The sequence below is a fragment of the Grammomys surdaster genome, unplaced genomic scaffold (assembly GCF_004785775.1).
Source record: "Grammomys surdaster isolate TR1022 unplaced genomic scaffold, NIH_TR_1.0 125780, whole genome shotgun sequence".
NCBI classification, from domain to species: Eukaryota; Metazoa; Chordata; class Mammalia; order Rodentia; family Muridae; genus Grammomys; species Grammomys surdaster.
The window spans coordinates 1,539,841-1,677,842 of record NW_021620611.1 but is presented as its reverse complement, the minus strand read 5'-3'; the positions used below and the strand labels follow the sequence as shown (position 1 = coordinate 1,677,842).

Below are 138,002 nucleotides of genomic sequence, written 5' to 3'. Positions count from 1 at the left end.
ACACACACACACACACACACACACACACACACACACACACACACACAGAGAGAGAGAGAGAGAGAGAGAGAGAGAAATCTCAAAGTGGCAATGAATGATATCTGCCCTGATGTTATAGAAAATACAAAATATATAACATAGTACCATTTTTCAGTTGAAGAAAATTAATCATTCATTTGAGTAATGCTACTGGAGAATTCTGTGCTTGAGACACGAGCCTCTCCTTGTGTTAAGTCTCTTATTGAAAAGAACCTTCATTTACTTGTTTATAATTAGAATCATAAGAAGAAGAATAACTACTTGCAAAGATATGCATAAATCATTCAGATAATTTGTATGTATAGATAATGATGCTTAGAGTTTGCCAGAGTTTGTTTAATCCTTAACAACAAAGAAAATCTTAAAAATATGTTTTTAATCTAAATAAAATCACATAACTTTCCTCATTCCTTTCTTCCCTCTAGCCTCTCCCATTATCTTCCCTCAAACCACTCTCATGAACCCCTGACTCTCAAGCTGTTAGTTTTCTTGACTTTTACTATTACTGTTACATACTTATACATGTGTATACACAACATGCTGAGTGTGATTTTGGTTGATTGTGTATATAGCTTTAAGACTGTCCTCTCTGCCTTAGACAACCAGTAAGGAGGCTCATCTCTGGGAGAAGCCAAATCTCCTTCTCCCAGTAGTCGTTAGATGCCTTTAGTTGCCATTTGTCCCCTTCCACATTAACATGTCCATTTATAATGCTGTTGTTCCTGTCTTCTTTTATCAGCCATTTCCAGAAAGAACTGATGTACAGCAGACTTCCTAGTGTTCTTTCTACCCCCCTCTTCTGTGATGTTCGCTGAGCCATAGAGCCATAATATAAATGTATACACTCAGGCTTGACTCCCACAGTCTGTTATTTCTACACGGAGCTCAGCTGTGGTTTTCTACAATGGGTCACTTGCTGTAGAAAGAGGCTTCTTTGATGAGGAGTGGCAGCTACATTTATCTGTGGGTATAAGGACAAGATTTACAATGAAGTAAGGAATTACTCTGGTTTAGCAACTTGGTGGTTGAAGATTCTTTCCTAAAGTCCATGGCTTCACTAGCTCTTGGACTCAGGCTAAATTTCCAGCACCAGGAGTGATTTCTCTACTGTTGAGTGGGACATAGGCCCAATTACACAGCTGTTGGTTGCCAACAACTGGTGCCATTTCTTGCACCTTTATGAATATCCTGTCATGCTGGAAATTTGTATGGCTCATAGGAGTTGAAGCTGACTATTTAATTGGTTCTCTCTCTGGCAATTTAGGTAGTACTTTCTTTAGTTTGGGGCTCTAGACTACAGGAAAGAGGTTTCCAGGTCAGATGCATCTCCAGTCATCTGTGTTCTGTTTTCTAAGTTTATGGTGTCTTCAGCAAGCAAACTCTACCTCAATCCCTGAGGGCCACACTGATAATCTATATTGCTTGGGGAGTCACTTAGACTACCCTGAGCATGCATTCAAAAGGTCTCTCATGCCTAGCACTGGGTTTTTTTTTTTGTTAGTCTGTTCTTATGAGGAGCAATGTAGTCCCCAAGGCTTAAATTTCATATAATACATAGTATACAATATATAATATATGATAAATATATTATATATGTATAATGAATAAAACATAATATGTATATACATACATGAATGTATATATTTATTATGTATTTGTATATGTATATGTATATATGTATGCATGTACACATATATATTTATAGGAATTGTGTGTAATTGCAGGTAAATAGGAAATAACATGATCCCTTGCAGTTTTATAAAACATCTTTCATGTTATTTGTCCCTAGTCTTGCCTCCTCTTACTGTATGAACCTCTCTCCTAGGAAGAAAAAAATGTATTGTACTGTAATGTATGACAGGAAAAAATTATAAAAACAAATATATTTCTAAAGAGATAATTATTATCAATAAAGTGTCTAGCTGGAACATGTATTTTTAACTAGCATTTACACTATTACATACCAGGACCTAGGCAGTTATAGCCCTACCTTTTCATCTTACAAAGCAAACGCTCATTAAGACACAGATCTGCGTTATAATCACTAGAAAAGACATCGTAATTGAAGACTCAAGTTTCAGTGCTACTGAATCATGCAGGTGAGGCTCCCTAAAGTGTGTGCAACAGCAACAAGACTCGGTATCTAATGAGACAGAATGATGACTATTTAATCAAGTTATTTAGCACACATGTTCATGATAAAGAAGTATATGCCTCCATATGTGTGTGTGTTGTGTGTTGTGTGTATACGTATATGTGTATATATTTACATAGTTTTCATCCAGCAACTGTCTATGTATTCATGTGCAGTGCTTAGACTGCTAAGAGAGTAGCTTTCTTTTAGGTGAGCATTCATGAGCAAACTTTTCTGATCATTTTGAATGCTATATATATCTATAATGTATCATCTATGAGCTCTCCTAAAAATCAAACAAGGACACGAAGCTTCCTAAGCATGAAGTAACTGTAGAAATGTCTTTGGAGTTTGGATTTTTTTCATGACTTTTCTTCCATCATTTTAGAGTTAACACCTACGTATTTCAAAAGCATTGTTTAACAAAACGTTAATTCTAATGTTTACAATCTCTACACATCTTCCTGGTATTTTACCCAACATTTATTTATTTAATATTCTACTCAATATTTATTATCCCAACATTTACTTAATATTTTCTATTATATGCAAGTTTCTGTTGAAATCTTATAATAACAGAACAATTGACCAGCGTAAATGGGTTTAATTGCTGACACAACTGACTATAGATAAGACTTGTAGGACTAGAAGTGTGTTACACACATGTGATCAATCATGTACCAAGCAATCAGTATCATGGGGGTACCAGTCACTATTGTGCCAAGGGGAAAGGAAACATCAATTAATATGACTGAAGGTCTCAATTTGTGTCCAATGAAAGACATCAGAAAGCAATTACTTCACTAAGGAAACTGCTGCCTTCAGTCAAAATTGACCAAGAACTACATCAGCCATCCTGGAATGAATGAGTTATAGTCATAGCTTTAAAAAAAAAGTTGTCATCCCTAAAAGGGAAACAGCTCATTATTTAGGCAGAAACCTTCAGCCTAGAATATCATGTAAGAACTATGATAGCAAAGCTTCTCAGAGTATCTCTTACGTTTACCCTTAAAAAACATTGCTCACTTCATAATTACTGTGTTCCCACCGAATCCATTAGAGATGACGCTATTGTGGCTATATTTAGTGATATATGTAGTGTTTGAGCAGCATCATAGTAAAAATATAAATATGAAATATTTATATTGATATGTTCACACTATCTTTCTGGACTGTAAAAGCCTTTCTTTTATTTTCCAGTTCACTAAATTAAATACCAATAATCTTTTCTGCCTTGCTTTCTGAAAGCTTCTCAACGTGACAAGAATTCTACATTGCAGATGCTTTAAGGTAGCAAATTGTTAAGCAAAATATCTCATCCAGTAAATACTTAAAGAAGTAGTTCATAAAATGTGATAAATCAGTATTTCCTAAAATGCAAAAATCAAGAACAGTGTATACGCAGTATTTCAGATCTCCTTTACGCTCTGGAAGAGCACTTTGTATACTTACTTTAATATCTAGTGAATTAGAAGGGCACATAGATTTAATTCATAATTCTGTCAAACAGATATATTGCCATACTGTTGGTCTTAAAATATTTATTCTAGAGAATCCTCAAAAGAGAAAACTCAAGTGGCTAAGAAGCACTTAAAGAAATGTACAACAGCCTCAGCCATAAGGGAAATGCAAATCAAAACTACTCTGATATTTTGTCTTATACCATCAAACACAAGTCAAGGTTGTCTACTCTCTTGATACCTATTCAATATAATACTTGAAGTCTAGATCAATAAGACAGCTGAAGAGACCAAGGGGATACAAATTGGAAAGAAAGAAGTAAAAGAATCTTCATTTAGAGACGATATTGCCATCCTACCAAATGCAACCTACAGATTCAATGCAATCCCCAATAAAATTCCAAACCATTTATTCACAGATGCTGAAAGGAAAAAAATTCAGTTTTATATGGAGGCACAGACTAAAAAAAAAAAAACCAATTATGAATAATAAAAGAACTACTGGTGGTATCATCATCCCTGAACTTAAATTGTACTACAGCGCTTTTACACACACACACACACACACACACACACACACACAATCTCTCTCTATATATATAGATTGTGTGTGTGTGTGTGTGATATAGATTGTGTGTGTGTGTATGTGTGTATGTGATGGTATTGACACAAAAATAGGCACAATGATTAATGGAGTCAAATTGAAGACTAAGACATAAACTATACAACTATGGACATCTGATTTTGATTTAAAAAAGACAGCATCTTCAAAACTGGTGCTTATCAAACTTTATCAAATACTAATGTAAAACCAGACACACTTCACTTGATAGAAGAGAAAGTGAGGAGTAGCCCTGAACCCATTGGAACAAGAGACTTTCTGAACAGAATACTGTTATCTCAGTCACCAAGATCAACAATTAATAAATCCGACCTCATGAACCTTTAAAGACTCTGCAGAGCAAAGAACACCATCCTTCAGACACAGAAAGCAGCCTACAGAATGGGAAAATATTTTTTGCCAACTACACATTCAATAAAGGACTAATATCTAAAATGTATAATGAACTTTAAAAACCTAGGTATCAAGAAAACAAATAATCCACTTAAAACTTTGAGTACTGATATAAACAAAGAATTTTCAAAAGAGGAAACTCAACTGGCTGAGAAATAGCTAAAGAAATATGTTTAACATTCTGAGTCATCAGAAAAAAAAACAAATAAAACTGTAGAGAGCCGTGGAAAGCAGAGACATCTCTGGCAATCTGATGCTCTCACAAGTTCTGTAATTTACTGTCTTTGTGTAAGGGGAAAGCGCGCGAAGTCACAAGCCCATCCCGGGGCATATAGGATTTTATGGGCATTTGACCAACCGGGTATGTACACATCACTCCAGGGGGTATTTAACCAGGGCCTTCCCGGGGCTCGGGGCCTTTTCCGCCAGCCGGTTCCCACCAGCCGGCTTTTTCCCAGCGGGTCTTTCCTCTATAACATCGTAATAAAGATCTGCTGAAGAACGTTGGTGTCTGTGTTATCTTGTGGGCGAGAACACGTCACCCACATATTGGTGCAGAAATCCCGGGAAGAAATTTGAAGGTACCTTGCGGAGAAGGACCTCCCAGCCGGAGTTAAACTTAAAAGGAATCACTGCAGTGGAAGGCAGAATCAGCGAGGTATGGTTAATCCTGAATCTTTTCATATTTCCCCTAAACCACAAGCAGCAGTGAAAATTTTGTTATCTTAGTGCCAGCTTTCACCCATTTCCTCCTGCTGTTGTATTGCTTTCACCAGTTTGCCTGTTTAAATCTTGCCGCCGCTTGAGCCAGCCCTGCCCCCCCTTCCAGCAGCCGTTCAGGGCTGCCAAGTTTCAGTAGGCAAGTGAAACTTTGGCCCTTTCCCTTCTTCCAGCTCTTTTCTGGGGTTTTTAAAAGGCAAGAAAAAGTTTGGCTTTAGCTGCTTTGATCCAGCAGGTTTTATGAGCAGGCAGAGGCCTAGCATAATTAATTAGCCGGGAGTGAGCCCAGAGCCCTGCTCTCTGAGAGTCAGATTCCCCCGGAGATAAGATAACAAACAGCATGTGGCCTTGCAGTCAATTGTGACGGGCTCTGCAGAAAAAACTTTGTTAGGGAGAGAGATCTGTTTGCCTGCACAGGAACGCTGACACTCGCCTCCTGGGACAGGCTAAAAGGAGATCTGACTAAGGGACAGCAGAATGGAAAGTTGAGGCCAGGCACACACTCATTGTGGAAATTACAGGATCAAAAGTATAGTTCAGCTATTGTGGTGAGTCAGGAGATACTGAAAGAGATTCAGGGTTACCTTCCAGTAACTGATTCTGGGTGGGAGCGCTCACAAGCTCATAGAAGCTTGGATAGACATGTCTACGGATTCCCCAGACGTTAGATCTGCGGGAGGGAATTAGAGACCAAAAAGAGTCTCTGGGAGAGATTTTTACGAAGAAAAAGCCTCTATATCCAGTAGAGGAATTGCAAAATCTGAAATTATATGAATATGAATCGGGGAGGTCTGGTTCCTCCAAGCGGGAACCAGAGAAAGATGGGAAAATAGTCCGTTATGAGGCAGAAGGAGATAAAGAAGTAGTCCTCTTTGAGGCAGAAGGATTCCATTCACGTGGGCGGCTGCAGCCACAGAGTAGAGAACAAAGGGAGGCGGGGATTAAAAAGCGCGCGCTTACAGCTCCCCCGCCCCCCTGGAATTCTCAGGCAGCACTCCCTGCTGCAATTTTGAGCGCACCGCTGCCTTATGCAGACAAGCGCAGTGCAACTACCTTCCTTTCAGAGAAAGATAAAAAGAAAGATGTTTCAAGCCTTTCCAGTGTTTAAAGCTGCGAAAAGAAGTTGTGTTTACACATCGGTAGAATATATTTCTATTAAAGAACTTGCTGAGTTAGTTCAAAAGCATGGGTTTGATGCTAATTTTACAGCCATGAAGTTTGAGAGATTTGCTGCTATGGCAATAGCTCCAAATGTTTGGCAAAATACAATAAAAACTACTCTCCCCAATAAGAATTAATAGATACTGGGACTGATGTAACAATTATTAGAAGACAAGAGTGCCTTTAACTTGGCGTTTATCTGATCCCTCATTCAACTAAAAGGAGTTGCTTATTCAGTTAAACCAAAAACAAAATTCAAATTTAAGATTTATGAAATTAATGAGACATTACAGCCTGTCTTGCCTACGTCAGTTACCATTCTAGTAAATACATAAAATTATTGTAGATTTAAAAGATTGTTTTTATTGTTCCTTTACATCCTGGTAAAGGTGATGAGTTTAAATCCAATGAATTTATTAGTGATTCTTGAGAGCCCATGAAACAATATCTTTAAACAGGTTGCTTCAAAGAATGATTAATAGTCTTATATAAGAATTTGTTATTGCTTTAATACAAAAATTAAACATTTAAATCTCTCAGTGTATTTTATTGATTTTGTTAACTGATATCTCTAAAAAGAGTTTTTTCTGTACGCCCTTGCTCTAATACAATGAGTTTTGAAATTTTGGAGTACTTGTTGCTCCAGAAAAATTCAAAGACAGTATCTTTATAATATTTGAGAATTCAGTTACATCTTAAACAGATTGTGACACAGAAAATTCCAATAAGAATAGATAATGGGGGCTGGAGAGATGACTCAGCCGTTAAAGGCTAGGCTCACAACTACAAATATTTAGAGTTCAATTCCCAGCAACCCATGGTGACTCACAATCATTCGTAGTGAGATTTAGTGCCCTCTTCTGGCTTACAGGCATACATACAAAAATTGGTTTACTTTTAATGATTCTTAAAAATCAAGTTAACAGATATTAATTGGCTAAAACCTCATCTTAAACTTACCATAAGAGGATTTAAACCTCTATTCGATGTTTTTCAAGGGAAATACAAATCCTAATTCCCCTCGACAGTTATCTGATAGAGATAGATAGCTTTATAAAAGTATAGAATAAACTGTTGGTCATTAAAAGATAAATTATCTAGACCATGATACATTGTTGGCTGTTTACATTATTGCTACTCATGTGCTCACAACAGACCTTGGCCAAAGAAACCATTAATGTGGATTCATCTATCTACAAATAAAGTTTGAACATCTTATTTTGAAACTATTACAGTATTAATACAAGATTGTAAGATAGAATCCTAAAAATATTTTAGATGAAATGCTAATTCTTTATTCCAAATAAAATTAAGTTGGTTATTGGAAAATAATGATATTTGACCTATTACTTGGCAAAGTTTTAGGCAAAATTGATAATCATTATCCATAAGACAAGTTGTTAACAGTTGTTCTCTATACATGCTTTTGTTTTCCTATAAATTTACATGCAGCCCATAGGAAAAAAATATATTTACTATATTTACAGATGCCTCATCAATTTATTAGACAGTATATGTAATTATATCACATGTTCATTTTCTTGAATTTTCCCCTGCTTCAACACAAATAATTAAATTATGTGCTGTAGAAACTGTTTGAAATGCTGAAAATTCAAGCTTTCAATTGGTACACTCATAGCCAGTATATGGCTCATGGTTTGTAACTACTTAAAATTGTTGCCCTTTTAGATATTACTAATTCTCAAATTTTACAGTTAATTATAGAAATACAGCTTAATTTAAGAAACATGTACTGTTTCTTTATAAGACATTTAAGGGTTCATTAGATTGCCTGGAGCCCAGGACAATGCCAGAACAGATTTGTATACCAGTCAAATTATAGACCGTATAGAAACAATTGGCCATACAATCTTATTCTTTATATCATCAAAATAATAATAGCTTGAGACTATAATTTAATATTTCTAGAAAGTGTACAAGTAAAATAAAACTTCTTCTCAGTGTCCTCAATTTTCATAATGGTGTTAAGCCTTGAAGACTTACACATGATTAATCATGACAAATGGATGTTACTCATGTCCCATCTTTTGGGAGACTTCAATATTTACATGTTTCCATTGACACCTGTTCTAGAATCATTTTTGCCTCCCCGTTATCGGGAGAAAAGGCAGCACATGTTATCCAGCATTGCCTTGAGGCCTAGAATGCCTGGGGAAAGCCTAAAATTCTCAACTTATACTTCTCAGAAGTTTGGACAATTCTGTTGCCAAATAGAGGTGACTCACCTGACAGGTCTACCATACAATCCTCAAGGACAAGACATTATAGAACGGGATCATCGTACTCTTAAATCTTATTTTTTAAAACAAAAAGGGGGAGTCGAGGAGGCTCTACCCTCAGTGCTACGAGTCACTGTTTCTATAGCACTCTTTGCTTTCAATTTTTTAATTTTGGACAGTCAGGGCCATTCGGCTGCTGACCATCATTGCTTAGAGCCTGATAGGCCAAAGGAGATGGTCAAGTGGAAGGACATCTTGACCAGACAATGAAAGGCCCGGATCCTATTTTAATAGGATCCAGGGGAGCGGTCTGTGTTTTTCCACAGGAAGAAGACAATCCATTCTGGCTACCAGAGCGACTGACGCGAAGGCTCGTGACGACTGAAGATGACACCCCGAAGAATTCATCTACAGATGCTTCCAGTCCTAATCTGGACCCTCCAGAATTGGGTTCCTAGTATATGGGGAGAACAACGATGGGCTATATTATCTGCTTTTCCTAAACCTATACCTGTTAGACATGATGCCATGGTGTTTCCAAGATTTCTTACAACTAATAAAACCATGGGGCTACCTTATCTTCCCTATGATAAAACGCAGGCCCCCCTGGGAGAAAATCGTTCCTTGCCTGAACGGGGTTCTCTCTGTTTTCAGATTACTGAGACAGGAAACTGTATAACTCTCTCGAAGAGAACCTTGGGGTGGTTTTATGAAAAGAGAGACTGGGTTAAACTAACAACAAAAAGGAATGATAATGAAAAGGACAATAGTTATATCAAAGAGTTCTCACAGTCCTTTTTACAACCAGCCATTTGGATAGATGGAACATTTTTATCACCCAAACTTATTGATGGAGAGCGTCCTCGTCAACCTAAGGTCTCTCCTTTTTGTAGTCTAGAAGATGAGGGAGCTGTTCTGCCTTGGTCTGATTGTCAATCCAGAGTAACACGATGGGCAGATACCAATGAAACCTTTTCCTTTTCACCCAATATGTTGGGAGATCCTGGAGCTGGCACAGTAATGAGAAAGGGTCCTTTTCTACAGAGTGTTAGTATGAATCCTTTTCACAAATGGCTACTCTGTGGAGTTAATGGCAGTTGTACCGACCTCAACTTTCTCCAGGGTGGAGCAACAGGAAGAACATCCTTTACAGGAGTTATTAATGGAACTATGGTGAAACAGAGTTCAGATCCGGTCCCTCAGTTGACAAATCCTATTCAGTTAATTACTGGAGTTAACAGGATCATTGTAAATCAAACAGTATTTTCACCTACACCAGTGTGTGTTTTTCCACCTTTCTTGTTTATTCTCTCAAACTCCTCATTTGAAAAATGCACTAATGATTCATGCATGATGTCTCAGTGTTGGGCTGTTGGACAAGCTAAACGTGCCATGGTTGCCAGAGTGCCACGATGGGTTCCTGTTCCTGTTGAAACACCCTCTACTCTATCATTATTCAGACAAAAAAGAGACTTTGGCATAACTGCAGCCATAATAACAGCGATATCAGTCACTGCCATTGCAGCTACAGCTGCTGGGATTGCTATGACAACCAAAGTCCAAACAGCAGCAGCCTTAAATCAGCTGTCCGCTACAGTGACAGAGGCAGCCAACTTCCATACTTCAGCTAATGCTGAATTGAAAGGCGGATTGATGATTGTTAATCAGCACCTAGATTTGGTAGAAGAAAGGATAGATATCCTCTTTCAATTGGCACAATTGGGATGTGAAAGAAGTCTGGGAGCAATCTGTATTACTAGTGTTCAATATGAAAATTTTACTCGAGCAGCTAATTTGTCTAGACAATTGTCTCGTTACCTAGCAGGAGAATGGTCAGAAGGATTTGATGAACTTCTCGAGAAGTTGCGAGCAGCAGTGGCAGCCATCAACTCAACACGTGTGGACGTTTCGCTGACTGAAGGACTCTCCACCTGGATCTCTTCAGCCTTCTCTTTCTTTGAAGAGTGGGTGGGAGTAGGCATGTTTGGTACAACCCTGTGTTGTGGATTAGTGTTCATACTCTGGTTGGTTTGCAAGCTCAGAGCTCAACAGAAACGTGACAAAGTCGTGATTACCCAAGCACTTGCAGCCTTAGAACAAGGTTCATCTCCCGAAATCTGGTTATCTATGCTAAAGAAATAGCCAACAAATAGATCCTCAGCTACTGCACCCCAAGAGTTCAGCCCATTGCATTGGGTCAGCGAGGAGTTTTAGTCTGACTGGTCCTTGTCTGTGTAGCTCTGGTACCTGAATATTGAGGCAAACAGCCCTTGCACCCCTAGGAGGTGACTCCATTGCACAGGGATGGGTGTTTGCATCTCTCTCGGTTTCCCCTAGCCTTTGCACCCAGAGGATTCGTTTCCATTGCACCTGGTAAGGTGGGAGAGACTGTGTCAAACTATTAGTCCTTGATCGCTTATTCCCCCATAATGGAATTTGCTTGATCGGGCTTGAGTTTGAGTTTTGATTGGTACCGTGCCAGACAGACCAAGGACAGCTCTATCTTTTGTCTCCAGGCTAGCTGCCATTGGTCCCAACGACGGGAATAGGTTGATGCCATATGCCAGAGGTACACCATGTGGTGTGAGTTTACCCCATGACGGGCATTACGAGTGGCCACAACCTGGGGCGCACATTCAATGAATGCCAGGTGTGGGTGCAACCCTCGTAGCCTAAGACAGGGAGCTCACCATTCTTTGATGCTGGCTATGAGAGAACATCAACTAGCCTAAGACACGGGAAATGGCCAGTGCCTGTGATTCTCATTTAAAACAAAAAGGGGGAGATGTAGAGAGCCGTGGAAAGCAGAGACATCTCTGGCAATCCGATGCTCTCACAAGTTCTGTAATTTACTGTCTTTGTGTAAGGGGAAAGCGCGCGAAGTCACAAGCCCATCCCGGGGCATATAGGATTTTATGGGCATTTGACCAACCGGGTATGTACACATCACTCCAGGGGGTATTTAACCAGGGCCTTCCCGGGGCTCAGGGCCTTTTCCGCCAGCCGGTTCCCACCAGCCGGCTTTTTCCCAGCGGGTCTTTCCTCTATAACATCGTAATAAAGATCTGCTGAAGAACGTTGGTGTCTCTGTTATCTTGCGGGCGAGAACACGTCACCCACATAAAACTACTTTGAGATTTCATCTTATATGAATCAGAATGTCTAATATCAATAAATCAAATGACAGATCAGGCTGGGAAGAACATGAAGCAAGGGGAACATTCATCCATTGATGGTGGGCGTGGAAACTTGTATAGCCACTATGGAATTTGATGTAACAGTCCCTCAGGAAGATGAGAATCGATATACCTCAAGATCCAGTTATACCACTTTTGGGCATATACCCTATATATGCTTCAACTTACCACAGAGACACTTGTTCAACTATCTTCATTGCTACTCTATTCATAAAAGCCATAAATTGGAAACTACTAGATATTCTTCTACATTAGAATAGATAAAATTAGTGTGGCATATTTACAAAATGGATTATTACCCAGAAAATAAAAAGACAAGAAATCATAAACTTTGCAGATAAATGGATAGAACTAGCAAAAAAAAATCATAGTTACATAGTGGGTTGTCCACCAGAAAATACTATTCAGACATGGGTTTAAGCCACAGACAATCTTTATTCAACAGCCATTGACTATATCTGGTGTTAGGCATCCCAGTGTAGCCCTAAGTCTTTCTCAGGGTGAGCTTTTAAGCACAAAAACAATATCCTGGTTGATACACTTCAATTAACAAGAGCTGTTAGAAGCAGAACTACAGAAGCCAAAAAGCAAAGTTAGTACATTTAGAGACTTTCCCATAACTATGGACATTGATATATTAGGTTATTGTTGCTTTTTTTTGGCAGATGTGTTGAGTTTTATGGTCTGAATGGTATGTCCATCATGGAGTTGTGCTAAGGTCTGGAGGCCTGTTACAAGGTATCTCTGACCCAGAAAGATAAATATGGCATGTATTCACTTATATGTGTGTCTTGGCTGTTAATTCAGTAATAACCAAGCTACAGTGTGTAAAACAACAGAATAGCATATAGAGTAACAGAGTGGGGATGGACAGATAGATTCTTTAGGAAAGAGAAAGAGAGGGAAAGAGTAGATAATTATGGTTGGATGGGTGTGGGGCACTGGAGTGGCAGGATCAAGTCGGCAAAAGGAGGGGAGATGAGGACAAGGGAGGGAATATAAGGAGAGAGAGGTAAAATTATGGGCCATTAGAGGAGTATTGTAAAAATATAAAACAAAAGAAGATTTATTTATACATATGTGTGTATTACATGAATATATATATATATATATATATATATATATATATATATATATATTACATGAAGGCAATCTAAATGAGTTTGCCATATAATGGAGGAGATAGAGTCCTAAGTGGCCATCTCTTATCACTAAATGAAGCTTGAAGTCCCAGATTCAGCTACATCTAATCAAGTTGTTGGACAAACAAATCACATGGGAATTCCCAAACAACCCAAACTGGCATACAACCTTCACCCTGACACATTAGCTAGCATCTTTATTACAGGAGGAAATACTGCCGACTACCAAAGGACAAATGTACTATCCAGCCACAAACCCTCTGATCTCCATTGCCATCCTGCCAGTAAGTTATGCCAATGCAATTGTGGCATAAAGCTAGTGGGAGTAATCAGTCAATCAAATCAATCTACTTGACTGAAGACATACTCCATGAGATGGAACTCATACCTAACATTGCTTGGGTGGCCAATAACTTGGGACTAGATAGCCCAAAGACCTAGAGTAAACCTGAATACTAGTATTCTAAAAAATAATCTAAAAAAGGCATAGCAATAAAATGATTCCTAATGACGTTAGTGTTTTGCTCAACCATCATCAGAGAAGCTTCCTCCTCCACAGATAGGGACAAATAGACTCACAGCCAGACATTATTCAGAGAATGAGAGACCTCGGAATATTCAACCATAAACAGGTTGTTTCCGTCAAATCCTTCCTTTTAGGGCTCGGGGAGCTGCATGGAAGAGGAGGCAGAAAGAATGTAAGAGCCAGAGGGAATGGAGGAAACAAGGAATCAAGGCCTTCTAGACACAACAGGGCCGGCAACCTATTAACTTAGAGACCATGACTGCATCATGCAAAGGGCTTGCATGAGTCTGCCCCAGAGGGATCATAGAGCTGAAAGGAAACTGAATTTGTATCCTAATCTAGAAGCTATCTCCCATTGATAGCTACTTGCAAAATAAAAATTAGCTATCTTCCAAGGAGTCCCACTGGGGAAACAAGCCATTCTTAAGGGAGGCCTGATATCTAGGGATAGATGACCAACACAATACTAACTCAGCAGCAACTTTGGGGGTTCTTTATCTCATAATGTTAAGTCAGCATTACATTTTTTTTTCTTAAACGTCCCTTGGAGATATATTATAGTCTCTTTTTGTTTGGTTGGTTTTTCATGGGATTCCTGTGTGTCTCTACCTCTATATGTGTTTCTTGTGATTTTTTCCTTTGATTCTTTTCTTGTTTCATTGTTTTGTCATATTCTGACTTGTTTGGTTTATTTTATTTTATTATTATTGCTTAAATATCTATTTTTGCCCTACAGAGAGACAGAAAGAGTGTGGATACAGACAGGAGAGGAAGTATCAAGGAACTGGAAGGAGTGGGGAGAGGAAAATGTAATCAAAATATAATATATGAAAAATCAATTTTCAATAAAAATATTTATTCAAGGATCTGTGAAGTGGCTATGCAAACACAAGTACTGGGTTCAGATCCCCAGGTATACATCCCTCCATCCCCAGGTATACGTCCCTGCATCTATGATTCTGTAACCAGAGCACTGAATAGGGGAAGAGCTGGAGCAGATCACGAGGTTTTTCAGGTGGGAAAGTTAATAGAATGAAGAAATTAGAAGACATTGTAATCACATATCAGTGGGCTGAAGGCAATCTGTATCCCCAACTAATGCTTTGTGACGAGCGTCTTGCACCACTGCAATTATATATGCAAAACGCCCAGCCTGACATTTCTTCAATGTTTTCTACAGTTAAAGAAGTGAATTCTGTTTCTCAGTGCTTCCTGGTTTAAGATACGTGCATCATGGAGAGTGAGTTTCCTTAAGGTTTCTGTGTAGGAGTCATATATCAACTCTGCTGTCTTTTCTCTTTTTATTGGTTATTTTATTATTTACATTTCCAATGTTGTCCCCTTCCTGGTTTCCCCTCCACACGCCCCCATCCCATCCTCTCTTCCCCTGCCTCTGTGATGGTATTCCCCCACCCACCCACACACTCCTCCCTAGCATCCTCTTACACTGTGGTATAGAGCCTCCACAGGACCCAGGTCCTCCCTTCCCATTGATGCCAGATGAAGCAATCCTCTGCTACATACGTGGCTGGAACCATGGGTCCTTCCATGTGTACTCTTTGGCTGGTGGCGTAGTTTCTGGGAGTTTTGGGTAATCTGTTTAGTTGATATTGCTGACCTTTCAGTAGCCCAGAAAAATCACATTTCTGGTCAGAAAGTAAATAGAAGTAAGTGCACTTTGATCACATTAAGGCATGTCAAATAGCAAAAAGAACAAAAAAATAAACAAATGTAATAATCTTCCATCTAAAATTTAGGAGGAAAGTACCTTCTAGCTGAACTCTTTGACAGTAGGAATGGCCACTGTGATCAGCACAGGTTTTTGAAAACATAAATTTGATCATGTTATTCTGCTTCAAAACTTCAGGTTCAGTAAACACATTCATGGACACACACTAGTCATCAATATAAGATTGAAAAAAAATAGGAAATCCAAAGAGGGCAGCAAAGAGTAATGAGATTAAAATAGTCATAAGACATTTCCCATCGAACAACACAGTGCCCTGTGACTTTCTGTTGAATTCTATCAAATATTTAATGAAAATATGACACTAATTCTTTCCATAGCTTTTTTTTTTCATTGAGATGATGGAATTTTTCCAAGATCATCCTATAAGAGCAGAATTACTTTAATACCAAAGCCTAGACAAAGATGTAGCCCAAAGAGAAAATGAAATTCTAATATCTTCTATGAATACATATGTAAAACATATTCTGCAAAATACCAAGAAGCTGAATTCAGTAAAAAAAAAAAAAAAATTAAAAGATCAGTCAGCATCATATAAACTTCTCCTCAGATTAAAAAAAAATGGTTCAACATATACAAATCAGCAAATGTGATACACCCCTTTGGCAGAATCAGGAGAAAAATGGCATATGATCATTTCAGCAGGTATAGGGAGTGCAGGCATTTGATAAGATTTGATATCTGTTTGTGAAAAAGAAATAATATGAATAAGCCTTGTGGAAAATGAAGCAGAGAAGGAATGTACCTCAGCATAATAGAGATCACTCTGACAAGCCACAACTAACATCATCATGACTGAGGACGATGGTGTATGACAACCCACTGATAATGCCATACTGACTGGGGAAGCCAAAGCGTTTTCTTTAAACCTCAAGATGAGATGAGGAAAGGTAATACAACATTCATGTATGGCAATAAATTGCAGATACACTAAAAAATAACCAATTGATCCCTAAATCTCAGGGATTGACAGATTGAATTATTTTCCCTCACCAAATGACCAAATAGATATTCTAACTTCATGGGTGGTTCATCTTCAAATACCCATCAACAGACCCAGGCTCTTCTCTAATTCTCTATGTTATTATTCCCCAAGGATGATGAGGAAGCAGGATTTTGACAGTCTTTGTTATGCACTCCTGGAAGCAGCACACAACCGTTGTTCACTTTCCTCCAACTAAAACTCAATCCTATGGCCTTATCCTCCCCTCCCGAGGTGAGGACACCATCTAATGTGTGCTCAAGAGGAAGGGAAAATTGGAATGTAAATCACTAACAGTGTCTGCCTCAACCTTCTTGCTGAACGCTTTGACAGCAGGAATGACCACTGTGATCAGCACAGGTTTTCTAAAGCATAAATTTGATCATGCTATTCTGCTTCAAAACTTCTCATATCTTTACAACAATTGAAAATAGAACCGGTGTTCTCAGCAAGACGGATGGAGCACTTTAAGTGCACAAAACCTCCCCTCGTCACACTGCATTACTCCTGGTTCTGAGAAAAGAACATGCTGAACTCTCTTTGTTGCGTCGGTACCGTACCCAGCCCTCAGTGCTGGCCACTCGTTGAATGGTTAATCATCCTCACAGCTCAGTTCCTCTGCAGCTTCTCTATGAGGCTGTTCATTGCTGTTTCAGTATCATTTAGAAATACCCACTTTTCCTTTTATCCCATTTGTCCTATACACTTTTTGCCATGACAAATACTCAAGCCACTTACTGCTTCTCATTCATTACTATATCCATCTACCTACAAAAAAAAAGATGGGGTACAGACATCCTTCTGCATTAGTACTTGAGATTAGTATTGACCTTCCCCACAGCAATACATATAAGCAGACCAGTTACAATAATAGTTTTTGTAATAAAATTCAGCAAACCTTCTAGATGGAACCAAATTATAGAAACCACCTTAAGACCAGAGGTAATCAATAATTTTACCAGGATCTTCTGAGATGTGCAGGATGTTCAATTCCCTGGATTCCTTTTTATTTTTTTATCATACTTTACTTTATTATAGCATTGGTGAGTGCAAGTGCATGACTGTGTGCATGTGCATGTGTCTATGTGCCCATCGAGGTCAAAGGACCACTTATAAGAGTTGGTTCTCTTCTTCAATCACAAAGGTCCTAGGAATTAAATTCAGGTTGTCAGGCTTAGTGGCAAGTGCCTTAATCCATGGAGCCATCTCAACAGCCCCCAGCTCTCCAGGTTTTCATTTCTGTATGGTAGTGGTAAATAACTTGAGGCATTTCATCGGTGAAAATCATTACTGCACACAAAACTTCCTATGTTGAAACCTAACTCTAGTGTGATGGTATTAAGCAGGAGATTAGGTCCCCTTTGTATGGGGTCTCCCATGCTCAGTCCAATGGTTGGCTGCGAGCATCTTTCTCTGTATTTGTCAGGCTCTGGCAGAGCCTCTCAGGAGACAGCTATATCTGGCTCCTGTCGGCAAACACTTCTTGGCATCTGCATTAGTGTTTGGGTTTGGTGTCTATATATGGGATGGATCCTCAGGTAGGGCAGTCTCTGGATGGCCTTTCCTTCAGTCTCTGTTCCACACTCTGTCCCAATGTTTCCTTTAGACAGGAACAATTCTGGGCTAAAAATTTGGAGATGAGTGGGTGGCCCCAAATGTCAACCGGAGGCCTTGCCTAACCTCTGGATATAGTCTCTACAGGTTCTCCCTCCTCTTTGTTGGGCATTTCAGCCAATCTCTGTGAAAGCTTGATGCCCCAGTGTAGGGGAATGTCAGGGTGGTGAGTTGGGAATGGGTAGGTGGATGGGGGAGCATCCTCATAGAAACAGGGGGAGGGGAGATGGGATAGGGGGTTTCTGGAGGGGGAAACCAGGAAATGAGATAACATTTGAAATGTAAATAAATAAAACATCCAATTAAGAAAAAGAAGTAGATTAGGGTACAATTAATGTTGTATAGTTGCAGTAATGATTAGGTTATGAGAGTGGAGCCTTTGGCAAATAATTGACACCCTCATAAGTTCCTGATAATACCAAAGTTTTTCATTCGTGGCCAATGAATACAAAAGAAAAACAGACTCAGAATTGGCCAGCACTTTGGGCTTAAATTTGCCAGCCTTGGAATCACCAGGGAGGAACATTTCTGTTCTGTATAAATCACCCTATTGTTTTGTTTAAACAACTTAAATGGACTGAGACACCTGACAAAGAACTAGGGTTAATTAAGGCTTAGACTGAAGCCTATAGCCAGAGCATCTATGATGCTACCCACCACATTGTTTCTGATAGGGTTTCTTTTTAGATTGTTGGGATGTTTGCTAGGTTCACTCCTCAGATCAGGGCAGTACACCCAAGAGTTCTCCTCAGAATGTGAGCCAAAAATTTGATTAATTGATTAATGTTTGTATGGCTAAAATAGCCAGGAGACAATAAATGTTCTTGAAGAAAATGTAAAGAAAAAAAAAAAAACCTTAGATTTTACTTAAACCAATCACATCCATGAAACATCTGCATTAAAAACAAAAGAGTTACCGGGGGAGATAGCTAGTGAATAAAGATTTTGGTACTGCAGCAGGAGGACGAGAGTCTGGATCTCTGGAACCCATGTCAATGGAGAGTATGACACCAGCAGTGACTACTGCCCTCATGGGGCAACAGACAAGGGAGGAGGTGTCTGGAGCAAGCTGGTCCCCTGCATTGATGAGCTCTGGGTCCTATTGAAATACTGTGCTTCTTTAATCAATTCTAATTTACTATTTCCTTTCTATCAACAGGAAATAGACTAAAAGTAAACACACAACACTCCTGTTATAAAATTGCTTTTCCACATATGAAAGAAATCCTTCTGCTTCAGTTAGCCTGTAGTAAGACAACAATGAGAGAAATAAGAACAAAATAAAAGACCGCAGTTTTCTGCGAAGCCTCTGTAAAGCAATGGGTACAGAAATCAAAGGATGGAATTCAAAGAAGTGAGCTTTTCAAAGATGCACAGAGCCCTGGCCACTTCCATAAACGCAGCGGCTGCTCCTTTGAGTGCAAACCAAAGGGTGGAAATACTGTGAGTGGAGGCTCTGAAAGAAAAAGGAAGCAATCTTGAATCAGGTGGCTGGAGAAACAACTAAACGTGGAGGACCTTTGGCTGTAGAAACAAACTGCTGTAAATGTCTTAAGTTCTAAACCAAAGCGTCTGTGAATATTGTGTTTTGCTAACAAATTTTATTTTGTAAAATATTTAAATAAATTTTGGTTTGGGTGAGATTGTTCAAATAGAAATTTTGATTTATAAAATAGACAGAAGAGTAAAATTTACTCTCAAAAACCTGCAAAAAATATATGACATTAGACTCCCTGTTTTTACTCATGACAGCTGATTTAAGAGCAGCATTGAACTGCCTCCATGCATGTGCACACACACACACACACACACACACACACACTTTATAATTTTAAAACATGGAGTCTGTAAGAGTACACACACATGCAGAGACCAGTGGAAGATGCCAGGTGTCTTTCTCTATCATCTCCTTCCTCATTACCTTCAGATAGGATCCCTCGATAAATGGGACTTTGCCATTTTGTTGGGTTAGCTGGCCAGTGAGCTCTTGGAATTAGCCTGTCTCTATACCCAGTGCTAGAATTTTGAGCACACATGTCGTAGGAGCATTGAATTTCTTGGGGGCAAGTTCTGTCTTCATCTTTAGAATATCTCCAACCAGCAACCAGCAACTGGAAACCAGCAGTCCAGCAGTCCAGCACTCAATCTAGCAATCTACTAATCCACAATGCAATCTAGCAATAGCAAAAACAACAGGACGATCATCAGCAGCAGGGACCAGCAGTTGTAGGGGCAGCAGCAGGGGGAGCAGCAGCCACCACAAGCCCTCTGAGGCTCTCAACAACTTTATACCCTCTCAACAGTCCCCAGAATTCCCAATATAAATTATCTGCAGCTGACAAAAATCATGCCTCTCCTAGAGCATGAGACAAATCACAGATAGTGGCTGTGGACAATCTGAAGCAGCCCAATATTCCACACCTGGAATAAAAGCAAAAACATACTCATATAACATAACTGGGTTTTAAAAGAAATCAAAATTCTCACCACACACAGCTCCCAGACACTAAAAGCAGCAGTGATGTGTGGCCCGCACCACTCCACCTTGGATCCTTCCTCATGAGAGTTGTGGGTGACATCAAGGAAAATCCTGCGAATGCAAAAGGGGATAAAGGCAAACGAAAGGAGTCATAGGAATCCATAGGGACAGAAAACTAGATCTAGTTTCCAAAACCTTAGTTCCAATACCATCATTTGACATATATGTGTGTGTGTGTGTGTGTGTGTGTGTGTGTATTTAAGGAATCTATAGAATGATTCATCAAGATAGTTTGTATTATTTGTTGAACTAGCTTGTATAGCTGAGTAACTTTTAAAGGCAGACACCAAAAGTTAATAGAAATTCAAACAATTTTTGTCCATTCTCTGTAACACACATGTCCACTGCAGTGTGTTACATCATTTAGATATATCTGTGACTATCTTTCTTGTCATATATAGTCATGATGATTGGTGGCAGCACTGTGTGCCTACACATGCACTAAGCAAGCCTTGGAATGCAGACCTCTGTCATGTGAGAATGCAGTGCTAAGTGACTGAGGACCCAGAAGTGACTGCAGGAACACCTGGCTTTGGAATAACCAAAGAAGCCACAAATCATAGCACAACTGAATGGCCAGGGTTCCTAAGTCAGCCATAAGATTAAAGGGTGACCAGAATCCAAAAGATTTTGCTTATGTGTGTAAAGCTAAGGAAAAAAATACCCTTCCTATTGCTCCTATTTGGCCTTTTCTTATGCTGATAGCTGTAATTTATACTTCCTGACTTAAGTAAAATAATGGCATATAACCATGGCATTTATTTAAAGATGAATGATACTTTATAAGATCCAAATTTGGTGTACAATGTGAGCCTCAGATAAAATGCATAATACAGACATCTTCAACAAAAGGAGTGATTAGTATTAAACAACTTTAATAATTGGCAATAGTTTCATGAATATTCATTCAGTTGTTAGTATGTTTAAGGATAGCACAATTGTTGAATATCTTTCCTTCTTTTCTTACTATTTGTTTGATATGATGAAGTGTAGGGGTTTGAAGCATTTTAAGCTTAGTTTACATACTGATTTGAGTGGCTTTCCTAGCTGAAAATACATCTCAAAAACATTGCTAAATCAAGCTAGAAAGATGTTTCTCTGGCAGTGTTCACATTATAAATGAAAAAAAAAAAGAAGTAGATATTTAAACCCAAAATAAGTTCAAAAAATTAAATTATGTTTTTATTAAAAAGTATTAACAATTTTACTACAAAAGTGTTTTATTTATAAAAACATTTTAAAATGATTTTCTATCAATTCTAATTTAAATTTGGAGGTATTTTTAATGGGGATTTTTCTAAAAAATTCTTTTATTTGATATTTAAGTATATGTATGTGTAACTCATGTATGCAGTACCTAGTGTGATGGTTTCAATAAAAATGGCCTCCACAGGCACATAGGAAGTGGCATATTAGGAGATATGGAGGAACTGTGACTCTGCTCTTGTTGCTGCCTGCAGACCCAGATGTAAAACTCTTGCTATCTCTCCAGCACCATGTTGGCCTGCCTGCTGCCATACTTCTAACCATGACAATGATGGACTAAACCTCTGAAACTGTAAGCCAGTCCCAACTAAATGCTTTCCTTTATAAGAGTTGCTATGGTCATGTTGTCTCTTCACGGCAATAGAAACCCTAACTAAGACAGAAGTTGGTATCGGGGACTGAAATGTTGCTGTAATCGACCTAATCATTTTTTTGTTTGGAGAAATCTGGGCTTTGGGACATTTTAAAAAGCATTTTATTGATTCTTTATCAATTTCACACTATATGCCCCCTTCCCACTCGTCTCTCCACACCCTGCCTCTTTGTACCTTCCCTCTTGGCCTTGCAACCTCCCTCAACCCCACATAAGAACATGAAAAACAAACAAAATTTCAGTGTGTCACAGTGTGTCCCACAGTATACCCTTTTGTTCACATATCGTTACTTGCAAATGTTTGGTACAATGAGTCATTGATCTGGTGTGAGGCCTCTGGCTTCTACTACATTATCAATGCCAGGTCCTCATTGGGACTCCTGTTGCTACCCTGTGTCATAGACATCCTACAGCTTTGGATCTGAAGGACTAGCTCCTTCACGTCCTCCAGCAGTTCACAGATGGGATAGATAGATGTTGAGATGGGCCAACTCAAAGCCCAAGATCTGGGACTGGGTGGTAGCTGGAACTGAGTGGTCAGCTCTCCTGTACCCACATCACCCATAGCCAGGTCTCTAGCACAGCCCCAGATAGCAAACCCAGTGCTGCTGCCAGCAAGGGACAGGTCTAGCTCTCCAGCTCTCTCATTTTCAGCCTGCTCACCCACTCCCCTGCTATAGCTCTACTGTGCTGCCCAGGTAAGGTGTAGGCTCTGCTTCCCTGAATGTCACTGCCAGAGAGAAGCATGGCTGCATCTCAGACCAGGAATGTCTGAGTAGCCTTTGGTGGTAACATAGTTCAGGGATATTGTGACACAGACCCCTGTTGTTACAGGACCACAAACCTAGACATGACCCTCATGAGCAGCATAGGCTGGTCTTCACCATGGCCTTAGGTGGCATCAAAAGCTACTCACATCAAACTCTTCCTTACCACCCTCAAATATTCAGTTCTGCCTTGCTTCATAGTGGTAAAACCATTCTGTTTCTCCTGTCTTTCTATCACATAGATACACATAACAGTGGCAGGCTTTGAGAATTGGATTAGGAAAGCAGCTGAATCTTTTAAGTGAGCCTTAAAGGAAGATACCAACAGGAGCATGGAAGACAGTGGTACTGAGGGTGATTTGAACTGTGGGGTTCTAGCTAAAAGGGTTCAGAGGAGAAGAAGATTAGTGTGTGGCCCAGAGATCAAACTTTTGATATTTTGTAAGGCATGTGTCTGCTTTCTGCCCTTGTCCAAATCTGCCTGGGGCTAAATTGAAGAGTTATAAGTTATATTTTTGGCAGAAGACATTTCCAAGCAACCTAGTGTTGACTGTGTTGTATGGCCATTCTTGGCCACTCTTACGTAGACTTATAATGAAAAAGAACAAGCTGGGCAAAGAAAAATACAAAATGTCAATTTAAGGGAAAAAAGGGGCACCAGGAAGTGAAATGGAGCTAACTCTTGTATTCAAAGAATTAAACAGATTAAAGAAAAGCCTCATGCTAGTAGAATAAATGGAGTGCTGACCTCAGGACCAGATCCTAGCCACCCAAGCTTCCAATCTGTGAAAAAGAATTAAAGAAACATTTAGGTTCAGTGCAATGGAGCACACATTTTATACAAGCACTCCAGAGGTAGAGTCAGGCAGATCTCTGAGTTTATAGCCAACCCGGTCTATAGATCCAGTTTTAGGAGAACCAAGCTTAGGCAGTGAAGGAAAACATTGAAAACAGAAAGCTTATGAAGAATGTAATTGAATGCAGATGAGGAGGTAGGGCATGTTCCAATCTTAGCAAGCAGAACATAGTTTTGACTTTAGAGTCAAGGATAGAAGAAAGGGGTTTTAGAATCTGCCCTGTGACAAAGGAAAGCTGCTGGGGCCAGTCATATGGCTGGGGTGTCCCTGCATGGAGGCCCAGAGAGGCTACTGTGTGAAGCTGTGAAGGAGAAGCTTAGATTGACTTTGAAACCCCAAAATGTTATAGATGCCAGAGCCGTGAGATACCTGCTGAAGAAAACTTCTTACAGGGACTGAAACCAGCCCAAGAGAGAGAAGTGTGTTGCAGTCAACAAAGCTAAAATGAGTCAGAAATCTGAAGGGCACTTTGATACCAGGCATGGAGATGCAAAGTTTAGAATTTGCCCAACAGTTTTGCAGTCTTGCTTTGGTCCAGTGTTTCCTCGCTGTGCTCCCTTTCTACTCTTTTGGAATGCAGTGTACATCCTGTGCCATTGTATATTGGAAGCTTGTGATCTGCCTTTCCCTTTGGTCTTACAGGGCATTACAGTCAAGAGACAGCATGAGTCTCAGAAGAGACTTTAGACTTTTAAACAGGGGCGAGACTGTTATAGACTTTGGGACTTTTGGAGTTGGACTAAATGGATTTCTGCATTATGGTATAGCTATAAGCCTATGGGGCCAGTGAGTGGAGTGTGGTGGTTTGAATAAAAGTAGAAATCCTAACTAAGACACCTAGGTAGGTCAGAAGAGGGAAACAAATCACTTTATTTACAGTTACAGGCTGCTGTGAACTGTCAGATGTGGATACTGGGAACCAAACCTAGGTCCTCCGGTAAGAGATGCAAGTGCTCTTAACTGTTGACCCATCTCTCCAATATAGTGGATAGCGATTAATTAAATGGATATGTAAGAAGTTTATAACTCACAAAAAATAGCTAACGATATCCCAACTCCTCAATAGGATGGCATTAAGATTCAAAAGATGACTATAAGTTATAACAAAAATGTAACTATCTCCCAGTTCCTAGTAGAATTCTATTAGAAGCAGCACTCTCAGGGAAATGATCTAATAAGGTCCCAAGAAGTTGTCTTTTCTGTTACACTAACTATATAAGCATTCAAGAAGCTACTACCTTTGAATAACAGAACCTTTATTGGATACCAAATATATAGGCAGTTTAATCCTAAACTTTCTTGATTCTGATACTATGAGAAACATTTTTGTCTTGTTTGCAAGGTACTTAGATTATGACATTGTTGCTAAGCAACCGAGCCAGACCAAGACAGAGTCTGTGCTGAAAAATCTTAGTATCTGCATGTTTGCCATCTCTAATAACTTCCACAAAACAAGCCCAGTGGCTTAATTCAACACCCACTTACTTTCTCAGATTCTGGGGGTTAGAGATATAGACACAGCCTAGGGTATAAACATTGCCATGAAGCTGCAATTAGGAGTCTCTCTGGCTTGGTTCTCATCAGGAGCTCAACTGTAGACTCTATATAGGTTACTGGCAGGATTTGCTTCTTTCAGGAAAGAAAAAAAAGAACAGAACTAGAAATATAAAAGAGAAAGCGATGGATAAATGAGGTCTGACCTTTGTATCAGGTACTTACTGAGGACTACCAGTCTCTTCCCCACTCTGTCTCTCCCTCCACCTGCCTCTTGCTCGCTCTCTCTCCCTCTTCCTCTTGTAGCTCCAATTCTGCACAATAACAAACCATTTTTGCTATCTTCTTTCAGTTAGAAGTAAGTCGTGAAGGTCCAACCCACACTGAAGGTGAGTAAATTATGGCAGTGTGTGGCTGACCCATTAGGGGATCACCTTGAAGTTTGTTCCTTGTAGTTGGATCCTTTTAATATAATTATTATAATTATATGTATGCATATATTTTACACACACACACATACACACACACACATGACTAAAGAAGTAGCTTAGTGGTAAGAGTTCTTTCTGTGTGAGCATAAAAATCTAAGTCTGGGCCCCAGCACTCACATAAAAAGGCAAGAGCGACTATATGTGTGCCGGTAAAATAAATGCTGTGCAAGCACATACAGAAAGAACATCGGGGCTTTCTGACAACCAGCCCAATTCCACATTGAGTAATAGACCCTATCTCAAAGGAACAGGGCAGAGAGTGATGAGCAGGATGTGCGACATCTTCTGGTTTCTGTATGTGTACTCACATACAAATGTTAACGTGTACTCCACATTGACACACACATACGCTCACAAGAAAAGCATACTTTTAAAATGTCGTAGGATTCATTACTTTAAAACAATGTGACATGAGCTGGAAATGTGTATCAAAAGTGCAATAGAAAACAATAGTGGATTATTTGTTAATCTTCCATACACATATTAAGGTTTTCTGAACTTATTAAACATTCTATTTGGTTTTATCAAGTAGGGTGTTCTGAGGAGCGTACTACTTCCTCCCCGTACATACTCCTGACTTGCAATAGCATTAATTCTACCCAGTTCTTGTAACACTCTAATGCAAATGAACAATTATGAATGATTTAACAAATGTCTACTGTCTCATCATTGTTGCTATATAAGAAGCCACATAAAATGTACTGCTATGAAGTAAGTATTTGTTTTCTCCTCTGTGGGGAGGCCTGAGTCCACTTGAAGGAGTTTTCTGGTACACAATAGAATGTGAAATTTACTGCATGCATTCAGTCTATAAGCTATTCCCAGCTAGACTACTGAAGACTGTTGTTTATACTTTGAATACTTCAATTAAGGATATTACTTAATGTTAGAGTTTCATTTAATTTTTATTTTTTATTTTGCTTATAATTTTCATAAAATGTTGATTTTTGTTTTAGTCTACATGGACTTTATTTTAACACTATCCCATATCAAGAAAGAAAATAAGGTCTTAGTAAATATTAGTATTAAATGATAAAAAATGATATTACAAGATACAGTATGCAGTTTTGGATAAAAAAAATTTCTTTTCTTTTTTGTTAATTGGTTATTTTATTTGTATACATTTCTTTTTTATTATTATTATTTATTGGATATTTTATTTACATTTCAGATGTTATCCCCTTTCCCATTCCCCTCTCACCCTGAAACTCCCTCTCCCATCTCTCCTCCCCATGCTTCCATATGGATGTGCCCCATCCACCTACTCCCACCTCCCTACCCTCGAATTCCCCCACACAGGGGCATCCAGCCTTCACAGGACCACGGACCAACTCTCTCACCCATGCCCGACAAGGCCATCTTCCCCTATATATACAGCTGGAGCCATGGGTCTCTCCCTATGTGCTTCCAGGCTGGTGGTTTAGGCCCTGGGAGCTCTGGTCGGTTGTTGTCCCCCTTCCTGGTTTCTCCTCTGCAACTCCCCTATCTCATCCTCTCTTACCCCTGTCTCCACAAAAGTGCTCCCTCACCTACCTACCCACTCCCACCATACCCACACTGCATTCCTCTATGCTGGGCAGGCATCGAGCCTCCACAGGACCAAGGGCCTCAACCTCCTTCTGATGCCAATTAAGGCAATCCTTTGCTACATCTGTGGCTGGAGCCACAAGGTCCCTCCATGTGTACTGTTTGGTTGGTGGTTTAGTCCCTGGGAGCTCTGGGGGGTCTGGTTGGTTGATATTGTTGTTATCCCTATGAGGTTACAAACCCCTTCAGCTTCTTCAGTTCTTCCCATAACTCCTCCATTGGGGTCCCCATGATCAGTCTGATGGTTGACTGCGTGCATCCACATCTGTTTTGGTCAGGCTCTAGCAGAGCCTCTTAGGGGATAGCTATTTTTGCATCTTTACAAAGACTAGAACTGTTAATACAAAGAGTTTGAACCTGGTCACAGAAGATGATGCATACTTATAACCCCAGTACTGAGGAAGCTGAGACAGAGAATTACAATTGAGGCTAACTGCAGTAGGCTACTAAAGTAAGCTCCTGTCTTGACAAAAACAAACCACACTCAAAAGAATTTAGATATTTTGTTTAACAAGTATTTGGGAAAAATGATAAATCACAGGTGTTCCTGATGTTGAAATTTTTATATAGATATATAATATCTTGATGACTAGACAAAGAAGAAATGATCCAGAGAGAAAGTGCAATGTGAAATGCTAAGAAGGATCCCATGATATATTCTATGGCCTTCCACTCCATTTTGAATTGTCGAATTTCAAAGGAAAACTGGATGCTGCCCTTTGGTTCATGGCTATCCTAAATTGGATGAGATATAACCACTCTTTCATTTGGAATACTAGGAGTGAGAAGCCAGTCCTAGAGGAACATGAATCTTTCTGACTTTTTGAAGAACATCCAGACAGTAAAAACTTAAGTAGAAAGAGGGGCAATACAGTCTCTCGGGAGTATAACAAGGAGCTTCGGCAGTGACAATAGTGTGGTACACACAGCTAATACAGTGGGGGATAAGAGGGTCTTCATAGTTGACAGTGTGGAGTATGGCTCTTCCTGACCATATTGTCTCTCTCAGGAGAATAGACAGTCAATGACAAGGGCCAGTCTGTACCCAAGGCTTAAACCAAGACAACACTTAAGTCCCTTGTTCTCAGACTTCAAAAAGAAGCTTGAGGGACACACTGTGAATTTGACATCTTTAAATCTGAAACAATGCTTTTTCACTGGAAGCCAGCATTGGGTAGAATGGGAACACAAAAGACAAATTCAACCCTGAGACATATAGAACATAGCATTCCTCTTCTGCATCAGTGTTTGCCCTGTGAAGGTCAAACCCACAGATCTGTTTTGTTTTATATGGTAACGACATTCAGGGCTATGGACCTTCTGAGAATGTTTATGCTAATTTGCTCAATAGTAAAGTGTTGATTCCTGTCATGTTTGGCTTTGAAGCAAGAAATCAAAGGAATAGTTCTAGGAGTTCTCTCTCTCTCTCTCTCTCTCTCTCTCTCTCTCTCTCTCTCTCTCTCTCACACACACACACACACACACACACAAGCACACACTAACATTTATACACACAACAGTGGCTATTCCTAGGAGCCTTTGATGTAGCAGTCTGAGATAGAGCTAAGACATCTGCTTCTGACCGCTTTAATTTTTCCAATCTAAATTGATACTAAGACCAGAAGGCCCACACCAATAGCTGGCTTCCCCCAGGAAAAGTCCAGAAGGCAAAGACAGTAGAGAAAGAAGCTTTCCCTCATGAGATCTTTTCTGGGACTGTCCCTACATTTGCTTCTCTTCTCTGACTCTGTAATCATTTTTGTTTTTGATTCCCAAACCCTGAAGCTTATCATATTCTGCTAAAAACAAAACAGAACTCCATGGCCTCATTCAGATTGGGAATGCTTACGGGATGCTAGGCTTGGTTCTAACCTAGCCATCTATAAGATGCTACTTCTAAACTTGCCTTCTAGCATCGCATACTACAAAAGGTTCTGGGATGTTGACTTTCTTTCTTTACTTTTCATTTCAGGGAAGGAGATTAGACAAGACACTCATTCGAAGGCATCTGAAAACAGCATGTCAATACTACAGGGCATTTTATGATCTGTCCTTAGGATGTTTTGACAGAAAGTTACTTAGTGATCAAATGCCCTGAAGGCAGTAACCTAGTTTACCAACACCTATTGCTAAGTAAAACTCTCATAGGGTTTTGCTGGAAACAAGAAAATCATATTTATTTAGAGTTCACTGAAGATTTTAAAAAAAAACTTTTCTATAGTGTAAAATATGTATTTTACTTAATCATTCATTTATTAACTCACTCATTCATTTGCTGCTCACTTAAGCCAAGCATAAGTCATAAAAATGAAACAGAGGGAACAAATCACATAAATTATAACTGAGCAACATACCAGGAAGTGGTGAAGAAAGAGCAAAATTCAACACATGCATTCTTCCTTCACTTGTCTGTGTGTTTCAAGATATCTTTAAGAGAGTTAAAAGAGGACTAAATATGATAGCTCACTCCTTTAATCCCAGCACTTGGGAGATGTCAACAGGCAGCTGTTTATGAGTCCAGGCCAGCCAGGTCTATACTGTGAGACCCTCTCTCAGAGAGGTGAGGGCATCACAAGAGATGGGGATTAGTAGTATTCACCTTTGTGTCTGGAGGATTTCTGCTGTCGTCATCCCATATTCACCAACTCCATTTCTGCTCCATTCCTGTCTTGCAACAGTCAAACACCTAGTAGACCATTACTTCCATTTCTGCCATATCTGATGCAAAGCAGTGTGGGGTGCTTGGGTTCTGCCCTCGGGGCTGTTTTAAAATATTTGCAGTTTCCTAAATAATTCACTACATTATTCTCCATTTGCGCTTTGTTCTTGAAGCTGTTGTACATTGTGCTCTATGTTTCTTTCTTCCTTTTTTTCCTCTGCTTCTACAGCAAGGATTAGTTTGTCTCTAAGAAAGAACAATTTATTTGGAATAAAATCTCACAGACAGTCATTTGGCCATTTTAACCCTGAATAATAGCACACTGAAGACTTTCCACACCTTAGACTAAGCAACGGCATTCTGACTTTTTTCTTCAAATGAAAGCATTGCTCTCTATGCTTGACATCGTGTTTCACGCAAATGGAGCAGAGTCTGCACTGTGTTGCTAAATATGCTTTCAAAGGCCGTTTCAGTTAACTGAGATTATCATGGAAGTGGATTCTACAGAGCTTAAGAACTGACCAGCAGGATTGCTTCCTAAAAGTGTCACTAGAAAATTTTCAAGTGCCAATATCATGTAGTTTAACATGAAAACATGATGCCGTAGAGAATTAAGATTCAGCAGGCACTGTGATTGACAAGCACATTTGTGCTTGATGAATTGTGAGAGAGAGAAGTAGCTTACATAACTTCCTGGAAGTCAATCACTAGATTTCACTGCTCTCTAAAAAGAATGGAACAAACACAATCATCATCACAATTCAGTTTTTAGTGTGAAGACAGTAAGAGAAACAGTTTTGCCTAAATACTGGTAGCAAGCATCTCATCACGGGAAAGGATGGGGTTAATACGGATGCAGAAGATAAGTATGTCACACAGAGCCATGTTGATGCATCCAACTCTCAGTCCGAAAATCACTCCTTTTCTTCATTACTATGTCAATACAGAGAAGAGGAGCTCACTGAAAGAAACCATAAAAGCACAAAATTAAGACATAACTGTAGCGTTACATGCATGGCTCTGTGACTCCACGACTTTGTAGTATCCCACTATGACTGGCTTTTGACATAAGGCATTGCAGAGCATGCAAATTGAGTGCCTCATGTGATAGAGAATGGTACAGAATGCCTTGAATTAAACACTGAAATATAATAAAATGTTGGACCTCCAGTTCCCTGTTCTCCACCTCCAGTGAGTTTTGTTTCATGCACATACTGTTGGCACTGGGACTGCAATTCAGTGTACGAGAATTTAGAGATCTTACTTTGCAATCATCAGCACTGCGATTAAAAACAACTAAAACAGCAAAGCATGCCTCATACTGCAGTAAACTAAATTATTTACACTATATGTAAGATATTTTGTTTAGCTAATTGTGATGCTATAAACAAAAAAATTAGTGATTATTTATTTTAGATTTACATATTTATTAGATATTAAGGACAAAGAAGCATGACAATAATAAGTATTTCTCACCTACTCTGCCAACAATTGGCTAATAACACTGATGGATTATTAATATAAAGCCCTAAGTCATTTTATAAAGCAAATAGTTACATTTTCTTGACTAAGAATATTTTTAAAATATATCATAAGATTTAAGAACATGCTATTTTTATTGTGGTGAGATTTTGGCTGCTATAAAATGGCTCTTTACAAGTGTTGTAAAATATGAAAATTTAGTTCACAGCAAATAACATGGACTCAGGATTACTTAAATGGGAAAAAGGAAGAACCGAAGTTTCAAGAAATGCAGATGGTTATACTTTAGCAAATAATATGCTGCTAAACACAAACAAGGAATTCTAAGAAAATAAAAGTGATTTGTATAAACAAACAAAATTGATAGAGATCAGGTCGGTGAGGCCAAATAGCTGCTGGGAACATGAACAATTGTGTCCTAAAGCTTTAGAATCAATTCCTACCTAGGATCCATTACGTCTCCATCCATGGTCTTCTGATCAGGTTTACAGTATTCTTCCTACGGAATCGTGAACTAGAATGGACTGAAACACAGCCAGAAAGTGCACCTATGGCTGCCACACCTCTCTTGCATCCTTGGGCATGTCTTGCCTGGCTGGCTGGTTTTGTTTAGAGAGACTACTGATAGCTTTCTTCATTGTCTCTCCTGAGTAGCACTTTCAGGGACTATAAAAGCTAACAAGCTGAGAGGAAACTTCAGTTTAGTCCCATCTTGACTTATGTAAGTCCTTCAACCAAAATATGTGATGTCTTTAAGCAAAAGAGTCTGGATTTCTGATGGGAAAGGGACTTGAGTTCTGATGGGAAAGCATGAGAGGTGTCAAAAATCTATATTATTTCTAGAGGGCTCTGGAGCCTCCCTGACCAACTACATAAGAAAGTATAGCACATCAAGCACTGAGATTTCTATTAATAATCGATGATGTTTGTAGAGAGCGTTATCTACCTACTCTGGGTACCTCCCTTCAGACTGTCTTGTATTTCGAAAGACTGTTTCTACTTGTAGGTATGTATGTGCCTGTATCAATGCATGCCGTGTTGAGTGCAATATCCATGGAGAACAGACCAAGGGCATCTGATCTCTGGAGTTGGAATTTATAGACAATTGTGAATGACTCAAGACTGATACAGAGAATTGAACTTGGGTCCTCTGCAAGAGCAGTATGTACTCTTATTTCCAGCCTTCAATCTCTCTCGTTTTTCTTTTTCTTTTTCTTTTTTCTTTTTTTTTTTTTTGCGTTTTTCGAGACAGGGTTTCTCTGTGTAGTTCTGACTGTCCTGGAACTCACTCTGTAGACCAGGCTGGCCTCGAACTCAGAAATCCGCCTGCCTCTGCCTCCCAAGTGCTGGGATTAAAGGCGTGCGCCACCACGGCCCGGCAATGTGTAGCCCAGGCTGACCTCGAACTCGAACTCGTGATCCTCCTGCCTCTGCCTCCTTCAGCAAATCCTACCGGTGTGTGCCACCACTACCGGCCTCTCTCGTTTTTCTAATTATACTTTTTTGGTTTGCTTACAAAATAGTAAGACTCCATATGACTTTTTCATACATCCAGGTTCTGATTAAACTTCCTCTCAACTCCCTCTTCACCCCCGCAAATGTCTAGAGCAAGTATATTGATTTAGCGCCAACATCTCAGAGGAATAAATTAGTCTTTCTGGGTGTGAATTCTACAATTTAAAGGCAGATTTTATTCCTGAGTTGCAAACTCTAAGTCCTCATCTTCCATATGACTATCTTTAATACAAGACAAAATAAACCCTGGAGAATCAGAAAGGTTCTGACATGCACAGAAATTTAACCGGAGTCCAAAAGTGAGATGCTAGGAAGAAAAGTCTCCTGAACCTTAGTTACAGAAATCAATAATGTATAAAACAATAAAAATTGCTACCAACAGAAGAAATGCAAAAACACACAAATATATAAATTATTTATGCTTTTTTCAGAGTTTTAAAATTATTCTTATTATCTATCTATAGATATCAAGCTATTTTTATGAGCATTGAATACATAATATCAAATCAATTGTCTTTTTACATTTGGATTTTTACTTTATATGGTTGCATCTACCTGACTGTATACATGCGCACCACATGTGTACAAGTGCCTATGGAGGCCAAGGAATTGGATTCTCTAGAGCTAGAGTTACAAATAGTATGAGAAACCAAATGTGGGTGCTGCGAACTGAACCTGGGTCCCCTGCCTGAGTAACACGAAGTCTTTTTTTTTTTTTTTTTTTTTTTTTTTTTTTATTGGATGTTTTATTTACATTTCATATGTTGTCCCCTTACCCCATCCCCCACCCACCCAGGAACCCCCAATCCCCTCACACCTCCTCCTTCTTCTTTGTGGATGTAACCTCTATCTACCCCCCCACTCCCACCTCCCCACCCTCAAAACTCCCACCCCCTGGGGCGTCCAGCCTTCATGAGGTCAAGGATCTCATCTTCCACCTGTGCCCAGCAGGGCCCTCCACTCTTATATATTCAGCTAAGGCCCTGGATCCCTCCATAAGTGCTCCCAGGCTGGTGGTTTAGACCCTGGGAGCTGTGGTTGGTTGGTATTGTTGCTCTCCTCATGGGGGCACAAATCCTTTCAGCTCCTTCAGTCTTCACTCTAACTCCTCCATTGAGAACCCCATGATCACTTCAATGGCTAGTTGTGAGCATCTGCCTCTGAATATGTCAGACTCTTGAAGACCTCTGAGGAGACATCCATATCAGGCTCTTATCAGCATGCACTTCCTGACTTCCACATCAGCATCTACCTTTGGTGACTGCACATGGGATGGATACTCAGGTGGAAAGGTCTTCAGACGGCCCCTCCTTCAGTTTTTGTCCCTCGCTTTGTCTCCATATTTGCTCCCTTGAGTATTTTGTTGCTCCTTCTAAGAAGGACCGAATCACCCCCACTTGGTCTTCATTCTTTATGGACTTCATGTGGCCTGTGAGTTGCATCTTGGGCATTTTAAGGTTCTGGGCTAATATCCAATAATCAGTGAGTGAATACCATGTGTGTTCTTTTGTGATTGGCTTACCTCACTCAGTATGATAATTTCTAGTTCCATCCATTTACCTAGGAACCTCTCAAATTCATTGTTTTTAATAGCTGAGTAATACTCCATTGTGTAAATATACCACATTTTTTGAATCCATTCCTCAGTTGAAGGACATCTGGGTTCTTTCCAGCTCCTGGCTATTATAAATAAGGCTGCTATGAACATAGTTGAGCATATGTCCTTATTATATGTTCGAGCACCTTCTGGGTATATGCCTAGGAGTGGTATAGCTGGATCCTCAGGTAATGCTATGTCCAATTTTCTGAGGAACCGCCGAAGTCTTAACTACTGCAGCATCTTGATGGCCCATGAATTCAGTTTTTAAATCACACACACACACACACAAACCGTTTAAAACTCCCAATACCACAAATAGAGAGCCTTCTCTCTATCCCCATTCTGTTCCCCACATACTTTTTCCTATTTGTTTAACTTTTTTAGCAATCATTTCCAATGTTCTGAGCTTCCTCTGTACCTCCATAAATATGCTTATATATTAGCACCTTAATGTGCTAAGTGAGGCTTTCTTTTAACTTAAAACATGGCCCAGCTCCCTTCACCTTATCCCAATATATTAGTACTGAAGTGAAGCTATGAGCATCAGCTTGCTTCAAGGATGCTTAACAGAACATCAGACTGGCCTGTAAGTGATGCCTTCAGACAAGGTTTAAGTAGAGAACAAAGCCATATATATATCACGTGCTTTGAAAATAATAAACCTTTGCTTCTTCTGATCCTGAAACTGGCCTTTAGTCTAAGCTAGTAAAAAAAAAATGTGTTTACTTAGCATTATAATACTATAAAAATATTATTTTCTGATATTATAGTAAAGCAAAAAAGTGATTAAAATGCACTTTTACAGTTTTATGAATTTTTAAGAGAATAATAAGCAATCCTCCTACTTTTCTCTGCCTATGCCACCATTTACCGTGAGTTCACATAATCTGTACTGGATGTAATAGCTTTTTTTTATTATCCTGTGTATTTTTTTCAAATATCTTGAAATTCAAAGAAAAACACATACATAAAATAGAAAGTACACTTACATAAGTCGGGGGACAGGTGTGTGTTGTGGGGTAGGATATGTTGCTGGGTCAGCAACTGGAACAGTTAAAAATAAATAGAACACTTCAAAAATAAATCGAACAAAAAGAGCAAGGGATGGTCAGCATTTCACGAGTCGCTCTGTGATAGGACTTGGCTGAAAAGCTTAACCCAAGCAGTTCCCTAGTTTCTAAAAGGAGAATCCCTATTGTTACATATTTGCTACCTGAGTTTACTGCCCATATGTGAATGTGAGGACCCCAGGCAAGTATCTCTGCTACTGCTGGAAAAAGCAGGTGCTTAGTTACGTATGGGCACAGATGGTCAAGAGTGCAGCCCTGCAGCCTCTGGGGTTCTGGTAATCTGTGTGGTGAGTGATAGCTAACACATGATTGGTCTTGGAGTGACACTTGACATGCCCCACCCTGCTGCCCACTCTACGTTCTGCTTACCTTCAGTTGGAGCCACTAATACATGCAGTGCATTATCTGATGATTTGTGGCCTCCTCTCAGCTTCATGCTGTGAATCTTCTCTCACTTTATAGCTGTCCATTTACCATGAGAATCATCAGGTAAGGGAGTAGAAAGAAGCACTCAGGTGCACATCCAGGTACCAAATAAATGTTTCCTTGTTCCACAGTGTAATGACCCCTAACTCTTTCCTCATAATCTAGGTCAATGATCTTTGCTATGAAGCTGAATATTTCTTATATCTACTGGTGCTTTGGGAAGGAGAGCAACCCGTACCACCCTCCAAATAAAACAAGGTGAAAGGGCAAGATTTTTGTTTAATGGAATCTTTCTTCCTTTGGGTTCCACCCAGCATTTCAGATAGACATTACTGATTTTTTCCCTTTCTGAGAACCAGTATCACTATGTGGGAAGAACAACATTCTAGAGAAAGTACAAATGATGATGGACAGGTCAGTGCTTAATTATATTCCTTAGTTCCCAGACCCAAGTATTTTGAACTACTTAAAATACACCTCTAGATAGGTACCTTTGATTGTCACATATCCTGGATCCTATAGGATAGTACTTTATCCTTTTATTGAGTAATGTTTTGTGAGTTTGTTGTCCATGCCAACACCTGTCAGATCATATAGTATGTATTATCAAAGAAGCATGAAAAACTGGGTTATTGGTCATGGTAACACCAACCTGATGAACAGTCTTTCCTTGTTTTCTGTTCTACTTCTTTGTCTGGCTCTGGGTAATATTGCATGTGGGTATATCCAATCTGTTAGTCCTGTGTTCATGGCTGCTCCTACTTTGTTGTAAAATAAGCTCCTGGAAATACTGTTATATGGAATATCACCACTGGATCAAACTCTTGTAGGTATGACTGTCGCCTTGAGAGTAAGAAAGGCAATCAGCCCAATAGCTGAATACATGACAGATGTCCATCAAAAACAAGTTAGTGCTCACTAAGACAAAATAAGTTCAAAAATGTGGCTTTGGGCTCTTCTGAAAGTCAAGTATTTCAGCATTTGGTTGCCTTTGTAGGTAAGTAGGACTTTTGGCCCTGAGAGTAGGTAGACACATATAACTAGTGACTGCACACATACATCACCTCTTTCCTCCCTCCTTTCCCCTCTTTTTTGTGCCACCATTGGTATTCAGTTCTTGTACTCATTGGCCAGGGCTACTATAGCTAATAACCAATGTCACTGAAATCAAACAGATGAGCTATTCTGTCTACATTGCTCTTAATGTTTCTTCAGTCACAGATACTCTGTAGTCTGATAGGTGTTAGCATACAACCCAAGTATCTTCACCATTGTGCTTACTACCATCAGTCTGCCATATATTCTAGACTCCCAGGCCTCCACCCTTCCCCCTTTGCCATTTGCAGTCTGCTAAACAACTGTTGGGGTGAATGAGATGGGCTGGCCAGTGTGTAAAAGAGCTTGACACCCAACCAAATGGCCTGAGCTTGATCCCAAGGACCTAAATGATGGAAGAGAGCTAACTATGAAAGTTATTCTCTCATCTCCACGTGAGTGCTGTAGAACATGTGCAGTCTTCCCCTTTCCCAACAAAAATTCAACTAAGCAGACAACCATCATTTTTAAGTCATTTATCCAATAAATTCCTATATAATCAGAAGAGCAGTAGTCTCCATTTGCAGGATTTTCCCTCACTGTTGCCCTTCAGAGGTTACTCAAGCATGTCTGAGGTGTAAGTGTCATAATATTTTTAAATTTACACCCATAAAGCAAGCCAACCTAGCTACAGACTATATTTAGGCATTTTTAAAGTCAGTTGTCCATCAGTGAACTTATTCTTCTTCTCTGTAGTTGTACATCTAAACTAGGCTTTAACCCCCCAAAAAGGAAACAGAAAATAACACAAAAACCTTAAGTACATGCTCAGACTTTATGTTCATTTCAACTATGTTTATATTCACTCCCAGATTTAGAACTTCTGTTTTATTTTTGGCTGTTGCTGGATCCATGTGGCCACACACTACCCCCCCAAACAGGAAGTAATTTGGAACCGGTAGGGACTCAGTAACTCCCCTCAAGGCCAGTGGCACATGACCCTTTCTGTCAGTGCCTGCACCTGGAGGAGTCCTAAGGCTTCAGCTCTGAACCCAACCTCAGAAAATCCAGAGGAGGCTGGATCCCCAGGAATTCTAACATGCCCAGGAGTGTAGGTGAGTATGCCACACACACAACCAAATAGGGAGTAATTTGGGGCCCGTGGGGACCCAGAAACTCCCTCAAGGTCAGTGGTGCGGGACCCTTCTGGTCTGTGCCTGCTCATGTAGAAGCCCTAAGGCTTCAGCTCTGCATCCAATCCCCCAAAACCCAGAGGAGGCTGGACTCCCAGGAGCTCTAATACATAGGAACACAGAATAATAGTATCTCAGGATCTCAGGAACTTTTCCACACCAGGATTTCAGGAGCCCAGAAGCAGCCTGACTACCAGGAGCTATCACAACCAGGGTCTCAGGATGAAAGGATCACAGAGACAGCTGGAATCTGAGGAGTTCTGACACAGTCACGATAACATGACAGACAGGCTCCAGTCAGAGACACTGATAGAAGATAGCACTAGAAATAACAAGATGGCCAAAGGCAAGTGCAAGAATATAAGCAACAGAAACCAAGATTACTTGGCATCATCAGAACTTAGTTCTCCCACCATAGCAAGTTCTGAATATCCCATGACAACAGAAAAGCAAGAATCAAATTTAAAATCACTTCTCATGATGATGATAGAAGACTTTAAGAAGGACATAAATAAATATTTGTCCCTCAAAGAAATACAGGAGAACACATGTAAACAGGTAGAAGTCCTTAAAGAGGAAACACAAAAATCCCTTAAGCAATTATAAGAAAACACAACCAAACAGGTGAAGGAATTGAAAAAAACTATTCACGACATAAAAATGGAAGAAGAAACTATAAAGAAATCACAAAGGGAGACTACCCAGGAGATAGAAAATGTAGGAAAGAGATCAGGAGTCATGGATGCAAGCATCACCAACAGAATACAAGAAATAGAAGAGAGAATCTCAGGTGCAGAAAATACCATAGAAAACATTGACAACAACTGTCAAAGAAAATAAAAAATGAAAAAAATTCCTAACCCAAAACATCCAGGAAATCCAGGACACAATGAGAAGACCAAACCTAAGGATAGTAGGTATAGAAGAAAGCAAAGATTCACAACTTAAAAGACCAGTAAATATCTTCAACAAAATTATAGAAGAAATCTTACCTAACCTAAAGAAAGAGATGCCTATGAACATACAATAAGCCTCCAGAACTCCAAACAGACTAGATCAGAAAAGAAATCCCCCCCCATCAAATAATAATCAAAACACCAAATACACAAAACAAAGAAAGAATATCAAAAGCAGTAAGGGAAAAAACGTCAAGTAACTTATAAAGGCAGATCTATCAGGATTACAACAGACTTCTCACCAGAGGCTATAAAATCCAGAAGAACCTGGACAGACTTCATACACAAATGCCAGCCCAGGCTACTATACCCAGAAAAACTCTCAATTACCATAGATGGAGAATCAAGATATTACATGACAAAACCAAATTTACAAAACATCTTTCCACAAATCCAGCCGTACAAAGGATAATAGAGGGAAACCACCAACACAAGGAGGGAAATTATACCCTGGAAAAAGCAAAAAAGTAATCTCCTTCCAACAAACTCAAAAGAAGATAGCCACACAAACATAATTCCACCTATAATAACAAAAATAACAGGAAGCAACAATCACTTCTCCTTAATATCTCTTAATATCAGTGGACTCAATCCCCCAATAAAAAGACATAGACTAACAGACTTCATACATAAACAGGACCCAGTATTTTGCTACATATAAGAAATGCACCTCAGTGACAAAGAGAGACACTACCTCAGAGTAAAAGGCTGGAAAACAATTTTCTAAGCATATGGTCCCAATAAATAAGCTGGAGCAGCCATTCTAATATCGAATAAAATTGACTTTCAACCAGAAGTTATCAAGAAAAATAAGAATGGACACTTCATACTCATCAAACGAAAAATCAACCAAGATGAAATCTCAATTCTGAACATCTATGCACCAAATGCAAGGGTACCCACATTCATAAAAGAAACTTTAGGAAAGCTCAAACCACACACTGCACCTCACACAATAATAGTGGGAGACTTCAACACCCCACTCTCATCAGTGGACAGATCATAGAAACAGAAACTAAACAGAGACACAGTAAAACTAAGAGAAGTTATAAACCAAATGGATTTAGCAGATAGTTTTAGAACATTTCATCCAAAAAGAAAAGAATAAACCTTCTTCTCAGCACCTCATGATACCTTCTCCAAAATTGACCATATAATTGGTCACAAGACAAGCTTCAACAGATACAAGAAAAGTGAAAGGATCCCATGGATTCTATCAGATCACCACAGACTAAGGCTGGTCTTCAATAATGATAAAATGATGGAAAGCCAACATATACGTGGAAACTGAACAATGCTCTACTCAGTGATAACATGGTCAGGAAAGAAATAAAGAAAGAAATTAAAGGCTTTTTAGAATTTAATGAAAATGAGAAAAATCATCAAAAGTTGTGGGACACAATGAAAGCAGTGCTAAGAGGAAAACGCATAGCTCTAAGTGCCTACAAAAAGAACATGGAGAGAGCACTCACAAGCAACTTGACAGCACACCAGAAAGCTCTAGAACAAAAAGAAGCAAAGGCACCCAAGAGGAGTAGACGGGCAGGAAATAATCAAACTCAGGGCTAAAATCAACCAAGTAGAAACAAAAAGAGCTATACAAAAAAATCAACAAAGCCAGGAGCTGGATGGTTGAGAAAATCAACAAGATAGATAAATCCTTAGCCAGACTAACCAGAGGACACAGAGACAGTATCCAAATTAGTAAAATCAGAACTGGGCCAGGCAGTGGGTGGTGGCTCATGCCTTTAATCCCAGCATTTGGGAGGCAGAAGCAGGCGGATTTCTGAGTTTGAGGCCAGCCTGGTCTACAGGGTGAGTTCCAGGACAGCCCTGGCTACACAGAGAAACTCTGTCTCAAAAAAAAAAAAAAAATCAGAACTGAAAAGGGAGACATAACAACAGAAACTGAAGAAATTTTAAAAAATCATCAAATCCTACTACAAAAGCCTAAAATCTGGATGAAATAGACAATTTCCTAGACAGATACCTGGTATCGAAGTTAAATCATGATCAGATAAACCATCTAAATAGTCCTATAACCCCTAAAGAAATAGCAGCAGTCATTAAAAGTCTCCCTACCAAAATAAGCCCAGGACCAGATGGTTTTAGTGTAGAATTCTATCAGACCTTCCAAGAAGACCTAATACCAATTCTTTATAAACTATTCCACAAAATAGAAACAGAAGGAACACTACCCAATTCATTCTATGAAGCCACAATTATGCTCATACCTAAACCACACAAAGACCCAACAATGAAAGAGACCTTCAGACCAATCTCCATTATGAATATTGATGCAAAAATGCCCAATAAAATCCTCACAAGCTGAATCCAAGAACACATCAAAACAATCATAAACCATGATCAAGTAGGCTTTATCCCAGGAATGCAGGGATGGTTCAATATTCAGAAATCTATCAACATAATCCACTATATAAACAAACTCAATGAAGAAAACCACATGATCATCTCACTAGATGCTGAGAAAGCATTTGACAACATTCAACACTCCTTCATGGTAAAAGTCTTGGAAAGATCAGGACTCCAGGGCCCATACCTAAACATAGTAAAAGCAATATACAGCAAACCAGTAGCCAGCATCAAACTAAATGGAGACAAACTTGAAGCAATCCCACTAAAACCAGGGACTAGACAAGGCTGCCCACTTTCTCCCTACCTATTCAATATAGTACTTAAAGTCCTAGCCAGAGCAATTAGAAAGCAAAAGGAGATCAAAGGGATACAAATTGGAAAGGGAGAAGTAAAAATATCACTAATTGCAGATGATATGATAGTATAGTTAAGTGACCCCAAAACTTCCACCAGAGAACTCCTAACCCTGATAGACAACTTCAACAAAGTGGCTGGATATAAAATTAACTCAAACAAATGAGTAGTCTTTGTCTACTTAAAGGATAAGCAGACTGAGAAAGAAATTAGAGAAACAACACCCTCCACAGTAGTCACAAATAATGTAAAATACCTTGGTGTGAATCTAAACAAGCAAGTGACAGATCTGTATGACAAGAACTTCAAGTCCCTGAAGAAATAAATCAAAGATCTCAGAAGATGGAAAGACCTCCCATGATTATGTATTGCCAGGATTAATATAGCAAAAATGGCCATCTTGCCAAGAGCAATGTATAGATTTAATGCAATCCCCATGAAAATTCCAACCCAATTCTTCACAGAGATAGAAAGAGCAATTCTCAATTTCATTTGGAAAAAGAAAAACTCAGGATAGCGAAAACTATTCTCAATAATAAAAGAACATCTAGAAGAATCACCATCCCTGACCTCAAGCTGTACTACAGAGCAGTAGTGATAAAAACTGCATGGTATTAGTACATAGATAGGCAAGAAGATCAATGGTATAAGATTGAAGACCCAGAAATGAACCCACATACCTATAGTCACTTGATCTTTGACCAAGGAGCCAAAACCATTCAGTGGAGAAAAGACAGCATTTTCAACAAATGGTGCTGGTTGAACTAAAGGTCAGCATATAGGAAAAGGCAAATCAATCCATTCTTATCTCCTTGTACAAAATTTAAGTTCAAGTGGATCAAGGACTTCCATATAAAACTGGACACACTGAAACTAACAGAAGAGAAAGTGGAGAAGAGCATCAAACACATGGCACAGGGTGAAAGTTCTTGAACAGGACACCATCGGATTATGCTCTACGATCAAGAATTGACAAATGGAACCTCACAAAATTGCAAAGCTTCTGTAAGGCAAAGGACACCATCAATAGGACAAAATGGCATCCAACAGATTGGGAAAAGATCTTCACCAATTCTACATCTGATAGAGGGCTAATATCCAAAATGTACAAAGAACTCAAGAAATTAGACTCCAGACAATCAAATAACCCAAATTAAAATGGAATACAGAGCTCAACAAAGAATTTTCAATTGAGGAATATCAAATGGCTGAGAAGCACCTAAAGAACAGTTCAACATCTTTAGTCATCAGGGAAATGCAAATCAAAACAACTCTGAGATTCCACCTCACACCAGTCAGAATGGCTAAGATTAAAAACTCAGATGACAGCAGATGCTGGCAAGGATGTAGACAACGTGGAACACTCCTCCATAGTTGCTGGGATTGTAAGTTGGTACAACCACTCTGGAAATCAGTCTAACAGTTTCTCAGAAAATTGGACATAGCATTACCTAAGGATCCAGTGATACCACTCCTGGTCATATACCCAAACGATGCTCCAACATATAACAAGGACACAAGCTACACTATGTTCATAGCAGCCTCATTTAGCCAGAAGCTGGAAAGAAGCCAAATGTCCTTCAACAGAGGAATGGATACAGAAAATATGGTACATTTACACAATGGAGTACTACTTAGCTATTAAAAACAATGAATTCATGAAATTCTTAGAAAAATGGATGGAACTAGAAAATATCATCCTGAGTGAGGTAACCCAATAGCAAAAGAACACACATGGTATGCACTCACAGATAAGTGGAAATTAGCCCAAAAGCTCATAGTACCCAAGACATAGCTCACAGACCACATGAAGCTCAAGAAAAATAAAGACCAAAGTGTGGGTGCTTCAGTCCTTCTTAGAAGGAGTAACAAATACTCACAGGAACAAATATGAGACAATGCTTGGGGCAGAAACTGAATAAGAGACCATCCAGAGACTGCCCCACCTGGAGATCCCTCCCAGATGTAATGACCATATACAAACACTGTTGTGGATATCCAGAAGTTCATGCTGACAAGAGCCTGATATACCTGTCTCCTGAGAGGCACTGCCAGAGCCTGACACATACAGAGATGGATGCTCACAGCTAACCATCACACTGACCACAGGATCCCCAGTAGAGGAGTTAGAGAGAAGACTGTAGGAGTTGAAAGGATTGCGGTCCCATGGGGTGAGCAACAATATCAATCAACCAGAGCTCCCAGGGTCTAAACAGCTAGCATGGGAACACATGTGGAGAGACTCATGCCTCCAGCTGTATATGTAGAGGAGGATGGCCTTGTCAGGCATCAGTGGGAGAGGAGGGCCTTGGTCCCTTGAAGGCTGGATGTCCCAAAGAGGGGGAATTCGAGAGTGGGGAGGTGGGAGTGTGTAGATGGATGAGGGCACACTCTCATAGAAGTAGTAGGAGTGAGGATGGTTTAAGGGTTTTCTGAGGTGGAGGATGGGGAAAGGTGATAACATCTGAAATGTAGGTAAGTAAAGTATTCAATAATAAAACAACAAAAAACAAAAAAGAAAAATAAACAAACAAAAAACAGATAATGGAACTGGCTATCGCAGTCAAATGTTTGAGACATTTTAGCAGCAATTTAACATTACCCATATTATGGGGATTTTTATAATTGTCAAGGACAAGAGACCATGGAACAGGCCCATGGAACTCTAAAACAGTATCTTAATAAAATAAAAAAAGGGGGAGATATACCCCTGTACACCACAAATTTATTTAAATCATATTTTTTATTTTTTATTTTATTTTTTAAATTGGATGCCAAGGAGCTTTCTCCTGAGTGTTTATGGCATTCTACAACTAGGCATACTTATGCATAGGAGAAAAGGAAGGATCCAGTTGCTGACATAAGGCAGGATCCCAAACAGGTATTAAATATGGGGAAGAGGGCATGTTTGTGTGTTTTCTGCAGGATGCTGAAGGAGCATGGTGCTGCCAGAGCTAAGGGTGAGACATGCTGAGGCCAGGACAAAGAATGATGCTGACATGTGGTCTTTCTGAGTAACTGGGAAGCTGTATTGGGCATATGCTCCAGACCTACCACTGTTTTCCTGATGGGACAAGCTGCGTTGCCTCAAGTTTTTAGACCTTGTGGAACAAAGAGTCAAAAAGAGAAGCTATAACGACTCTTTTATTGTTCTTAAGTGTGACCAGTTATTCAGACTCAATAACGGACTGGTCTAGAATCAATCCAATATTGGAAATAACAGTTTTCATTTGGAAGGCTAGTTCTGGACATTTTCAGAGACATATATGGAAATTAGCTGCCATTTTCTATGATGTTATGTTAGCAAGAGATAAAGTTGGGGCAGGATCTGGATTTCAAACAGGTGTTACCACATGTGTTAAGGCTTCTTTAATTGTCAAGTTAAAAATACTTTTGTTTCTTCTACAATATTTAATGTAAGTTGCATTGATTGTACACCTTCTAATTGTGTTTGTGTTTTGAAATCTGGCATATCAGTTATGGAGGTCTATCAGCCAGCTTTTGTTTTACTGCCCTGAGTATCACAGAACCTTGGTCTTCTGAAAAAAGCTTGCAAATACTGGAAGAAGTGAGTCAGGCTTTAAGCAGAAGCAAGAGGGTGGTGGGATTGGTTATTGCTGGTATAACAGCTTTAATTACATTAATTGCTAGAACCACAGCTTCTGCAATTGCTGTGATACAAGATGTTAAGACAGCTACTTTTGTTAGTAAAATATTTACTAAATTTAGAAAAATATGTTACTAATGTGTTGAATATGCAAGAGGATTTAGATAGGCATTTGGAAGAATGGATTGATGTTCTTTATCCTATTCAAATTATTGGAAGGAGGTTCAGCATTTAAGGGTAAGGAGCCATCTCAAGTGTCATGCCAAATACCATTGGATTCATGTTAGTTCTAAAATTTACAGTGGTAGACATTATAATTAGGAAGAAGTTTAAAGACACAGTTTATTTGGCATAATTCTAACACCTCTCTGGATGTTTTAATGTTACATAATGAGCTTATAAATTTCAAAAATGCTGCTCTGCTGAGTGTTGATGCAGCAGATACTGCTGATAAAATTTCCCATAGCCTGAGGTCAGTATTTCTATTTTGATCAAGCTTCAAGAATGGCATATATAGCTTGATCATGCTATCCCTCTTTTGTCCTGGGAATAATTTTCTTCCTGCGCATCACGTTAAAGCTTGTCTTTAACAACAACAACATGTTGGCAGCCAAAGTACATGGCTTGAAACTGAAAATGGATCCCCAGACAAAGTTATTAAATTAACAAGCCAAGGATAGGTAAGATTCTGCACAGAGCCTTACCAATCTAAGACAGAGGTGCCTTGCTTTTGATAATGCATGTTCCATGATGGGTAAGAAAGGCATTCTTGTCAGAATTACCTAACACAGGCTCCGTCTTGTTAATGAAATTAAAAAGGAGGAGAGTCAGCGAGCCTTTGGAGCTGCTTGGCAAGAATCTGACATGGGCCAAGGACAAGGAAATGGACTCCTTGACAAGGATATGACTTTGGCCAAGGACAAGGAAATAGACTTCAGGCAGGAATCTGACATTAGGCTAGAACAAAGAAATAATTTTAGGTAGGAACTAAATCTTAGGCTGGAACAAAGAAGTAATTTCAGGCAGGCATCTAAATATTAGTCTAGAACAAAGAAGTAATTTCAGACAGGAATCTAAATTTTAGGCTAGAACAAGAAAGTAGGCTTAACACATGCAAATGACTTTGGGCTAGGACTGGGAAGTAGGCTCAGATATATTGGTTATCCTGATAAGCCCTTAGAAACAGTCATCATGGGAGTATTCATGTAATTGTGTTTAATACCTTGCTTGTTCTTTGACTATTTGTGTTTATTGTATTCCTTGTTCCTTGACTATTTGCATCTATTGTATTGCTAGACCCTCAACCTAGAAGTGACCTTAGTACATACGTGTAATTAAAATGGTATAAAAGCAAAAAGGAGGAGGGGGAATGGAATATGGGGTTCTAAGAAGGAGAAATGGGGAAAGGAGATGACATCTGAAATGTAAATAAATAAAATATCCAATAAAAAAGAAAGAAATGTATTTCAATATAACATTCCAGTATGTATCTATAAATCCTTGAAAAACTGAAATAAAAAGTAAACAAAACTAAAAAACAAAAACCACAAAAAAGATCACAGTTTCCAATCTATGATTCTGTAGATATAATACCATTACTCCAACTATGTTGAAATCTAAACTTTATGTATGTTTTAGTTAGCATTTATGTTGTTGTGACAAAATACCATGATTAAAATCCAAGTTGGGGAGAAAACAATTTTTTCAGCTTCCACTTCCAGATCATACCCATCACTGGGGGTCAGGACAGGAACTCAAGCAGGGGTGGAATCTGGAGGCAGGAGCTGATGTAGAGACTGTGGAGGGGTGCTGCTTACTAGCCTGGTTCCCATGGTTTGCTCAGCCTCCTTCCTTATAGAACCCAAAATGACTAGCCCAGGGATGGTACCATCTACAATAGGATGGGGCTTCCCCACATTGATCACTAACTGAGAAAACGCCTTACAGCTGGATCTCATGGCGGTATTTCCTCCACAAAAGTTCTGTCCTCTCTGATGACACTAGCTTGTGTCAAGTTGACATGCAAAACCAGCAACTACAGGTTAGTTGTTATTATAACCTCAATTAATACAGAAAAATGTCTTCCTATAGAATTTACTCAAAATTAGCAACCTTCCATGTAACCTTATGTATGACTCAGAGCGAGATTCCCATGTGTGAAGTAGACTACTTTCACAACCCATAGTGCTGCTAAAATATGTACTTCCTTGCGATGGGAAGTACAAAACACAGTGACGTGTTCTCTAGGTTGAAAGATCAATGACAGCTAATCCACTGCATCAGTAGCTACATACAGTGCATATTAAACTGTATTAATATTCCCCAAAATAATTCCCACATTAGATACAGCATCTGAAACTGGTGCTAGCTTTTGTTCCCAATAGTCCAGTGTCATTTTATGGATTTATCTCCTTTCTCTAGAGCTAGAAAGGTGAACTTATTAAATATAACTTGGAAGTGGAATTACTACCCTACATCCCCTTTGTGTTCAAGGCACAAATTTCTAACATTGTCTTCTAAATACGGTGATGTACTTGATGAAGTGAGTTAGTGGTGTATACAATGGAGAGTATAAGTGGTCACTTTAGACTTCAATATAGTATTTTATCACTAAAACTATCATCATTCCAATCACAGAAATAATCAGGACTAAAGACATTCTAATGATTACAAAATGTACTTGTTCTGATCATGTAATTTGAGACTGAATAAATGGACATTGGATGGATACATTCCCCTTGTGACAATGAGTGCACTCTGTTATGCCTGTTTGCAAGCCCAAAAGACCACCAAGGCACAGGCTCTGACCCAATCTCACTAGGATCTTTATTTACAAGCCCAAGCTTGGGCCACATCGTCATCCTGGCACAGTATAATGGGAGGGTACAACTCCAAATCTAATTTTTAGCAGGTATTTATAGAGGCAAGAAGTGGGTAGCCTGACACACATCTGATTGTGTGATTGGGGGGCCATTACACAACTTTATTTGTCCTTTAACATAACAGTAAATGCTCAGTGGTTAAGAACATTTATTCTTCTCCAGAGGAATTGGATTTCTAGCCACCACATGGTGCTCACAAACATCTGTAACCCAATTCCAGGGTATCTCATGTTCTCTTCTGTTCTCTGTGGGCACTATATACACATGTAGTGCACAGATATCCATGTAGGCAAGACGCCCATATACACAAAATGAATTTTTTTTAAAGGTTTCTTTGCAGATAAGTTCTCAACAGTTCCCCTGCCTTTGTTATCCATTGTTCTCTGGCCTCTTGGAAAGTTAACCCTCTCCGTTGTTTGCTAGGATGTAAATAATTTGAAGGCAGGTAGTACGTTGATGCTGACTGCACTACAGAATTTAATATGAATAAATCCTAAATCCATGGGTATAAAAAAAAATATGTGCTTGAGGTACACACCTGTGGCATTTTCTCAAAGGAAGAGAGACCCTCCTTTGTCCTGTCCCAAAAATTGTAGCCCTTGACACAATACCAGGAGATGTCCTATTCAAGCTAAGTATACTTACACCAACAGGTAATACTGGCACATTTACTGCGTGAAAAAGGAACTCCAGTTCTACATCTTGGAATCCATGCTAGTCTTCTTTGTGTAAAAAAGAAACTGAAAAGACGTCCATTATACATTTAATAGCAAGTGAAAGCCTTTTATAATGCATTACCAGTTAGAAGCACCAGGTAAAACACGTCAACTAAGTAATTATCCCATGAATAAAAGATGATGGCCCAGCTTTGAAGGCAGCATGCTAATGGATTTTTAAACCGACTGGTAAAATTGCATATATTTATCATATACAATAGGATGTGTTAAAATATATATACACAGTGTGAATTATAGCTATTATTCTATTGAGTGCCAGATGCCTCTAGTTTAAGTAATTCATACAGAAGCATTTTGTTGCCAATGGAGTTGTGAACTTTAATATTTTTAAAGCTATTGTTTCTCTTTAGATTTCTCAAAAGTGAGAATATTTAATTCAGCAGAAATCTAAATTTCCCTATATAATAGCTTTCATTTAGTGCTATGAATTCTTTTAGGGTTTCATTGTCTTTCCTATAATCTTAACATTAGCCATGGGGCCAGAATCAAGAGCAATGATTCTTAACAGTGAACACTTTTGTCCTCAGGGGCCTTCTGGCAATATCTGTATTTTAGTCACCACACCTGGTAGGAAAGTGCTTTGGCATTCTAAGGGGTAGAGTCTGGAATATTGCTAAATGTCCTAAAGAGCACAGGACAGACCCCACAGCAGAGAATTAACTAATGCAAAGTCTAAGATATAGACGCCCTAATTTAGAACAAAATGTATGGCATGTGAAGGGTGCACCTGTGTGTGCGTATGTATGTATGTATGGGCATCTGTAAATATGCATGTAGAGAGTCCTGAAGTCAACTGGTATCTTCCTCAGTCTCCCTTCACCTTATTTTTGTTTTGAGATTATAATTGTAGAATTTCTCTCTTCTCTTTCTTCCTTACAGAGCCCTCCCATCTATCCCTCCAAACTCCTTCAAATTCATCACCCTTTTTTTCCTCACTAAGACAGGTTCTTTCGCTGAACAAATTCGGCTAGACTGGTTGCCATCAAGCCTCAAGGATCTCTGTTTCTCCAATGCAGGGATTTCAGGCACATCACACACCATGACTGGCTTAGTCTCTAGATGCTAGAGACTGAACTCGGGTCCTAACACTTGTGCTGAAAGGGTTGACTGCCTGAACCTACACGACAGCCCAAGCTTTGTTTATTTTGTGTTTGCTTTTTGATACTTTAGCCTCAGTATTAAAGAAAAAGAAGTGCCTCCTTTGGCTTTGACTAAAAATTATCTTTTCATAAACGAAGGAAAAACTGATTTATGAAGCAGTAGGAGAAAGTGTCACCTGAAATATTTGCAAGAAACACTTTGTTGTGGTCAAGACAAACCATGCCATGAACTAATGTGGAACAGAAGCCACAGTGAAGCTTGCTTTGTTGTTGTTGTTTGTTAGTTTGTTTGTTTTGTTTTTATAAAGTAGTGTTTGTTACCATAGTGGAAAGTACATACCATATTTTGAAGTTTCATATTTTCATGGGGCTGGGTATGTTTTGAACAAACAATGTTTTTGTTCCGACTTGGATCCTTTAAATGTACCCCATCCAAATAGTTTGTACGAGAACCAGCTGCACTGTCATTCTTGCCATGTTTACAGCCTTTTCATCTCTACTTGTACCTTTCATTCAGTGATAAGGGCTCTTAGTGTGACTCTACGCTTTCAGTGTGTTTGAAGTAGACGCATGCAGAAGGAGCACCTGCCTGCATGCTCTCTGATGAAATGACAACTCCCAGAGAACTCGCCATTATTCACCATCCTAACAGTTATTCATGGCAGTTCTCAATAAAAGGAGTTATGTGTTGTTCTCCCAACAGGAAGAGAGATTTCTCCTAAGAGCTCCACAAAAAGGGATAAGTGGAGTCATTTGTTTCCATTATGTGTGTCATTGGCAGTGAATTTCCTCAATGTTTTATCTGTAAGATTCTAAAGAGAGAAAGAAAAAGAGATATAATCAAAAATTCATACTGTGAGACTCAGCATATTGATAATTATAATTAAAGACAGTCTAAGTTAAGAAAACATCTTGTGATGTTGGAAAAACATTGTACTTTGCTTATATATTAGTAATTGTTCAACATAATAAAAAAGTAAATGAGTTCTTGTATTTTTTAATCTAATGAAAATAATAAAGTAAAAAATAAAAATAACAATGGCTGAATAGTAATCAAGCAACAAAATCAGATTCAACATGTTATATGTACTTATGCAAATATGTGAAATAATAATAAAGAAAAAGTGGCCATCGATTTAAGAGGGAGTGGCAGGATGTCAGAATGATTAAAGGGGGGAACTGATGTAATTAAAACAAATGATTACATTTTTAAAAAGTATACAGTTCCCTTATGTTCTGCACATACTCTTTTGTAATCTTTATTTTTATTATTTTTAGTGTGTGTGTATGTGTGTGTGTGTGTGTTTATGCAGGTGCACATATAGGCCAGAAGAGGGTATCAGATTCCTCTGGAGCTGTAGTTTCAGGCAGTGAACCACAGCCCTCTGCAACTGTAGTGCTCAAGTTGGATTGCTGAGCCATCTCACCAGCCTTCCTGTGTGTTCTCTTCTTTCTTGCTGACTGGGTGTGATGGTTTAAGTTTAGTTACTCATAGGGTACTCTGTGGAAGCATGGGATGAAGGTGCTAGAAGTTAGGAAGCAATATATGCAATATAACAAAAGACAAAACAACTAGATAAGGAGGATGAATAGTTAACTGAGCAGGAATTTAAACAATTACTGCTCAGATTGCATAGTTTGATTGATGCCTGCATTTTATTAACAACTTAATGACAAGTGGACTACCTTAGCAGACCAGCACCTGAGCTTGGACACACGCGGTGTTCTCAGCGATGTGTGATACTGTTAGAATGGCTCAAAATACTAAAAGAATATTAAACATCTTGGAATTTCCCATGAATACTTTTCCTGAAGTCCTGTTTTACTGTGGCTTTCAGGTGGTCACACAAACTAGTTTGGAATATTACTTATCCTGAAAATGGACGATTGTTTTTAAGGCAATAGACAAGTTAATCCACTGGATAAATTCCCTTGATGATCTCAAATAATTTTTCATTTCCAATGTATTTTCACATAAAAATTAACATATTTATTAACTCTGCCATAAGTATCAGATATTAAAAGTTATATATATCTATATATATAGATAGATAGATATAGATATAGATATAGATATAGATATAGATATAGATATATAGTTTGTCTTCCTTGCTCTTCTTTTAATGAGAAAATCTGAATATTTTTGAATATTTTAAGGTAAAGTATTTGATTAGAGAATTATAGTAAATGTACCATAAGGAAAACACAATAATTAATGCCAAAGACTGATGGAATCAGTTATCAGTTACATTGCTGTTGTTCTCACCATGAGGCAGATTCTAGGAAACATTAATAATAGTCATTGCTCTCACTTTTAGAGTGAGCCTCAAGTCACATGTTGACCAGAACAACTAGGAAATGAAGGTCCATAACTACAGTCTTATTGCCTGAAACTGGGGACTGATTTTCATGATTAAATGGCTCCAAATAAAAGAATATTTTATAAGGGATGCAGGGAGACAAACAGAAACTGGTTCCCTCACATCTATCTTCTGCTAACTTACTCTTCTTTGATAATTGACTCAGTACAAATTGGCAGCCATCTGACACTTATCCAAGGCTAGGTTCAGACATTTGATAGCTTAAAAAAGTCTGAACAATCTCTCAGATTCCTTATTATACATGTGTGTAGCATCTATTACCTATAATCTTCAATATATAATTATAATGTGTAAGGTTATCTAGCGAAATCACCAGAAAATAAAAAATAGGTGCTTTACTTTTGAAAGCACTCCTCCAGTGAGTTTAAACATCTTTAAATTTTTACACCTAACACATACTTATATAGAAAGGCCATTTGTTATGCAGCTATTTCTTTATAACTTTTACAATTATTCATGAGCTAGTCTTTCTCCTATTAACCTCTAAGCTGTTGATTCTTGCTAGCATTAGATATTTTACTACATGTATCCCAAGATTTGGTGGTAACTAAATCAATGAATGTCTTTCCTTCCCAGGCTAGATTAGAAATAGATACTACATTCTTCACCTTCCCAGGAGTCTGCAGTCTTCTGGTGGCACTGTGAGACAGTTGCTAATCACTCTCCTTCTAAGTCCTAGATGTATGAGAAGGGCATTCCACTATTCGTTTTCCCCTGAAGATTATTTCTCATAGTTTGGACTCATAGATAGAAATTTACATCTATTTCCATAGTGAAAACAATAGCAGCCTCTCTGTTACATGGACACTTCAGTAAAATGGAGAAGCAATAAAGAAGAGTTGGAATAGAAAGGAGCCTGCACCAACAGTACAGTACCATGTAATTACAAATGGCAACACATTTTTATAGTTAGATTAGATGGATAAGCAAAAGGTTGAGAGAGAAATATGCAAGTCTGATTTAATCTGTCTCCTTTGTTGTCATATTGTATCTCAATGGATATTATAATTATAACCCCATGAGGAACATGAGTCAGCCTTCAGACTATACTCAGGCATGTTGGGCGTGACGTTTGCTGCTCTTTCAGACTTGATAGCAAAGAAAAAGGCAGAAAAGGTAGACCTTCTGTGTTCATGACCTGCACCAGAGACTCTTTAATTCTTTCCCTCAACCAAACTATTTATTTCTGCTGTCATTAACCATCATGCTGGGTTTTGAGTCCTGAGAGTGTTCCTTGCTTTTCACAGATTAATAGACACAGTGGAGAAGCTGGGAGCTTGCCAACATCTGTCTTTTTGAGTTTAAGAGCAATAAACTATGGCTGGATTTCTATCTCATTCTTTTTAACTTTAAATTTGATATCATTTTGTATAAGTTGGATAAATGTCATATTTCCATTTTTCTATAATAAATAGAAAGCTGAATAAGTCCTATTCATTATCATAAAATAAGGTTGCCGTTATCCTGGTTCTACTATGTGATTAATCACCACCCTAAGGAACAGCTCAAGATAAATTATTATAAATTTCTACTGTGCCTGGTGATGCATGCCTAGAATTTCTGCACTCAGGAGGTAGAGACAGAAGGATTACTGAAAGTTCAAGGTCAGCTTGCTCTAAGTGAGTTCCAAGTCGGCAAGGGCTGTATAGAAAAATTCTGTATCTAAAAGGATGGTGATGGCTGTAGAGATAATTCAGTGGTTTGGGTGCCCCACAACTGTGAGAAAACAAGAGTTCTGATCTCTAGAACCCACAAAAAAAGATGATTGGGCTAGATGGTTTGTCTGTAGTTCCAGCACTCTGGAAAACAGAGACAGGGTTGGCAAAGTAAGGTGGCCAACCAGAGTGGCTAGATTTATGAGCTCTGGGTTCAATTGAAAGATCCTGCCTCAGTGAGAGAGATGAAAGTCACAGAGGAAGACACTAGATATCAATCTCAGGCTTCCAGATGCATACACATGCACATACACAGTTGTGAATATATACATTCTTATCATGCACACATACACATAGAAATTTTTAAACAGGGAAATAAATAGTTATACAACTCAAGTTGCTACTTTTACTAATAAACCTCTAAAATTTTGCTGTCTTAAACAGTCACATGACAGCATTTTGTTATTTTAGATTTCAGTTCAGTTATTCTAGATTTCATTCTTGATTTTACTAATAGTTTTAATAATAAATAAATAAGTAGATAATAGATGATCCACAGATTGATGAATTATAGATATCTAGATTGATAAATGGTAGTTAGATGGGCAGAGAAATATATGATAAATATATTGATAGATGATCAATAAATAGATAATAGATAGGTGGTAGATAGATAGATATATAGATACATAGAGAATAGAAAATAATAAGATAGGTGATGATATAAATGGTTGAATAATAGAAAATATATAAATAGATTGGTGGATGTGTAAAAAGATAATAGATAATAGATGATATGCAGAAGGATGATTGAAAATAGATGGCACATAATCAATACAATTGATGCTTGAAAGAAGACTATTGGCAGATTGCAATATTGATATGTGTATAATTGATATATAATGATAGGTAGGACATAGACAGATTGATAATAAATGGACAGACAGATAGGAAATGAACCAGGAAATAGAAAATGAGAAAATACAGTTTTCATCATTTGGTAATTTTGTTAATATACACATAAAATTCCAAGACTCTGAGACTACACTATAAAAGTTACTAAAATAACATTTGAAAAGGTAAAAATCTACGTATCAAATCTTCTCTATACAGCCCATGAAAGATTATAACAAATCTTAAAAGGTGAGATCATTTTGAAGAAAATTATATTTTTTGAAGTATTGAGTGACATAAAACCAAATTACAGCTGGAAATTGTATTGGATCCAAAGCTACAAAAGACAGTATCATATTATTTTCTCAGGTTACTAAAGAAAATTGATGTCGCTGTAAAAAAAAAAAAAATGAAACTGATGAACTATCATGAAAGTATGCGTGGCCAGTGTAGCTCTCGAATTCCAGAGAAGTATAAACTTCATAAAAATGAAGAGATCGATTCTCTTCCCCAGCATCAACGTTTCCTCAATGCTAGTAACAGCAGCTCAGAAAAGGTTGCACTTCTGTGGATGCAGATAAGCGTCATGTCCTCCATAGACCCATGCACAAACAGAGAGGAGATGAGGTACATACCAGGGCAGGAGTCCTCCACTGAGGAAAAGAAAGACTGTAAGGTGAAGTTTAAGTCAATGGGTTATCACGTGGAAAGAAGAAAGAATTTGACAACTTACTTATTATTTCTAGAAGCATCTTATCATATCTAGAAGCAGAGAAGACAGACTCATACAGCCTGCTTTAGGATTACTTAGTTCTGAATTTATGACAGGTCAGTATTTTAACTTCATTATAGTGTGACAGCAATGCATGTTCCCTAGAAATCTTTTTTTCCACTTTGAATTTTGACTTTTTTTTCCACATTCGCAAAGCCCTTAGAATTCTACACAACTCTATCAAGACACAGGCCTCTATCTGCCACATGATCACAGGTTTTAGTAGCAATATTCACCATATACAGTTTCTAGGAAATTCAAAACTATTACAAAACTGGCTTTGTGGTGGATGATGCCACCCAAGTGTAAGGAATGTATACATAGTACACTTAATGTAGACAACTCTAGCTATGGTTTTCTTAGTTATGTATATTAGATTCTTTTCTAACTTACACCAGTTTCAATCAATAATAAACTTAATGGGGATGCAACACCCATCCCATCATTGATCAAGAGCCATCTGTATGATCTCTAGTTAGTTATGTCTCTGGATCTACCAGAAACTATCTTTTGGCAGCCAAGTTTCTTCTAAGTCTAAATGTGTTTAACAATGCTGTCAAAGTCTTAAAGGTGAAGCAAGTAGTAATGTGTATGGAGGTATTTTTACTGGACTCCAGGAAACTTATCAGTAAAAAGTTCATGGTAAACATTTAGAAATAGGGTTTAAAGAATTAGGACTTAAAGACTAAGAATTTGGGGAAAATACCAGTAAATAGCAGTGGAATCTGTATCCAATGTTATAGACAAAATTCTAATGTGGTGTAAAATACTGTTCCCTTGCACAATGCCCTTTCTTTTATGTGCACATATGGCTGTAGAGGTGTGCGTGCATGTGCGCGTGCACGTGCACATGCGTGTGTGTGTGTGTATGTGCGTGTGTGTGTTGAAGAATAGTCTCATATACTCAGGCACACAAAAACTCATTGTGTAGTGGAGGATGAGTGGTCCCATGGATATTATGAATCATCTCAGAATGGCTCCTGTTTAAAGGAAATGCAGGTACAAAGAGTGGAGCGGAGACTGAAGGAAAGGTCATCCAGAGCCTTCTTCACCTGGGAATCCATCCCATATGCAGATACCAAACCCAGATACTATTGCTGATGCCAAGAAGTACTTGCTGACAGGAGCACGGTATAGCTATCCCTTGAGATGCTCTGCTAGAGCCTGACCAATACAGATGAGAATGCTTGCAGCCAACTATTGGGCTGAGTACAGGGACCCCAATGGAAGAGTTAGAGGAAGGATTGAAGGAGCTGAAGGGGTTTGGAACCCTATAGGAAAAACGGCAATATCAACCACCCATCCCCTCCCCAGAGCTTCCAGGGACTAAACTACCAACCAAAGAGTACACATGGAGGAACCCATGGCTCCAGCTGCATATGTAGCAGAGGATTGCTTTATCTGGCATCAATGGGAGGGGAGGCCCTTGGTCCTGTGGAGGCTTGATGCCCCAGCATAGGGGAACACTAGGGTGGTGAGGCAGATGTGGGTGAGTTGGTCAGAAAACAGGGGAGACGGGGGATGGAATAGGCAGCTTGCAGAGGGGAAACTGGGAAGGGGGATAACATGTGAAATATAAATAAATAAAATAACCAATAATTGTTTTTTCAAACAATAAAAGGAAAAGAAAAGTGAAAGAGCATTCAGATGACTTTACCTAGTCCAGTGACCTCTAAAATTAGAGTTTTCTAGGTTGTGGTCACAGAAGTTCTAAATGTGAAAAAGACTCATAAGTTGGCTTGTTTGAAGATGGAGCCAAGAATCTAGACACAAGCAGAAAGCTGCTTTTAGGATCTGAGGGTAGTCCTGAGTCTAGAACTGGCAATAGGAACTCAGTCCCTTGTAAACTCTTCAGCAGTGTGCATGAGCTGAACTGAGATTGTTCCTGAGAACACACAGACAAGACTTCTGCTTGATATCAGCTTGGTGAGATGATTTGCCCTGGGGAACTATAAACAAGTGCACTGGGTCTGGTGCTTTCAAGCTGCCAAGTTTATATGTATTTGGTATGCATGGATACAAAATTAATATTAAAAGACACAAAACTATATATTCAAATAATGGCTTTTAAAAGGTAAAGTGTACAACTGTTACCTGTGGTCAGTGTCTGAGTCAGGTGACTTCTGGTTCTAGGCATCTTGTTTGAAGTGTTAATAAAGCACATACAGACTTGCAAAGGTAGCAAGAATACTTGTCCAAAGCAACGTGATAAGACAGGTCAGATGCATGCTCATGATTGACAGCAAGCTACACTAATAGAAGTACTCAAAGGCTACCATTACTGTTAGAAGCTTCTTTTCATGGTGATCAAAAGGAAGAGTTTGGTTGCTAAGAGGTATAGTGTGAATGGTTCTTTATCCTGACTTGTATATTAAATTATTTAGCTAGGTTTTTTTTTTTTTTTACTTCTTATGCCCCTTCCCATACTATATCTGGTTTTAATCATATACATTTCCAATTATGCATAAACATATGCTAATAAATAGAAGATTCTCCCTAAAAATTCACTTTAAGGGCATAGTTTGTCTTATTGAGCATGCACCAAAAGCTAGTTTTGCCTGAGTTAGCCTCCCTACTTTCATATTCAGCATAACTAGGGTTTGACTGGACCCTTTCTCAGTTTGATGGTTGTTTGAATGAGGAGAAACCATTTCCATGTTTAGAGAGGGGTGTGCATGCAGCTCAGTGCAGGTGGTAGTCTTGGGTTGCTGCAATGTTTATCAGAGACATGTTCATAGTGGGGTGTGTGTATATACAGTATATTCAGGTAAATGTCTCCGGCTGCCAATTGCACAGCCCAAACCAAGTGGAGTCCTAAGTCACTGAGTAAGTCCCTATGCTTGCCTGCCTCAAAATGTATAATGTATATCACAGCTCTTGAGGCTGTACTTTCATCTGAAGTCTTTCCATTCCTTTTATTCTTGATAATTTTCATTAATAGTTATGGTAATACAAATGAAGTGATTTTTAAGAAGCTAAAATATTTACAAATGACTAGTTTAAATAACAAAATATGTATGTGACTAATACATTAATTACTAATAATTGTGGTGACTAATAAAAAAACATTCTTTCCTCCATGAAATATAGCAAACTACTTTTTCATATAATTGGATAGAATCATATCACCCTCCAGTGCTCATCTGAAAAGCCCCTCCTGCTCATACAAATCCTTAATAAGTGGGACTCTACTGTCCAATGGAAAGGGCAAGATTGGACCTTTAATGGTGACACAAAGGTAGGTCTATACCCCACCCTGTGATAGGCAGAATTCTCACAAGTGATTGGAGCTGTCTTCTGGTAGAAATATGATCAAACATCATATTGTTTTTTACGATGGAACATTCTAGACACTGGTGGGTTATGCTAGTCTAGTAGTAAGAAAAACCTTAAGGTCTCTAACTCAGTGTTTCACAACCTTCCTAATGTTGCAACCCTTTAATATAATTCCTAAGTTGTAGTGAGCCCCAACCATAAAACAAATAAGCTGCTACTTCACAACTTCAATTTTCCTACAGTTATGAATTGTAATGTAAACATCTGATATTAGAATAGTTGATAGGGAGCCACAGGGGGGCTAGTGACCCACAGGTTGAGATCCACTGCTTTAAAGGAAGTTTAACATGAGAACTGTGGGAGAACTGGAGGAGGGGTCATGCTCCCAAGAGTCTAGTTCCCAGGGAGAGATGGTACTAGCAAAAGTGTTCATGGCCAAATGCACCTCTGGATTCAACTGTGGCCTGAAAACGATCTTCTTTGTCGGGGTATGAACCAAAGGCAGACTAACTAGGAGCTCTCGGCAATGATCGGGGTGAGTAGATTTATGAGAGCAACAACAAAGAAAATTCCATGGAGCCATGTGGTCTCTTTCCTCACACAAGACAGATGGTGCAATGAGAGCAGAAACAAAGATATCCTACAAATACATCCCTAAAACTACACCTTGCACTCACCCATTCAAGACAGCTGGGTGGATTCCCCACACAGACCTGGAGGACACTGCACAATCAGGAAACTGAAGAGAGAAAAAAGTATAAGGTGTCGTGGGTTGGTCTGATGCTGCTTGTATTCTAATGCTAAATACTGGATCTCAACATGTGGATTGCCCCAACCAGCAGATCCTCATGAACATCAAGTGATGGGATGTAAACCTTGCTCCTCAATTTAACTGGTCAATAAAAGGCTAGAGCCTGTGATTGGGCAGTGAAGGGAGAAAGGCAGGGCTTGAGGATCGAGTGAGTAGGTTGCAGGCAAAGGGAGATGAAGAAGAACAGACAGGGAGAGCAGAAGGGGCTGCCATGACAGAAAATGGCCTATGGGAACATGGCCAGGAAAAACAGCAAGTAACAAGGGAATTTATAGCTGGGAAATAAGTTTAGAGCTCTAAGCCTCCCAGCCTAGGCTTAAGGCTTATAAATAAAATACCTGGATCGTGTGTCTTTTATACAGGGTAGCTAGAATTATACGTTCATTTTACAATAAAGGGCCAGACCATTGTACCACTCCCAAATAGTCATTTCTTTTCTACCAGTCACATGGTAAAGTGTTCAGAATTGAAAAACATTCCAGGAAAAGCATTCGGGGAAGATTATCATCGGCTTCTAATAGGAATCCATTCAATTGAGTCTAATCTTTTATATAGATTAGATTAGTGTTGATTAAAGAACTGACAAATTGCAACTCATGATCAAAACCTATGTGTATTGTGTATACGTGTGTGTGTGGGGGGGTCTGTCTGTGTGTGTTTGTGAGTATGTGTGTGTGTACATTTTTTCAGCGCTTCAAAAAAATCTGATATTAAAATCTTCATTTTGCCTTTGTTCATTATTTCTCACAATTGGGGGTTGGAGTGGGATGGTTAGCGCTCATACCTTTTGGCTTCCTGCTGAAGGACTTCTCACAGGCTTTAGTCCTTCTTTCTCATAGAGAAACAATCCCCCAAAAGGAGACATGCTTTGATGTTTGAAAACAAATGACTTCTTACCATGCTCAGTAATACAAAGAAATCTACCGTCTACTTTGTCGACAAACACTGAAGAGCCTCTTCATTTTTAGTAGATATTCCTATGAGCTTTTACTGCTGTGTATTATCTGTAATTGTATGTTAAGAATATCTTTTAAATGCTCCCTCCAAGTCTCAACTATCAAGGCTCTATCAGAAAGAGTGAGTGCTCTAAAACCTGTCCTCCAAACTCACCACAGAATAGCTTGCCGGATAAGTGAGAAAGTGAATGAGCAGATGAATGAATTAACTGACTCCGTAAGGAGAGTCTGCATAATGAGATTTAAATATACATAGATATGTGTATTTATGTATATTTTTATATGTATATACAAGTATACATATAAACAAGAACAAACACAAGAACACATTAGTTTTGTATTATATTCTATGATTAAAAAAAAATCCCACTATCTATGGTGCTGTGTGTACAGACTTAATGTCACAACACTCCAGCTTCACAGATTCTGCCATGACCTCTTTCACACATCACACTGAACCAAAGTTGAAGCTCTGTCCCTCCAGCTTCTATGGTTAAATCATAGCCTTCATCATAAAGCAACTTCCTGACCCAAGGTTACACTGTTTTTTCTCAATCCATGACAGGTAGGTACAGAAGAAGGAATATATAGATCCAACCCACCACCTCAAGGTCTGAATAACTGAAAAGTTATCATAAACCTAGGATCCCTCTACTCACTCCTGATTTTATTAATCTAGATATATTTTGATCCCAGGAAAACTCCCTATAGGCCTCTATATATGTAAATCATTGAGTTAGCACTCTAGTGAACTGGCCTATGGCTAACTATAACAGTTCCAAAACCCAGCCACCTACTTGATCAAGTTTGATGTAGAAAAGAACATAGTGTCTCTCTTAAGGGAGCTCATGAGAGCCATAGGAGAGTTGGAGTCTAGTCTTTTGCGTTTCCATTGATAATTCTACCAATAATGTCAGTTCAAACGTAAGTGCTAAGAAAATTAGCAAGTTCTTTAAGGCAAAATAGCCCAAACATATTATGTAGAAATGCATTTTTGTCATAATAAAAAATTCTGGTCTACGTTTTTTCCTATAAAAGATAAGGTCTGGGTAATTGTTACATTCCATTCCATATAATGCTGGGTGACAAAAGAGAGAAGCTCCATGTAGTTAGCTTCCCAGTAAGGACAACACAACAGAAGTCTCTTAATAGAAATCCTTTCTGAGATCTTTTCTAATGTGCATTGCCTTCTGCAAAAAAAAAAAAAAAAAAAATCCATTTCTATTCTTGTTTTGTAACAACTCTGTATGCACAGCCCATGGAAAAAAGAGATAACAAGCTCCGACTGTAATGCTGCTTTGATATTTCAAGAACAACTCAGGCATACTTGTCTTTAGTGGCTCCTACAAATTAGAAGGCACAAAATAGACTGGTACTTTGAATTCTTTAAAGCAGGGAAGTTACAAAGAGAGCTTTCCTTAACCCTCATCACTGCAAACCCTCAAGGCAATTTTAAGCATTAAGTAAGTACTTAATTATAATGAATAACAAAAGGGCTTGTGTGTGAGTATATTCTCCAAGCTCATAAGACATGACTCTGCCGATCGTCACTTGGAGTGCACCTTCTTTATTCATGACAGAACCTAAACCACTCCCGTCTCTTTTCTGGCTTTCACTTTCTACAGTGATGTAATGTGGCAGCCTGCACTGTTGAGAGGTGTGAGCTCTGCCCTACATGTTAAAAGCAAAAAAAAAAAAAAAAAAAAAAAAGTTAACACAGAAATTAACTTGGAACAAGAAACCATGACTGTTTTTTTTCTTCTGAAAACATATTTAATTATACATACGTTATAATGATATTTTATATATCTCTACTGCTTCACTACAGCATGAGTGGAGTATCAATGCTCCCCTAACTTCTATGTAAGTCTAACTAATCATATCATAAAACTATTTCTAGAAACTCTGGAAGAAAACTCACCTTATAAGTCAAGTCTACAATGACTCTGTCAGTCAGAGTTCTCTTTGGATATGCATTGCTAGAATTAAACGTTTATTTTAAAGAATTAGTTTAAGTGATCGTGGAGGGACACAAGTTTTGAAACTGCAATGTATATTGCTAGAACAGATATCAGGGGAAGATACAGGAAATGACAGAATAAATTCAATGACTCTTTTCCTCCCTTTATTTCTAATGGAGGACTGTGATTTTGATATAGCATGACTGTTATTTTAAAATAAAATTTAACTAGGACTTTGATGTGATTAATGATCTCTGCACTAATTTTTTATCATAATTTATATCCCATCAATCTTTCACTATCAGAAAAGAAATGATGTTGCATATGCAGAAACTGAAGTGATGCTAATTTTATTTTTTCCTACTTAAAAATAAAAGCATTTACTAGACATCTGTGACTGAAGTACAGTGTGAATCCAAAATTCAGTTCACAAAGGAAAAATGTAATCCTCCAGTCTCATCCCCAGTCCTGCAGCAGACTTTCTGCTATGGCCTCTCCTCACTCTCTGGCCTCATTCTCAGGGAAATGAGCAGATAACTGGTGGAAGGCCTTGCTTTCTTCCCTCCTAAATAACCACTCAAATCTCCTTTCCCAGTCATTTCCCATTACCAAGTGTTTCTCTACAACACCTAGAAACACGTTTTACCTGAAATCCACAGTGGTCACACCTATCAGGGTCCCAGAAGAATTTTCTACCAGGGAGCACACAGCCAACACACCTTTCTAAGAACCAGAGATGTACATAAACCAATGAACAAAACAGCACCAAAGACAAAACCAGATATCAGCACCGAAAATTACAATTTTCCTAAGCCCAGATAGATGCCTGTGCCAGCATAAAAAACACAATGGATAACAGTCAGGAAAATATGTCTCCATTAGAGCCTAGTCATCCTACAAAAGCAGGCCCTGAATATCACATCATAGCTGAAGCATACACACAAATAAACACCAGCCAAACAAACATTTAAAAAACCTTAAAATTGTAAAAATATAATAAAGATCCTAAAAGAGGAAATGAAGCCGGGTGGTGGTGGCTCACGCCTTTAATCCCAGCACTTGGGGAGGCAGAGGCAGGCGGATTTCTGAGTTTGAGAGTTCGAGGCTAGCCTAGTCTACAGAGTGAGTTCCAGGACAGCCAGGGCTACACAGAGAAACCCTGCCTCGAAAAACAAAAAAAAAAAGAAAGAAAGAATAATAATAATAATAATAATAATAATAATAATAATAAATAAAGAGTAAATGAATAAATCCCTTAAAGAAATCTCTGAAAACACAGTGAAATGAAATGGATAAAAGAGTTCAAGACCTGAAAGTGGAAACAGAATCAATAACGAAAACCCAAACTGAAGGAGATACAGAAATAAAGATAAATAGAAAATCAAACAGAAATCTTAGATGTACGCCTCACCAACAAAATACAAGAGATAGAAGACAGAACCTGAGTCATTAAAAACACAATAGAAGAAACAAATATGTTGGTCAAAGAAAATGTTAATCTAAAAGAATATTCTGGCCAAAAAGAAATCAAAAAAAATCTGAAATCCTATGAAAAGACCAAAATCTGAGAATAATAGGAATAGAGGAAGGAGAAACCCAGGTAAAAAGTACAGAAAATACTTTCAACAAAATCAGTTTGTAAAAAATGTATTAACCTAAAGAAAGAGTTGCCTATTAAGATACAAGAAACATACAGAACACTAAATAAATTGGACCAGAAAAGAAAATCTCACCATATAATAAAGAAAATACTAAACATACACAACAAAGAGGAACATTTAAAAACTGCAAGGGACCTGCCCCTTAGAGGCATTGCAGGCGTGGCTGCTTTGTCACATGTGTGTCAGTAAGTGGCAGAGAGGAGAGAGCCAGTGTCTAAGCTCAGTGTTCTGACCTGTGAACATCTGAATGGTTAGCACCCTAACATTCTCTGAAAAACATGAGCCTGAGATGATCACCAGTCCGGTGCTGTGCAGACCTGGGGCAGGCACACCTGTCCTAGGTGACCCCTACATGGTGCCATAATTCATGAACAGGGCATAGCACTACTGAGATGACCCCAGACACTTCAGAGACACTGAGTGCCACTAAGAGGAACAAGTAAATGGTGGAGAAATGGGAAAGAACGAGAAACAGAGGGATATGGGAACACTGAGACTCAAGGCCAGTGTAGAGTAACCTGATGACTGTAGCTGGTGATGCCACCTCGGACCACGGTGGGGTGTGGCCTGTGCTGCCACTGGGGGCCCCATCTGGATCCATCGCCCTGAAGCAACAGAGATTTGTTACCACCAAAGGCCAAGCAGATGTCTGTTCCTTGTCTGGGCTGCTGCCTGGGGACGTGTTTAATTTATGTCTGAGGGGTGTGCAGGTCTGGCACCACCCTCACTTGGGCATCATGGGAAATCTGGCCCTGGAAGCATGAGAGCAGCAGAGATGACCCCACCCTAGGCAGCCGCAGCACTCAGGCTACTGGGCCCTGCACCTCACCTAGGCAGTACAGTAGAGCTGTCCCTGGTGGTGGGCACCCAGGAGAGCCAGCCCCAAGGGCGTGAGTGTAGGAGAGATGGCCCTGCCACTTGTCTGCCATGTGTGGTGGCATGGGCAAGGGAGAGATGAGCCCTCCTCACTCCTTGTCCCCTACAGCAGGCAGGAGAGCACTTCACCTGGGCAGCACAGTAGAGCTGGCCCTGGATATGGGGCTTGTGGGTGAGCCAGTACTGAGTGTGAGTGTGGAAAAGCCTGCCCTGCCTCTTCTGTTAGGCGATGGCAGCTGTAAGGGATAGATTCTCTCCCTCTCTTGTGTCCAGGCAAGAGAGCTGGCCCTGGCGTCATGAGAGCAAGAGAACTGACCCTGCTCTTCAACTGCTGTGACGCCCTTCACCTCAGGGTCATGACACAGGGACAAATGGCCTTGTCCCTCACCAGCTGCAGCTCTCAGGAGAGGGAGCCCAGCACCTCGCCTGGGCAGCAGGGTAGAGACTGGCCCTGTTTGTAGGGATGCTGGTAAGCTGGCCCCAAAGGTGTAAGAGAGGGAGAGCTGGCAGGCTGCCCAGCTCAAACACCACCCAGGTCCAGATCCAGGGCTTTGAACTGGCCCACCCCAACATCTACTCCATGAATCAACTGCTGGAGTGCATGAAGAAGCCAGTCCTTCAGATCCAAAATTACAGAATCTCCATGACACAGGGCAATGACAGGATATCCCAGAGGAGTCCTGGTGAGGTTTCAGTATTGACAAAGTAGCAGAAGTTAGAGGCCTCTTACCAGACTGAGTCACTGCAATGAACATTTGCAAGTAAAGAAGTGTGGACCAAAGGGTATAGTGTAGGACACACTGTGACTCAGTACAACTTTCATGAGGAGATTTGTTTCTTCTCTGTTGAGGAGAGAGGTTGCAAGGGTAGAGGTGTGGTATGAGGAGACAGGAAAATGAGTGGGATTGGAGTGCATGATGTGAAATTCCCAAAAATAAATAATAAAAAAATAAAAAATAAAAGTTAAAAAAAAACTGCAATGGAAAAAGACCAAATAACATATAAAGGCAGACCTACTGGAACAATCAATACCTGACTTCTCAAATGGAGACTTTAAAAGCCAGATGGACTGGATAGGTATCCGACAGACTTGCAGAGACCTAGGATGTCAGCCGAGACTACTTTACCAGGCAGAATTTTTTAATCATAATAGATAGAAAAAGTAAGACATTCCATGGTAAACCAAATTGAAGCAATTTCTGTCAACAAATTACAAATTACAGAGACACTAGGAGAAAAACTTCTATCTAAAGAGGTTAACTACATCTAGGAAAAATCCCAGAGCAGCAAATCAAAGGAGAGAAAACACACACAGAAACACACACGTACCACCACCACCACCAACAACAACAACAACAACAACATAACAGGAATCAAAATACGCTGCTAGTTTATATCTCTCAACAACTGTGGTCTCAGTTTCCCAATTTAAAAAACAAAAACAAAAACAAAACAAAACAAAACAAAACAAAAAAACAAAAACAAAAACCAGTCTAACAGAACAAATCCAATGACAGGAACTTTCCTGCTGCATCCAAAAAACACATCTTAACTTCAAAGATAGACCTCAAGATAAAGGGATAGACAAGGATATTTCTAGCAAATGTGAGAATGATCCTCTGAGGGGGAGCGAGGATGACTATAGGAAAGATGGAAAGGAAGACTTGAGAGACAAAGGTTAGAAATCCAGTGAATACTGTGACAGCCTCAAGCTTAACTCTCATGGGCTTTATACACTTTAAGGATTGTGAGAAACAAAGTCACAAGCCAGCAGAGATGATGGCTGATGTACATTGACTATCTGTACCCATCTAGAGGCCTCCTTGTTCCTTCCTCCAAGATTAACAGAATATTCAGCCGCTCACCTTGAGCTTCCAGGGTATCCCCTCTTAGCGTTCCATACGTCAGCCGGCCAGGAAATCTGACTGACTTGTAGACACTGGCCTGACGTGACTCTGCCTGAATGCAGGCTTTCACAGAAGTAGGCAAAATGGCTCCCAAGACAACTGGACCTAAGAAGCAAGCTGGTGCAGCCATTTTAATTTCTGACAAAATAGGCTTCAAAACCAAAACTAATCAGAAGAGGAAGGACACTAGATACTCATCAAATGAGCAATGCACCAAGAAGTAATTGCAACTCTTAACGCCTGTGCACTAAACACATGGGCACCCAAATTCATGAAACAAACATTACTGCAGTTTCAATCACATACTGACCCTCACACTAAGAGTGGGAGACTTCAATTCCCTGCGCTCACCAATCGAAAGGTCATTCATACAAAAGCGAAACAGAAATGCTGGAGCTCACTAATGATACAAGCTAAACGGACCTGACAGATATTTACTGAACATTTCACAAAAATACGGAAGAATATGCTTTCTTCTTGTTGGCATTTAGTCTCAGCCCCCACAGTTACCTGGCAACAGCCAGGTGTGCCTGAGTCACTACAGAAGGGGCTGCTTGTCCCCTCCTCACTCAGTTGCTCTCTTGCTCTTGCTCCTGGCTCCTTATCCTCTTTCTCCATTCCCCTCCCCTTCTTTTGACATGCTCATGGCTGCCTCTAATCCCCCCCTCTTCCTCTGTCTCTGTTACCCCCTCAACTCCCCTCCCCATGTCCTAAATAAACCCTTCCCACACACACACATCATACGGCACCTCCACCAAACATATTCATTCTTCTCTTTATTTTTATAAAACACAACAATTCTCAGCACCTCATGAAACTCTCGCCAAAACTGAACACATACTCGGGTACAAAGCAAGTCTCAACAGACACTAGGAAACTGAAGCAACAGCCTGAATCCTATCTGACCGCTACGAATATTAAAGCTGGATGTCAACCATAGAATCAATAGAAATGTTCCGATCCCAGGACGAAGCAGTTGAGTGACCATATCTTGTCACAAATGGTACCAGATATGGTGACACATGGCTGTAATTTCAACCCTCAGAAGGAAGATGCAGGAAGATTACTGGGACTTCAAGGCTGGCCTGAGTTACACAACAAGACCCTGTGTAGGAAACAAGTGCACCAAATGCATCACTTTGGTGAGAGCAATTTTTGCTGGGAGAGTAGGGACCGCGCACTGGTTTAGCTCCAAAATGTCCCCCAAAAGGCTGTGTGGTAAAGACACGTGAAACTGGAGGTGGCAGAACTCTGGAGGTGGAGCTTACTTGAGGAAGCAATTCCTTGGAAACACCTTTTGGTCCATGACTTGCCCTTTCCACTGTGCCCCCACCCTGTCCCCGCCCAATCCCTTCCTTCCTCTTTCTCCTAGCGTGTGAAACTTTGGTCCAGCATGCCCTCCATGAAGCTGAGTCTCACAATTAGCCTAGAACTTCTCCTACTTGGCCTCTCTTTTGTTGAGAGATACATTCTTTCTACACACAATTTTGTGAGAGTTTCCACTGTGAACAGATGCTGAACTTTGACAAAGGCTTTTCCCCCCTTTTTATGTAATGAAATGATCCTGTGGGTTTCTTGTCTTTTGTTGTATCAAAGGTTAAATCATGTTTATTGATTTGTGTATCTCAGAGATAAATAAACACATGACTGAATTCAACCATTTTAATATTTTTTTTGTTAGGGAACTTTGCATCTATTTTCGTCAAGAACACTGACCTATAATTCTCTTTTCTTGAAAGACTCTGATTTGCTTTGATATCATATTCACACTGGCCTTGAAAAAGAATAGAATTATTTCTTCCTCAATTTTTGGAGTTCTAAAAGTGATTGCTATTCGTTCTAAATGTTTTATAGACTTCAGTGGTAAAGCCAGCAGCCACTTCCGGGCTTTCCTGTAACTGGAGAATATTATACTTAGACTGAAGTCAGACTCACTCAGTAACTCTCGCTGACCTCAAACCCACAAGTTCTGGGATCACAGCGACATGGACCACACGCAGCAAAGTACAGGCCTCAATCTCTGGTTCACACTTCCATTTCAATATTCTATTCCTTCATATGTGTCCAAGAATCAGCCCATTTTTTCCCTAGCTCTAATTTGCTGGTGTGTATTTGCTCAGACTATTATGGTCTTTATTTCCTTGGGAGAAGTCATGCCTCCTCTATGTGTTTAAGTCCACTCTCTCTTTTTTTTATTCAAGTTCAAAGTTTGTTCATTTTTTTCTCAAAAACTCAAGTTTTCACTAGATTGATCTTGTCACATACCTTTTTAGTCTCTAATGTAGAATTACTAATACTTCTTTTCTTCTAACTTCAGGCTGAGTTCCTTTTTTTGTTTCCTTTTTTTGGTTCTTTAATGTGTAATATTAGAATGTTGAACTATAATCTTTTCTCTTTTTGATACAGCTTGTTACTGACATTAGTTTTTCTCTTATCATTGCTTTTGTCAGCTGAGTGTGGGGGTTCATTTCTCTATACCAGCACTCAAGAGGAAGCACATTTCCAGGTTTGAGGAGAGCCTAAGCTACATAGTTCCCTAAAATCCTAGAATAAAATCCTGTCTCACAAAACCAGAGACAGAGACGGAGGAGAGGGGGAATTATGGACAAGGGAGCTTTTTTGTATCTCACAATTTCAGCTGTGTTTCTCTTTTCATTTTTCACATTTTTAAATTTCCTCATTAACGCATTAATACTCTGGGTCCAATGAAATCCTCTTTATCTGAGGTTGTGCCAAACCTGGAGAGGGTGAACAGCCTCATGCCTCTGCTTATCCTTCTAATCCAGATCTCAGTCACTTGGAAGTCTGACATTTTTGCAGAAGCCCCCCGTGTGCAGCTATTGGAGCTGGAGACTTCTTCACTCTTGTCATCATGTTTCTGTTCTCACTTAAGTTTCCAGAAATAAATAAATAAATAAATAAATAAATAAATAAATAAATTAGCCAGCCTTCACTGAACCCAGCCGATTCAAACACACAATACTCAGCTTCCATGGAAAACAAAGAAAGAAACCTCAAAACCCACCTTTACGGGCTACAGAGATGGCTATGAACAAGCACTGCTCCTGCAACGAATCTTAGCTGGATTCCCAGCACCCTTGTCAAATGATGTAACTTTAACTCTAGCACCAAGGGATACAATGCCCACCTCTACCCCTAGATGGCGCTGCACAGTCGCGCATACATACATGATTAAAACAAAAGAAACCCTTAAAATGGAAAACCAGTAGGAAGGCAATCCTGACCTAGCTTTTGTTTGTGTTTCTTGTTGTTTACTTCCTTTCTTTTCAGCTTCTGTGAAACGATTTCCTTCAGATACTTCAGTTCTGACCTGCTTGACATTGCAGGAGCTTCTATGACTGGGCTCTTTCCAGAGTACATGCTTCAGACCTTTATTTCTGCTGCAGGCTGCAACTTGAAACTTGAGTTTCTTTCTCTTTCATCTATAAAAGGAAGAACTCTGTTCTGATTTTTTCCTGTCTCTAAAGTCTTGCTGTCAATGTACGAGGCAAAAAAGAATAAAATGAATGAAAAATAAGTTATGTAATTGAGTCCGTGGGGTGGCTCAGAGGGTAAAAGGCTCTTGCCAAAAAACCTGGAACCTCAGTTCCATTCCCAGAAACTTCTGGAAGGTGAAAAGAGAGCCGTGACTGCCCAAGCCTTGTCCTCTAACCTTCCCATTGCACCACCGGACATATGTCCACAGGCATCATGCACTGTTACATGGTTACTAATGAACAAAGAAAAAGTTTAAATTAAAACCAAAGCTGACTTCTTTTACCCTAAAAGATCCAACCATTGTAAGCTGAACTTACAATAATCTAAATTGTGACGTGACTCAATGATTCACGACTCTGTATTTCTTTTTCACAGAAATTAGTCTTTGTCAAAACTCTAGCTCTCTGAAGTCTGCCAACTATTCTGTCAAAAAAAAAAAAAAACAACAACAGCTGCTCCTCTTTGACTGAACTACAGATGTTGTGACTTTTGTAGCTTTTGTATATTTACTTGGAGTTTTTTCTCTAATCCTTTCTTAGCTATTTGTTTGCAAAGAAATTGTAACTTGATGATCATAAATTTCGTCAAGTGATTTCTTTGGGACAGATAATTTAATAAGCTCCTTTGACAAATAAATAAATAAATATGTGACTTAGATGATAGTTTAATGCTGTCATCCTTGGTATCCTTAGCATTTTGCAAAAGTATATCTTTAACAAAGTTGATATTAATGAAGTGTGTCTTTAGTGAAGTTGGCGGGGCTTGGGAGATAGCTCTTTGGCTGAATGATTGCCATGTAAGTGTGGGTTCAGATACTCAGTCCCCATGTTTAAAAACTAGGTGTGGTGGCACAGACCCGTCAGCCCAGTGCTTGGCAGTTAGATGAAAGAGGCCAGCTAGTCTAGTGAACAAGGTCAGTGAGAGAGACCCTGTGTTTTGTTTATTGTTGTTGTTGTTTGTAAAGTAAGGTGGAGAACTGTCCTGTGGAGGAAACCACCCGCTGTCTACCCCCTTTCTCCACATACATGCTCACACACTTGGAAATGCACACATGACTATGTCCATACACCACAAACATGCACAAAAGAACTGATTATAAAGACATCGGTAATAGCTAATTGTTCCGCATGCTGTTATATTTTATACATGTTATTTCATTTTGTTACTCAAAAAGACACACATAAAACATATTGATATATTTTATTCCTACAGTTATTCTCCTGTATTACACTGGCAAGGATAGACATTTTTATTTAAGAAGACTTATTCACCCTACTTGTCAAGCTTAGTGATTTATAAGCCAGAGTTATAACGAAACACCAAAATGAAACACCACTGAGAAACACCTGAATATAATGGAGACTAACTGTGTCCCTTTGGGGATAATGTCAGAGCAAGGGATCCCACCAGAATGTGGGGACTTGTGAGAATCCTGGTGGTTTAGTATAAATTACCCAGAGAACTATTTGTATATAAAGTAAATCCACTTTAATTGTGTTCCCAGCTCAACAAATTGTTCAGCATTTTTTTCTTGTGTTGGCAAATTCCACGTCTCAGAGAACCACAGAACACAAAAGGCAGCAGCTGGGATTTTCATTACACTAAAGACAAATCTTTCTTTATTCCGATATTATTAAAAGCTGCTTTCATGTACTGCTATAGGGAGATTCCCCAGAGACATTGGGACCCCTCCCTTTTAATCACTGGTCTGCAGAGTCCCTGTGGCTATTCCTGGCATGCCCTGTGACATAATGAGCAGCTCCTGGGGTAGTCGCTCCTGAGGTTGAGATTTGAGCCATGGATCAGTACTGAGATAAAGGCTGATGTGTTCCTCAACTCTGCAATTTGCTGGCAATGTGAGCACTGGAGAATTATTCACTATGAGCTGCAGCTAAGAATAGCGCTCAGATAATAGCATTCTAATAAGTATTGAGAAACTCTCTATTAAATTGCAGTTAGAAGAATACCCAATGTATAGTCTTGAATGCCTACTAAATGTTACCAATAATTAAACTACCAAGTAGAAATTAGAGAAAAACAAGAATACTTACAAAAAAATGAAGTTTATAGGTTTTGAACCTATTCTCTGTTATTCTGAACTGAAATATGTGCTCGATATTTATTATTAAACATATACTGTGAATATTCTCTCTTGTTATAGCTGGACTTTAGAAGACAGACTTTTTTAGTGCTACAAAGTCCTGTCAAAAATAACTATTTTTCTTAGATTTTTTTTTTATTTATAGACAGAATTTAGTAAGATGAAAAATATAATGGCCGGCAAGATTTTTTTTTATTGTAAGCAAAATTTATTTCCCATGAAATGAAATTTATTGAATGCTTCCTAAGAGGAACATAAAATGTTCTCCTTTGTGTAGAGGTAGGCATGGCTGAGCCCCTGAGTGGAACCCTGTGTGTCCACTTGCTATGGTCAGGCTGTGCCCAGAGCTGGCTCTGGCTCATTGAATCTGACCCTTCAGTCCGGGAGTCTAGGTACACTCTGAGACTGCAATCTTCCATCTAGGACATAGCTTCCTTTTTGTCTGCCTGGGGCTCACCTAGTCCTTCAGAAATGAGCAGACTTCAGTTCAAACAAGAGCAACCTTACTTTAGTCTAAGATTCGGCACATGCTGTAAACAGGCTTTTACTGGCCAGCCCTGCATTGGCTCAACCACTTAAAAAAATTGGTCCCCATATAGCTATTAGTTCTCTACAATTTGTTCCATTAGCCAGGGCATGGGAGAATAAAAATCTTTAATAAAAACTAAAAGCACAAAGTGTAATAGAGCTTCTGAGTTCTATCTTCTTCTTCTTCTTCTTCATCATCATCATCACTACTATTGTGCCTCCAAAGAGTCTTTTCAGACATTTTTTTCCTAATCCCTTACCCTAAAAATTATGGGGTGTATATGATCATTATGTGCAGACATATTTTAGACATTAAAGGATAAAAAACATTCACCCTTCTAAGAATCCAGATTTACACCTGTGGGAGCAATACTACCCCCTTTGATAATGTTTGATAGATAGGAATTGAAGCACTAGAGACAGGTAGCACATTCAGGAGCCTTTGCTTGTGTCACACTGCACAATGTGTACACGCATCACAGTACAGCACCACACTTGTTTGAATGAGAAAACCATCAGGAAACTATGTTCTCTGTAGACATCGAAATTCCCATACATTAATACTTCATTTTGGAGACAGGCTATTTGGACGTCATGAGTCATAAAATCTGAAGTCACTTGTCTTGGACCTAGGCTGTCTCGTGTCACTCTGCTGGACAATTTTCATTTGCAGTACGTATAAGCAAGACAGGATCATGGAAGTCATGGGAGGAGAGGGTGATGAAAGGGAGAACAATAGACAGACTACCATACGTGACACAGTCTAGATTTTCCAGGAGCCGTTCTTCTCCAAAGTGTTAGCTGACCACTTACCCATGTTTCTTGAGAAACATCCTACTCCGAAAGCTGACTCTCAATAATTGTCTTTATTTTCCCAGTCTCAATGATTAAAATCTCCCACCAATTCCAAAAAAACAAAGTTCTAGTTAGATGTCCAGTCACTAAATTCAACATGAGAGAATCCTCTGTGCTTTAATACAATAGTTTCTGGGGATAAAAAAAGATGGTTCCAATGTGCAGAACTCTTGTTGCTCTTGCAGAAACCAGAGCTCAGTCTCTAGTCCCCAGTTCCAGGAGAGGCACACTCTTCTGGCCTCTGCAGATGTTCATGCACAGACACACACACACACACACACACACACACACACACACACACAGAGAGAGAGAGAGAGAGAGAGAGAGAGAGAAGCAGAGAGAGAGAGAGACAGAGACATGCATGTGTGTGAACACAAAGATAAATAAAATAAATCTTTAAAAATATTTAGAAGAAAATAATAAAAGCTAAAGATTTATATAAACCTATATTCTTCTATAGACTATATTCTATAGTCTTAAGTTTTTCTCCCTTCTAGTCATTGATCAACCATGAAATCTTTAAAACCAAAGCAACACAGGTGCCTGTTTCATTGATGTTTTGGTTCATTATGCTTCATGTGAGTAAGAAAATTAACTAATAAAAATAACTATGAAGATCATAAAGCACCATGTGAGATAGTTTTATGGTTTATTCAACCAAAGCAACACAGACAACACTATATTGCCTAATTTGTTGATTAGTAATTCTACTATTCATTCATTCAACAGTTGTTCAGTGTAAGCCTTTGGTTCCTTTTCATTCCATTAGCTCATTATCAGAGAAGAGTTAGTGCCCCACCCCCAGCTAGAGCCCCTTAAAGCCATTAGATCCAGGAGAGTTTCCAGTTCTCTTACTTTCTTTCTGCACTACGGATTGACAACAAATTATTTTAAAACTCTCTATTTGTACTTTTTGCATTTGAAAGCATTTCTGTTTTCATTAAACAAAGTCCAGCTCCATAAAGAAATAAAGGTTGGTGTTTTCTTTCCTCCTTTTTATGAATGCAACCTCAGTAAAAAAAACAACCTTGCCAGGCATGAGAGAATACAGCCAGACTAGAGCACATCCACATACAACTCAAGAATAGTTCTCCCCATACCTTTCTACCTTTGCATTATTCATGGTAACATAGACTCCATAAGAAATTCATGCCACAAAGTAACTCAAGATGAACTACTTAACTTCAGGCTTTAAAACACAAATATAATTCAGCTTGACTATACTGAAATGATGACTCACAACTGCTACTATTTGGAGGAGAGAAGAAACAAACCATTTCAATTCATCTAGGAAAAGAAAAGGAACCCGATTGTCGAGGTACTGATTATTTCGGGGTTATTGGATAAAGTAACATACAGAAGACACACAGGTAGTAACAAGAAGAGGTAATTATAGCAGGACTTTCTCAGACCTGCCATCAGTATAGATAATGACATGGAGCCTGCTATATAGTTTAAAGTGTAAGACTTTTGCTAGGATAATCTCCCAGGTAGCTCTTCTAACTTAACCAGACTTATTACCCACCATGTGGCTAGCTCTATACCACTCTACTCTGTGGTGGTCTGTCTGCTCCCCCTGTGTCCACTCCCAAATATCTTGCATCTGCTTTTATTCCCCTGCTTCATCCACTCTGCATGGAAGTTCCCTCTCCTACTTCCTGCTTTGGCTATTGGCCATCAGATCTTTACTATAACCAATCAACAATGAGACAACATCTGTTACAATTCTAGATTGCCTTTAGACAGGTGAGGAAGGACCAATATTTTACAATGTAGAAATGCCCAGTGAGGGGGCATCAGAAATGAGAATAACAAAACCTGTCAGCATTTAGTTCTCTGCCAGTAGAGTTAATGATTGAAAATATAGAGACACACGCTCATACAAAGTTTTAAAAAAAAAAAGTTATCTCAACAGATAATGATGCAGCTGTCTTGCAGAACCTAGAAGGCAATGTGGAACATGTTTCTGTGAACCCTAGGGTGGGAAGGGGATAGTCTTCTATGAGGAGCTACAATCTGCCTTCATTTTAACAGAAAGGTAGTTTTCAGAACTACCACATATGCTACATGTATTTAGATATTATTTTTGTCCTTGACAAGTCTGAGCAGAATCGAAAATAGGCTCAGGACTGAATGGATAGGAACTGGTTTTCTGCTCTCATGTGCAATAAAAATGACTAGACACCACGCCTTTTAAATGCCTGGGTGCAATACCTGCATGAAAATACTAAACACCACGACTTTTAAATGCCTGGGTGCAATACATGCATGAAAATAGTAAACACCATGCCTTTTAAATGCCTGGGTGCAATACTTGCATTACTTTTTCTTTTAGTTACTGCAAATGTAATGTGCATAGCAGCCTACCTGCTTTCTATGTAGACATAATGATTATTTTGGTTTGTAAAAATGCTGCAGTAGACCATCAGGCTTGCCAGCTACTAAATGCAGCATCTTAACTTGAAGAGTTAAGGGTGGGGTCTGTCCTTCTGCTCCTCTGGAATTTGAGATTAAGCCTGGAGTGTTCATGGTTCAGTGTTTCTTCTGGAAGAATGAAAAGATGGATTTGAAGCTCCCTTTCAGTTTTGCTTTGGGACTTTTCTGGTTTTGTTTCCATCAAGTAGATGCTAGTAGAGATTGTTGGAACCTACCATTGATGAGCTCTAACACAGATGTTTACATCTGTAGTCTTAGAAATTAACCATCATGATCTCTGGACCGTCGGCTCAGCAGGTCAGCTCAGAGAGCAGCTGGGGCACAGGCCTGGCAACTTGGCTTCCATCCAAGAGTCCCACTTAAAGGTGGAAGGATACAGCATGCCACGCCCCCATCCTTTGACCTCCATATGTGTAATAATTTTTTCTATAGTACTACAATTTATAGAGATTAAGTCATATTCAGAAAAACAGATTAAAGCCTTACATTAAAAACTCATGGAGCTGTCTGAGCCTGCTTCTCCCTCTACGATAACTAGGATTTGTATTCCTTTTCACAGTAACCCATGGGGGTGGGAGTGGATTAAGGTAAACCCCAGAAATTATTTTCTGAATACTACCCAGGAAACCTCCTTACGCAAATGTATTTGGACAGTCTACACATCACTGACAGCACAGCTGACTGCTGCTAGCTGCTTCTCCAGAGGGAGAAGTGACAAATACTTTCCTCCATACGTTAACACTGATGTAATGATAAACAGAGAGATGAATACTAGTCAAGTGTAAAAGGAGTGGGTATCAAGGGAGAAGAAGATGGCGTTCTGGTTTGATTTTCTGCTGCTGTGATGAGCAACTACAAAGCAACTTGGGGAGGAACGTGTTCATTTCATATTACCGGTTACAATCCATTGAGGGAAGCCAGGGCAAGTGTTCAAGTAGAAACCCGGAGCAGAGACCATTTTGCCTTGTTTTGAATCGGATGCCTGAGGCTGGAGCAACTGAAAAGATGGAGTTACCAACCCTAAGAGCAGAAACTTCTACTAAAGCAAATTTTAAATGGAAGTCTCCGGTTCTATTATGGGGATGGTAAGGTCTCTGTTACAAAGCTAAATAAAAACATCTGGATTTGAGAGATGTATGGAAGAGAGACATGTATACAGAAGACAGAAATGGGGGCTGAGGAGATGCCTTGCTGAGTAAGGCACTCACTGTGCAAGCCTGAGTTTGGGTCCTGTGACTCAGGTAAAAGCCAGCTGGACACAGTTGATTGATACTCTGGAACAGAGTGTAAAACTTTCAGACACTTAAACATGTCATCAGTCCTACAGACTTGCTAAATCAGTTCAGGTCTCCAGACTTTGTAAATGTCATTTGTGGACTTGACAAGGTTGTTTCTCTAGTCAGAGGGAATGAAGGCTAACTGTTGCAACTGCAAACCCCACTTCCTACTGACACACACACCTACTCCCGAAAAGTCTTACCTCCTAATCCTTCCTAAACAGTCTACTAACTTGAGACCAAGGATTCAAACATGTGAGCCCCTTGGGACTATTCTGATCCATACCACCACAGATGGTCTATAAAAAACAAGGCTTCCGAACTTTATTTGAGGAAGATAAAAGTCCAGAAAGTTTTAGTTCACCTCAGTGTTGATATTCCAGTAAGACTACCCAAGCTTCTGTATTTGTAAGGACACCACATCTGGGACAAGTGAACTTTAATGATGCCATCTAGAGAACTGTCCCTTACAGTTGGCAAAGAATTATGGATGCTGTAGGTATACATCAGGTTTCTAGGGGATGTTAAAGGATTAGATGATGCATTCCAAGAGATTTGACCTCCAGGTTTGCGCTACTTTATAATAGCTTCAGGATGAGGAAGACTCTGAAGGCAACGTACTAGACATTTGGGGTTGTATTGAATTAAAAAACTTTTTATACAGCAAAAGTAACAGAGAGGAGAGGCCACCTATTCATCCAGTAGAGCACTAACATGCAGACTCTCTAAAGAGCTCAAGCTGATTGTGTGGCTGAGTGGTCGAGGGTTTCCTTGGGACTCAGAGGGCCTTGAATTAGAATTTGCGATCCTCAGCACACAGATGAGGGACAGAAGGGATGGAGGCACAAAAGGAGGGAATAAAGAAAAACAAAAAGAGAATCTATGAATAGATTCTCAAAAACATTAAAAAAGGGCCAACAAATACATGACATGCTGAACATCTTCAGCTATAAGGGAAAAAAAAATCACAAAATGAAAATGAATCAAAGCTAGCTGAGGTTTCATCTCAGTCCAGTCCAAAAGGCTTCATCAGAAAGCAAAATGATGGACCAAGGAGATGGTCCAATGTGTTGCTTCTAAAACAAGTATAGTTCAGTTTCTGGTACCCACATAAAAGTGGAAGGTCTGACTCGATAATGTTGTCTCTAGTCTCCATATATATATATATATATATATATATATATATGAATAATTTTAAAAAATCAACAGCATACTAAACAATCCCAAAACAAAATAAGTCAAATATGCTAGCAAGGATGTGAACAGGTAAAAGAAACCCTTATGAATTTTTTTTTGGGGGGGTATGGGAGGAGGAGAATGTAGATTAGTATAGCTACTATGGAAAATATAGCTCCCTAATATAATAAGAATAATACAATAAAGTAATACAATAAATAGCACATGATCTAGCAACAGCACTTACAAGAAGCTTCAAAGGGAATAAAGTCAGGGTACTAGGGACATCTGTACACGCAAGCTTACTGAAGCACTGTTCCTAAGCCACACTGTGAAGTCAGCCTATGTGGCTATCAACTGATTAAACATACAGAAAATAATACTGATACATAACAGAGTATTCAACCCCCAACCCCAAATCAGGTCCTTTTCAGGAAAACAGAATGAAGCAGGGGTGACTATGTTTAGTTAAAGTAGCTGACCGCTCACCAATGTGAAGCTAGGGAGCAAAAAAGAAAATAGACCTGACAGTAGATTGGAGAAGTGTAAGAAGACACAAGGAAGGAGGAAAGGTTACAAATACCATTTGTAAATGAAAGTTAATATGTACAGCTGACAAGCACACTTACAATAAAAATTTTTTGAATATTTGAACATTATCAGATTTAGAAACATTTTTGTATGTTGCTTCTGCTCTAAACATCTTGTGGATTGTTTCTTGTCTTCTCTCTCCTGAAAACAAGGTGAGCCACAGACCTTGTCTTCTAGAAAAATGTGTACGACATGGATTTAAGGAGTTTCTGAAAGGTTGGGTAAAAAAAGCCTACAGACACTGGGTGATGGTGACACACGCCTTTAATCCCAGCACTTGGGAGGCAGAGGCAGGCGGATTTCTGAGTTCGAGGCCAGCCTGGTCTACAGAGTGAGTTTCAGTACAGCCAGGGCTATACAGAGAAACCCTGTCTCGAAAAAGAAAAAAGAAAAAAAGAAAGAAGCCTACAGACTACACCAAAGAGCCGTGGTTGCTATTGGTCTAATTATCTTAGCAGGATGAGCCATCTCTGAGACGCACGTCTTAGTTACTGTTCAATTTCTGTGAAAGGGTGCCATGACCAAGGCAACTTCTATAGGGGGTAGCATTTAATCATGAGTTTGCTTATTATCTCTGAAGGGTGAAAGACAGGAGGAGGGAGGGAAAGAGGGAGAAAGAGATCCAACAAGGCTATACCTACTCCAACATGGGAATGTCTCCTAATCCTTCTCAAATACTTCTGCTAACTGGAACCCAAGTCTTCAATTCAAACATGAGCCTATGAGGGTCATTCTCATTCAACCACCACGCCACACTACAAAATTCCACCAACCATCCCTATAGCACTTACAGGCAAAGTTCTATGAAGAAATATATACAGAAAGCAATATGTCCACAACCTATACATCAAATTAAACCATACGCAACTGCCACATTGTAGCCAGTTTTGAATGGGTCAAGAGTATTGGAATACATTTACAAAATTAATGCCTTCAGCTATTTTCTTCTCTTAAAACCATTCCTGCCTATAACTTGTAAACTGAATTCATCTGAACTTGGATTGTTACCAACAAATATACCAATAATTATACAGTCAAGACCCAAAGCATAACTATCTACATTAAATGAATCATACCCAGAAACAGCGTCCATAATTGAGCCTGATGGTGCCAAATCATGTCTGAAACAAAACACTGCATGATACATCATCGGATATTTCAAGAGCTGTTGGAGGGGGAAAAAACAAATGTTCCCCAGCACTCCTGTGTGTCATCAGAGCACACCATAAAAGCTTTAGAGTGGTGTGCTAACAGGTTTTGCCCAATGACTGGCAATTAGTACCGAGAACATTTTAGACCAACTCTACCATCACCACACTGAGACTGCCATCATGTATTTACCACGTTTCAATGGGCAGTACCTGCTAACAGATCTATCCCTTTGTATCTGTGCTAGGTTATCTTTGGGGTCACATCTCTTGTTAGAAAAAGCATTTGGCTCCTCTAGCCTCAATATAAATGAAAAGCTTTTACCACATGAACAAGGTCAATTTGTTCTGTTTGGGGGATAAAGTAATGAAATGAACTATAAGGTACTAGAGTGTAGGATGGATTTGCCTTTCATCAACCTCACAAAAGAGAGGAGGCAATGAACAACTGATATGTCATGGTGAGGTTTTCATACTAGGTTTCAAATAACAAGCATGAATAGCTGCATAGAATATAGAGCACATAATGAAATTTTATTTGTACTAAAGAATGTTATTTTTCATTTTGTGATTTCATTATTTGTTTACCAGTGCACATATTTGTTTCTTTTTCCCAGTACACTAAGTAGTTGTACATATCTAATTCACTACAAGAATTTAGACACACAGGATAGATAAATATGATGTGATATTATTGCTGCTAGAAGCTTAAACAGTATCTGCTAGGAAATATTGAAGAGATAAAAAAAATTATCCAACCTTGGTTTCAACTATAGTATAGTGTGTCCTTAATATCCCAAGACACAACTGTGAAGAATCTCGTCTGTTAACATATTAATTTATATTCACATACATAAGGATGAGCAGTCATAAAAATGAGAAGTGGATTATTCGGCATTACAATGGCTGCAAGAGATACTGATACATTTCCTTTAGAATCCTAACTGGATGAAGTCAGAAATAGCTCAGCTTTAACAATACCTGATGGGTTTTTGTAAATAAGACTTTTGATATTTTACATTTTCAGCCCGAACCGCACTGAAAGTTCTGTGCATGTATGTGCACATGAATGCAGACCTCATAGGTTTTCTTTGATGTCAAGCAAGCAGAGTCAGCACATGTGTTTTAGGAAGGCTCATTGTGTGAACATGAAGACCGATCAATTCTGCAATGTCGAGTTTCTAAGTTTAAGGACTCATATTTAAGAAGCCACTGAGCTAGTGTCCCTAGCACATACATAGTGGTACATGGTGTGACTGTTTTAAAGAAGGTACTTTGAGCATGTAATTATAGCACTCCATGTAGAGAATTTGTTCAAATCTTAGGATATTTAGCTACAGGGAAAGCGAAGAACAAAGGCTGCTTCATCACTGAGTTTGTACTTCCTGTCTTAAGTCATTTGGAGGTAAGGCAGACTAGAGCGTAACAGAAAGGTGTTTAGTAGTAGGGACTCAACAATTGGAATTTTGTGAAAGACCTAACAGAAATATCAAAGTCACTTAAAATATCAAAATACAGAAATCCATATAATCAAACTAAAAAACTCAGCCATTACTGTTGAAAGAAAGCATCAATGATACACTACACTTGAGCTTTGTCTTCTCAAAACAGCAGAGCCTGAGAGTATCACTGTAGATATACATGAAGTCGCCTTTTAAATATTGGGACCTTAAACCCCTCCTTCACATTAGCAGTTAAAATGACAACACTCAGATTCTCATCAAATGATGTTTTATTAGTAAAAACAGTTAACACATAAAGGTAACAGAAAGTGTAGCCAGGCGGTGGTGGCGCACGCCTTTAATCCCAGCACTTGGGAGGCAGAGGCAGGTGGATTTCTGAGTTCGAGGCCAGCCTGGTCTACAGAGTGAGTTCCAGGACAGCCAGGACTACACAGAGAAACCCTGTCTCGAAAAAAACAAAAAACAAAAGGTAACAGAAAGTATATGAAGGAGTGTAGCAGTGCAAAGTGGACAAAAGAAGAGGTGCCTCTACCCATCTCTGTCCCTTCTCTACTTAGGACAATGACTAAGGACTTTTAGTAACCATCTCATTACAGTGGCATGATGTACTTAATTCACCTTTAAAATGTTCTCCTATGGTCTGACTGTCCCCTCCCAAACTTGTTATTGGAAGAGTACAGGCTTAGACAATGGGGTGCCACTTCATAAAGTAGCTATGATAATCAAAATACCCCATTTTTCCCAACCGATTTTACCATGTGATAAAGCAGCAAGTGGGCCCTTACCAGATGTTGGCACTTTGACACTGGGCTTCCAGGACTCCAAAACAGAGGTGGTCATTTTTTTTTAAATAGGAATTACACAGCCTGTGGCACACTGTTACAGAACTGCACTGTCTAATAAGGCATGTCCCTCAGCAAATCCATTTAGCAACTTTTCAGGTTGGAGTTTAGCTGTAGGGCCAGGGTGATTTGAAATGCACTCTTACAAGGGCATCCTCCACTACATATACAGCTGGAGCCATGGGTCCCTCCATGCGACTCTGGGAGCTCTGGTTGACTGGTATTGTTGCTCTTCCCATGGGGCCGCAAGCCCCTTCAGCATCTTCAGTCTGCTAACTCCTCCATTGGGAGCCCTGTGATCTCTGTATATGTCAGATTCTGTATATGTCAGCATGCACTTCCTGGAATCAACAGCAGTGTCTGCATTTGTTGACTGCACATGGGATGGATCCCCAGGTAGGGCAGTCTCCACATGGTCCCTCCTCCAGTCTCTGCTCCACATTTTGTCTCCGTATCCTTATTTGCTTCCATGAGTATTTTGTTACTCCTAAGACAGACCGAAACACCCATACGTTTGTCTTTCTTCTTGAGCTTCACGTGGTCTGTGAGCTCTATCTTGGGTATTCTGAGCTTTTGGGAGAGGACGTCCTTGGTCCCGTGAAGGCTGGATTTTCCAGTGTGGGGGAATTCGAGGGGAGGGAGAGAGGAGTGGGTGGATGGGTGGGGGCACACCTTCATAGAAGCAGCAGGAGGGGAAACAGAATAAAGGATTTCTGGGGGGCAGGGAATGGGGAAAGGAGATAACATATGAAATGTGAATAAATAAAATATCCAAATAAATAAATGAGAGAAAGAAAGAAAGAAAGAAAGAAAGAAAGAAAGAAAGAAAGAAAGAAAGAAAGAAAGGAAATGCACTCTACAATTAAAGCAAGGGTGACAATCTTGCAACATCTGTCTCTCAAAACGTGTTAGTCTATGTAGTGCTCCAAAATCCACACACTGGGTAACTTAAAAACAATACATATTGTTAGTTCTGCAGGCTGGAAAACAGCAGTTTCTTTGGTGTTGGCCCATTTCTGCTCCAAAGTCAGCACCCTGTTCCTAGATCTTCCACAGGAGGGTTAAAAGAGGAAGAGAGCTAAGTTTCCTTCCTCTGCCACAGTACAGGGTATTCAGCCACTGATGGGGAGCTTTTCTCATGAGCAATCCCATCCCAAAGGTCCCACACCTCTTAATACCACAGCAGATTCTAACCACTCAGACTTGATGGAAAACAGTAAAACCATTAGCAATTGGGCTCCAGCCCAAAGATGAAGAGCTGACTACAAGATTCTGAGAAGACAATCCATCCTCAAATGTTGAGGATATAGAACTTATAGCTAGTTTTTCTCACGGGTACAACCAAAGCTACCCAAACGTAGCTCACCTCAAGCTTAAGAGTTGTCAAGAAAGCTGTAATAACGTGTTTGCCCTTAAATATTTGCAGCCTAAGATTAAATTCTAAGCAACAGCAGTGTGCACTCTTAACTGCTGAGCCATCTCTCCATCCCAAATACAACCTTTTTTTAAAAATATTTATTTTTTTCTCAAATCGTAATTCATTCACACAGGGGTTATAAACACAGAAAGGTAGGACATGGGGAAGGGGATGACACTGGAGTGTGGGTGTTCAGGGGGAATACTGATATCTTTCAGTACCGGGTATCGGCTGGGTGAAGGTTCAGGGGACAGGTCACTATGACTCTCCCTATGACTCACTTGTCCTTATCTAAGTTGGTATTGTCTGCTAAGGCTACCTATTTACAAGGTCTATGACTACTCGGGATGCTAAATTTCCACAAAAGCTGCCTGTTTACAATAGCTTATAGCCATCTGTTTCAATGTTTTTCCACAGAGACCCAAGACTTGATGTTAGTATACATATATGTATGACAGGCCTATTGCTGATTTTAGGCCTTCAGTGTGTAATCGGGGCTGCCCCTGACCAAATACAATCTTACTCTTAATTCTATCAACCAAAAGTATTCTACAAGCCAGAAATACATATGGTAAACCACAAAGGGCAATTTTCAGAGGTAATGAAGAATTCCCACCTAATAAAGTTGACACATGTTGCACACAGACTAAGAAAAGCTCTGTGGGCCAAGCCAGAGCTCTGCAGATGTCTATACGCATGCTGTAGCTGCCTTTTCTGTAGGGAGTGAAGCGAGGCCTCGATGCAAACAGAGTCGACGGGCTTGGAATAAGTGTGCCATACAAAGTAGTATAAGAATGAAAGGTTAGAAGCACCAACTGAGAAAGGTGCCAAGAAAGGAGAGAAACCTGGATTCAACTCCTTGCCATTGTAAGAGCGAAGTGGCCTTGGTTAGAGGATAGCCTCTTCTGAGCACTCGGGATCCTCGTCAACAAATGGAGAGTACAAACTACATTGGAGGCCTACTCAAGCTCCAACATTCCTTAATTACTTTTAATGCTGGAAGAAAAACTCATTTAATTAAAAACTCTAAATTCACTCAGTCATTTAATATGCCTTTTATTACACACATCACCCATGTCAGATACTGGAAAGTCTGGGAACAGACACAGAATACGGATATACAGCAACAAACGCCTTAATGTAAGCTTTCTAAATAACGGACAGCTACATAGACAGTGAAGTCTGTCAATACATAGTTAATACTAACCAGCTAGCGAGAGTTTTGGCCAATAGTGTCTTATTCCTCCTTCACACCCCTAACTTGCTTAGGAAAATCAAGTTTAAAGAATTCTTGCACTTATAATCAATTCCAAAAGTGTCAAGTTTAGAAAAACTTTATTTTAAAGACTCTTAGTAGGACTTCAACATAAAAAGAAAATCAGTGTCCAGCGTATTAGAGGCTGTGAAGAAATCTGCTTCATAACCACCACTATGCACGTCATTTACCAGCTGTGGGTAGTAGAGGACATGATGCAACATTTTACTTAATTACATGAACTAGAGTTTATTAAGAATGAGATGAACCGTCCCTATGAATAACATTTCATAAAGGTTACAAATACATATGAACTCACAACTGAGTTATTTAAAATATATATGAACATACAATTGAGTCATTTGATTTAGTATTTTATAATTTTTTTTAAAAAAATCTAGCTCCATAATATATATGTTAAAAAATTTACCATATTTCTCTGAAATACAAGCATACAACTAATAGTAAGGTCCAAAATGAGAAGAATTACTTTCCCCAGGAGAGGGAGGGGGAGGTGGTGGAGGAAGGGGTGGTGGGGGCATGGAGTATGATAAGTTAAGCACAGGATGAGAGGCCATGCTAGGTGCAGCCCACCCCATGCTTACAGTTGGTGGGGGCGGGGGTGGGGGTGGAGGAGGGAGTGGAAAGTTATGCATATCAAACATGGGCGTGGGAAAAGGATAGTGGGGCATGACAGGACTGTCTTGTCTCTGAGGTGGAAATCCCAGACTCTCTTGCGATGCCATATGATCTGAGTTATAGTACTGTTGAGGTGGAGGCCTGGCATGGCTTCCTCGAGAATATCTTCCCCTTGGAAAGCCTCGTGTGAATTCCCTGTTGTGATATCCTTTTGAATGTTCTGAAGAGCTATAAGCATTCCAATTCTGATGCACTTCACCAAAATCTTCACCTTTGATAGCAGAAATAAAGAAAAATTAAAATTTACTCTATTAAGATCATTGTTAAAAAGTGACTTCTATTCCTTAAGTTACTAACATGACAGAAAATACAATTTTAAATGAATTGAAAAGGTACAACTTGCTAGGCGGTGGTGGCGCACGTCTTTAATCCCAGCACTTGGGAGGCAGAGGCAGACGGATTTCTGAGTTCGAAAGTTCGAGGCTAGCCTGGTCTACAGAGTGAGTTCCAGGACAGCCAGGGCTACACAGAGAAACCCTGTCTCAAAAAATCAAAAAAAGAAAAAAAGAAAAAAAAAAACAAGAAAAAAAAAAAAAAAGAAAAGGCACAACTTATGTTTAAAGATTAGGGAAGACCAGCAAAACAGAAGACATTTACTAATAACTGCATTCAAATCCCACAGAAAGCTCACAGCACTATCCCCATCCACACCCAAGGTTGAGCATGAAGGCTACATTCCTGCCTAGTATTTGTGCTACAGAAATGAAAATTTATTTTAAAAGCTTGTGCAATATTAGATTTATTCCTGACACCCCGCCCCCCCCCCCCAAAAAAGCCAGATGTTCCTTAATGGATAGGTAGTTAAACTATGGTACAATTCCCTCCAGGACAGGACTCCAGAAAGAACAATCTACACATCTAGCAACTTGGATGAATTTCCAGCAAAGTATGATCAGCACCAAAAGCAATGTGTGACTTTAACACTGTGTGATCAACTACAGGATTTCACTGACGTTCCTGAAATGACCAGATATTAAAGAAATGTAGAACAGCACAGACAAAGCAACTCCAAGCCCAGCAACTGCACATGCAAGACAGACAGAGGAGGAAGGAACAGAGAAACACAGGCAAATAGACAGACAGCGATGCTTGTCATGAACTAAGGTGAGAAAGACATATGTAGCCACAGCTAGAAAGCAAATAAAGGACTAAAGAGCATTCTGTTCTGCTCTTAAAAATATTGAGCCTTGGAAATAGTAGCTCAATAATAATCCTAGCTGTGGGACAGCAGTTTTATAAGATGTTGCAAGTAAAAGAAATGGGGTGACAGACATATAATAAATCTCTCCTGTTGTTTAATACAACTATGTAAATCTACAATTATCTCAAAAAGCTTAATTTTTTTAGTGAAGATATTATAAAAGAGAATGTCAAAATAAATAGTGGGAATTGGGTATCATACACTGAGGTCTAATCATGGGCACACACAGACTTGTTGAGCAAACTACGCTGGCAGCACAACCTCCTCTAAGACTCAGTTGTCACCCTAGAAGACAACTAGAGATGGATCTCCTTAGAGGGCTCTCAACATAACCCATGCAGTGTAACACCTCCAGGGTGAGAGGCACCAGGAGGTAAACGGTCAATGCTGATGCTGATTTGTACTTACCTATTTGTAGATGAAGGCCAAAAATGACTTTGTAAACAATGTACTCACCTGACTCATTCAATTCAGATTTGAGTTTTTTACGGCCTTGAATCTGTGATTTTTTCCTCTGTTTGGCTTCTTTTTCTTTTTCATCATCACTGAAATCCAAAGCCTTGCAGATAAAAGTAGAGATGCACTTAGCATCGGTTTGCCAATCAGACAGTAGACACTTGCTCAAACCATAGCTTACTCACTGACCAGAGGAGGGGTGCTCACTTCAACTTAATACTACCTATCAATACGTGAGTTAACATCTAAAATAATAAAAAATCTGGTTACTTTGATTTTAAGCCCTAATAAATTTGTTAAGCTGGACACTCTAGTTCTTTGTTTGGTTGTTTGGTTTTGGTCTATTTAATTCCTAGAAATCTTCAGATAGGTAACTTTAAAATGCCAAAATTAGCAAATTCAGATATGGAATATATTCCATTCCCTGGCCAGAAGTCCAACTTCCTGCTTAGATTTAAGATTCATTATCATGCCAGCTGCCAGAGAATGCCACAGAAAATCAAAGAAAGCAGTAATGAAGACTGAGCTACTTTTTTTTAAACACATCATCAGATCCAAAAGAGACATAAAAGACATCATTCTATGACTTGTTCTCTCTAATTCAAACACAAGCTTTGCCCATCGACCTCATGTCAACTTGAATCTCACTCCTATTGCACAGATAAATACAACGATTTATCAATGTATTCGGCAAATGGATGGAACTAGAACATATCATCCTGAGTGAGGTAACCCAGTCACAAAAGAACACACATGGTATGTACTCTCTGGTAAGTAGGTATCAGCCCCAAAGCTAAGAATACCCAAGATAAAATTCACAGACCACATGAAGCTCAAGAAGGAAGACCACAGTATGGATGCCTCAGTCCTTCTTAGAAGGGGGAACAAAATACTCAAGGGAGGAAATAAGGAGACAAAGTGTGGAGCAGAGACTGAATGAAAGACCATCCAGAGACTGCCCCACCTGGGGATCCATCCCATATACAGACACCAAACCCAGACATTATTGTGGATGCCAAGAAATGTTTGCTAACTGGAGCCTGATATAGCTGTCTTTTGAGAGGCTCTGCCAGAGCCTGACAAATACAGAGGCAGATGCTTGCAGCCAACCATTGGACTGAGCACGAGATCCCCAATGGAGGAGCTGAAGAAGGGACTGAAGGAGCTAAAGGGGTTTGTAACCCACAGGAAGAACAACAATGTCAACCAACTAGACTCCCCGCCACAGGGCTCCCAGGGACTAAACCACCAACCAAAGAGTACACATGGAGGGACCCATGTACTCCAGCGGCATATGTAGCAGAGGATGGCCTTGTCAGACATCAATGAGATGAGAGGCCCTTGATCCTGTGAAGGTCCGATGCCCTAGTGTAGGGGAATGCCAGAGTGGGAAGGGGGAAGTGGGTAGGTGGGTGGGGGAGCACCTTCATAGAAACGGAGGGGGGAGGGAAGGAGGATGGGATAGGGGGCTTCCAGAGGGGAAACCAGAAATAACATTTGAAATATAAATAAATAAAATATCAAAAAAAACCACCCCAAAAACACAACACAACAAACAAACTCTGACAGTAGGGGAGTGTCGGGTGGGTAAGGAGAAAGCAGCAAAGACTTACTGAGCACACAGTCAAAAGAATAGAGTACATAAAATAATGGGCTCTGTAAGGCAAACCAAAGCTTTTCTCCAATAGAACGGAATCAGAACACTGTAGGATCAGGTTAACTGTCTTCTCAGGAGTGAGAGGCAGAAAAATTTTTAACTGGGACAAGTTTAAGAGATTGCTTTGAGTAAATTTTGCTTTCATCCCCTAAAATCATCTTTCTTCTACAAATTCAATTTTGCATTCATGGAATATTTAAATCCATTATAAAATTTGTATATGTACATTAGAATTATAAAGATGAATAAGATTTATATCTAAGAAATCTTTGTCTTTTATAAATGTCCAGCATTTTACCATGGTCTAAAATTAGAGAATTCTAATTTTCTAGAATTCTAGAATTCTTCTAGTCTGCAAGATGCCATTAACAACTATATAAAATTAAATCCCAACATCTTCCAAGAGCTAGTCTGTCACCCCCAACCCCCAAAAACTACAATCATACAGCATGTGGGATTTGCTTCTGTAAAAACGTAAATCTAAGCAAACTAATTCCGTAAGAACTTGACATTACCAAAATTACTAACTTTAATCCTGAGACCTAAAAATGGGGATTTAATAGGATCAATTTTAAGGCCGATGTAGATGTCCGAACACTTTAAAACATGCAACTTCATTAAGATGTTGTAAGTATAACAGAGAATGTGAGTGAGTACACATTCTTAACATCACCAAGTAACATTTGGTTAGATACCAAGACAAGCTACTCCCTAAGTGATTCATTCCTGTAAGATCTCCTGAAGGGGCCATAACCTGACTCATACCTCAAAAAGGCTAAACTAACATAGACCCATGATCTTCTGTACTGTTTGAGATATTTGAAGTATTCAGAAATTACATATTCAATTAAACCAAAACCATAAAACAAAATCTTTACAATACCCAATTCTCCATCGCCTGGCGTGGAAGAAAATATGTGATTCTCAAATAAGACCCACAGCTCTAGTAAGATTACATTACTAGCCCACCTTAGGAGATGAAACTAAGGTCCTATGGACATAAACACAAAACATATAATCAAGAGATGAAGTTTTAGAAGAATAACTGTGTTATACAAACATGAGGGACTAGAGTTGGCATATGCTCCTGACACTACCCACACCCCCAATAGGAGGCTTACTTTTGCATCACAGCCAAAGGTTATCAGTTCCCACACTGGCATTCACTAAACTTAAGAGTAAATTTGATTTTTAAGTAGTAACATTTTGTCTATCAACAAAGTTTATATAAATGAGAATTAAACTAAGTAATCTAGAATTAATTAACAATGTATATGATGCCTTATTGAAACATTAAATAAAAACGTTCATACTAACTTCTGGAGGTGGTTCCTGATCATTCTTCCAAGAAGCATCCGATCCTCGGTCCCTGGAAAAGATCATATTCTGTTCAGTGCTTATAGAACCTGACACTATGAGAAATCAGATGGGCCCAGCCTTTACTTTAATATGAAAATATGAAGAAAATGAAACTATTTTTGGCATCCTTTATCAATCTCAAATAACGCAGGCATCCTATAGGAAACATACACACACGCACACCTGGGACATGTGTTGACACTTGGGATCGGAGATGAGTAGAAGGTTATGCTGTTCAGAGCAAGTGGTTCTGCACTTGATTCTCACTTTGAAGATGCCTGACCTTTGTATAGAATTTGGTTCCACAGCCACACATGAGAAGATGCTCCATCTGCTGCAGACATGACAATAACAGAACAATTCCCTTTCTAGAACTCTGCAGGAACAGGCAGAGGCAAAGGTACAAGTTCTTTTTCCTTACCTCACCTAAGAAATATCATCAATTTTATGAGTGATTCTCAAAACAAAAGGGTAAATAAAAAAAAGACTGGGGAGTTTGGGGAGAAGGAACACTGAATATGCTGAAGGACATTGTAGTGTATCAGACACCTATATGAAAGGAGTCATTAGTGACAAAATTAGTAAACATTAAAAAAGGTGTAAGTATCAGAGTATAATTATAGTTTCTAAAACCTCATTTTCAAAATATCTGTTTAATCTTAATTATCTCATGGTTTCAGGCATCTTTCTTAACTATATTAATACAAATTATTGTGACCAGATATCCTGACTACTTTAAATTAGACCTTAAAAATAAATGAGATTCTCCAGAAACAGTACCACTAATTATCAATGTGCCAATGACACTGATGTCACAAAATGAAAACTAAATTGCTAAATTTATAAATTTAAATTTTTCACTGAGATCTTTGACATTGTATGGTGTTATCAATGACTGTTTTTTTAAAGTCAGCTGTCATTAACCTGCTCACCTTACATGAATCCAGTGTTCCTTCTGAATACAATCAGTACTAGAAATGATGTTTAAGATCCTTCTTCTGGCGCTTATAAAGATAATAGTAAAGTTCTTAGCTAGTGTGTCTACCACAAGAAAGTCAAATTCACCAAGGAAAGATCAAGCAGCAAGACAGCGAGTGACAGACAGCAAGCTGATGTAGTCCTGCTAGGTTAGGTTAGAACTGCAAACGGGTGAACCACTTCACTCCAAAAGCCAAGGTTTGCACACAGGTAGGCATAAGGAGACACCAAAATGAATAAATGGGTAGGGTTCTGCAGTACAGCCTCAACGCTCCCTTTTCTGGTTTATTCATATTTCTCAGAATTGAAAATCAACAATGCAGATCTGCTGTTACTTAGCTATATTGTAAGCATTTTCAGAAACTCTTTTTTGGCAACTGTTAAAGGTTACATATGTAACACATACACTGGGTAGCATCTTAATATTCACGGAGGAATGCAATAGCCGCTGCCTTAGCATTATTTAAAATGTAATGACTTCATGTAAAAAAAAAAATTAATCACATACAGCTGGAAAAATAATTGAAGCCAAATGGTTCTCCTTTAGATTCTTATAGATGGCATGTCCATTATGAAGACTAGAATATTCATTTCTGAAATAGTACATGAAATTTAGAAACCTAGTTTAACATAAAAATGTCATAGAGAATTTCTTATGTGGTATCTGAAAATAGCTATCTTTTTATAAGGCTAGGCACTATGGTACAAACTTGAAAACTCAGCACGTGGGAGACAGAGGTAGGAGGATCAGGAATAAGTCCTGCTAGATACATGACACTCTGCCTTAAACAACCAGAAAACAAACAAACAAACAAAACAAAAAAAACACTAAAAATAATTTTTTAAAGTTATAACTTTATTGGAAATAATTTTCCTTATGTAGTAATACTGATATTGAAGTACTCTGTATAACAAAGTATCTAACGGGGAAAAAAAAAAACAATGAATAAGGGTTCTATTTTCTGCAAATGGTGTGATTCTAGTGGCTGATCACAGTATCTGGGAAAAGCATAAAATTACATATTTTCTACCTGTTAATGCTGATGACAAATCATAGCTCTCAAAGATGTTCATAGAAAGAAAAATAACTTCTCTGGAAAACAGCTACCATTTAAGCATAAGAAATAATCATCTAAGAAGAATCACTTCTAAAATACAAATGACTGACACATGAAGACCACACAGCAATGAAGCACTTACTGTTTGAGTTTTTCTGTGAATATATATTGAGTGAAGTCTTTCATGGATGGAGCAAAATACATAGTGTCCTTTATTTTGATACCTTTACTCTCAATGTGATCTGAAGAATTAAATCGTAACACATAAAATGGATGGGCAACAGGTCCAAATATCTCAAATATCTACAAAACAGAAGACATGGAAAATGTATCCTTCAATAGTAATTTAACAAGGTAGCAAGATTTTTAAGAACATTGATAATTGCTAAAACAAGGCAATTTTGTTAGAGTGATAATTTTTTTACACCCGAAGTTTTTTTTTAATTACAAATACAATAGCTTATTATAAATTTCTTTCCTGTAAATAAAGGAATAACAAGTTTGTTTTTTTGAATAATTCTAACCATTTTGGTGGTACATTCTAGATGCAAATAGTAAACTTTACCATCAATGTTCATGAATTATATGCTATACACATCTAAAATTGTCAAATTTAGACAGTCAAAAATTGGAATCTTATGATGGAAAACATAAAAGCAAACTAAAGGGTCAATTACACTGTTGTCATAAAATGCTGGCTTGCATTTTGGAAAGTGAAGCTATCTATCCATGGCTTTTCCAAGATTAGAAAGGAGCAGAGCAGCTGGCACTGCTTAAGACTGCAGTCCCAGCCATGGAGGCAGAAGCTGAAGACCTGGCACAGCCCTGTTCTCCACAGCTACAGTGGGAGGAGCAGAAATCCCTCCTCTGTGATCTAGCACATTCCAATAAATTGTACTGTTTAAGGCACTTGCAAAATTTGCTCAGTATCATATGTGATGATGAAATCCTATGGAATCCTTGATTTGGAAGGGGTGCAGCTGTCAGAGCTGAAAGCATGAGGATTACAGTACTTATTTATTACCAACTTACTAATGGCAATAAATGTGCCTGTTTTACTACCCTCTTGGTACCTAATTTTCTAAGTGTTCTCATTTTGTGATTCAATATTTTATCCATCTTCATTAAAGAACAAAACTGCTGACCTAGCAAGGTAAGAGTGTTCTCAAGTTTAGGAATACTCTAATTAAAATAGTCACAATTAAAATAATAAAATAATAGATGGATGAGGGAGGAGATGGGGAATGGGGAAGGGGGGATGATGGATGGAAACATGGGGAGAGTTGGGGTAAGGTCCCATGGTGGCTATGAGGATGACTCTAGCTGAAACTCCTGGTAGTAGGGAACACAGATCCTGGAATGGCCATTTCCTGTAGCCAGGCAGTGCTCCCAGAGCAACCCACCCACAAAACCTTCAACACAAAATGTTGCCTGCCTATAAGATGTGCAGGGACAAAGATAAAGCAGAGACAGAGGGAATGGCCAACCAATGACTGGCTTAAACTGAGACCCATCCCATAGGCACAAACCAATCCCTGACACTATTAATGATGGTCTGTTATGTCAGCAGACAGGATCCTAGCATAACTGTCCCCTGAGAGGCTTCACCCAACAGCTGACCTAAACAGATACAGAGACCCACAATAGATGGAGCTTGGGAAGTCTTGTGGATGAGTCACGGGAAGAAGTGGGGGACCCTAATGTGGGGCTGTAGGAATCCTGGGGTGTTTGGCCACGCCCCCAGAACCCAGAGACCTAACACGCAGTCTCCATTTCACCCATATAGTGGGTCACGTAAGGCACAGGTAGAGGGCGTGGCTAACAGGTGTCTGCCTCAAGAGTTACATATTAATGAATTACCTAAAGGCTGGGGCATAGATATCTAAATTTTCATCTCCCAAGCCCCTCCTGGCATTTTGTGGGAGAACACGCCATCCAGATACAACTACCATGACAATAAAACTTCCATTATCTTCAATTCCACATGTCTCCTGGAACTCTGGACTCTCTTTGTGTAAGTGGGAAACTCACGAGCCGGGGAAAGCCTCTCTGCCCCTCCCTGCTGGAGCCGTCAGCGTCAGCGGGTCTTTCTCCCCTGCAGCAGCGGTCCCTGCACCTTCTCAGGCTGCCCTGGAGACTCAGCCTTGGCAGCTGGGCCCACTGCGTCCCCGCTCTCCCTGTCCCAGCCGTCCGCGGGGCTCCCTCTCTCCTCTGCAACCACGGTCAGACTATATCGCGCGTGCCGCCCAAGTTTTAAACCACACTCTAACAGGTTAGGGACTCCACAGGAAGACCAACAGAGTCAACTAACCTGGACCCTTGGGGGCTCCCTGAGACTGAACCACCAACCAAATAGCATACACGTTCTGGACCAACAATCCCCCCGACACATATATGTAGCAGATGTGCAGCTTGGTCTTCATGTGGGTCTCCCAACAACTGGAGCTGGGGCTGTCCCTGAATTTACTGCCTGCCATTGGATCCCATTCCACTAACAGTCCTATCTGGCCTCAGTGAGAGAGGATGTGCCTAGCTAGCCCTGTAGTAACTGACGTGTATGTGTTCGGGGGGAGATATTCAGGGAGAGATCTCCCTTCTCAGAGTAGAAGTGGAGGAATGGGGAAATGAAGGAGGAGCTTCGGGGGGGGGGTCAAAGAGAAGAGGGGCGATTTGGGGACATAAAGTGAATAAATAAATTACTTTTAAAAAGTATCACGTAGCAAGTAATGGGAAGATTATTATAGACTTAGCCTGCACCTCATTGTTGTACCTCAGTCACAGGAAAATTTGGTTGATTGAAATATAATTTACTCCATCAAGATTAAAAGGATGTTGTTAACATTATTTTAAAGCAAAACAAAGAATCAATCAAAAAAAACTTTAATGATGCTCAGAATATAGATCTGATGTTGAGCAACATCTGAGGGTGAAACTGCAGAGCAACTTTACAGTTGGGCTCTGGGTAGTATGCCTGCCTTCTCAGAGTTCCCTAGGGGTTCTTTGCACTCCTGCCCTAACATTCTACTCAATACTAGAAAGTTTGTAATTGCACACCACCTAATGTGAAATGAAAACAAAGGGACTTTTACAGTGTGAGAAAAGCATAAATCACAAAGTTTAGAACAATAAGAACATTTACTTTGAGCCACCTACAAACATCTTTATATCTTAAATAAGATACAATTATACAAAGGATTCCTGTCAAAGCAGTTATCACATGCCGCCACCACAACCCAGCACTTACATAACATATGAAGCCGTGAGGAAACAACTAGTAACAGACATGCAGTCCCCCAGAGTCTCGACTCACAGCTGGTCAGTTTATGCGCCTGTGTGTGAGCCCTGGCCTAGCCAGCTGACAGGCTCTCTGGAGGACGAGCTCCATCTCCCTTCTAGTCACTCACCGGGCAGAGCTGGTCCATGAGGAACCAGGTTACTCCTACTTTCGCTAAGCAGCAATCTATCAGGAAACAGACCTAAACAGCTTGTTTTTCTCATTCTGGTCACTGGTTTGTTTCTCAAATATTTTTACCCAACTCTTTTCTAAACCTATTTCAAGGAAAAGGTACTTAGATCTACAATTACATTTTATTTCCTTCTCTGAGGTAGGATCTCTTCAATTCTGCTCAGACCATGGAATGCTGCATTGCCTACCACTTTTCAAATTTACAAGTTCTCTAAGTAAAATTTAAACACAGATGTCATTTACGTCCATGTATGTAAACTTCATCTAATGCATATCAATGTTTACTACCCTGAAAATTCACATATACTTGTGGTATAAAAATGCCATTTTTAAGGCTAAATTACCAAAGCATGTATTCTAAAATTAAAATTGCCCAAGGCAGCTATGATGAGAAAAAAAAAACATAATAAGAATTAGAAAAGCTATCAATTTTACTAAATTTCAGATTAAAAAAAAAATCAAGTAGCAGATTTCCCTTGCTCCTTCATGCTCCTGTCTGTCACCACTTCCTTGAGGACAGCAGTAAGCAGTAAGCACTCCATTTTTGCTGGGGCAAACTTAATTTCCTCTGAACAGGAGCGTGGGCTGTGGCCTCTCACTCTCTTTTTTGTTCCACCTAGGGTGCTTTTCTTCCTCCCTGTATGGAGACACACTCTGGCACCAAAAACACCCAGCCTAAGTTTTCAGAGGAGGAAAAGCACAGCATCATCCTCCCCATACAAATCTTTCCTCTCTTCACAACCTTCCCTCAAATAAAAAGTTCTCAATGCCAATAAATCCTGCCATCAACTGCTTTGCAACTGGCCATGGCATACTAATCTGCCAAATTTAACATATGTAGGTGGTAAAAGGTGACAGAATCTAAGCTGCTTTAAAATTAAAACAGTGAGGAAATCAGAGAACCAAGAAAGGGAGGTAAGTTTGCCTAGGAGAATGTCCTTCTTCCTGACCAATGTAACTTACTTTAATCTCCTGAAACAAAAAAGCTCATCTGGGAAAAACTAAATCCCAACAGCAAGTTACAGAGAGACACAGGTTTCTTACTTAGGATTTCAGGCACATCTACTCAGCACATTTAATTCAGAACTCAACACTTGTTTAGTACTTAAGCTCTTGAATTTAAGAGGTCCAGAATTACCCAACTTATGGGGCCAAGTGTGTGGTTGTCACATTAAGCATGGACAAGCATGGCTACCCACTAAGAGGCTAAAAGGGGTCCCATGGACATGGCTACTATATCCATATTGATAACCCTCTAGCTTGTATGTAGAGCAATATTGGATTTGTTGCTGAAATCTTTTCTCATAAAATAAATAAATAAACTCCCCTCTGTACCTCCATCTGAAGAGTTTCAAAGCCACTAACTTAAAAAAGAAAACCAGTAGCTATTACTACACTGTGGAAATGCTAGTCAGCTCTGAGTACCGGTGGAAAGAGAAGCAATGTCAGTATTTTGAACTTCTCCCTCTGAATATCTGACAAAAGATTTGAAAAAAAAAAAAATGAACATGTGAATCTACTGGTCCATGCAACAAAGAATTTTATGGCATATTAAGCCAATTTATAACACACACGAAGAACTGAGAATGAATTATAACTTGATGACTTGTCTACTTAAAAAGCTCTTAAGACAAGAGAAACTAGAAAACAAAGTAACAAGAATTTGTATGAGTTTTAACAAACCTTTCCTGCTGCTTGTCGATCACTTTTGAAAATGACAGTATCCTCATTAACTGGAGGTATGTTAGTCATAGACTCAATTATTACTGAAAAATACACAAAAAACAGATTATGGTTTAAAAAGAAGATACACTAGAATTTTAAATATAATCTAAGCTTTAAGTGCAATACAACTAAAGATTTAAGGTGGCATAATATACTTCAGTAAGTAGTAAACAAAATCTCAAACAGCCATAGACAAGAAAAAATATTTAACTAAAAACTGAATATTATTCTTCCAAGCTTAATGACTAAGATAAAGTGTACATGTTTCAAAAAAACTTAATACATTAAGTCCTTGACCTTGACATCAAGTGCATGCCTGAACATCAATCTTGTTAATATAAGTTATTTACATACCTAATTGTTCAATAATGCTCGAAACCTTTCCAAGAGGTTTTAGTGCAATGTCTTCAGGCAGAATTACAGTGAGTTCTTCAACAGAAGGTAGTTCCTATAATATAGTGGAAAACATTAATCTCCTTGCAGTTTCAAACACATTTTTTTAAAAAGGGAAAAATATTTTCCATTTAAAGTGGGACGCAGCCTGTTGAAGACCGATAGTAAGGATTAAAGCACTCCCTCAGTGTCTCCTTTGTAGTAAGTACCCAGTTGGACTGCTGAGTGCAACTCTTGACACTTAAGTGGCTCAGTGACTCTGTACATTAGCCAAAGAATATAAACTTAAACACTACCAATCACACTTGCCAAGAGATGACCTCTGTAAAGAAAAGCAGTATTAAGGAATCCAGAGAGAAGACAGGCAGTGGTGGCGCACGCCTTTAATCCCAGTACTTAGGAGGCAGAGACAGGTGGATTTCTGAGTTCGAGGCCAGCCTGGTCTACAGAATGAGTTCCAGGACAGCCAGGGCTATACAGAGAAACCCTGTTTCGAAAAAACCAAAAAGGAATCCAGAGAGCCCATTTGAAGAGTTCTACTTCGGACTACCATTCCCCCATGGCAGGAGCTTCTCTACTTTGAGCTGTTTTGTTAATCTAGCTAATTATTAATGTGACTTTAATTACAGTAGAATAAACAATCAGCAATCTTTCCTGGCATTGTGTAAAGTGTGAAAGTCTGACAGTTGACACCTATCAATCAAATATAGAATTCTTGGAAACAGATATGGCCTGTAAAAGCTGAAAAGATGTTACCTCCTACCTTCTCTTTCCAGGTTAAAAAAATAAGTTTCGTAACACCTACAGATTTCTTTTTTGACCCAACTGTAAACTATACCTCAGTTGCTATAGAAACTAAATACTGAAATAGATGAAGTTAAAGCAAAATCTAAGAATAAAACTGATGTTAGCTTTCATATTAAGTAAACAGAGCTTTCTGCTCTTGATCCTTGACCAAATGGGATCCTTTCTGAAGAAGATCTGGAAGTGCAAAGGCCCTATCGGTGCCCTTAATAGTTATTGGTAGGATAATGTGTGGAAAAATGTCGAGAAAGATGAGAAAAATCTAAATAATACAAAATATAATGCAAATGATCATGGATAGTCATTTTTCCCTGTGGGAACATACATTTTTAAAAGAATCACTTAATCATATGTTTCAAATATATTTCCTTCTGGAATACACTATTGTTTGTTTTAAAATCAAAGATTACTTACGAGGGTTTCAGTGCAGCAATCTGCCTCAGTAGAGTTAAAACATGACTAGTGTTAAAGGAAATACTTTTGTTTCAACTGTCAGATTTCTACTGAGCATCTTCAGGGAGAGAACCACCACCTGCCATTTTTGAAATGTGTTATTTTATATATATGTTTTGTTTAATATATATGTGTATGTTTTTGTTACAAGTATGTGGGTGTACCACATGTATGCTTGGTGCCCAAGAAGCCCAGAAGAGGGCATGGAATTCCTGGAACCTGAGTTACAGGTATGTTGAGTCATCAAGTGCATGATGGGAACTGAATCTCTTAAGGGCTGAGCAACTTGTCCAGCCCCCACTTGCACTTTAACACAATAAAGACAGAAGATCCTCCTGCTTTGATGCGTATCAGATATCAAAAAGACTTTTGAAATAAGTCCTAATTGTAAAATATATATTCATGTAAAAAACAAAAACACCCTCTAGCAGTACAGGATACAAAGTGCAGCCCAAGTCCCTGACCTCATCCTTGCCACACCATAGTCACTGTCACTCGCCTGTGCTCCCTTCAATACACTCACCATGCAGACTCAGGCTTTACCTAGCTTGATACTTTTCACTCTACTGAAGTATCCTTGTTGCACACTACCTGTCTCCTTTACAGCCTGCATTTTATCCTAGACCAAAACATAAATATCTACCCAATTGTACTTTATACCTGATGTCTTCTAGAGGTGTACCATAATCTAACACAGTAATCATGAAATATATTTATCTGCTCTCTAAAAATCTTTGACATATGTTTTTATATGACTTTGTGTGACTCTTATAAGCAGACCTCCTATATTATCCTACACTGTATCAATTCTTATTTCTTACATCATGCCCCTACAGAAATAAACTTAAAATCTCTGCCAGTTCATATAGAATAAGACAGTATCTTGCTTTCAAACATCTTTGCTTTACACTTGACTGATAAGCAAGACTACGTATTTCTTGGTGATATGTATGTGTTCATGAACTGAAAATGTAATTTATGCAGTCTTCTTCTAGAGGATTTATCTTTTACTGACTTTTCTGAGAACTGTGGACTTTTAAGGCTATTTTCCTTGTTTCACATATGCAGCAAATCTGCACCCTTGACCCTTGCCTGGTCGAACATACATCTGACACTACTGAGTTGCTGAAAAACCCACTGCATAGTCGCCACTTCACTAGTTTCAGGAGTCAGTATTGGCTTATTTGGTCCATTCATTATGCTATTCTTGTATAAAAGTAGAGCAGGAACTGGCTTTATCTTTACCTAAAATACTAGCTGGTGATCCTCACAGACTATAATCTTCCAGATGGACATGAACAGCAGACTTTAACATATTAAATATACTTATTCTTGCATGGCTCTACCAAAATCTCAGTTTAGCTCCACTGCCCTGTGATACCATCGGTATATTAACTATGGCTCTCATCTACTCAGGACAAGCTAACTCCCTATCAACTCCATCAATATTTTCCCAATGGCATTTTTTCCTAATTGTTCTTACACGTTTATTTTACTAGGTAAACTTCAGAACTGTCATATTATTATTGTTAGTATTGACTGAGATTACAGTATAGTTTTTATGCCTACATTAGCACTTAGGCTGGTTATAAGCTACTTTACTAATTATTCGCTAACATAAATTCCTAGTATTTAGCCCCCACACCTCTTCCTAACTCCAACTCCATGAGCTCAGTTCTCTCCCCTTCCTCCATGTTCTTTTGAGGCAGGGTCTCACTACATAGCTCTGGTTGTGCAGGAACTCAACACAGACCAGGTTGGCCTTAAACACAGAAATCCACCTACCTCTGCTTCCCAAGTGTGTGTGCATCACTCTGACTAGCTTTGTCTGATTCTTTACAGGAATGTAACTGGCACACTCTTTGCAGTATTAGTGCTTTATGTTTTCAGATTTTTTATTATCAAGTAAGTATAACAGTGGGCATGATAACTAATTCTAACAATGTTGTGTTAATAATTACATACTGATTTGTATTTTATGTTAAAAAATATATAACTACTCCCCTAAGGTAAATCAAAAGAAGCCCAGTGAGTTTTACTGTCTTTTCATCACTTATTAACACAAATTTTTTGTAGGTTCCTCAGTATATATTGTGATGAAGTCTTAATATTCTTCTAAGGAATACTTTCAGGAGAAGAAAATATACAGCATCAGACTGTTTCTAAGGCAAATGCTCAGTGTTGTCATATGGGAGTCTAGTAAGACAATCACTGCCGTATTTCAATCGTTATAACAATGAAAAGTCCCAACTAAAAGTGTGCAGGACATCTGATTTCATGGAGAAATAAACTCAGGGAAAAATTAAAGACTGGGATTCCTGATTGCCACCATAACTTCCAATCTCAGTTAAGTAATCTTGAGGAGCCTGAAATATGAGAATGTATATTTCCTCAGCAGTAAGTTGAAGGGATTAAATTCACCTTTATTCACTCATTAATTTGTGTGTGTGTGTGTGTGTGTGTGTGTGTGTGTGTGTGTGTGTAAGCCAGGAGTTGACATAAGTATCTATCATTCTCACTTTGGTTTTTTGAGACAGGGTATCTTTGCTAAGTCTGAAGCTCACTGACTGCTACCCAGACTGGTGTGTAAGCTTCAGATCTGTAGTCACACCCTCCCTCCCCAGTGATGGAGTGGGAGATACATGCCACAACACTCTTTACAGCAGAGCACCTACCTATAAAGTACCATAAATAAAGTCTCTATTCTAAATATTCTACAGAACACAGAGCATACACAATCAACTAAATACTGTACACAAAAAGTGCAAGGGGTAAGTAATGAAACTAGCATCACACAATTCGAATTTGACCTTATTACAGAGTGTGCCTTGAAAAATCAGCTAAATTAAGCTGTACAACAAAGTTATGTCCAGAATGACAGATGTTTTTCAGACAAAAATCAATAGAAAATAGATGTTTATTTCCTTCAAATAAAGAGGCTAGGAGAGAGAAAAGAGAAAAAAAAAATTTCAAGTTCCATCAGCTAGAATTCATCTAAGTCATATCCTTTCCTTGAAAATTACTGGTAAACCAAGGAAGCAGAACTTTTAAAGGTTCGCAAGGGATAGGTCTCTGGAAAACTTCAAAGTGAAGTTCTCTGGATCACCATGTCCCATAGAGTATTAATACGGCCTGGTCTTGATGTTTGTGTTGCAAGGGTTACCATCTCTTCCTAACCACTAAGTCTAAAGAGCTACAGGACCAAAGCTAGTTATTCTTTACCTGATGATTCTACTCTTTTTTTCTCCTTCAATTCACAATAACATTCTATGCATTTTTTTTTCACATCCCTAATGAGAAAATAAACCCAGTAACTAGGACCTTGTCAGCTTGGCACCCAGCACAATGACTAGAACATTCATTATATATTTATTAAGTAAACTGATCCATGCTACCACTCTAAGCTAATCAAAGATCTCAGAAGTCAATGTTCACTTTAGTCAGAGGGAAAATCAGAAAATGAAAATATAATTTAATATACAACCCTCAAGGAAGGAAAAAACACCTGAACCCAACCATCTCAAAATAAAATAAAGCTTCCTAAGAAAACTTACTGCCAAGAATGATGCATAGACACCTCTAGCTGCAGCTGCAAGCATGGCCACAATTAGGTTAACACTGGCTTCCCTGATAGCACAACAAATGCCCTGGTCAGACAGTATGTAAATCTCCTCAGAGGCATATTACCCACTAGTAAAGGAAACAGAAGTCAATCGCTTTACTTTTTTGTAGGTGGTAAAAGGGTATACATGTGACAAGAAATAAAAATATACAAACAGCAATAATAGGGGAAAAGAGCTGTATTACATACCGACGGGCATTTTGATTCCAATCAGAATTTATAGAATTGGAAGAGGATCTCTAAATTATCTAATGCAGAGCTAATGAGAGAGAAATGGGAAAGACCCTAACCATCAAGCAATGAACAAAACCCAGGATGCTGAGAAAACAAGGTACTTATCTGCAGATTAGAAAATTTACCAGAGCCATTACAAGGTCCCCTTCAATAACTGGAAGTCAGGCCTCTATCCCCGCCTTCGCAAGTTTAGAATTGCCACAGCCCTTCTATACTTAGAGAAGGGAGGAGATGTCAGGGGCAGCCCTGCTTACACACTGAAGGCCTAAAATCAGCCATAGGGCTAAAATCAGCAATAGGCCTGTCATACATGTATGCTAACACCAAGTCTTGGGTCTCTGTGGAAAAACACTGAAACAGATGGCTATAAGCTAATGTAAACAGGCAGCTTTTGTAGAAATTTACAAGCCTGAGTAGTCATAGACCTTGTAAATAGGTAGCTTTGGCAGATAAATACCAACTTAGATAAGGACAAGTGAATCATAGGCAAAGTCATAGTGACCTGTCCCCTGAACCTTCACCCAGCCAATACCCTGTTCTGAAAGATATCCGTATTCCCCCTGAACACCCATGCTCCGGTGTCATCCCCTTCCCCATGTCCTGCCTTTTTGTGTTTATAACCCCTGTGTGAATAAGTAAAAATTATGATTTGATTTTTAAAAATAAAAATAGAAAAATTAACAGTGGAAAAAAAAAGAAAATTTAAATGAGCTGAGATTGCCCTACATCAAACTGTAAACATCTCTTTCATTTTTACATACCCATATAGGGAGAAACTACACTGGTTAAGTTTAAATGTAACTCATTAAATTAAAGAGCCAGTTTCAAGTCAGATCATCCTTAAACATTCTCATCACTGCACATAAACCTCACTGCATAACCTCACTGTACAGTCTCACAAAGAGAGACTACCACAGACACATACACAGGCACTAACACTCATATACTTCCAGTCTGAGACAGAGCTAAAACTGTAAAATTACATAACCATATTACTGAAACACCTTAATGCTAACCTAAATATTCTACTTGGGAAATGAAGATGTGTAACTGATCTATACTTTAGTTCCCAAAATTAAAATGAAATTAAAAATTTGTTTTAAATGTACACTATCTATAACTAAACACAAATACTTATGCTGTCATTTATCTAAAACAAGTATTATAAAATGTCCTCTATCTTAAAATCCAAGAATAAAAACATTTTCTCGACAGTCCTTATTTCTGTATTTGATAATAGAATATATAAGGATTGACATTGTCAGTCCAAAAGACTAGCTGAACATAAAATACACCAGACACTTTTGGTAAAGGAATAACTAAAATTCAATATAGTAAGTAAATTCAAGTCATTTATTTTCTACACACTCCACAGCTAAGTCAAAGGTCTTCCTGAGGCAAAAACATGACAAAAGTACAATTTAAGAAAATGTATATTCTTTTAATCCCAGCACTTGGGAGGCAGAGGCAGGCAGATTTCTGAGTTTGAGGCCAGCCTGGTCTGCAGAGTGAGTTCCAGGACAGCCAGGGCTACACAGAGAAACCCTGTCTCAAAAATGCTCCATCATGACAAAATAATCCACTATTATTCAAAACCTAAATATAAGTAACTTAGCCCAGATTCTAATGTGGCTAGGTGCTCTGCTGTTAATCTTATCAGTTCTAAATCTGTTCCTTTCCACTTCAAGTTCTCAGGAAAGTCTCTTTCTGTTATTAGTTTTATTCCATTAATAATACAGAAAACTGAGCGAAATTTCTTAGTACACATATCTAACAACACGATTTACAACATGCTGAAGAATCATCATCAAAAAGGCAGTGTAATTAATATGGAAACTACATACAGATAAAAACAAAAATACTTATAAGCATGTCATAAAATCACAAGACCTAGGAATGATGTGATGGTGCCTCCCCCTACTACTAGCACTCAGGAGGCAGAGACAAGTGGCTCTCTGATGAGTCCTAACCCAGCATGATCTACAACACTGAGAGCTACAGGCTAGCCACAGCTAAACAGTAAGACTGCCCATAGCAAAGCCAAGCAAACCAACCAAACAAAAAGACCCTAAAGATACTTCTGAAAGTCATGAAACATTTGTTGTAAGAATATTGTATTCTGATTCTGTAAATAACTATGAGGTATACAAGGTTATCTGTTCAACAAAATACTCAAATGAGTAACAATACAACATTCAAAATGAATCCTACTAAAACACAAACCTTCCAGCACAAACATTGAAGGAGCTACTGTGCCACAAGTAGGCCCATTAGGAGATATGTTCATCCACTACAATGGCTTTGACTTCTCTAGCTTGTTTTTGAAAGTTTACTATTGAAAAACAAAAAGGAAAAGAAGGCGATTTGACGATCTAAGGTAAAATTACAGAATCTTACAAGTGTTTTTACTCATGAAAATGGAGTAAGAGTAACAGAGTTCTGGGAAAAAGAAGTAAAACTCCCTTCTGGTACTAGTTTGGGCAAAACTGAGAAAAGTGGGGAAAGTGGAATAAATTATCTGGCCGCTTTTCTCTTATTACCCAAGAAGAATGCATGCCAATTACCTGATGCTATTAGGTGAGCCTTCACTTTTCAGATATGCTTGGAAAGTAGGATCCAATCTCTGGAGTACTGAGAGCCATGACTCAATTTTTATTTTTCCTATTATCTGGTAAAATATATTGAAAAAAAGGAATTGATTAGGTCTGTACAATTTGTGGCATCTGTGACCATATTTAATATTTCATTCATAATTTTTCAACTCCTCTAGGAGAAGCTTCACAGATTTCTGTAGAACTCAGCCATCTGTGTATTGATTGCATCATTAGTGCCCTTATTAATTACTGTTATACGATACCAAATAGTCTCAGGCCAGCCAATAAATACCTAAAAATGTCAATGATTCTTTGAAATGCCTTTTTTTTTTCTTTTCTAATGAGTATGTTTTCATCCTATTTTTCCCTGTCAAACGACTCTCAACAAAATCAGTGTTCAAGAGTGGGCATGGTGGTACACACCTTTAATCTCAGGGAGAAGCAGATCTCTGAGTGTTCAAGGCTAGCCGGTCTATGTAGAGTTTGAGGCCAGTCAGAGCAACACACTGAGGCCCTGTCTCAGAAACAGGCAACAAACAAACAAAACGCAAAAACAAACTCAAAAAACCTCTGCAAAAATGACTCAAAACTCAACTACAAAATTGAATAAAAAATTATACTTCAGTATTAAAAATCTTAAAACAACAAACTCTAAAACTATCTCGTTACCTGAGACTGTACATTTCATTTACGATCTCAGATATAACTAAGAGAAAAGGTACTGTGACTGCCACAGATCACGTATCTAAAATCTTTAAAGGCTTCAAACAGAAGTTCCGTTGAGAACTACTAACATGAGCTGTGTGGATGATTCCCTGAGGTCCTAGTGACTGAGATACAACTGCAATGGGACAGAGTCACCACTGCTGGAGCAAGTTCACATGCTCCTCTCCAAGTCTGCGCAGCGCTGACGCCCCATAGCACTACAAGGAAAGTTGTCTTCTCTTTCTATAGGTCCTACTGCTCACCTCTGAAGTTGTCACTAATTCTGTTACTCATCCAACTTACATGTATCCTCCTCACACTGCAGCTAGACAAACGTACTTATAAAAGTCTGTCAGGGAAAGTAAGAGCATGGAATGATTCTCTGTCATTATAACCGTATGTATGTTAATGGAAATGTAAGGATGCTCTAGTGCATAAAAACCTTCATCTGAAGCTCACAAAACCATTTTACTGCCCCGTATGGTGCTAGAGCCCAGGACTGTATGGCTGTTAGAGCAGGTGCTTTATCCCAGCTACATCTCCAGCATGCTGCGTATGGGCTTATGGAATCACCTGTACAGTCAGAGACAAATCCTTCCTTTAAAAAAAGTTGACTATTGCATAACATCAAATACTAATGAAAAATCATCTTCCTCTGAGTCTATAAAACACTGCAAATATCAGGCATTGTGACAAGTTTCATTAGTATCCAAGTTAGATTGTTGTAAATTCCAAATCTACCCAGTATCATAAAAATTTAAATAAGCTTTTCCCTATATTTAGGGATAAGCCAAATGATAAGTAAGTCAGACCCTGAAAAACACATAGTAATGATTAGTGTAGCGCATAGTGCAATTTCACAGGAATTGAGATATCAGGCAGGTGTGAAATAGTTCAGTACAACTTCTAACCACCTGAAGTGGCCCAGGTATTTCTTTCCTTCATGTGAAGATGTTTTAGACATGCCTGCATGTGTGATTTAGCAAAATTAGATGAATACTTGTCCTCAACCTAAATACAAAGTACATTTCCTAAAAGTAAATTAATAAAGGTAATCTTGATGAGAAAGTTAAATTTCTCATGAACTGCTGATCAGCATTTAACATTTTCTTGGTCATGCTGTACCATATGCATACATACACATGATTATCCCTACTGAATATATTGCCCATAAGCACTGAGTCATAATTTTCAGAGAAGAAAATAGGCAACAATGTATAAAATTTATTTCTAGTTCATAGCTTGAAACATTGCCATCTCTAATGTTTTTAATAAAATTTACATTTTCAATTAATTTGATTTTTTTGAATGAAGAGGTAAGAGCAGAATCTAATTTTCTGTTTCAGTGACATACAATCAACGCTGTGGGGTTTAACCTGACTCCAAGGCTGCAATGCATATGCTGCTTTGCATTTGTGCAGGCTCTACAGCACTCTAAGGTTTACACTGAAGAAACAGTGAGTCAAAGCACACATCAGAGCCTGTAATTGTGACGGCATCAAGAGGGCCAATTGGGATGGACTCTTTTTTCAGTTACTCTATGGTTCACATTAAGGATGCTCAACCTATAGCCAGATCACTGAGTTCTAGTTTTCAAACAATAGGAAAGACTTAAGGAGGAAGAAGCAGCATTCTTTCTTGAAAGCAGACTGAATGGAAGTAAAGAGGATGCTCTGCACAAGTGAAGAGATCATTCCTCAAAGATGAAACACTTTAAAAGCAGATAGGACATAAAATTGCAGTAAACTGGGCATGTCCATGATCCAGACATCCTTAGGACCCGCACAAACTGAAAGCTGCCATTAACAGTTTAAACATTTAGCAAAACAACTCATTTTCTTCCAAATTTTATAAGATATGAAATTAATAGACTGCTTATATCCAGCTGTTCCACACTAAGACATGCTAATACTGCCTAAGAGTTCAAGCAAGGTCTTAACCAAACAGCCTACAGCATATAGTTGTAGCAAAGAGGGAACACTTCCCAGAAGAATGAATTCCTGCTTATTAAACAAACAAAAATTTAATATTTTAACCCAAAATAAAAGAAACTTTAGCCAATTCACAAGAAAATGCCATATTTAGAGCCAGGGATAGACAAGTCCATAAAGCTAGAATGAAAAAGTTCAGTCTAAAGGTGAGCACAGGAAGCCAGTAAGGAAAGACAGAATCAACTGGCTTCCACTGAAGATGGAAGAATATCCATGAGGCACAGACACAATGACCTAACAGCTGCCTTGGTTCCCATGACTTTCCACCCCAAGTTTACAATAAATCTTTCTGTTCTCTTTGGTAAGCCTCACAGCAGTGACTCCAACGTTAGCTTAGCACCACAATCACTCCAAATACTTGCCTCTACCAGTAACACTGATATCAAGGGCTCAGAATCCCTTACTTGTCAGAAAACCATCCCAATAACCCAATACCCACCCTCCTCCAAACACACATTAGCAGCTGCCTTTTGCTACTTTGTGGGTTCTTCTTTCTTCCACCCTTCAAACCTCCTAACACTAGATAAGAGAGGAAAAAAGAGAGGAAAGGTAAAAGATCTCTAAATGAGAGAGCAATGATATATTTAGACTATTTCCTGGTGATTAGGGACCTGAGTTCCTTGGGGCAAGTTTGATCAGGTTATCTGATTTCTTCTTATTTCTTCTTAACACACAACAACGAACAAACCAGTTCACCTCTAGAGGCTCTAGCATTTATATACCCTCTGACAAGTCCCCAGAATTCCAATGTCACACAACTGCAGAAATTATCTGCAGCTGGCAAAATCATGTCCCCCTGCCCCGCCAGAGCATGAGGCAAATCACAGCCAATTGCCATGCAGAATCTGAAGCAGCCCCATAGCCCACACCTGGGATTAAAATGAAAACACATTATTATAACTATTTGTGTTGCTTTTTTAAAGAAACTTCAAAACTGTCACTCCACACACTTACACTCCTCTTCTGCCAAGTGGCTCACAGGTACTCCCACTGTCACAAGGAGCCCACATTCCCTAGCTTACACTTTCTCACAGTCTTACCTCCTACAGACACGCCCACACAAACACAGATGACCACCAGGCTCATGTCCGAGCAAACTCAATTCATTCCAGTAACTCCACTAGTCATTCAAGGCTGTGTAACCCAGTGTATATAGCTGATTAATCCCTCATAGAAATGCTTATTGGTGGACAAACTGCCACCCCTACAGAACAACAGAGGCAGAGCAGGAAAGACACTGCAGTCAGACTACCCTTGGAATTCAGCTACTCTACTTTCTCTAATTTTTTTTAGATTTTTTTGTTTTTCCCAAGATGCTCTCCTATCTTGAACTTGTTGAATCCTTTGAGAGCATCGTTAATAGATTCTTACAGAGTCAGAGATTTAGGACAAACCAGAAAATTATAATGTTTCCACTATCTCTAGCAACAAACTGGTTTTCCTTCCTAATACTATTAATATAAAAATATGTTAATATCCAATCAATAATCCATTCATTTTAAAATTAAAAACTTGCTGGGTATGATTTAAGTGTACCTTTAATCCAAGAACTTGGTAAGCAGAGACAGGCAGATCTCTGAGTTTGAGGCAAGCCTGGTCTACACAATAAATTCCAGGACAGCCAAGGCTATGGAGATAAACCCTGTCTCAAAAACCTAAATAAATAGAGGCAGTAAACAAGGGCTGAAGAGATGGTTAAGAGCACTGGGTGCTCTTCCAGAGGACCTGGATTCAATTCCCAGCACCCACATGGCAGCTCACACCTGTCTGTAACTCAGTTCAAGGGCTTCTGATACCCTCACACAGACACACATGTAGGCAAAACATCAATGAACATAAACCATAAGTAAATTGTATACTAAAAGCATCTAACTAGCTAAAAGCTCTAAGTGCCTGTCTTAGAGTTTCATTGTTGTGACAGGACAACAGAACCAAGATATAACTCATATGAAAGAGAACATTTAGTTTAGGCTGGCTTGCAGAGTACAGATGTTTAGTCGATTATCATCATAGCTCAAAGCATGGCAGTGTGAGCCAAGAATTCTATGTCTTGCTCTAATGGCAGACTGGAGGAAACTGTTTTCTGCACTGGGTGTAGTTTGAGCTTATATATGAGACCTCAAAGCCCACCCACATCCAAAGTGACACACTTCCTCCAACACGGGCCCACCTGCTCCAATACTGTAGTCCATACCCCCTAATAATGCACTCCTATGGACCAAATATTCAAACGCATGAATCTATGGGGACTGTTCCTAATCAAACCACCGCGTGCCTCTTATGTCTTTCCCAGAACCTCTCTTAGAAATGGCAGAAAAAGGAACACACTAGTTTCTGTTCTAAGTTCTAAAAGACAACAATGTACTCCCAAGGAGGGGGAAAATCACTTGTGTCCTAGCAATTGAATTTGTCTCTGCTCTATTTAGTATCTGTCCATTAGATAACAAGTAGAAACATGATTGGTTATTTAAAGTACTTGGCGTACGTTACAGGTATGTTACAATTTTTTAAAAGAACCAATGAACAAAAGACACATTCATCCACATTCATTCATTCACATTCATTCTGTAGTCATTACTACTGTTGACTGTGAACCTACCATCAGGGTCAGCTACTTCAAGGTCCCAGAAAGATACAAAAATCAGTTATGAACTCAGTCCTCAAAGACCAAAGCTTGTGTAGCCAAAGATCCTGTCTGACTTCTCATGAATGTCTTCAGTATTCTATTAAGACACACCCACCACACTCACAATTCAGTAAGATTCTGCCTTAAATTTAAAAAAACTCAATGTTAAAAATTCAGACTCAATAAGGCAAATCAAACCACATAGATAAATCTCCTATTCGTTGGTTTTACAACCTGAGAACTTCTGAAAGGTCATCAGAACACATGTAAAACAGACACCAGGTTTCCTTGTACTTTGAGAAAACTACTTGCTTATGAGCCTTTGTTTGCCAGAATCCATCATGGACTACTAACACATAACACAGGAATCCATAAGCCTACAATGTCTAAGTAAAACAAAAATCTTTTCTATGAGCAATAAGTAATATTGATAGAATCCAGCCAAGAAATATACAGTCTTCAGATTTCATATTAAGCTAGTCACTAATTTAGTCTTTTACACTAACTACAAGTAATGATTACCAACCTTCTAAAAAGCACTGATAATAACTTAAGTACATAGACTAGACCAAATACAAGCAATTTAGCCTGTACTCTTAATTTCTGAGACTATCCTCTGGAACTGTAGATTGTAACCAAATCTGTCATCCTTTTTTGAAGGAAGATTTACACACTGTAAGATAAAATAACCCCAGAGAAAGTTATGCCAACCATCTCAATGAGGTGCTGCTATAACTTGTTTCCTAATTGTGACTTTTTAAAATAATGAATATAAAGCTTCAAGTGACTAGGTATCCTAAAAAGCTTAAAACACATTGAATAAACATAGTGAATTCTGCATTCTAATTCTCCAAATGGAATTAATTTCAAAGGTTTCAATTACTTTGGAAGAAACAAAAAAAAAAGCAAAAACAAAAACAAAAAACAAACAAACAAAAAAAGAAATGCCATGAACTACAAAATCACCATGTCGATCACCATGACAAAGAGCAAGTCAGAGAGAAAGGGCTTACACTTCCATATCACTGTTCATTGTTCATCACTGAAGGAAGTCAGGACAGGAACTCACACAGGGCAGGGACCTGGATGCAAGAGCAGAAGCAGAAGCCATAGAGGGGTGCCGCTTTCTGGCTTGCTTTCCTTGGCTTGCTCTGCTTACTTTCTTATAAAACCCAGAACCACACGACCAAGGATTGCACCACTCACAAAGGACTGGGTCCTCCCCAACTGATCACTAATTGAGAAAATGGCTTATAGTTGGATCTCATGAAGGCGTTTCCTCAACTAAGACTCCTTCCTCTCCTGATGACTCTAGCTTGTGTCAAGTTGACGCAAAACAAGTTGACACAAAAGCCAGTACAGTATTTTCCACACTGTTTTGTTAGTGCTAGAGAATGAACATAGATCCTTGGGTTTTTCATGCATGCTAGTGGTCCAAAACTGACTGTCCTGTGTCCAGTCTCAAAAGTATTCTAAAGATCTGAAAACAAAGTGTTCACCAAAGTCAATGGTATCAACATGACTATCAGTTAAGCATCGAGTGTCAGGGTTAGAAGCAGTCTCTCTATAGACGCTTGTAGAAGACTGTCAAAGCCCAGCAGAGGTAGATCAAAAAGCCAAGAGGAGGAGGCACTAAGTTTATGGAACAATCAATGTAAATACTTACATTAAGAAGCAATTCATCTTTTGTTTTAAGAGGAAAATTCTTACTTTCTTTCTCAACTTGGACATCCTCCTCTCCATCTGACAACACAGGAGGAAGTGATACACAGGAGGAAGATGAAGAAGACGACGAAGAGGAGGAGCTTGAGCTATCTGAATCTGTTTCACTGTAGAGGAAAAGTTGAAAACTTGGTCAAGTACTATCATAATTAAAATAAAATCTTGTTTCAAGTAGGAAACATTTCAAACTGACTTTGTGGGTGGGCTATTAGTTTGTTGTTTGTTTTGGTTTTTCTTTTTTTTTCTTTTTTTGGTTTGGTTTTTCGAGACAGGGTTTCTCCGTGTAGCCCTGGCTGTCCTGGAACTCACTCTGTAGACCAGGCTAGCCTGGAACTCTCGAACTCAGAAATCCGCCTGCCTCTGCTTCCCAAGTGCTGGGATTAAAGGTGTGTGCCACCACCACCCGGCTTGTTTTCGTTTTTCAAGACAAGGTTTCTTGTGTAACCCTGGCTGTCCTGGAACTCCCTTTGCGGATCAGGCTGGCCTAGGCCTCAAGAGAGATCTTCCTGCCTCTGCCTCCCGAGTGCTAGAATTAAAGATGTGCACCACACCACCAGACTTATTTAGTTCATTTTTAAATCCTTGACTTACTGCAAGAACAGAGCTCATTAGGATGGAAGGTCGTGAGAAGGTCAGAGTAACACTGGGATGAAGAATAATTGTGGGGAGAAGCCACAAATGTCATTGGCTATAACTCCTAAAGATGTATAAAACCTGGACCCGCTCTGGGCCAACAGTGCCTTGTTATAAATCTCTACAAATATAATTAAGCCTATGTCAATCAGTGACTAATGATAACTCTAGGCCAAGTACCTGCCTGATTCACCTCTGGATCAAACTACTTAATTCTATAACGAGTTTCTTCTTACCTTGGAATTCTTCAAAGTTGCCATGGTGACCACCTAACTCTGAAAACACTAGGCTTGACACAACCAGGCCCCTAACTTCAGCCCATTTTATGTGCTTTTTTTCTCCACCTAGCTCTTCACACCTTCTCTAATAGAAACCATTCTCCCCGGCCTCTCTTAGTGGTTCCTCCAAGTCTCCTCATCATGATTCTATCTTGTCCACCTGCTCAGAAGAAACCCCGCTCACCTCATGCTTACTCAAACATCTGTAGTTTGATAACCTTCTATATTCTGGGTCTTCTTCCACAAAGAACAATACACAGGAGAAATGTCTGTGTAAAGCACAGAACCCCAAATTACCAAGAAACTGGTTTGCAAATTTCATAGAATCCTGCTCCCCATGAAAATTCTACAGATTAACATTAACTGTGAAGAAGCAACTTTAGGAGAATGGTGGTGGATGGCTGCACCACCCTGCACTTGGAGGGTGGAGACAGGAGGACCAAGAGTTCAATGTCAGCCTCCCAGGCTACAGACCAGCAGTCTGGGCTACACGAGATCCTTGCTGGGAAAGGGGGAAAATGAACTTTGAAACGAAGTCATCCTTTTCCTGACCCTCAACTCCTAAGGTTTGTAAAAAAGCAGACTCGATGAAAAAAGTAGCAATCTGAACTGAAACAAAATCCAGAAGTTCTAACCCTAAAGTTAGAACGTTAATCTGAGTTCCTCTGATAACAGAGGAAAGTAATTTTACAAATAAGTTACAAACGTCGAGGTCTCTACACTGTAAACAGGTTACTACCTTCACTTGTAACTTTGCGGACTATGAAGTTTGGAAAGGGAAGAGGGAACTCCCAGAAGTAAGCTGGGACCGTGGGAAAGCAATGCAGCGAGATCAGGGTACCAGCTAGCTCCCAGCGAGCACGTGCGCACAGAGCATCACCTGCGCCGCCCCGCAGAGCGCGCGCGCGCACCACTACCTAGGCCCCGTGTCGCCCGGCCCGTGTCCCCCGGCTGCCGCATGCACTCGACCTGTCCGAATCCGAGTCGGATGAGTCCGAGGCCTGGAGCACTGTTGGCGGCTCCGCGGCAGCGTCCGGCCCGGTGACGCAGGTCTCGCTGGACGGCGGTGGGTTTCCGCCGGCATCCGAGCTCGGGGCCGGCGGCGGCTGCTCCCCGGCCGGCCGGGCCCGCTCCTCCGGCTCAGCGTCCCGGCGCTCCTCAGGTGGCGGCGACGCTGCAGACTCCAGGCCGGAGCCGCCGAACTTGAGCGTCTGCAGCTGCGCGGCAGCCTCCACCACCTCCATGGCGCCGCACGGGCCCCAGACCAGCTCCGGCTTCTCCTCAGAAGACGCGCTCGCCTCCCGGGCCGCACTAAAACTCGTGCGTCTCTCAGGTAACCGCAGGCGGAGCGACCTGAAAACACGCCCCCAGCGTCTTTCAAGGGACTTCCGGGAGGGCGGGTGACGTCATCGACGAGCCATTGGTTCCCAGGGATAGGAGGATTCGAAGTGCAGAGGCAACCTGACTTCCGCGCGGTCCTAAGTCCGTCGTGTTCAGTTCTTTTAATGAACTGTGTTTCTTACTAAAGCCAGGGCTTCCGGATATGATGGGAATGAAGGGATGATTATAGTACTAGTTTCTGTACATGAGAATCTTGAGTCGGGACGTCTTGAAAAGACACTTTTTAGTAATTTCTCTTGAAAGTTAAATGAAAAGCCGGGCAGTGGTAGCGCACGCCTTTAATCCTAGCACTTGGGAGGCAGAGGCAGGTGGATTTCTGAGTTCGAGGCCAGCATGGTCTACAGAGTGAGTTTCAGGACAGCCAGGGCTACACAGAGAAACCCTGTCTCGAACAAAACCAAAAAAAAAAAAAAGAAAAAGAAAGTTAATGATAAAAATCACATTTTCATTCTCACCGTAAAAGAAAAAAAAAACAAACCTATTCTTTTCCCCAGTATGTTGAAAAGGCAACAGTTGTGAAGGATTTTACTGATGATATGGCAACGCTATATCATAGTGGATGCTGCTTCATAGAAATGGTGGGGTGACTCTAAAATGTAGCACTTTAATCTGGACATCTTTTAGTCAGATTGTAAGGCACTCAAGCACAAAGTTTTTTTTTTTCTTTTTTTTCTTTTTAATTTATTTTATTGGATGTTTTATTTACATTTCATATGTTGTCCCCTTACCCCATCCCCACCCACCCAGGAACCCCCAATCCCATCACCCCTCCTCCTTCTTCTCTGTGGATGTAACCTCTATCTACCCCCCCACTCCCACCTCCCCACCCTCAAAATTCCCACCCCCTGGGGCGTCCAGCCTTCATGAGGTCAAGGTTCTCTTCTTCCACCTATGCCCAGCAGGGCCCTCCACTCTTACATTTTCAACTGAAGCGCTGGATCCCTCCCTAAGTGCTCCCAGGCTGGTGGTTTAGACCCTCGGAGCTGTGGTTGGTTGGTATTGTAAACACAAAGTTCTTAAGACTTGGGGAGAAAAGGCAGGTGTTGATGCACGCCTTTAATCCCAGCACTCAGGAGGCAGAGGTAAGTGGATCTTTGCGATTTTGATGCCAGCCTCGGGTGCTGAGCTAGTTCCAGGATAAGCAAAATTACAAAAAAAAAAAAAAAAAGACATAGGAAAAGATCAGAATTATCTGGTTTTCTGGGTCTTTAATTTGATGCATCAATACCTCACTTAATAATATTGCAACAATTTTGTAGACATACATATTCGTGAAGGACTATGTAAAATTTTACATATTTTTTACTGACAATTTTTTTATAAAAGCTCCATAAAAGACTATTAATTAAAGTAAAGGAAGAGATGGAAGAGATAATCCAGGCATTCCTGCACATTAAAATGTTTACAATCAAGTGTGAGTTTTAAAAGCAAAGGTAAGCTGTACAGTGGTGGCACATACCTTTAATCCCAGCACTTGGGAGGCAGAGGCAGGTGGATTTCTGAGTTTGAGAGTTCAAGGCTAGCCTGGTCTACAGAGTGAGTTCCAAGACAGCCAGGGCTACACAGAGAAACCCTGTCTCGAACCCCCCCCCCCAAAAAAAAAAGATGATAGATACTAATGCAATGAATAGACAGTGTTTCTCAAGTAAATCCACATGTCCTAAAACCCCAATTCTATCATTTTTCTTGAAATATGAAAACCTGGTGTAACTAAATCTTAATTTTCTTATCTGTAAAATACAGAAAAAATATTATTTCATTTAGTTTATAGAACATTATATACGGTTTTATGGAGAAGCAAGACTTGTCCAAAATGCATTCAGTATACAGAAATCCCTGCAAAGTGAACCAAAGCTTGGATTTCTGAATAATATGTATCATTGATAATGACCAATATTGCAGAGATGAGCAGCTGAATTTTAGAAGACATTTTATTCAGAAAAATTCTGTGGGCAGCAAAATGTTGTATTTTTTTTTTAGGAATTTCAGGATGATAGCAGTCTAAACTAGAGGTTAAGTCAATGGCGTAGAATAAATGACAATTCAAAATCTTAAGCCTGAAACAAGGTACTAGAAAATTTGTGACCTAGGAAAGAACAAATATGTTGACCTTGCCTGTAAAACTGGAGAAGCTGGAAAACGCTAATGAGTGTGTAAAATTGACTCTGAGGAGAAAGCATCACAATTCATTGAAAATGCCAAAGGGAATTTAAAATACAATGGCCATTCAATAAAAAGTTATGCCCAGAAGCAGAGTTCAAGGATAATTCCAGAACTCACCTGCTCATTCCCAAGTTGTTTATTTAGCATTGTTTTGAGCTATGCACAGCTGAATACCTTGTTTGTACAAGATTAATGAATCACAATCCTACTCAGAAGGAATTTATAATTCAGTAAAAAGATTAGTTGGAAAAGGAGAAATATTTGTGTGGTAGAGAAAGGAATTTTAGAAGCATAGACTATGGCGTCTGGTTTGGTTTGGTTTGGTTTTTGTTTTTCAAGACAATGTTTCTCTGTATAGCTCTGACTGTCCTGGAACTGTTTGTATATCAGGATGGCCTTGAATTCACAGAAATCCACCTCCCTCTGCCTAGAGATTAAAGGTGTGCCTCACCTGGCATTTCTGTTTGTTTTCATACTGTGCATTTTTATGACAGAAATGCGCAGACGCAGAAAACTGAGAATGGAGAAGACCCTTGGTAAGGTAAGAAACTGAAGTATGCAGTCTGGGAAGTAGCGTAACTATTATATTCACAGTAGCCATAACCCTGGCTCAAGCATATTTCAAGGACCTCCTGCAGATCATTTAGCAGTGTGATGCTGCTGGGCTCAGGGATTTATAGAAAACAAGACTTCTTCACACAGATACAACTTTTTTGGACCTTAAAACAAAGCTGACCCTTCTAAGGATAGCTCAGACTTTTCTCTGTGAAGCCAATAGCTGGCTATAGAGATATAATAATATTTTGTAACTGGCCCACATCAAATACAACAATAAGAGGGGAAAAGATCACAAAGCCCAAGAATGCTTTCCACATAGAGACTCAGCTAGCTGGTAGCTACCGTACCTGACTATATCTGTCCCGTGCGGCTGGGCCACCAATGGCCTACTTTGCAGTATTGGAGAGTGAAGGCAGGACCTCTAATATGTTATTCAAGAACACTTACCACTGAGTCCCACCCCTAGCCTTACACTGTCTGTCTTGTTAGACCAGAAGAAAACTCCTGAGTTCCAGCCAGTGTCTAAGATCATCTTTGACAGAAATGGAAACAAAGTGGAGAATTTGCCCCTAGGATAGATAGGGAGCCCCAGGACCGTGCCCCATACCCACCCAGCACTGTAGCAGGCTTTTACATTAGGGTGAGTGAGCTAGACTTTCAAAGAGATCCATGGATCTGTTAATCTGAGAAAACAGGAAATCTTCACTATGGAAAAAAATTAGACAATTTCCTTCTCCAAACCCCAAATATTTGCACTAACAACAACAACAACAACAACAACAACAAAGCAACCTAATTTCCCAGCTTAGGTTACAAGCTCTACTTGATCTGAATGCCGTTTACTCTCTTATTTTTGTCTTCTGCTCTCTCCTCCTCTCTTGTGCCCCATGGTTTCTGGTTGAGAAGTCCTTCAGTCTACCAGATTTATTCTCCATATATGATCTTTTCCCTTTGCTGGTATTATTTCTTTGCATAAGAACAGAAATTATTTACTCATTTTACCTAGGTACATGTAACACACGAGAAGAGACCCCTCAACCAGTCAACTTTGGTACTCAAGTATTAGTCACTACCTATGTTATTATTGATCAATATTTTCCGTCCAATATCTTCAAGTTATACTTATGAAATCAGGCACTACTTATTATATTTATTATCTCTTATTGTCTCTTTTTCTCCTGAAAAATGAAGTCTCATGAACCTAAGAACTTTGTCTAACTATTACAGCTATTCCTTTCCTATCTAGATGATAACAAATATTATGAAGATTTTTTGAAACATCAATTTTGTGTGTGTCCATGTGTAGGGGCAGGTACATGTGGAGGTCAGGGGAAAACTTAAAAGAGCTGGTTCTCTTCTTCCATCATGTGGGTTCTAGTGAACTCAGCTCCTCAGGCTTGACAGCAAGGGAATTAACCCACTGTGCCATTTACTAGCCCCTAGAAAGATATTTGAGTAGAAGAATGAAAGAAAAATAAAACTATATAAAACTTATATTTTATTTTTATATATATTTTTATATTTGAAATAACACCAAAGGTGACACTGCAGTTGTTCATTCTCTGTATATTGCTTCAGCAATATCTAAGAAAGCCACTGTTGCTAATAAAAATCTCTTGTTTCTGAGATGGGGACAATCTCGGTTTTAGGATAAGAATAGCTGTCCCTGTGCCTGGCTTTGAAATAGGTCACTCTTTCACAATTGATGCTTCTTCTAAGTGCTTGAATGTTTCAGAATGTCCTGAATTTACCTCCAGTACTTCCAGAACCTTCCTGCCTACTGCATTATTTCTAATTGCTGCTAAACTTAGCCTGAAGTGTTTAGCCCAAGGCTAACTCTAACCTTTTGGCATCTGAGTACCTGGCACAATCACCTGTAAAATTTCCAGAGAACTTGCCTCCTGTTGATTTAACTCCAAGTCAAAGGCCAAACCCCACTTCAGAATGACACATTATTTAATATGTGAACATAAAGCTTAAGAAGACAATTTAGCAAATATACAATATTCTGTATACTGTTAAGACTGAAAAATTACATTACAAAGAAAACAAACAAAAATGAATCCTAACTAATTCATAAGGCTGCTGCCCTGTATTGTCTATCTTGCTGTTCAAAATGTAGAAGGAGGTTGACACCTGTCACAGGGCACTGAGTAGAATCTTTGACCTTGCATTACAATTCACAGTTTCATTGAGTGTGGGAGCTCCTGCCTGTAATTCCAGCATTCACTTGGGGGACTGAAGCAGGCGCACCCTAGGGAGTTTAAGGCTATTTAAGGTTTGTAGCCTTAGTAAGACCCTATGTCAAAAACAAAAACCCAGGGCTAGTGAAATAGTTCAGTCACTGATCTGCTTGCTTATCCAAACATGAAGGGCTGAGTGTCATCCCTGGATCCCACTTTAAAACAAAACAAAACAAAATAAAACTATCTGTTAAAGAAACAAAGAAAGGAAGAAGAAAGAAAAGATGAAGGAAGGCAAAAGAGAAAAAGTAAAAGAAAAGAAATATCGGAGCCAGGCGGTGGTGGCGCATGCCTTTAATCCCAGCACTTGGGAGGCAGAGGCTGGCAGATCTCTGAGTTCGAGGCTAGCCTGGTCTACAGAGTGAGTTCCATGACAGCCAGGGCTACACAGAGAAACCCTGTCTCGAAAAAACCAAAAAAACAAAAACAAAAACAAAAAAAGAAAGAAAGAAAGAAAGAAAGAAATATCGGACAAGTGAGCTGGAGAGTTGGCTCAGCAGTTAAGAGCATTGACTGCTCTTCCAGAGGTCCTGAGTTCGATTCTCAGCAACCACATGGTGGCTCACAACCATCTGTAATGGGATCCAATGAGTGGAATCTGGTGTGTCTGAAGACAGCTACAATATGCTCTTATAAAAAAAATAAAATAAATTTAAAAAGAAAATATTAAAAAAAAGGAATGTCAGACAGGTTTGGTGTCTTAATTCTGGTTTTATTGCTGTGAAGAGACACCATGACCGTGTCAACTCTTATAAAGGAGAACTGTAGTGTGACTATTTTAATAAATCCTGGTGCAGGGTTACTACCTACCTACCTCGATGGTTTATGTTCCCAAATGAAAGATATACACATAGTCTTTATATTTTAATATTCCTTAAGCAGCACAATAGCTGGGTGATTGCCTAGCTTTCATGCTGTTAGAATCTACCTCCCACTGATGACTCCAAGTTACTACTTACTAATTTCTATGTTCCATCTTGGCTGCTCTTAACTCCAATTACTTAGCTCTTTGGGCCAGGTTTTCTTGGCCCAGAGCCCAGGGTGCTCTCCTTGCTTCTCAACAATCTCTCTTCTTCACATGCCTAAAGCATGGCATCTCTTTCCCTCCTGCTTCCTCGAGGTCCCAAGCCCAAGAAAAATTAAAATACACCTATGTCTCTCCTCCCCATCTATTGGCTGCAGGAATATTTATTTACCAATCAGAATTAACTAACAGCATGTTCCCAGAAGCTACCTGCAGATGTTCTTCTGCAAACAGTTTTTGGGGACCCAATTAGCATTAGAATACAAGCAGCTACAGAAAACATGTAATTGGAGTTGACTTACAGTCTCATTATCATCATCAGTTCCATTATCATCATGGTGGGAACCATGGCAACGTGCAAGCAGACATGGTGCAGGAGAAGGAGCTCAAAGTTCTACATCATGTGTGGAAGCAGACATGGTGCAGGAGGAGCTGAAAGTTCTACATCATGCATGATCCATAGACAGCAGATGGGGGCTGTCTATCTCACTGAGTGTCCCAGAGAATATAGAACATCAAAGTCCCCTTCAACAGTGTCACAATTCCTCCAACAATGCCACACCTAATCCAATAAGGCCATCCCTCCTAATACTGACATTCCTTCTATCCAAGCATTCAGACACATGAATCTATGAGGGCCATGCCTATTCAAACTGTCACATTTAGTGTCATGTATACCAATGCTTTCTCTGAGGAGGAAAAATAGGATATGGGCAGATCTTGAAGGCTCACTTGCCAGTTAGCCTTGCTCTACACAGTAAGTTCTAGGCTCCTGAAAATCCCTGTCTCAAAAATGATGGTGGGTGTGCAGCCACCATCAAGGGTTAGGGTTAGGGTTAGGGTTAGGGTTAGGGTTAGGGTTAGGGTTAGGGTTAGGGAGTGCAATCCAGGTATTGAATATCTTATTGTCTTAGTCAGGGTTTGTATTCCTGTACAAAACATCATGACCAAGAAACAAGTTATGGAGGAAGGTTTTGTTTATTCAGCATACACTTTGACATTGTTATTCATCACTGAAGGAAGTCAGGACAGCAACTCACACAGGGCAGGAACTTGGAGGCAGGATCTGATACAGATGCCATAGAGGGGTCCTGCTTACTGGATAGCTTCCCCTGGCTTGCTCAACTTGCTTTCTTATAGAACCCAGGAATACCAGTGCAAGGATGGCACCACCCAGAGTGGGCTCTACCCCCCTTGATCGCTAATTGAGAAAATGCCTTACAGCTGGATCTCATGGATGTATTTTCTCAAGAGAGTCTCCTTTCTGTGTGATACCTCCAGCTTAACACACAAAAGTTAACACACGTCAAGTTAACACACAAACCAGTTACAGCCAGTAAATTTATTGTAGACCAACCCATGTACTTAGGTTAGCAACAAGTTCCTCAAGCTCCCAAATGCTCAACATCTCTTCTTCATACTTCTCCTTTGGTCCCCATTCTCGTAACAGTTCCCCTGTCTGCTAGTCACTCACTGTGTACAAAGTCCCAGCCTCACAAATATGCTGAGTGATTTTATGTGAGTCACTTAGTTTTGCTATCTGCTATTTATTCATTCAGTCAGCAAATCAACTAATTCGTGTTAGGTATAATCCTAGCTATCAGGAAGAAAGTGATCAAATAAATTAAAAACCTCATGAGCTCATGGAACTCACAATGTAAATTTTTTGTTTTACATGAGAGATGATGTTAAAGCTCATCCATAGGTACCAGGAAAGGACTAGAGTCATGGGAGACTGGGAGGTTGAAGAAATTGTGACGAACTATGGTAGATTGAATACGCTTACCCCATAGGGAGTAGCACTATTAGGAAGTGTGGTCTTATTGGAGGAGGTGTGGGCTTGTTGGAGGAAGTGTATTGTTATGTAGGTGGGCTTTGAGGCCTTCTATGCTCAGGCTCAGCCCGTGAAAGAGAGCCTCCTGAATGCCTGCAGAAAACTGCCCTGTGGTTCAAGGTGTGGAATTCTCAGCTTTTTTTCCAGCATCATGACTGCCTGTACACTGCCATGTTTCTCACCATGATGATAATGGACTGAACCTCTCAAACGGTAAGCCAGCCCCAACTTGGTCATGGTATCTCTCCACAGCAATAAAACCCGTACTAAGACAGGAGCCTTGGACAAATAAACATTTTATTCACCAACACACTGATCACTAGGCACACAGCCTCCTGAAGGAGCCCAGGCACATGGTAACACACAGGCTTCACTCAGACACTGGCACACAGACTGCAAGGAAGTAGACACCCAGACCTTCAGAAAAGTCCACAGGCAGCCTGGCAGCGGTAAAGGCATCTGACATCAAGATCATTGTCATTTTATTGCTGTAAAGAGACACCATGACAGTTACAACTCTTATAAAGGAAAACATTTAATTGGAGCTGGCTTACAATTCAGAGGTGTAGTCCATTATCATCATGGCAGGAAGCATAGTGATGTTCAGGCAGACGTGGTGCTGGACAAGGAGTTCTACATCTAGTTCAGAAGGCAGCAGGAAGAGAGACTAGAAAAATGGACTTGCTGGAGCATTTTGAGAACCCAAATTCAACATCCCTTGTGACACACCTCCTGCAACAAGGCCACACCTCCCAACAGTGCTAGTCCTTATGAACCTATGGGGCCATTTTCATTCAAACTACCACTGGCAAATTATACAGAATCACACAAAAATGTTACTCTGTACAAAACAGTTCTACAACAGAGTCCATCACTTACTGCCTTTGGGGTCCTTAAACCTCTGGTGTCAGCCATTTTGTGCTGACTCATACTCAATATCCCCTTACAGCCTTGGGCTTTCAACAGATGGCCACAAGGACAAGGGTTAATAAATGTATTGGAACTTTTCAGGCAGCCCTCAAGGAGAAGATCAAAAAAGGGTGAGGCTGGCATCCCAGAGTCCCTGTATATGGTATAAGGGTGGGAAGAATTTAGTTAAACTAAGCATTTAATCACAAAAGTCAAGAGCACTAAAGAGTTGATGTCCGATTGTCTAAAATTTTCCTGTGACCTAGCTTTAATTTCCAAAATTTCTTGAAGTCAGAAACATTTGCCAATGACAATTGCTTCCAGTTCATTTCAGTGTATACAAGAGTAGACGTGTACAGCTCAGATCGAAGCCTATGCTGTCTTTAATGACACTGAGAGGTTTTCTAATAGTTGTCACCTAATGCTGAGAAGAGGCTGTGTGGTGTCTTAGCTGAGTCACTGTTTGTACTTTGATGTTGTAAGTTGAAGTCAGGTTCTGATTTTTTTGCCCCATAGTAGAGTAGGGGAAGTGAGGCACAAGTTTCAATGTTTCCCCCCAAGCATTTTTTTACTGGATATGATAGTTAGTGCTGACTGTCAACTCAACAGGAGTCAGGATGACCTAGGAGATAGGTCTCTAGGCAGGTCTGTGAGGCATTATCTCGGTTACTTTAACTGAGGCTCGAAGACCCGTTCATTACAGGGTCCTTAGTGGGAGGGTCAGGAGATAAGAAGATAAGAAAGTTTGGAATCAAGAGGTCTTTCTCACATAACCTGTGGCTCGTGCAGGCAAGTTTATTAAGTACACTATTTTTCAGGGGAAAGATGGGACAGAGTGATCAGGATGACATCAACAAGAGGCTCAGAAAGCAATATGCACAAAGGGAGCACAGGTTTCCCAAGAGCATTATGACCTGGACACACAGCGAACAGTCTTGTGACTGATAACTCTCATCTCCTCAGTGGGAAAGGCCAAGTTCCCAGGAACTGAAACCTTAATTTCTTACAGGTCCAGGCCCCAGCCCCAGACTGGCTTTGCCAAATATGCCCTGGGCAAGGACACAGAACTAGGTTCCTTCTGTCATTCCATCTGGGCCTCTGGGAAGCCTCGGATGGTGTTGGCTCTCAACAAGCTCTAGTAGTCATCATGTCACGTTTTCACAGAAACGTTGCCATTCCATTCCTCAAGACTGAACAATATCTAAGTAAAGGTTCATTGATTAAGTGCCCTGGCTGCGTTTTCAGAGGACCAGTGCTCAGTTTTCAGCAACCACACCAGGCAGCTCACAATTAACTACCTGTGACTCCAGCTTCAGGGGATCTGATGCCCTCTTCTGGCCTCCAAGAATACCTCCATGCAAGTTCACACAGACACACACAAACACACAGACACACAGACACACAGACACACTGAACTTTGCAAAAAAACAAAAGTAACTCACTAACTTACTACTCTCCTCTAACTCTCACAGAGTAGGAAATGACTCCCCTGCCTGGTGAGCTGGGAGTAACAACTGCACATGTTAGCTGGGTGCCTCTGGGAACTCCATAAGTTCTGTGTCCTGAAGAGACTGCATTTTTGAATTACCCTCCTTTATATAATACTAACAAGTGCACATATATGCCAGTGCTGTTCTATGTGCCAGGTACTGTTGTGCACATTATACTAAATTGACTTTTTTCCATAAATATTAGATAGAGAGAATTATTATCTCTATTTTATGAAACAGGAAACTGAAACTTAAGGAAGTTTAATTAGTTTCACGAGATTATATAGCTAGGAAAGATTCTGATCATTCCTCCAGAGGAACATTGAAAATTCTAACTGGTAGAGTGACTGGATAGAGAGATCTGTCTGATCTCAAAAGGCTATTTTGCTTTATATCTAAAGAGGTTTTCCAACCAAATCATTGGATAATCCTCCTCCTCTTCTTTCCCTCCTCCTCTTCTTTCCCTCTTCCTCTTTTCCTCCTCCTCTTTTCCTCCTCCTCCTTCTCCCCATCCCCCTGTACCTCCCCCCCCCATGTCTCTGTGTTCAGAGTGCATGCATGTGGAGGCAAGAGGACAACTCTAGGCACAGTTCACCTTGTTATTTGAAACAGGGTCCCATTAAATTTCTCAGGTTGGCCTCAAACTTGACATCCTCCTGTTTCAGCATCCTGAGTAACTAGGATTAAGAGTATGTGTTCTCGCTCTAAGTAATTTTATCACTAATTAGGATAATTTTCCCACCAAGTACTTCTGAGTCCCATTTCTAGCTTTCTCTGTACTCTGCTGGAAAAGACATACATGGAATTTATTGGAAACTCCAGAAACTACACTGATAACCAGAGTCCATAAAGAGGAAGCCACCTACAAAATGAATTTTTCAGTGCTAAATATGAACACCTTTAAATAGAATGTAACATTCTCCAAGGAGGGTATTTCCAGCTAGCATTGCCTGATGAAATCGCTTTACTTATGGGAATGACATTTATCTGTTACTGATGAAGCCAGAACCCACCAGCCACACAATTACTGAGAACTTGAAATGTGGATAAGATGGCTGAAACAAACAAACAAACAAACAAACAAACAAAGTACTTCTATTTAATGTTACTTAGTTTCAATTTACATGTTCCTCCAGGTAGGATATTAAGAGACTAGGTGTGACTAAATTCAAAGAATAAACCTGTCTAGACCTAAAGTCATACATTGCTGAGGCAGCAACCATGTTGGATGATGACATTTCAAATTTTTGTAATCCTGTTCAGACAGCGTCTAGTGTTTCTCTTATGGTGGAGTGCTTCAGTTCCCAGTGGACACTTGCTTGGTGCCTAGTGTTTCCTTTATAGTGGAATTGCTACCAGTTCCAGTAGACACTCCAATAGTCAACTGTTATTACACTTGCCATTCCAATGTGACCCTGTAAGGACCCAGGAAGAGGACCCCATCCCAAGTCCCAGTTAGCCCGTACCCAAGGAGACACGAGAGACTGACTTGATGCAATGGCAAAAGGCAGTTTACTAACAAGGGCCCTTGGATCGAAACTCATCCCATGCAGGGGAGAGAATTTCAATGAAGACCCCAGGAAGTTTAGAACTTTTATAGGGGGAGGCACAAGGGGGAAGGGAAAAGCGGGAAATTCTGGCACGGTTACATATGATTGGATATTTCAAACATCAGCACTTTGCGTAAGCAATCATTTTGACAGGTTGGATGGCCCACTATTTTTGACCATGAAGTCTCAGACCTTCTAGGATAAACACCAGGTGGCCCATTACTCACTTGGGCATGTTTAGACTGGTCAAGATATGTCTTTGGTTGTTTCTACATTTCTGGTCACCTCGTCCCTAGAGGGGCTTGATATTTTTATTATGGCTATTCTCAGCAAGCTCAGCAAGCTGTCCTGCGGTCTTTGCCAAGTTGTTTGTGGTCTCTGCTGAGCTGTTTTAATTTTTACCCTTACAACCCTGGCTATCTCCGATTCCCAAAAGTGGCCCATGCTGAGAACACTTCACATTTAATTTGTTTGGAACTCATGTCTCATGGAAGCAAGACAGTTTTCAAAATGGTCATCTCACTGGAAACCCAATGGTCAAGTCATCAACTTTTTTTTTAAACTTTAGCTATCATTTCTTTTGTTTTCTCAAACTCCATTAAATATATTTTTCCGAGCTGGAGAGATGGCTCAGTGGTTAAGCACACTGACTGCTCTTCCAGAGGTCTGAGTTCAAATCCCAGCAACAACATGGTGGCTTACAGCCATCTGTAATGGAATCCAACACCCTCTTCTGGTGTGTCTGAAGACAGCTACAGTATGCTCATATACATAAAATAAATAAATATATCTTTAAATATGTTTTTCCTACCCAAACCAACACAAAAGAGACTATGAAAGTGAGAGGGATTGGAACTGGGGAGATGGCATCAGTAAAGCTCTTGTCATGCAATCTTGAGGACTCAGCAGCCATGTGAAAGCCAGATGCAAAGGCACATGCCTTTAATTCCAGCACTGGGGAGGGAATCAGAGACAAGCAGATCTGTAAACTTCCAAGGCCAGTCAGCTTGGCCAAATCTTTAAGCTCCAGATTCAGGGAGAGACTCTGGTTCAAAAAATAAAGGGGAGAACTGTTGAGGAAGACACTCAACATTGACCCAGCCTCCATACACACTTGCAAATGTGAGCACCCATACATATGCACATGCATATGTGTTCATGAAGTAAGAGGGAGGGATTACTCCCTACCAGGCAGGCTTAATAAGATGATACAAGGAAAAATAAGTAAAGCTGATTTTTTAAAATTTCTTCTTCTTTTTCTATTTTATCATTCTTTATTCATACTGCGTTTTAAAAATATATATTTTAATTAAAAGAAGATTTCATCACTTTCTACCAATTCCCTTTTCTTCTTCCATCCCTCCCAGCTACCCACCCTCCAACCCCTCTCATGTTCCCCCTCTTTAGTGGGTAGTCTCTTTTCCTTTGCTTATTATTGTTACATGCAGATGTCTCAAAATTGTATTCATATATTTGTAGAAAGCTGCTTTTCATATGACATCAATCTTTCACATTCCAAATAACAGGCATGGTTACATAGGCATAGTCTATTAAAACACAGGAAACTTCCTGCCACTGAATACTCTTACAGCCACAGCCAAGACTCCACAAAGCTCACCAGCAGCGTGCTTCCCTGAGTGCAGAAGGCAATTCAAGCAAAGACACAAACTGTTGCAAAGTGGCCCGTACCAGTGTCAGTGTTTGTTACTTTATTTTTTGTCTATTTGGCACACGGCAAAATATTTTATCCAAACCCAGTCCTAAATGCCCAACTCCAATGTCTCACTAGGATATGACCCCAATGAGCCCACCAGGGGCCTACTTGCTGTCTAGTCAGCATTCTGTTGCATGAAGAGTCATCATGACCAAGAGAGCATGTATTTGGGGCCCTGCTTACAGCTTAAGAGGTTTAGTCAATTATCACCATGATGGGGAACACGGCAGCAAGAATACCAGGCATGGTGCTAGACAAGTAGTTGTTAGGTACATCCTAATCCACAGGCACAGAGGGAAACTGAACTGGCGGGCTTTTGAAACCTCAAAGCCCACCCCTAGTGACACACTTCCTCCAACAGGGCCACACCTCCTAATCCTTCTAATTCTTTCAAAGAGTGTCATTTCCTGGTGACTAAGCATTCAAATATACGAGCCTATGGGGGCCATGCTTAATAAAACCAACACACTCCCTAAAACCTATCCCAGACTAGCTACTATGTAAGGAACATGGGAGGGAGGGAGGAATGATCATCCTCTTCCTGGCAAATCAGTTTGCAGTAGACTTCGGGTTCCAGGTTAAAGGGTTCTATGACACGCTAGACACAAATACCGATTTGTAGCCTCTTCTGTAGACTTCACTCTGCAGGCCAGGCTGGCTTTGAATTCTAGATCCTCTTACCTCCATTTCTCAAGTATTGGAATTATGTTTTTATCACTTTTTATTCTTCTTGGAACCCTTTTGTAAAATTTTCCCCCACTGTCATTTCAGACTTGGATTCATGTTTCAAGTCTCTTTGTCCTTTGAGCAATGTCTTACTTAGGGTTCCTATGGCTGTGATGAAACACCATGACCAAAAGCAAGTTGGAGAGAAAAGCATTTATTTGGCTTATAGTTCCACATTCTAGTACATCATTGAAGGAAGTCATGATAGGAACTCAAACATGGTGGGAACCTGGAGACAGGAGCTGATGCAGAGACCATGGAGGGGCGCTGCCTGCTGGTTTACTCCCCATAGCTTACTCAGCCAACTCTTTATTTTTAGCACAAAACAGAACCCAGAATCACCTGCCTCAGTGTGGCCCCACTCACAGTAGGCTGGACCCTTCCACATCAATCTCTAATTAAGAAAATGCCCTGCTGGTTTGTGGTAGTACATACCTTTAATCTCAGCCCTCAGGAGCCAGACGCAAGCCAGTCTCTGTAAGTTCAAGGACAGCATAGTCTACAGAGTGAGTTCCAGGACAATCAGAGCTAAACAGAGAAATTCACTATTGAAAAATGAAAAATAAATAAACAACTAAATAAAATGCCATATAGGCCTGCCTATAGCCCAGTCTTATTGAGACATTTTCTCAATCATGGGTCCTTCCTCATAGTGACTCCAGCTTGTATCAAGTTAACATCTAACTATCCAGACTGGGAAATAGATCAGAGACCCACTTGCTCACACATTCAAGAATCTCATAAAAGCACTAAACTGGAAGCCATAATAAATACACAGAGGACCAGGTGCAGACCCTTGCAGGTCCTGTGCCTGTTGCACCAGAATCTATGAGTTCCTTGTTTTCATGGTGTCTTCTATCCTCTCTAGCTACTCTACTTTCCTACCTCTTCTACAAGGTTCCCTGAGACCTGGGGGAGGGATTTGATAGAGACGTTCCATTTAGGGATAAGTATTCCAAGAAAATGAGTGTCTCTCTCTTTCTGTGTAATATCTGGCTGTAGTCTTTGCATTTATTCCCGTGTGCTGAGGAAGAAGCTTCTCTGAAGATGGCTGAGCAAGACACTGATCTATGTATAGCAGAATGTCATCAGGACTCAGTATATTGCCTTTTTTTTCTTTCACCAGTAGCATTTGGTTTTACCCAAATTCCCTGGGCAAGCTAGTCTTTGGTCATTCAAGCAGTGTTGGGAATAGGTTTCATCTCATGGAGTGGGTCTCAAGTCAAATCAGATACTGGTTGATTATTCCCAAAAGCTTTGTGCCAGCATTGACCTAGCATATTTTGCAGTCAGGACACTATTGTAGATCAGAGAGATTCCGTGGCTTAGTGTTTATGTTTTCTGGTATCCTGAAGAGTAACGTTGTGTACCAAAGACACAGCACATAGGGGTGAAGGCTCTGTGTGGGCACCAGCTCGACTTCTCCATGTTCAATAGCTTGTATAAGTGTTCTATTGAACAATGGGACCTTGATGTCAGTTTATGTAGGCTAGTCTATAGTTTTGGCAACAGCCTGGTTTTTTTTTTCAGGCTAACAATTCATTTAAATGTATCCCAATCTTGGTACTGTAAGCTTTATTTGGTGGCAAAAGATGGCCAGTTGGGTTTCTGTCTCCCTCGTCATTTGACAATTTCCTTTAGATATATAATAGGAAGTAGGAAAAGATTTTAACCAACTACACATTGGATAGAGAACCAATATACAAAGTATATAAAGACGTTAATAAACTAGATATCAAGATAACAAAGAACCCAGTTTAAAAATTGGGTACAGATCTAGACAGAATTCTCAGAAGACCTCAAATGGCTGAAAGACACTTATAAAATGTTCAACATCCTTAGCCATCAGGGAAATGCAAATCAAAATTAATTTGAGGTTTCATCTTACACCTGTTAGAATAGCTAAGATCCATAAAATAAGTGACAACTCATGCTGCTGAGGATGTGGCATAAAAGGAACACTCCTCCATTGCTGGTGGGAGTGCAAACTTGTACATCAACTATGGAAATCGATGTGTAAGTTTCTCAGGAAGACAGGAATCCATCTATCCCAAGACCCATCTATAACGCTCTTGGGCATATACCCAAAGGATGCTGTCCTTCCTCCCACCACAGAGACATGTGCTGAACCATGTTTATTGCTACTCTATTCCGAATAGCTAGAAACTGGAAACAACCAAAGTGACCCTCAGCACATGAATGGATAAAGAAAATGTGCTACATTTGCACAATGCAGTATTACTCAGCATTAAAAACATCAGGAAATTTGGGTGTAAATGTATGTACCTAGAAAAAAATCATTCTGAGTGAGGTATCCCTGATGCAGAAACACAAGTATGGTAAGGAATCACATGGGTTTCAGCTGTGTAGTCAAGAACAATACTTCAATCCATAGAACCACAGAGGTTGGGTTATAGAGTACAGATCTTGTTAGGGAAGGGAATTAGAATACATATTTATAGATGGATTCAGCAGAGGCTGCAGCAGAAGGATCAAGCGGGAATAGGGGAGAGAGGCGGGAACGAACAAGGGAGGGAATGTGTGGAGAGATGGCTAAAATGCAGGGCCGTTTGAAGGGTAGTATGGAAATCTAATGAAGAGATTCTTTTATATCCTGGAACAGGCCAATTTAGTCTTACCTGTGTGTAAATTAGGTACACATTTGAGATGAATGTGGTCAGTAAATTTGAATGCTTTTGGGAGGGATTCAGATTGTTCTATGGAACCCATAGATTAGAAATCCTGCAAGCAAGGGAGGGAGACCTCATTAAAAAGTTCCAAGGGGGCAAGAAGAACGAAGTAGTAAAAAAGAATTGGATTTTAGTTTTTTACTTCAGTCTAGGTTTATGAATTCATCGTAAAACCTGAGGTGAATACGAGTTCCCTCAGGATTTTTATAGACGTTTTGTTGTCTTTGGGTCTGTAATTCTCAACAACTACCTACGAAGCTGGGCTGCCTTGCTCCTGTCTCCTGTCACTACCTTGGCTAATCCTGCTTCATAAATTCTGCTTTACAGACACTATAACATCCTTTGCCTGGGGCTTGCTGCTGTGAGCCTGGCCACCACCCACCTGTCTCACCTTTACTGAACTAACATGACAGTAGTAGGAGGCAGAGTTGCCAAAAAAAAAAATGACAGTTCGTCTGGACTTAGCCAACACAAGATGGGCACGTGATAATTCATGCAGTACCTCTGCTGTGTTTGACTTTTGTTCATTTTCAGACATCTGGGGTTAATCCCCTTTTTCTAAGTAGTAGTTTGCAGAGTAAACTACTCCAAGGGTTTCCATGTGTTACCTGTAATTTAATCTTGGAGTTTTACTAAAATTGATTTTTCTTTTCCAAGTACAATATAAAGCCACATGAAAGTTAAACAGAGGTCAATCAATCGTTGAATGGTTTCACAAAATAGCAAATCAGCTGTCACCATTTCCAATCTGGAAAGGCACTATAAAAACAGATGTTTTGTGGTTTGTGTGCTGGATGGGAGGAAATTGTTTTCACCTTGCTTCACTGAGATTTGATGATGGGTGAGTGAAAGCTCTTATAGGAAATATTGTATTTTTCTCTTGTATTCAAAAATCAAGTGTGTCAAGGTTATTTATCCCTTATTCTCAGAATTAAATTATGATACCAATCAGTAGATTAGTTAGTGCTGGTATCTCTGGAAATATAATACTTAAATGACAGAGAAAAGAGATACTTTGGCCTAATTAATCCTAAAGTTTTATTACCACATGCAATCTTGTGTTCTGATGAAATCAGACAACAGCATTTCTGTGGGCTTTTTTTCCTCCTGAGATCCTGTGACTAACCCACTTCTTAGGACTTTTAAAATTCTTGTGCTTATATTTATTGCATGTGCCTGCCTGGTGTGTGCATGTGCATGCTTCTCATGTGTTCGTGCCATGGATCCTGTGTGGAGGTCAGAAGACTTCTCTCCCCTTCCCCCATGTGGGTTCCAAGGATCAAATCAGGCTTGGCAACAAATGCCTTTCACCTGGCACCTCTCCATCCTCCAGAAACATGACTTCCTATGACGGCAGAGTCCCTCTTACCAATAACCATTTTTACCGTTTACCAGTGTAGTATCAAGTTAAGAAATACTGCTTTGCTAATTGCATGTACCCCATTTAAACAATATACTCCATTTCCTCATGAAGTGGCTGGCTTAAAATTTTCCTAAGAACGGAGCTTGGTGATACATGCCTACAATTCCAGCGACTCAAGATGCTGAGGCAGAAGGATCATAAATTCAAGGCCAATCTTGAATACTAGCATGACCCTGTCAAAACCAAAAGAAAAGAAAGCAAAACTAGACTAATATTCATTTTTATGTAGGGGTATTTCATACAGGGATGCCTCCACCTTCTTGTTTGCCCCCATTATTTCTCTAGACGGTTTCATTTTTACTTTCATTCTAAATATAGATGCATGCTTTCTTGTGACAATGTAAAATCCAAGAGTCCCAAATCAGAGAAAACCTGTATTTGTCTTTGTGTGACTGTCTTAAAATTGCCTGATGCGATTTTATCAAATTATATCCATTTTCCTATAAACAATATAGCTTTATTCTTTAAAGTGGAGAGGCATTTCATGTGTATATTTGCCATGTTTTCTTTATACACTCCTCTGTTATTGGCTAGCTAGCTTGGTTCTATAACTTAGCTGTTGAGAATATTGCTGTAATAAACACTGATGTGCAGGGATCTCTGAGACAGGCCGATGTGGAGCCCTGCAGGTAAATTCCCAGAGCTGTTATTGTTGTTGTTGAGTTACAAGGTAGTTTCATTTTTAGTTTCCTTGGAAGCTTCCATACTGATTCCCACCCAGGTGAGTCTAGATTACATTCCCATCAGCAGTGAATAAATATTTTGGTCCACATCTTCACCGTGATCTTTGTCTAATGAGTGACACTGACTGACATCCCGCCTAGGGTAAGAAGGAATGACATCCCACCTAGGGTAAGATGGAATGACATCCCGCCTAGGGTAAGATGGAATGGAGTGTTAGAGTCTCATTCAGTGGGAGCTGATACAGTGTTAAAGAGCCTTGGCCTTGAAGGGAGCTTGATAACTCCTAGGACATTGGTCTTTCTGTGTTTTTTGTTGTTGTTTGTTTGTTTGTTTGTTTGTTTAAATATGCCCATACCTCATCAGAAAGCACTTTGGAAATGGATACGCCTGTGATAGACAGGTTCATTTACTTAATTATATAAATATACTACATTGATATTGTGTTGGGTTAAAATTTACAACAAAAATAAGAAGTCAAACTGAAAATTTAGATGAAGCTTTAGCTGATACATACTATGCTATTAACACAATTCAAGCTTCAAATGTAAAAGCTTAAATGAATGGTACAGAAGCTGTTTTACTCATTGATTACATTGTTTCTTTCTCTTTAAAAAAGCAAATTTAGTCAAGCTAAGCCTACCTGGAATCTCAGCAGTTGGAAGCTGAGACAGAATGATTTCTACAAAATTAAGGTCAGCCTAGGCTACAGAGTGAGGTCCAGCACAGCAGACACAGAAGAGAATGAAATCTACTCTTAGGAGGTGAGAAGCCATTGTCTGCTCTCTTAAAACTGAATCTAGCTGAGTAGGTTAATCACCTGGCCAAGGGCAGTAGTCTTTGTAAGTTACACTACAGAGGGCAAAGGAATTACTGTCCCTTTAACTGGATTCTGGTCTTTGCCCTCCCAGAATTCCTGCTACCTAGTGCTACCACTCCACTCTGACCATGGGTTTCACTGGGTCTACCTGGTGCAGCTTCTTTTTCCTTCTGTGGATTTTCTTTTGGATGCTGCCCAGAACATCCGTCAGCTTTCCCTGGTACTTTGGACTTTTTACTCTTTCCCTGAAGCTCCCCTCCACATTGTGCCTGCTTGTTTGCCGCGTTGCTGACCACCACTCTGTGCCAACTTCACTTCAACAATATGGCTTTTTCTTTCTCTATGCATTCTTCCTCCTCCAGGCAGCTGCAAAGATTTGTAGCATTCCTGCCTGAATTTTTCTTAAACTTAGGAAAATTGTCTTCAAGCTTCTAACTAAATCTATTCTTAACTTTTTTTTTTTTTTATTGAATCCAAAACTCCAAAGGGGACACTGATTTTCAGTAATGCTGCCAAGAAAGAAGGAAAGAGAGTAAGAGAAAGAGGGAGAGGAAGTGGGGGGAGGGGTGAGAGGAGAGAGAGAAAGAAGAAAAACTAAAATAACCAGTTGGATAAGAACTTTCCAAATATAGTTTTCATAGCAATATTGGAATTCCAGTTTCCAAGTCATAAAATTAATGAGAATTATTAATGAGCTAGGTCTGAAGTCTGAGTCCTGTACATTGGTATGCATATTTTACACAAGCTTTTCCCATCATTTTTTAATTAATAAAAATGCATATACACTTATTTTAGACTCCAGATTAATTGAAATATGCATACATTTGCAATGACTGAATTGGGTTAATTATTGCAAACTATACCTGATTTCCCAATTCAAAGAGCGTACCACTCTGATCACAGTAAATGTGCTCTCGTTTCTTGAGAATATTTTATTATATAATTCAGTAAAATTTGGTAAACATTCTGTAGGTTCTTTGAGAGTTGACAGGATGTATTTAAACATATTTCTACCCACTCCTATCAAGTCCTGCCTTGTCTTCCCTACTTACCACCATTTGTGTGCTTTTTTGTTTTTCTCCTTGATAAACCATTGAATCTGGTTTGTGCTTCCTGCATACCCCCCCCCCATGAGGCTATCCACTGCAGTGTGGCTGACCTAGCAAGACCCACAGACCCACAGTTTTAAAGAAACCTGACTCTCTTTTCCCCAGAATGTATTTGCTGTCAACAGCTCCTCAGCTAGAGGAGAGGTTTGTGAGCCCCTTTGCCTTCAAGGCAACTGTCCTGTCACTGTCACATCCAAAAGATAATGCTTTGCTCCCAACCTTCAGTAAATATATAAGGTAAAGTTTGAAATTGAGTTTTTTTTCCCTTTTTATTATGGAAGATTTTAATAGAAAGTAGATGTTTTCGTTAGAGTTTTCCATTGCTGTGAAGAGACCCCATGACCAACACAACTCTGACAAATGAAAATATTTAATTGAGTCTAGCTTACAGTTTCAGAGGTTTAGTTCATTATTGTCATGGTGGGAAGCATGGCAGAGTGCAGGCTGACTTGGTGCTGGAGAAGGAGCTGAGAGCTCTACATCTTGATTCAAAGGCAGCAGGAGACTGTGTGCCACACTGGGTGTAGCTGGAGAGCTACACCCCAACAGTGACATACTTCCTCCAACAAGGCCATCCCTCTTCTGGCAAGACTACATCTCCTAATGGTACCACTCCCTGTGGCCAATCTTTCAAACACATGAGACTATGGAGGCCACACCTATTCACACCACCATAGTCGAGGAAGGCTGGTATGGTGGCTCAGTGGGTAAAATGCTTGCTGCGCAAGGCAAGCATGAGGCGGAGCCCTGGCCATCCTGCCACTCACTGTGTAGATGAGGCTGTCCTGCCACTCAGAGATCCACCTGCATCTGCCTCCCAAGGGCTGGGTTAAACGTGTGTGCCAACTGCCCAGCAGCTTCCTTCCTTCCTTCCTTCCTTCCTTCCTTCCTTCCTTCCTTCCTTCCGTCCTTCCTTCCTTTCTTCCTTCCTTC

The 138,002-nt window shown here is 39.6% G+C and overlaps 1 protein-coding gene and 1 non-coding gene across 2 annotated transcripts; one reads left to right on the top strand and one right to left on the bottom strand.

Moving 5' to 3' along the window:
* The first annotated feature begins 64,844 nt into the window (after positions 1–64,844).
* LOC114640165 lies at positions 64,845–64,977 on the top strand. Its single transcript, XR_003714117.1, has one exon. It is a non-coding gene; the product is annotated as a small nucleolar RNA SNORA17 (small nucleolar RNA).
* Positions 64,978–85,864: 20,887 nt separating this feature from the next.
* On the bottom strand, positions 85,865–116,049 carry Naf1 (nuclear assembly factor 1 ribonucleoprotein). The gene is made up of 8 exons (XM_028789059.1): positions 115,704–116,049; positions 113,768–113,930; positions 99,034–99,127; positions 98,638–98,720; positions 93,631–93,791; positions 91,411–91,462; positions 88,437–88,539; positions 85,865–86,990 (listed from the first exon to the last, which is right to left on the bottom strand). The coding sequence occupies exons 1-8, from the start codon at positions 115,976–115,978 to the stop codon at positions 86,539–86,541; spliced, it is 1,383 nt and encodes a 460-aa protein (XP_028644892.1). The 5' UTR covers positions 115,979–116,049; the 3' UTR covers positions 85,865–86,538.
* Between the last annotated feature and the right edge of the window lie 21,953 nt (positions 116,050–138,002).

What these genes read in the sequence shown, in the direction of transcription:
- Naf1 (XM_028789059.1), bottom strand. Translation starts at nt 115,978, where the DNA reads ATGGAGGTGGTGGAGGCTGCCGCGCAGCTGCAGACGCTCAAGTTCGGC. An exon ending in TCCGACTCGGATTCGGACAG is followed by an intron (nt 113,931 to 115,703) that starts GTCGAGTGCATG and finishes TTTCCTCTACAG; the next exon opens with TGAAACAGATTCAGATAGCT. An exon ending in TTCACAGAAAAACTCAAACA is followed by an intron (nt 91,463 to 93,630) that starts GTAAGTGCTTCA and finishes GATCTTTTCCAG; the next exon opens with GGACCGAGGATCGGATGCTT.